Source organism: Colletotrichum karsti (genome assembly GCF_011947395.1).
Source record: "Colletotrichum karsti strain CkLH20 chromosome Unknown Scaffold64, whole genome shotgun sequence".
Lineage (NCBI taxonomy): Eukaryota > Fungi > Ascomycota > Sordariomycetes > Glomerellales > Glomerellaceae > Colletotrichum > Colletotrichum karsti.
In genome coordinates, this window is record NW_024065964.1 from 60,238 (window position 1) to 172,886 (window position 112,649).

The 112,649-nt window shown below is 52.4% G+C and overlaps 21 protein-coding genes across 21 annotated transcripts; 10 read left to right on the top strand and 11 right to left on the bottom strand.

The window, feature by feature from the left end:
• Window positions 1-5,558: 5,558 nt before the first annotated feature.
• CkaCkLH20_12710 (golgi traffic protein) lies at window positions 5,559-6,793 on the top strand (the record flags this gene model as incomplete). Its single annotated transcript, XM_038895422.1, has 4 exons — window positions 5,559-5,781; window positions 6,011-6,131; window positions 6,433-6,583; window positions 6,641-6,793. 4 exons carry the CDS (start codon window positions 5,559-5,561, stop codon window positions 6,791-6,793), a joined length of 648 nt encoding a protein of 215 aa, XP_038739254.1.
• A 5,027-nt stretch (window positions 6,794-11,820) lies between these two features.
• Window positions 11,821-14,206, top strand: CkaCkLH20_12711 (La domain-containing protein; the record flags this gene model as incomplete). The annotated part of the gene is made up of 2 exons (XM_038895423.1): window positions 11,821-13,113; window positions 13,175-14,206. The coding sequence occupies 2 exons, from the start codon at window positions 11,821-11,823 to the stop codon at window positions 14,204-14,206; spliced, it is 2,325 nt and encodes a 774-aa protein (XP_038739255.1).
• Window positions 14,207-16,097: 1,891 nt separating this feature from the next.
• On the bottom strand, window positions 16,098-17,034 carry CkaCkLH20_12712 (uncharacterized protein; the record flags this gene model as incomplete). Its single annotated transcript, XM_038895424.1, has 3 exons — window positions 16,098-16,305; window positions 16,372-16,866; window positions 16,958-17,034. The coding sequence occupies 3 exons, from the start codon at window positions 17,032-17,034 to the stop codon at window positions 16,098-16,100; spliced, it is 780 nt and encodes a 259-aa protein (XP_038739256.1).
• Window positions 17,035-21,040: 4,006 nt separating this feature from the next.
• On the top strand, window positions 21,041-23,164 carry CkaCkLH20_12713 (uncharacterized protein; the record flags this gene model as incomplete). Its single annotated transcript, XM_038895425.1, has 1 exon — window positions 21,041-23,164. The coding sequence occupies one exon, from the start codon at window positions 21,041-21,043 to the stop codon at window positions 23,162-23,164; it is 2,124 nt and encodes a 707-aa protein (XP_038739257.1).
• Window positions 23,165-25,247: 2,083 nt separating this feature from the next.
• Window positions 25,248-27,327, bottom strand: CkaCkLH20_12714 (pre-mRNA-splicing factor clf1; the record flags this gene model as incomplete). The annotated part of the gene is made up of 2 exons (XM_038895426.1): window positions 25,248-26,917; window positions 26,979-27,327. The coding sequence occupies 2 exons, from the start codon at window positions 27,325-27,327 to the stop codon at window positions 25,248-25,250; spliced, it is 2,019 nt and encodes a 672-aa protein (XP_038739258.1).
• Window positions 27,328-28,116: 789 nt separating this feature from the next.
• Window positions 28,117-30,042, top strand: CkaCkLH20_12715 (pre-mRNA splicing factor; the record flags this gene model as incomplete). The annotated part of the gene is made up of 2 exons (XM_038895427.1): window positions 28,117-28,446; window positions 28,546-30,042. 2 exons carry the CDS (start codon window positions 28,117-28,119, stop codon window positions 30,040-30,042), a joined length of 1,827 nt encoding a protein of 608 aa, XP_038739259.1.
• Window positions 30,043-42,533: 12,491 nt separating this feature from the next.
• CkaCkLH20_12716 (uncharacterized protein) lies at window positions 42,534-43,409 on the top strand (the record flags this gene model as incomplete). The annotated part of the gene is made up of 1 exon (XM_038895428.1): window positions 42,534-43,409. The coding sequence occupies one exon, from the start codon at window positions 42,534-42,536 to the stop codon at window positions 43,407-43,409; it is 876 nt and encodes a 291-aa protein (XP_038739260.1).
• Window positions 43,410-46,707: 3,298 nt separating this feature from the next.
• CkaCkLH20_12717 (acetate kinase) lies at window positions 46,708-48,019 on the bottom strand (the record flags this gene model as incomplete). Its single annotated transcript, XM_038895429.1, has 2 exons — window positions 46,708-47,191; window positions 47,256-48,019. The coding sequence occupies 2 exons, from the start codon at window positions 48,017-48,019 to the stop codon at window positions 46,708-46,710; spliced, it is 1,248 nt and encodes a 415-aa protein (XP_038739261.1).
• Window positions 48,020-49,288: 1,269 nt separating this feature from the next.
• Window positions 49,289-50,566, bottom strand: CkaCkLH20_12718 (acetate kinase; the record flags this gene model as incomplete). Its single annotated transcript, XM_038895430.1, has 3 exons — window positions 49,289-50,046; window positions 50,105-50,229; window positions 50,355-50,566. The coding sequence occupies 3 exons, from the start codon at window positions 50,564-50,566 to the stop codon at window positions 49,289-49,291; spliced, it is 1,095 nt and encodes a 364-aa protein (XP_038739262.1).
• A 5,817-nt stretch (window positions 50,567-56,383) lies between these two features.
• On the bottom strand, window positions 56,384-58,659 carry CkaCkLH20_12719 (glutathione transferase; the record flags this gene model as incomplete). The annotated part of the gene is made up of 7 exons (XM_038895431.1): window positions 56,384-56,638; window positions 56,741-56,866; window positions 56,917-56,997; window positions 57,058-57,241; window positions 57,301-57,395; window positions 57,463-57,982; window positions 58,046-58,659. The coding sequence occupies 7 exons, from the start codon at window positions 58,657-58,659 to the stop codon at window positions 56,384-56,386; spliced, it is 1,875 nt and encodes a 624-aa protein (XP_038739263.1).
• Window positions 58,660-59,176: 517 nt separating this feature from the next.
• Window positions 59,177-62,247, bottom strand: CkaCkLH20_12720 (binuclear zinc transcription factor; the record flags this gene model as incomplete). The annotated part of the gene is made up of 6 exons (XM_038895432.1): window positions 59,177-59,941; window positions 59,992-60,234; window positions 60,289-60,952; window positions 61,012-61,281; window positions 61,491-61,845; window positions 61,956-62,247. 6 exons carry the CDS (start codon window positions 62,245-62,247, stop codon window positions 59,177-59,179), a joined length of 2,589 nt encoding a protein of 862 aa, XP_038739264.1.
• A 2,255-nt stretch (window positions 62,248-64,502) lies between these two features.
• CkaCkLH20_12721 (tho complex subunit 3) lies at window positions 64,503-65,790 on the bottom strand (the record flags this gene model as incomplete). The annotated part of the gene is made up of 6 exons (XM_038895433.1): window positions 64,503-64,666; window positions 64,724-64,768; window positions 64,820-65,186; window positions 65,240-65,478; window positions 65,545-65,618; window positions 65,678-65,790. 6 exons carry the CDS (start codon window positions 65,788-65,790, stop codon window positions 64,503-64,505), a joined length of 1,002 nt encoding a protein of 333 aa, XP_038739265.1.
• A 761-nt stretch (window positions 65,791-66,551) lies between these two features.
• On the top strand, window positions 66,552-69,931 carry CkaCkLH20_12722 (uncharacterized protein; the record flags this gene model as incomplete). Its single annotated transcript, XM_038895434.1, has 3 exons — window positions 66,552-66,935; window positions 66,994-69,171; window positions 69,224-69,931. The coding sequence occupies 3 exons, from the start codon at window positions 66,552-66,554 to the stop codon at window positions 69,929-69,931; spliced, it is 3,270 nt and encodes a 1,089-aa protein (XP_038739266.1).
• Window positions 69,932-76,542: 6,611 nt separating this feature from the next.
• On the top strand, window positions 76,543-77,585 carry CkaCkLH20_12723 (uncharacterized protein; the record flags this gene model as incomplete). Its single annotated transcript, XM_038895435.1, has 3 exons — window positions 76,543-76,602; window positions 76,782-77,027; window positions 77,109-77,585. The coding sequence occupies 3 exons, from the start codon at window positions 76,543-76,545 to the stop codon at window positions 77,583-77,585; spliced, it is 783 nt and encodes a 260-aa protein (XP_038739267.1).
• A 1,043-nt stretch (window positions 77,586-78,628) lies between these two features.
• On the bottom strand, window positions 78,629-80,026 carry CkaCkLH20_12724 (pap2 domain containing protein; the record flags this gene model as incomplete). The annotated part of the gene is made up of 2 exons (XM_038895436.1): window positions 78,629-79,721; window positions 79,779-80,026. The coding sequence occupies 2 exons, from the start codon at window positions 80,024-80,026 to the stop codon at window positions 78,629-78,631; spliced, it is 1,341 nt and encodes a 446-aa protein (XP_038739268.1).
• Window positions 80,027-84,644: 4,618 nt separating this feature from the next.
• CkaCkLH20_12725 (chitin deacetylase) lies at window positions 84,645-86,246 on the top strand (the record flags this gene model as incomplete). Its single annotated transcript, XM_038895437.1, has 7 exons — window positions 84,645-85,015; window positions 85,075-85,094; window positions 85,145-85,460; window positions 85,515-85,572; window positions 85,670-85,720; window positions 85,793-85,833; window positions 85,898-86,246. 7 exons carry the CDS (start codon window positions 84,645-84,647, stop codon window positions 86,244-86,246), a joined length of 1,206 nt encoding a protein of 401 aa, XP_038739269.1.
• A 1,262-nt stretch (window positions 86,247-87,508) lies between these two features.
• CkaCkLH20_12726 (g2 mitotic-specific cyclin-b) lies at window positions 87,509-89,045 on the bottom strand (the record flags this gene model as incomplete). Its single annotated transcript, XM_038895438.1, has 3 exons — window positions 87,509-87,633; window positions 87,684-87,822; window positions 87,876-89,045. 3 exons carry the CDS (start codon window positions 89,043-89,045, stop codon window positions 87,509-87,511), a joined length of 1,434 nt encoding a protein of 477 aa, XP_038739270.1.
• A 2,472-nt stretch (window positions 89,046-91,517) lies between these two features.
• CkaCkLH20_12727 (uncharacterized protein) lies at window positions 91,518-92,811 on the top strand (the record flags this gene model as incomplete). The annotated part of the gene is made up of 3 exons (XM_038895439.1): window positions 91,518-92,502; window positions 92,571-92,644; window positions 92,707-92,811. 3 exons carry the CDS (start codon window positions 91,518-91,520, stop codon window positions 92,809-92,811), a joined length of 1,164 nt encoding a protein of 387 aa, XP_038739271.1.
• A 297-nt stretch (window positions 92,812-93,108) lies between these two features.
• CkaCkLH20_12728 (uncharacterized protein) lies at window positions 93,109-93,429 on the bottom strand (the record flags this gene model as incomplete). Its single annotated transcript, XM_038895440.1, has 1 exon — window positions 93,109-93,429. The coding sequence occupies one exon, from the start codon at window positions 93,427-93,429 to the stop codon at window positions 93,109-93,111; it is 321 nt and encodes a 106-aa protein (XP_038739272.1).
• A 5,435-nt stretch (window positions 93,430-98,864) lies between these two features.
• On the bottom strand, window positions 98,865-105,286 carry CkaCkLH20_12729 (calcium channel subunit cch1; the record flags this gene model as incomplete). The annotated part of the gene is made up of 5 exons (XM_038895441.1): window positions 98,865-99,366; window positions 99,431-99,520; window positions 99,574-101,345; window positions 101,405-103,795; window positions 103,847-105,286. 5 exons carry the CDS (start codon window positions 105,284-105,286, stop codon window positions 98,865-98,867), a joined length of 6,195 nt encoding a protein of 2,064 aa, XP_038739273.1.
• A 2,017-nt stretch (window positions 105,287-107,303) lies between these two features.
• CkaCkLH20_12730 (PHD-finger domain-containing protein) lies at window positions 107,304-109,775 on the top strand (the record flags this gene model as incomplete). Its single annotated transcript, XM_038895442.1, has 5 exons — window positions 107,304-107,465; window positions 107,525-107,619; window positions 107,667-107,784; window positions 107,837-107,935; window positions 107,997-109,775. The coding sequence occupies 5 exons, from the start codon at window positions 107,304-107,306 to the stop codon at window positions 109,773-109,775; spliced, it is 2,253 nt and encodes a 750-aa protein (XP_038739274.1).
• Between the last annotated feature and the right edge of the window lie 2,874 nt (window positions 109,776-112,649).

Consider the following 112,649-nt stretch of genomic DNA (forward strand, 5'->3'; position numbering starts at 1 on the left):
GCGTAGGTAAGATGACGGGAGGTGAGTGTAAGGTAGGTAGGTAAAGGTAAAGGCGTCTCGGGGCTGGGCTGGCTGGCTGGCGAATTGATCAGTTAGGACGTTGTGTTGCAAAATGGACGTGTGCAGTGTCAAGTAATGTACGATGTGCGCGTGGCGAGAGCGAGCGAGGGGCACCAAGGGTAAAGTAGGTAGGTAGGGGTACCTTTGACCTCGTACCTAGGTAGGTATCTCACTGGACTGGGGGCGGGCGACAGAATAAGAGATGATGGGGTGAGGGGAAATGGGAAATGGAAATGGGGCACCGCGTTTTCCTCCTTCTCCAGGGCTCCGGGCCAGACACTTTCCCAAGCCCAGGCCAGCGTCCCCGAAAATCGGGGCGGTCTGGTCTGCAGCTGCAAGGGAGGGCAAAACTTGTTGCTGGAATGTGGAATGAAACTGGCCTTGGGTGATCCAGTCTCAGAGACAATAGGTAGGTTGCGCGAAGGGCCCGGAGAGGGTTTGCTGGGATGGAATGCGACAAGACGGGAAGACTTGACTATGAGTTTCGAAAAGGAGCAGGAAGAGAAGGAGGCGGAGGCGGAGGCAGAGGCGGAGGAGGAGGAGGAGGTGATGGAGGTCAAAGGTGAAGATGGGTGTGCTAAGGTATGACAAGTCCAGTCCGGGGTTGACTTGACTTGACTTGACACCGAGGGGCAGGGAATGGACGGCGGAACGAGTCGAACCAGAACGCAGCGCAACGCAACGCGACGCAACACGGATGCTGACTTGACTTACCGTACTATATGTATTGGATGGTGGTAAGTTGGTCGTTTGGTGCACGGCGGCTGTTCCTCTCGCGGTGAGAGCACGCTTTGGCTCGGTTGCCGCTCAATGTCGCACAGGCGAAAGAGGCGAGGAGACGAGGAGGAGGAGGGTGGTGACGGTGGTGTGCTCGTTACCTTATGGTGTTGGTGTTGGTGCTTGTGTTGGTATTGGTATTGGTATTGGTACTGGTGTTGGTGTTGGTGTTGGTGTCGTAAGGGCAGCTTAGCTCGCGCCAATGCCTAGACCGGTGTGATTGGGCGATGTGTGATGTGCCATGTACCGTGTGCTGAGAGCCAGAAGAGGCGGAATAACACGTCGCGGCAATAGTGGTCAGAAGAAAGCCGGAGAAGGCAGAGCAGAAATTCCCGGGACTGAGGAATGCCACTTGTGACCAGGAAAAGTGAGTGCGACGACTGGGTAGTTGATGATGTGTGGTCGCCGGTTCGGACGGGTCGGGGATAAGCCAAGCCTGGGCGAGCGAGATGCCGGTATCTCTCCTCTGTCCTAGCTTCATGTCAGCTTATGTATCCGTACCTCAACTCAACAGATGTGAATGATGGCGAGGGTTGTGTAGCGTACCTTAGTTGGGACGAGACGGCGTAAATGCGCGGGCAGTATCCGTAAAGCGGAACGTGCGATCCGGGGATGTCTACGGCGGTCTTGTACCCAGTCAGACAGTTATCAATGATTGTGATGAGGTAAAATCCAGAAACAGAAACAGAAACAGAAACAAAGTACATGAACGAAATAGGAGACAAGGTTTTTAGTGACTCAAGAGCAAACAGGAGGGGATGTGGACAAGACCGCCAAGCACGAGAAATGGTAGCGGAAGGGGCGGCTGCGAGGCTGAGTCGTGAAGATGGGAAAACGACCTGACTTGACGGGAAGGATAGAGATGGATAGATGTATGGACGGATGCCCGGAGTGGAAGTGAAAGAATGGCACTGCAAGGTGGATAAGGAGCTTGACTGACCTTGTGTCTCTTCCAGGATTGCAGTTGAGGTGAGGGCCGGCGTCGAGAATATCTTGCTTGGGTACCTTAGGTCCAGTATGCGCCACAGCAAGAGTCGAGACAGGGCAGATTGACGTGCAGTGGACGGGACGTTTTAGCCGGTTGGTAACGTTCGATTGGAGGCTGCTTCTGGTGACCTCTCAAACTCTCGATTTGGTAGGTATCTTCCGCGGGGAATGCGGGTGAAATGGACCCAAATGGACCTGACTGGATGGTGGATGGTGGATGGGGTTCAGTCAGATCGGGGTCGGAATCCGGGTCGGAGATGCGATGCGCGGTGAATCGTGATCCCTGTCGGTCGCTGATTGCACTATCCGACTTGTGTCTTGTCTGACAAGGTCTTGTTGGCGATGTGATGATGATTGAAAGTTGCAAAAGCAGAGGAGGAATTGGAATGACGAGCCGATGAGTACCTAGGTAGGTAGCTACCTAAGGTGCCTTCAGTAAGGTATCGTCGTTGAAAGGGCCCGGGCACCTATTAGGGTACCTTACCTACTAAGGTCCAGTAGGTAGGAGGAAGCTGAAGCTGGCCAGCGAGGTTGACGGCGCCAAAAGTTTAGACTTCGTTCCTTTCGGTCTTTCTGGAGCAAAATGCCCGGCCGCGCCGTGAGGTCCACCGTAGGAGAGGGAAAAAAAAAAAAAAAAAAAAAAAAAAAAGAGGTGACCGGGATGCCGGAGAGTGAGGTGGTCTCCAACGATTAAAAGACACTGCCAGTTGAGAACAAGCAGGCGGGGGCCTTCGGACTCGGCGGCTCGAGATTTCCTCGAGTTGTTGCACAATTTCAACAGACCTCAGTTGAGTCTGAATCGATGCCGAGCTTCCCACGGCTTCCGGGAGGTGGTCGAAAAGCACCACCGTCTTCTTGATCGGTCTTCGTTCACGTTCCCGTTCCCGTTGCCGTTTCCGAGTCAAGTGTCGACCCTGTTCTGTTCTGTTCTGTTCTGTTCCAGCGCTTCTGTTGCGTCCAAGTCCGAGTCGATCTCTCTGCAACTTCATGTCAACATCAACAACCCTTTCGCTGCTCGGCCCAAAGCCTCAGTCTTTACATACCTCCTCTTGTCTCTTTTGGTTTTTTTCTTCTCTTCCTTTCCTGGCACAATTTGCACTCGCTCGCAGAGTCTTGTTTCGTCGGTGTTTTCTTTCTTCTTTTCTCTTCTTTCCCCTCCGTCGCAAAGGGGAAACGCGCTAGCATTTATATCGTCGCGCGTTTCTACCAAGAGCCACTACATCATCTGGTCGAGGCTTGTCACTTCGCCTGCATCTCCTGACTCGTCCCATTTTCCGGGGGTGGCACCCTCTACCGCCTCTTTCCGGGACACTTTGGCTGTCCTCTGCTGCCTCTGGCGGCCACTTGGGCGGAGTCGGGACGAGATGGAGGGCACCCGGGACAGGGGAGGGAGGGCACCGGCCGAACCCCGTGACGCCTTCAGTCAGTCAGACTAAGACATCAAGACACCTACTGGATCCGCGCCGGCCGCAACGACTCGAGACGCTCATCGGGACCTGCTTAACGATCGGCCAGAACCAAATGGTCATGCACTACCACTTGTCTGGCTTGCCCACGAGCAAGCACATCACGAACAGAGGCCAACCGGGCTACCCATACCCCGTATCTTTAGACTTCAGGTTGTCGGCCAGGAACCCGCGAGGCCAGTGACGCCTCACAATGCTGTGGGCTGAATTATGGGATTCTGTCTCATTTCCGTTGCCCTTTGGAAAACCAGTCAAGCCTGTTTTCTCTACTCGAGAATACCTTACCCATGCCACGCCACGGCACGCCATGTACATGCGGCCTCGAATTGTGGTTGGTTGGACGATCCTTCGCGATCGAGGCCCTTTGAGGCAGACTCCTTTTAGTCGGAACAGCCTTCAGCCAGGTCGAGCTTCAGCCAGGGAGCAGCGCGGTCCATGGCGTGTGTCTTCTATCTGCTCGTTGGCTTTGTTTTGATCTTATCTCGAGCCTGTCGCTCATCATCCTGGCCTGGCTCCACAAAGTATTTTCTGCCAAGTGTGAGGTTCTTGGACGATGTGGAACAGGCGCAGCCACAGCAGCAATCTTCACCGCCTCGGGTTGCTGTCTTTGGTCTTCCTCTCCCTTCCGTCGTCACCCCCAGTCAAACCGAGAGGCGAACAGTCGTAGTCTGTTCTGAGTGCTGATATCTCGGGGAATGAAGAGTTGGGTACATAGCACACACCCACGCCCACTCACACCTCCTGGGCTGCTCAGACAACGGAAAGGTTACTTCGCAGCAAGACAAGTAGGTTATCGAGCGCTGTCTCTGAGCGAAGAGCGTGTAACGTAAGAGCAAGTGACTGGACTCCCACGGTTGAGCAGCGGTATCGTATCTACGGATACCTGCTACGGATACCTTCCTCAGGCTGGCAAGTGACGGGTCGATGGTGAATATCTCTTCTTCTTCTGCCAGTAGCAACGCGACGCTCTGCGGGTAATCGCCCTTGGCAGAGACTTGGGTGTTTCCGTCATCCGCCTCTGACTGGATATCCTCTTGGCCATGCCTTCGACTTCGCCTTCACCTTCACTCTCATGCACGGCTACCAGCAGGTCTCGGAGCTGCAGCCGCACTGTGCGTTGGGTTGTATGGGTAGGGTATTCGTAAGTGTATGCCGGCAGAGTAGGGTAACCTCAAAATCAGGATGCTGGAGTACTATTGGATCAGAGTCTGCGTTTTCGCAGCGCAGCGCACCTCAGGTCGATGGGGGCGGGACGTGGAGGGTCCAGCTGGGGGTGGAGCAGTATAGGTAAAATCCAACCACCCACCAATCATTTGATGCGGATTAGAGGATCGCAAGTAACGATAACGTCTTTGGAGCGGCATCCCAATGAGGAAAGGCAGTCGAAGTCGAGCAGGACGGGAGGTTTCCAAGGTTATTATTTTGGTCTGTTCCGGGGTACGTACTCCCGTCCCTCCCGGGTGTCGTCCAGCGCAGAAGGCTGTCACTTTTGATTGGCTTGCATCCAACCACATTCCAACCACCATCAATCCGTCTGCTGGCTCCCAATTTGAGACACTCTCCAACCCAAGCTTACCTTCATCTTCCATTACCTTCAGTCTCGTCAACTTCCACCTACCATCCCCCACCAGCCTCTTGTCCTCGTGTAGCACCCTGCCTCAGGCCCTCCACCCCCTCACCCTCCCCTTCAACTATCCCCCAACTCCGTTTCTCTCTTTCTCTCCATCGCCATCGCCTTCGCCTTCGCCCCCCCCCGACTTACGTTGCGACCGACGCGGTGCGGTACGCGCGGACACTAGGCTGCCCCCCTTCATCCTGCCTACGTCGCATCACGGATCGAACAGGTGGTCACTGAGTACGCGCCCCTCCGACCCTCCGACCCTCCCTCCCTTTCGTTGCGGCCATGTATATACATCAAGCTGACCATCTTAGCTGTGGAGCAGCTTCTCGACACCCGCTTTCCACCGTCCATCTGCCGCGCTACGCCAGCCGTTCACTCCCGTGCTCCCCCCCCCCAGTAGCAGCGGAGACGTCCCCGACACAACCCTTCGCCCAATCATCTTCTCTCCTCGAAACGACCGCCCTCAAACCGTTTCCCATATCCTCAAATCCCGTCACTTGACCCGTTGCTCTTCGAAAATACACCACCGCCCCGACTTCTTGCGCCCACGCTGCTTGCTACTCACCCGCGCGCGAGTGGTTAAGCGGACCATACCTGCGCAGACTACGTCATCGTCACTAGTGTCAAAGTCAACCTACGTCGAAACCATGGCTTCCAACTCGTTCAGAGACTCCATCAACTCTCTGGGCTGGTCGCGCCGCGATCAGGATGTCCCCGTCAACACGTCGCAACAGACTGGTCTGCTATCATCTATCAAGTCTTTCAACCCGTTTGGGAACAACAGCTACATTCAGCTCCCGACGACCGAGGGAGCAGGAGCCCCCTTGCCCGCTGCCAGTAGAAGAGAAGAGGAGGAAGGCTTTGCTACGCGTGAGTCATATCTTTCTCGGACGCCTCCCTCTGTAGCTATTCCTTGAGCTATTCCTTGAGCTTGAGCTCCATACACAACTCCCGCCCCAGCTCCCCTGCGGCTGGTAAAGGCTCGAGTTTGGTTGCCATGTCTCGGTTTGCCATGTGAGCAAGCGGCTTGCTAAACAGTGGTGTCGTTTCCGGCCTTTTTCCTCCGCATCAGCCACGCTGACGTAGTATTCGCTCCCAGTGAGTCGATGGGACCGGTTGCTCATCTTCGGTGCCTGCAACCTGGGCGCGCTCGCTTGCTTCGTCATCTGCTTCGCCCTGTTCCCAGTGCTGTCCCTGCGACCGCGCAAGTTTGTAATTCTGTAGGTCCCCCCCTTGCTGCTTGGCTTCTGCCCCTCCAACCCCCATGCGTGCCAAACAGGCTGGCTAGATGCCGGCATCGCAAATCGACAACGAATGGTTAGGTCGGAGGGTGGCCATGGGCGGAGGGTTTTCCCCTTCTGCATCTACCCGGTTTCCATGCCAGATGATCTTGCATGACGAGCTAGTCTTGAGCACCACATCCGGTGACAGGACCGCGTGGCTAGTGCTTCAAACTCGAATCTGCTTTTTGGTGATTATCTGAGAGAAATGCATTATTTGCTAACCTATTGCCCCCCACAGATGGACACTTGGTTCCCTCCTGTTCCTGGCCTCCTTTGCGGCCGTCATGGGCCCTATGGCTTACGCGCGCCATCTTATCTCCGGGCCTCGCCTGCCTTTCACCGCGGCTTACTTTGGGTCGCTCTCGCTGTCGCTTTACTTCTCTCTCGGTGTAAGCTTTTGGCGCACTTTCACCGTCGTACGAATCATTGCTGACAAGTCATGACAGCTTCACAGCACCTTCCTCACCCTCATCTCAGCTCTCATCCAGCTGGCATGCTTGCTTTGGTATCTGGTCAGCTACTTCCCAATGGGATCCAGCGGCTTGCGATTGGCAACGACATTTGGAGCGAGAAGAGCAGCGGCTTGGATGTCTGGCTAATCTACAGACATCTGTACATTCTGTACCATAGGGGGACTGTACCGAATTGTGTGATAATCGGCGTGAACTGCTTGATGCGCGTCGGAATGAGTTGTAATAGCTTTGGCAGAAATCAAGACAACCTGAGAAGCGGTCGCCAAATCCAAGACACCGTCTTCAATGTACTGCACAATCTTGTTGTGTTGTCGTCGAGTGCTACTGACAACAACACGAGGCGGAGCTGGCTCCGACAGCAATCATTATCACCTCGGTCTTTCGCAAAAATATCAACTTTGGCGAGCGCCAGCTCATGACACCCTTATGCTGGCCGGGAAAGGGTTCGGGAGAAGAATTGCGGCAATTTTCTCTTTCAAGTGCCTTCGTCATGCTTCCTTTTTCTGCCAGTTCTTCCACCATGTCAGGGTACCCCCCGCAATGATCGACGGCCGGCTGCAGTTTGCAGACCCCTTCGGGATTGAGGAATTACTTGGGGGTGGGCAGAATATTATGCCCTATTCCTTTCTTGTTGCCTCGTTCCTCTCTCGGCATGCCTGTTTTTTCACAAAAAAAATAAATCATAAAAATCATTTTTCGTTTCTGCAATCTGATAATTTCCGCAGCATGTATGGTCTAGATGCATGTCGAGCGCCGCCTTTTTTCTAATTCCACCCCGCGGGGAATCGGGACATGAGCGGGCGGAAGAGTCCGGACGAGTCCGGAAGGTAAAGGAAAGCACGAAAGCCGAGTCAGTATTTGCTGATTATGCAGAAAGTGGCCCAGAACAACCCCAAAAAAAAAAAAAAAGGAAGTAGAAGAAAACAGTGTTGATCAGTGACTTTGCCTAGGGCCCTGGTTGTGGAGGGGCGGAGGAAGAAGTCGAGGCAGAATCCAGGGATTTATAAACGAGCCATGATCGTAGTAACGTAAGGTAGTTACGGATAGCTGGTTTATGCTCGCTATCTTATTTATGTCGCCGAGATTGTATCATTGGTTTGCCAGTTGAGGCCAAAAAAAAAAAAAAAAAACCAATCACTCTTCTTGGCTTTCCAAAGCCAAGAATAACGGGGCGTGGCTGGAGATTTCCATTTCCCCAAGGACGCCGGGCTCTTTCCCAGCTTGCCGAGGCGTGGTGGAACCGGCCGGCGTCAGGCGATGCGGACTCCCGCACGTGTGTTGCAGAGGTAAAGATCCTTCTAACCCTTAATGCCGTCCCATGGCGTATTTAGTGGTGGCTAACGTGCTAATTAATACGCATCGTTGCTCATTGTTTGTCCATGCGGGGGGCGAAGAGAAGAGATTCGGCTGGCTCGCCTTTGATGAGATGGCATGGCCAACAAAGCATTATCCCACCTGGTTTCTGCGTCGATTGACGTACGTAGTAGCTCGCCGGTGGAACATCAACACGTATCAAAAGGGGGTGGTCAAACCAGGTTTTACTAGCGAGGTCGGGATGGGGGACTGCTGGCGTGCGTGGCATGGAAAATCGCTGTCTCGGTGTGTTTTGCCAGTGGAATCCCATGTCCGTCTTCCCATTCACGATGTCCGTGATGACTAAGTCAAGCACGCCTACCTTACCCTGCGGTAAGTCCCTGTGGCGCTGAAATGACTGTGGTGGTCACTGGCATGCCCCGACGTTTGGTTAATTGTGGCCGTCGTGTAGTTAACACCAAATGACCAAGCCTGCTTTGCTTGTAATTCCTTCGCCATGTACAGAGTATCCGTACAGTGCTTGACAGAGACCCGGATTCGGAAAAGTAGGTTCTAACCCGCGGTCCATGATACACGGAGAAGGGCCTCAAATAATAACGTCAAGGAAAAGACGTCTTTATGTAATTCGAGTGCGGTGAATGGGGTTTGGGCGAGAAAATTAATAATAATGCAGTGCCAGACCAGGGTCGTAGCCGCGGTTACCGTTTCCCTCCATCTGCTTCCTGCTTCTTCGCATACCGTGAGGCAGAAGAAGAAGTAGATCCAAGTTGGACGAATGGGCAACGGAGAAAATGTGATTCTGGACTCTAGAGGTTACCACGGACCGCAGGTTGATCAAGGCATGGCGTGACGCCTTTTAGGGTGGACAGAATCCAGCCCGCAGCTCTGAGGAGAGATGCAGAGACTCCGAAGCGCCGCGGCGGTACGTGCCCAGCCAGATCGTGGCGGCGGCGGCGATGGACTCCCGTCAGCACCGGGGCCATTACATCCTGACTCCAAGTGTGTACGGATAAAGACGACGACTGGGACGAGGACGAGGACGAGGACGAGCTCGGGGTATGATGTGAAATGAAGAGGTGTCTTGCTGGCTCATCCTTGGCTCCCTTGGTCGTAAGATGCAACATACCTTGATCGCATCAGCCGGAACGCGAGCAGGAACCGAGGGGAAGGAAAGCGAGCGAGACAGGGCAAGTATGGAAGGCAAGGCAAGGCAAGACAAGGCGAGGTCCGTTTGGTCGAAACCCCGTCTGCCCGCTCGGTTGGTGCGTGGTGCGGTGCGGTGCGGTGCTTTGCATCTGTAAGTCAACCTGGAAGGCCGGTAACACTCGCATCGCAGTTTTCAAGCTCCATATGACACATGAGCGAATAGGCGGCGGTGACCTGCCACCTGGAGAAGGACGGACCAAGACTTATATTCGCGCATCCCCACCGCAGCCGACAAGGAGACGGACGGGGCGGGTTGCGGAATGTGTGCGCATATGCAGAAGAAACGTCGCAGCAGCAGCAGCAGAGGAGCAGCATCAGTCAAGGTCGTCTGGGATTCGGGTGACTTGTGATGAGCATGATTCGGAGTCGGAAACGGAAGACTCGTGGAGAAACTGCCTCCCATAGTAAGGCACCTCAATGTAAGGTAGGTAAGTACGTAACATCATGTTGGTGCAGACGGGCGTGTAAGGCTTTGGCCAAAGAGGGGGAACTTGAATCGCCTTACCTAAGGCACCTTAGGAAGGAAGGAGGGGTAATTATGTTTTCTGTGTTTGTATCCGTTTTCTATGACTACCTTACGTTATTTATTACGGGCCCTCCAAAGTTGCCCGCTCTCCAGCTCCATTCATGTACGCTGATGCCTTTTCTCATTGGATTTCCTCTGCTCGTGGTCGCCGGGGCCCGCTGCGCTTGCTGCGGTGCAGGTGCAGAGTGAGGTGCTGATGACTGCCCGCCCTGCTATTGCAGCCCTGTCGGTCCAGGTCATGATTCTGCCGTCCGAGGTCAGGGGCCCCTGTGCACCTCAGCCATTGAGGCACCTCACACTGGATTACTTGCCTAGACATCTACCGAAGGATAGGTAGGTAGGTGACTTTGGTAAATTGGAGGCTATCCGATGATTCTCACTGGCCCAAGTAGGTAGACCGACGGGAACCTCTGCTACCAGCCTTACCTTACCTTGTCTAAAATGGGAAATAAATCGTTCACCGCCCGCCCGCGCAAGATACGCTTCAGGTACATCACCGAGGACGGCGAGAGCGGCGAGGACAGGGCCTCAAATGCACACTACAGCGCTGTGAGACAGCTTACTTGAGCCTGCTGCTGTCGGGTTGAAGCACTCCCTGTGATGAGGTACCTACTTTGATCCGTGGATTCAACGTACCTATCTAAAGTCCTTTCTTGCCTACCTTACCTTACCTTCCTAGGTACACGAGGTAGGTAGGTAACCCAACGCAAGGCGGGTGAGAACCTACTTACCCAGGTACCCAAGTAGTGATGCGCAGGGCACGATTCACTTCAACAGGCCGCCTTTTTTTTTTTTTTTTTTGGCTCCGGTCTTCCAGGCGCCATGGGACCGCGAGTGTTTGATACTGGAGGTAACCGTACTGGTGCTGGTCATGTGCTGTGGGTTGATGTAATATGTAATGGAACCTAAGTAATAGACAAGTTGCCAGATGCTCACGGGTGAATGTTATGCGATTGCCTACGGCACCTTAGGCTAAGGTACCTTAAGGTATGGTAAAATAGGTGAGTCGTAGTCGCAGTCGCAGCGCAGTCGCAGTCAGTCACCGTCGGATCCCTTTCCTTCCCTTTCCCCCTCCCATCCCACCCCTCCCCGCTAAAAAGTCAGGTCAACAAGCTGCCTCCACCTTGCCTCGAGTGCCAACCTGGTACCTAGTGGCTTTCCCGAGAAGAAAAAAAATTCATTCACAAAAAAAAAACTCGGGCTTCAGAATTTATTCCTAGACCTTAACCTTTTTTTCCCTCTCTTCCCTTCCACAACCACACAACGCCTCCCTCCATCCTCCACAATCCTCTTGCCCCGGGTGAATATTGTGGCCTGCTCTTCTCTTGTGTCTTGCTGAGCCGACAATTTCGTCAGCTGCGCCGCTTCTTCCACGTTTCGTACACGACCGCCAGCGAGAAGGACGAAGAAAAAAAGAGAGACCCCTCAGGCCGACAAGCCCTCGCCCAATCGAAGCTTTGCGTTTACCCGTCGTTCATATTTTCCTTGGATCGCGGCAACCCGACCATCTCCGGAAAGCCTCGCTTTTTTTTCACCACACAGATCAGGGTCTGCCACACTTTGTTGACTTGCACCCAACGTTCTTCTGCCACTCGGTACGAATTCCACCGCCGCTCGAAAGAACCCCTCCGTACCATTTATTCCCTCGTGTCTGCTTTTCTGCAGAGTTCAGAGTTCGCCTGGCTCTGCCGGAAGCTCGCTTCTTCCTCCTTGCCCCCCTCCCCGCACTCGCCGCCGTCTGCAGTCTCTATCGGCTTCACAGTATCGGAGAAGCGCCAGCTTGCTCTAACATAATTCTTTTCTCACAGTCTCTGCGACCTCTCAACACGACGATCGACGACACGACTTTGACCCGCGCCATTGCAATTCGTCGCTCGACCCATTTCCAGACCACGTAGGAAGGTTGGTTCGCCTTCTTTGGTCTGTCTCCGTCTGAGGAGTTTCTGGTAAACCCCGGTTTACCCGTACAGAAGCCTTGGGAGGCTACCTACTCGGGGCCTGGCAGGATCGGATCTACGGATCTATTGACCATCGTTGCTGGTCAGACATAACCCAAATAGTCTTTCGAGGCATGTCTATTTCTGCATCAGCCTTAGCATCAGACACAATGGCTACTGCATTTTCCTACGCTCAAGCCGCCAAGGGTCAGGCGCCTGCCGCGACATCGGCGGCCCAGCCCGTCGAGAACGTCAAGGACTCCGCGAGCTCGGCGAACGGCGAACAACCGACCGCTGAGCCCAACGCCGTCAAGACCGCCTCCGCCGAAGAGGACACTTCGAGAAATACGACCCTCAAGGCCCAGTTGGCCGCCAAGCAGGATTCATCATCCACACCTGCCGAGGCCACCAACAACACATCTGCTGCTGCCTCCGTCACCGACTCTCGCCGCGATGACGAGGACGCCGCCACCGAGAGCTCTGCCCGACGAAGCGACAAGAGCGTGAGGTCGGCAAGTGCATCCACTCGCGTGACCGACGAAGCCGAGCCCAAGAAGGGCTCTAGGAAGCCAAGGAAGGGCAAGGCCGGGAAGGAGTCTAGCGATGAGTCCAAGAAGGAGAAGGCTGCGGAGGAAGAGAAGGAGCAGCCCAAGATCGAGTTGATCGAGGCACCGCTCCCCTCAGTCAACATCTGGACGCAAAGGAAAGAGACCCAGGCTGCAAAGACCACTGTGACGCTGCCCGCTCATCCCGCTCCTGCTCAATCCAATACCAACACCACCGCCGCTGCCGATGTTTGGCCCAACAGCCAGGAGTCCAAGAAGAAGAGCAAGACGGCCGAAGTCTCCGAGGCCACCAATGGCGCCGTCAACGGCACCAAGTCTCAACGCAAGGTTGGCGACGACGCCGCTGCTAGAAGGAACGGCTCTCGCGGCTCCAGATTGATCGAGAGAGACAGCCGTACCACCGAGCTTCCCCCGCCTGTGAACGACGTCACCTCGTGGCCCACGCCCGAGACCGCAGTCAAGGAAACTGTCAAGGACGAGTCGCGCAAGCCTGGTGGTGAGAAGACTGACCGGCCGGACGCCGAGCCCCAGGAGGAGTCCGGCAAGGGGCGTGCCAAGAGCTGGAAGCCATTGCCTTTTGTGCCAACCGTGGCGTTTTCCACTCCTATTCCCTCAACAAGGGGCGCTCGTGGGGGACGAGGCGGTGCCCGTGGTGGCCGCGATGCCACTTCTAGAGGAGGCCATGGTGCCGCTGCCGCCGCTGCCGACAAGTCCTCTGCGGCCCCGTCCAAGAGCGGGGGTGAGGCTCGCGAGCGTGCCAGAGATGCGAACGCCCCGGCCAGAACCAACTCGCAGCCTCCCGCCGTCAACAAGCGCGCCTCAATGGACGTTGCCAAGGAGCAACGCAAGGCCCCTGCCCCTACTGGCGAGCGTGCTAAGGAGTCGCAGTCCACGACCGTAAGTTGCATCTCGATCGCAGATCAGCTTTCCTCAATCTCCCGTACTGACTATGAACTAGGATCAGGCAGGTCCTGTCCGAGGAGAAGGCCGCAGTGACAGAGGTCGCGGAAACTTCCGAGGTGGGCGTGGAAGCCATCCCGGCAATGCGCCCATGCACGCTCAGCAGTCTTCGTACATGGGCAACGGTAACTCGTTTGGCTCTCAAGGTCCTCCGCGTCAATACGCCAGCCCTCCTCTGCACCAGGGCGGCAACTTCACCGCGTCGTACGGAGGTTCCCAGTCTCGGGGCGGTCGTGGTGGCCGCGGCCAGTCCAACGGTTCCGGAGCCTACCGTGGTGTTGGCGGCTCCAACGCTGGCCGCGCTCGTCAAGTACAGGCCAACATGAACCAAGGCTCTTGGGACTATCCGATGCCTTTGACGCCGGCAACTTACGGATGGTACGAACAGATCAGGCAGATTCTCATTCCTCAATTGGAGTACTACTTCTCCATCGAGAACCTCGTCAAGGACGAATTCCTCCGCAGGCATATGGACAGCCAGGGCTTCGTGCCCCTGGAAATGGTGTTAAACTTCTCTAGAGTCCGCCACATTGCCGACCCCACTGTACTCCGTGCCATCACCGCCGAGTGTACTCAATTGGACTTCGTGGTTGGAGACGACAATATTGAGCGGATCCGCTCCCGCTCACACTGGCAGAAATTCGTCTACCCCGCTATGGAGCAACGAGCCGAGTCCGCACGGAATGCGGGTCCTCAGTACTTCTGGACTCGCTCCCACCACGCCATGTCCTCCACCTACGAGGGAATGATGGGCGAATACGCTGTTAGCTCCCCGACCGGATACCCCAATGGCGGCGAGAACGGCTACATGCCGTACGCTCACGAGGCTGTTGGCGGTCAGCCCAACGGCCAACTATCCGCTCAAGTTCCCGCGTTCCAGCCCAGCACTTCTGCCGAGGGCTCCGCTGACGCATCTGCCGACGCGGAATCGAAGGCTCAGCCTATCGTCAACGGCTCTGCCGAAGTCTCCGAGGCTGCGCCAATGACGAACGGAAACCATGCGCAGACCAACGAAGCCCTTCAGTCCTAGTTGGAGGAAGAGGTTGATGAGGACTGCGGTGGCGAGACGGGGGAGAGCAGCGCCAGCGTTCCCAGCCCGTCTCAACGGGCACATCTGGTGATGCGTTCAACGGAATCAGTCGACGACATCCCATACCCTGAGTTCCGCACACGCGCTCTCTCCAAAAGGCGGGACGCGTTGGCAGGCGCCAACCCCGATGGCATCTCTGTCGTCTCTAGTGATATCCATGGCGTCGCTTCCAGCGTTCCTGGCGGTATGGATATGATATCCCTTTATCGGTTCTGGTCTCATTTCTTGGCTCGGCATTTTGATTTGGAGATGTTTGAGGAGTTCCGGGCATGTGCTGTGGCGGACGCCACGGGGGAGACGGCCAGCAAAGTTGGCCTTGAAAATTTGATTGCTTACTACGAAACGATTCTTGAGGGAAATGACAACCACCAGCGACCTCTGGCCGACATGGAGTCCCTTTACAATGAAGCAAAGAAGCTGGCTGCGGGGGCGATGGTTTAAGAGGTGGTGGGCTTTGTGGTCAGAGATTGCAGACAAAAAAGACGTTTGATGAATTACGCATGGTTGTGGGATTTTCTCGGCAGCTATCAGCTTCAGGGGTGGCCATTCATCCGGTGCCGGATCTGTGGCGATCTGTTGGCCTCTGGGGATTCGTTGAATGTACAACGTTTCTTGGAATCACCAGACGCGTGCTCGTTCTTCGTGTCCTTCGACAACGGTTGGAAAAGTTCCTTGCTTTCTTGCGAAGGGGAAACAGGGAAGAAGAAGTCCCTTGGCTGGCTGGGAAGCGACATACTCGCGATAGGGTTCGGTTCAGAAATAATGGGGAGATGGGATAAGCATGGGCGGGTAAGAAGCAATGTCTGGATTGCGTTGGGTACGGGAACGAACCCTTCCTTACCTCGAAGGAAACGTACTTTGATGATGAAAGTCTCTTCTCTGGCGTCTTCGGCATTGGCCCGACGTTACTGTCGACGGCCTACTTTCATTCCTCGGGGGTCTTTTTTTTAAACAAAAAACGAACGTCTGGTCTCAGTCGGGGTCCTGTTTCTCCTCTCGCCTCCTGCCGCTAGACGAAGAAAAAAGTTTCTTCCCCCTTTTCTCTCTCTCTCTCTCTCTCTCTCTCTCTCTCTCTCCTTTTCTTTTTTTTTCCAATCTGCACATAGTTCTGCATGCTTTTAGGGAATAATGGGGGCCACGAAATGCATTCAAGCGGTCACAGAGGGTTTGGAGGCGATGGTTTGTGGTTCTAGATTTCTCTCTCTTTTCTGTCGATCGTCATCACCACGTGGAAACGAAGAGAGCACCGTCGCCTACCAAAATTCGGCAGGTGTCATTTTGTACGAATAAGACCAGTTAAAAATGAATAAATATGGAGTGGTTGGCGTTAATGCGGCCTTTCATTTCCTCCTGCCGTGCGAGCGACAGACTCGATCAACATTGGAAGGTACCAGGGCCCCATGTCGTTCACCTGGGTTGGGAGTCTGGATGTTGACTAGAGAGACACCTGTCTCGCCTTCTTCCGACAATATGTTGGGTAGAGCAGAGGTTCGTGTTCGAGAATGACAGCCGTTTCATGGACCGCATTTTCATTATTTTTGTTTTATTTGGCGCTGTGGGCCCGTCAAGAAACAAAAGATCACGCGAAATTGTCCACTTAACCTAGGCTATCGCATCATGATCATTTCATATTACTCATTACTAAGCTGTTGTTCAAGCCTGCGCAGTTTGCCCGGGTCGTTGCCGTAGCAAGCATCGAGGTGGCCAGGGAAATAAGGCGAAAAAGAAGAAGAAAAAGACATTATGTACAATACTCCCAATGCCGTTGCCTTCGTGACTTCATCTTGTCGGAGGGTATGCTTCGTATATGTCGTATCGTGCGTTTTGGTGTTTAGAGTGCCATGACGAGGCCAACAACAGCGGCCACACCGGCAAGACCGTGAGCCATGGCGGTAGGGGCAGCGTTGGAGGGAGCCTCGGTGCCAGAAGCGGTGCCCGAGGCGGTGCCAGAGGCCTCGGTGCCGCTGGCCTCGGTGCCGGACTCGGACTCAGTAGCCGTGGCAGACTCGGTGGCAGTTGACTCGGTGACGGTCTCGGTGCTGTTGGACGGTGTGAGTAGGGACTTTGGCGACTTGGAGATGGGAGGAGGGGGATGAGTAGCTTACGCAGTGGTGGCAGCGGACTCGGTGGCGTTGGTGCCGGCAATGGTAGAGGTGTAAGAGTTACCGGCGGAGTCGGTTCCGGTGACGACGCTGATGCTGGGGGTGGGTACGACGTCGGTGGTGATGGTGGTCGGGGTCGGGACGACGGTAGTGGTGACGCTGGCGACGATGGTGCTGCCGTTCTCGTCGGTGGTGGTGACGGCCAGAACGGTGGTGACGGGACGAGGGACGGTGACGGTGACGGTGGGACGCAGGTCGTCAATGGCGGACTCCAAGGCGGCGTACTGGCTTGAGTAGGCGGAAGGGACGACGCTGGCGAACCAAGCCGGGGCCTCGGTGGCCTTGAGGGCCGAGAAGATGGCGTCCTTGGCGTCCTGGGTGACTCCGGCCGCGCTGGCGGCGGAGCCGACTGCGGAGGTCAGGGCCTCCCACTCCGGGGCGGGGATGTATGCCGAGATGAGAGCATCGGCAGCGGAGGTGAAGGCGGCGAGATCCGAGCTGGGCAAGCCTCGTTCGTTAGCTCCCGTGTCCATGTGGTGACCGGGGGCCGGGTGGGTGTGGGGGAAGGGGACGGGGACGGGCGACTTACACAGGGTCCCGGGGGCGGAGGCCGGTGGCGGAGACGAGGTTGGCGGCAAGGGCCAGGGAGAGGATGGCGGACTGCATTTTCGGAGAGGGTATATTCGTACTGGTTGTTTTGGGTATCACTGGATTGTTGGGAAAAGGACGAAGGTGGGGGGTTTATCACGCTGGCTGTAGCAAACAAGGCGAGTAACGACGACGGGATGAGAGAGAAGTGAGGGAAACAAGTCACATCAATGGGTCGGCTGCCCATCACTTAAATACCTAGCAAGTTATGGAAAGCTTGGTGATGCGGTCAAGCACAGAAATGACGCCGTACGCGGTCAAGCTGGGCCGGGTACGACCAGGCCAGGCCAGGACGAATTGGGCGGCATTGGCATGGCGACAGGCGGTTGTGGGAAGCGAGATGCAAGTTGTGAGGTGCGCGTTCGGGTTCTGTGAGGGGGGCAGATGTGTGGGAAAATCTTGGTGAAGGCCCCGGTCTTCCTTGGAAAGCGGAGGTTGGGTCGCGATGCTGCCCTTGCAGTTGCAGGCCTCGCAACTGGACCGACCAGCCCAGCCCAGCCCAGCCCAGAGCCGGGGGTGTGGGAGAGAGCAGAATGGCATCGGAGGGGGGAAAAGAAGAAGGAGAAAAAGCAGGGCAGAGAGCAGGCCAGGCCAAGCAGCGCGTTCCTGGCGTGACGTTGACTTTTGTTTTTTTTCCCGTGTGTGCTTGCGTGTATCATGTTGTTTCTGTCGAATCACAATGGCGAGGATGGCCTCGTACGAACACACAAGTTGTAAGACGTCCGTGACTGCATCGGACGGGTATTCGTACACGGGTGATGGCATTGTGGTGTTGGCTCACTCGAGTAGCGGGAGCGAGCAGGGGAAGTGATTGGCGCCAGGTTGCGTGTTTGCCGGCCAAGATCGTGAAATGGGTTGACGGGGCTCTGGGAGGTTGGGAACATTAACAAGGGTAGAAATTTGCGGCCGAGAGAAAGGAAGTTTCCGTACGGGATACATACGGACACGGAAACAGACACAGATGCGGGCTACACAAGCACCAATTCTTTGTGTATGTTTGTCCGACGACACGAGGACACGACGACAGTGGTTTTCGTACTTTGCGGAAATTTCCCCGAGGTGGCGGCATCGTACAAAATCCAGCGTCTTGGATGAGACTTGTGCTTAACAGCCATGTCGGCGAATGTTTGGTTTGGCGTCGTCTGCGACACTTAGGAGGAAGATGCGCGGTTTGGACCAACAGTGATGCTGTGATGCTGGCGTTGCGGTGTGGATGAATACCTACCTACCTACCTTAGGTCACAGGTAGGTAGGTAGGTATCGGTATCGCAGTATCCGTAAGGCGGTGGAGGGATGGGACGTGGAGGTGCACCTGGTTCCATGGAAGAAGGTTCAAGGTTGGCTGGCGTTGACGGCGGTAACAACCGGGACCCACCACCTGGATTACATCACCGGCTGGCTCGTGGCTCATGGCTCGTGGCCCGTGGTCCGTTGGCAATGGACGTGGATGGAATACGGCAGGCCGCCCTCACCGTTTTGCACGTTGATGCTAGGTTGATCCCGTCAACGGGCAACAGCCAAACATAACAGAGCCGAGCTCTATTCGTACCTTATTTCCTCGCGACCATGGATGGCTGCTTACACGTGACTGATGTTCTAGAAATCGAATTGAGAGACAGATGGTAAGGTCTAGGGTATGTGCATGTAGCGGCTAAGCCACACGACTCTTTGAGGGCGTTGAAAGTCAGATGACGCTATCTGGGCTGTTGGCGGTGACGATGGCTTCAAGGACCACCTCGGGCAAGTAAGGTACTGGACGGGACGGGACCCGACGGGACACTACGAACACCGCGCCACGCACCCAGCCTCACACGTTGGAAAACCGGGGGACGGGACCTGGAGGGGGGTGGAAATTACGTCACTAGATCTGGGGCTCAACCAAAGTGACACCTCGAGAGCAGGCTTCCCCTCCTTGTCGCGGGGCAAGTTCTCTTCCCTGCTTTCTCACTCGCCCTTAATGTATCCGTACCGTCGTCGCCCAGGTCGCTCGCTGTCCCTGTGTCTTCTGCCACACACCGACCGAACAGCATCGAACAACGGCTATTCAACTTGCAACTTATTGCCCGCCTAACTACCAACCTACCTTCCTTAAGGCACCTGATGACAAGTCTGACATGGCATACTCTTTTGCCCTTACTAGGTACATACGATACAATGATCAATTTCACACAAAGAAGGCTAGCTAATTTAGGACGTCAAGCTAAATATAGCGGGCCAGTTGCCCCGTCCGTAAGAGTACCTTAAGGTAACGCGGGAGTCTATGGTACGTTGCCTGGGTATATCGCATCAAAGAGAAACAAACCCCCGTGGAAACATGACTGAACGAACAGCTTGAAGCTTTTGCCCTCGCTGTATGGCATACAGTATTCGTAGACACCACCTTCCATTGTCAACGTGGCTGTGAAGAGCTCCAGCGACGGGCATACCGAATCATCCACCTGGGCGGAGCTGCGTACGCCTTAGCTACCTTAGCCTTGAAGTCGTTGGCCGTTGGATTGGTTAATGGCTTGCTTGGGGTGGTATGCCGTTGACGTTAGGCTCATTCCTGACCGACGGCGACGCGTGAGTGGCTGGACTGCCCGCCGTTATGATATCATTCTCTGGCTGCCTCTCCTCTCCTCCCCTCTTTCACAGTCATTCGTGCTTGGTCACAAGTTGCAGTTCGAGGTCGTGCAGAAGGGGTCGATGGCGCTCGCTGCACGCAGACGCAGACGCAGAGCACTGCCAGGCACATCGGGGGCTTCGTACCGTGCTGTGCCTGTCTACCACCCGACAACTACCTTGCCTTGATGTGTTCGAGTTTCAGCACAATGCAGGCGGGCTAGAGCATCACTTTGGATTTCTTCCACTTTCCCTGCCTTAAACGTTCCACCCAAGTTAGTGTCCCTCCTTCGCCGACATCTTGACAACTCCCGTCATCCCCGTCACGGAGACTCGGTACCTGGTACGGATATACGAATGCCTACACTGGACAGCCATTCACCTGTCGTCGCAAGCCACTAACATCCACTTACATGGTCACTCAGACAGTGTTTTGCTTTTGCGCGCCACCCTGCGCAGTACGGATACACAGCCTGACCAGCATCTAGTCTAGTCTAGATGATGCCCACCCAATCTGATCATAAACTCGAAAGACGAGAAGCATAGAAGCAAAAAATTAGGATTGACTATTTTTGGGCCTGGGCGTGGTAATGTCCATTTTACCTAGGTAGTTGTCAAAGGCCTAATGGAAAGACTTCCATTGGAAATAGATTGTGTCGTTTACCTTGGATGAGAGGAACTGACCTTCTGGAGAGAGGTCCAAGTAACTTTCTACTTACATACTGGTGGGGAAGTACTTTCCGAGCACCTACCTACCTTACCTGCCGCCATCACTGAACAGCGCAAAGCCGCATGTCGGCGGCGTCAGGTAAGGAAGGGAATGAAGGCTGACGGGAGCGACGGTGACCTGGATCCCGCACCCTCCGTGCTGCTGCGACTTGCGACGCTGAGTCCCGTCGTCCACAGGTTGTAGTGCGGATATCCATGCCATGTCTTTGGCCACCCAACCCAACCCTGCCAGTCCTGTCGTGTCGTGCCCTGCCCTGCCCACTCACTCTGTCGTTTCTGGCTGGCTGCTCTGCCTGAACTGTTCAGCGTTCCACGCCTGATTTGCCTTTCCTTCCCGTCTTGCTGGACCCTTGCCCGCCCACCCACCAACCTCTACCACCACCACTACCAGCCCTGGTCCCCCCGGCGTCTGCGGTCATCATTTCTTCCAGTTCCCCTCCTCCCTTCCCCTCTAGAACCTGCCTCTGCTTCTTTTTTACCCTCAACAATTCACAAACGCGCTACCAACAGTCCAAGCGGCGGCCTGCTACGCAACACGACGAATTCAAAACTTTCATCAGCACTGACTTGACATCCACAAGCGCTGCTGATCCAGCTTCCTTCCAACAAGAACATCCCACGCCTTACACAATCAAACTCGACAACCGCGCCCAAACAACCTCTCGACGAGCCTTCTTGGCTCCTATCACCTGGTATGAGTTACTACGACGACCAACCTCAGCGCACTCGTCGCTACGTGCGCGAGGAGCGTCGTGAGGAGAGGGTTGACCCTCGCTATGCCGAAGACCCCTACCTGAGGGTTTACGAATCTCGCCAACTGGTCCCCAGAGGCCGAGAGGATAGCGAGCTCTCCATCGAGGAGGTCCGCCGCGATTTCCCACCTCCAGGTTACCGCGACTCGAGGAGGACCCGCTCTGCAGAGCCCGGCTACTATGACGAATACCGGGGCTACGATGACCGGGACCGTTACTACGACCGCGAACGCGACTACGACCGCCGTGGCAAGAAGGCCGGCAGTCTCTACTACGAGGAAGAGAAGAGATCCCGCCAACGCGTTCTGAACCAACAAGAAAAGATTCTCGCTGCAGTTGCCGGTGCGGCCCTGGCATTTGGCGGAAAGGAGCTATACGATCGCAAGGAGGCCAAGGAGCATGGCGGTGATGTTGAGCGCAACTACCTGACATCTGCTGCTCTCGGTGCTGCCGGCGCACTCGCTGGTTACCAGGGTGCCGAGTTTTACAGCAAGCATAAGGAAAAGGACGAGAAGAACGCAACCTACGTTCTGCACCGCGGCCGCGATGGGAGAGTTACCGAATACTATTCCGACGAGGAGGGAGAGAAGGAAAAGAAGGGCTCCAAATCCTTCTTGGAGAATGCCTTGGCAGCCTCGGGACTCGGAGCCGCGGTCAAGGCCCTTACTGGCGCTGCTGGCGGCGGTCATCACGATGACAGGCGCAGTGACACCAGGAGTCGCAGGGGCAGTCCCGACTCACGAGGCACTGCTCGCTCCAGGTCTCGGGGCCCAGGCGGCGAGGCTGCGAACAAGATGCAGAAGGCAGCCATGGCTTCTCTGATTGCCGGAGCCACAGAGGCTTTCCGTGTCGCAAAAGAGCCTGGCAGCTGGAAGGGTGAGAAGACGAAGCGCATTCTCACAGCCGCTGCTGGTGCTGCCACCATCGATGCCGCCCACAGCGGCGAGAAGCAGAGCAAGCTGGGTCTGGCTGAATCCGTCATTGGTGGTCTCGTTGGAAATCGCGTGATCAACGGCTCCAAGCGAAACATTGAGGAGGACCGCAGGACTGGCCGAAGCAGGTCCCGATCCCGCGCTCGCTCGGACGGCGGCGGAGGCGGACCCGGTTTGGCCGCTCTGGCTACTGCCGGACTGGGCGCCTTTGGCGCAAAGAAGGCTATCGAGAATGTTCGTTCCCGCAGCCGAGGACCCAGTGCCGACTCTTACGACAGCCGGGCATCCAGTCGTAGTCGCGACGGCCGACACCAGAGAAGCCGAAGCCGCAGCGTTGTCGACTCGGCCCGGAAGAAGCTTGCCAAGATCGGTCTTGGCAGCGACCCTGACGACAGAGAAAGAGACAGAGCCCGGGATGACAGTCACTACGATGACCGAGGCTCCCGCCGTACCGTGAGCCGAAAGTACTCGGACGAATATGACGACGGTTACGACAGAGGCTATGGACGTGGCGGACGCGACGCATACGATGACGACCGCTCGTCTTACACCAGCCGCCGCCGGGACCGGTCCCGACGCAGAGGAGGAAAATCAGACGCGAGCTCTGATTCCGATCTTGGAGACTCGGATGACGATGAGAAGCGGGCGAAGAAGATGAGAGGTAAGCAAGTGATCACGACCGGCCTTGCGGCCGTTGCCACCATTCACGCTGCACATGGAGTCTATCAGAGTATGGAGAAACGCAATGCACGGCAAAAGGCTGTTAGGGAAGGCCGTCTGAGCCCCCAAGAGGCAAAGAAGCTCAAATCGAAAGCCATCTTGCAAGACGCTGCTTCTGTTGGAATTGCTGCCCTCGGTATCAAGGGTGCCTGGTCAGAGCTCAAGGAAGCAAAAGAGTTGACCCACGAATGCAAGCAATTCCAACAGGAGAAGGCAATCCGGCATCAGAAACGAATTGAAAGGCAGCGGAGGCTCAGGGGCGACGATGGCGGCCGAAGGAGTAGGGATGACGATTGGTACACTTCATCTTCTCCGCGAGCAGATCGGTACGACTACGGGCCCGTCTATCTCGACAGCAACCCGTACGCTGCCGGACCCTTGCCCGCGCCTCCTGTCGGTTATGACAGGAGGTGAGCGAGACTGAAGCAGTAATGCGGCATCTCACACCAATGTCGATCATCCAAACCCCGCCAGCTTTTGCCCATGATCTTTGTCGTGGGCAACTAGCCTCGACGCCTCAACGCCACCCAGCCACTTTACGCCCACCTACTCAGTATTATTACGACTTTTCACATTCTGTACATGTCTTCTCATAACGACCTTACGACATTTTCCCAACCAATCTACGTCAGGAAAGAGCACGGGGGGATCATTAAAGTGAATCAGGAGATGTAGAACTGGCGTTCCACAAAGACCTTTCACAAACAGCCACCTTGCATTGCGTTTACTCAGATAGATGGATTTCCCCTCCTCCCCTTTTGTCGCAGAATCTACACACGTTTTCTGTTGTACTACGAACCATAACTGATCATAATTGGACTGTGACAGACCGCCGCCGTTACTAATCGGCCGCCGCCACCAACAACTGCCAGACGTTCAAACGCTTTCTCATCGCCAGCCCCCGCTGACGACGGTCGTACCAACCGGAGCAAATCTGGCAACATGCGCCTCATACAAAAGCAAAAGGGCCCGCAAGACCGAGATCGAAAACCGATCGCCAGGGTCCGATTGGGGTCAGCTGGGCTGGTTGAGAATGTAGAGAGGTATGGCCGCCTTACGCCTGCGTTTGGTGAGGTCTCCCTGAACGAGGAGCGATCGAAACCCAACGGGAGGGGACCCCTGTTCCCGAGACAAGCCGGACATTTTTGCTAGCGCGGGACGGACAAGCGGCGGTGAGGAATGACGACTTTGGAAAGACTGGGGGGGGAAACGCGGGAGACGGAGTAGGGATATATGCGGGATGATGATATGACGGCAACGACGGCTTTTGGCTCACGGTTACTCGAGCCAGCGCGCAATCGTTTGAATGGGGCCGCGGGGCGGAGGGGGGGGGATTGATTCCTCCCTCAGGTTCGAACTACACTGACATGCGGTGTTTTTTTCTACCCCATTTCCTACCGTCTTTCATTAACTTGCTCTGTTTTTCTTTGTGTATCACCGGACAGGCCATTTGTGTTTTTGATGTAGACAGGCAGGGTATTTAGTTTCGGATTTAGCTATGAGACATGACTTGCGTCCCCCGATCCCCGAACAACTTTGTCCCGGTGCCCGTCCTCATACACGTCGATGCTCCCTGAACATCGATGGCTGGTAATCGGTCGGCTCCGAAACATCCCACACCCGCCCGCATCTTCCGGGAAGAGCGCGGTGCGGATAACGCGAGTGATTGCCTGATTCACAGGAGGCGTGGTCTGCCGCCGCTGCACGCCCATATGCCATATTGCGTGTTCTGTGCGCTCACCTTTGGCCCTGCTTGCTGGGCTGAACTGCATCGATGGTTGGCGGACCGGTAAGGGAGGGAGGGGTAGTCTAGACTTGTGCCTGTCCGCCTCGATGAGCTGTCGGTTCGTCTTCAGCTTATTACCGCAAGAAAGTTTGGCAACATGTGGGAGACTGGTGGAACGACCGGCCTCGTCCGCTGGGCCCGACACGTCTGACATAGATTACGAACAAGAAGGATTTCAGCCCCGGTACAGCAACGCAAAAGAAGACGAGCGCGCGCGCGGTGCGGCGGCCCCGTGGTGTGTCGTACGAATACATGGTGGCAGCGTAGCGTAAGGTAGCGGCTGAGAGATCCAGCCAGAAGAGCAATGACATCATTCTGCATGTGAGGGTCCTTGATCTCTCTACTCGCACACTCTTCTACCACTACCCGCGTGCCCCCTCCCAGAGCTGCAATGCTCATTGGTGGCGCATCGTCAGATGACTTGCGAGCAACATCTCAATGAAGCCTGAATTTGCCGTTGATCTGGTGGGCTACTGTACGTTATGCGTTCGGCTTTTCGGAATGCGGGAACACTATCCCCACCGATTCGAGCCTGAAGGATTGACAGGCGGGGATTCCCTTGGTTTAGTATGCGGCGTAGTTGAGATGAGACGGCGTTGTCCGAACCCTTCATGTGTACGGCAACTCAATTTGAACTTAATCTCGAAAGTAGTGTTGACAGTATTGCTAGATGCTGGTAATATAAATACAAACGACAGTATCTCGGGGGCCTCATGCCGTGGCGTCTCCTCCTTGTTGCTTCCAGGCCTGCGCCATGGCTAGCAGGTTCGACAGGTTCTGGGTCTGCTTGTCGTCTGCGGGGAAGACGTAGTCGATATACTCCTCGAAGCTGTCGTCCTCCAGGCGCCTTCTGCGCTTCGTCTTGCGAGGCATAAGCTTTTGTACCTTCTCTACATCCCCCTCGGCGCCGTGCGTCTTCTCGAACGACAGCCATGCGTTGAGCAGCGTGACAGTTTCTTCTTTGAGATCCTTCTCCCGCATGCTCTTGTGTGCGCGCTCGAAGACCTTGCGGGCCCTGACCTTGGCCTCGGCGCTGATTGGCGCCTCCTCGTCCGCCCCTTCCTCGTCTTCGGGGATGTTGAGCTCAAAGTGGGCATAGCTGATCCAGACCTTGACGTGGTCTGTCTTTTCGAGCAGACGTTCGTAGAGGTCTCTTGTCCTTTCGTACTCGCCTTCTTCTTCCTCAAAGTCGATGTACGCCTTCCATAGGAGTTCGGGCATGTCGAGAACTGGTTGACAGACTGCCAGCTCGAAAATGGCCCTGGTCCGGTCCAGGTCGTCCAGGCCACGCTCTAGCTCGGCGAATTTGATCCAAGTCTGGCAGTTGGCTGGGTTCCACTCAATGTGTTTCTCGTACAAGGTTCGGCACCGCAAGAACTCGAAGAGCTTGAGCTCCAGCTCAACGTATCCTCGGAACAGCTTGTCCTTGGGGCACATGCCGATGGCCTGGCCCAGGGTTTTGCGTGCTGATGTGAGCTCTCCCTGGCGGATCTCGAACTGCGCCTTGAGAAGCCAGATCTTGGCGAAGGTGAACTTTTTGTGAGGGATCAACTCCAAGCACACCTTGTAGATCTGCCGCGCCCTTTCGACATCTTCTGCCTGCAGCTCTTCGAAGATGGCGTAGTTGATCCAGAGATAGATGTATCGCCTCCAGAATCTCTTCTCCTGAGCCGGCGGGACCTGCGCAACAGCTCTCTCGTACACATCCCGCACCCTGTCAAGATCACCCGCGGTTTCCTCGAGTCTTGTGTAGTCGAACCATGTGTCGTAGTTCTTTGGGTTTTCCTTGACCTGGTTTTCGTAAAAGACACGCCGCTTTGACAGCACAACGTCCTCGACGCCGTCCCTATCTCCGAACTGCTTCTCGAATGTCGTGTAGGCCTTGTGAAGAAGCATAGACTTTGAACGAGGCAACCTGTCCAGGGCGTACTTGTAGATCGCTCTGGCCCTCTCATACTCCTTCATCTTCGCCTCGAAGCGAGCATAGCTGATGAAGAGCTTCTCGTCAACAAACTCGTCGCCCAACGCCTCGACGGCCATCCCGTACACTTCCCGCACCAGTTCACTGGTGCCGTACTCCTCTTCGAAACGGGCCCATTTGATCCAATTTCTCGGTTCTGGGTGGACCTGCGTGAACTTCTCAAAGATGTCCCTGGCTCTGTCGAACTCCCCATACCTCTTCTCCAACTTGATATAGGCGCTCCACGCAGCTTCATCAGGCTGCCACTGCATCCAACGATCGAATACGCTACGGGTCTTTGGGATCTCGCCGAGCATTTCCTCCATGTAGACATACTTATACCACAGCTTATCAACACGGGGGAGCCGGGCGACGGCCCGATCAAAGAGGTTCCGCGCATGTGCGATATCACCGTTCTTCACTGAAAAATATTAGTTTCATGCGTACAAGGACGAGATGGAAAATTGGGTCCAACGACTTACTCTCCGATTCGCAATACCTGATCCAGAGCGGGACTGAATTGGGGTGCACGTCGAGTGCTCGCTCGAAAATGGATCGCGCGCGTCTGAACTCTTTCTGCTCGAGCTCCCATGCAGCATATCGCATCCAATTGTTGAGATTGACTCGGTTCCGCCGCACGTAGTCCTCGAACTCTCTTCGCTTTCGGCCTTGGAACTCGTGCAATTCCTCCAAATCGGCGAAGCGTTGAGTAGGTGCTTGCAAAGCAACCTCTTGACGGTCGACGGCTTCACGAAGAAGCTGCTCCGCGGAGATCTGAACAGGCGCGGCGGCCTTGTTTTTGACCTTTGGCGGTCCCCGTGATGCCTCCATGATTGCGGCTTATTTCAAAGTCGGGGCTTCCGGTGTGGTATCTCGAGTGATCGGCTGTATCGGTTCAATTTGCAAGACAATTCGGAACGGTTTGGATGGGTAATCGCAGGCGACGACGAGGACGCGTCCAAATTTGCGTTTCGTAGCGAAGTTCGGAGGTATCTGACGGCTGGATGTTGACACTAATGTTTAGGTCGCTCCGAGGCTGAACCAAGGCCAAGGCGTCCGGGCCCGTCAGAAAAAGCACTCTTATCGGAATCTCAGCCACGCTTATCAGCGTGGCTGTGGCTGCACTTTCTCAGCTGCCATCCGCCACACCTCTACCTCACCGTACCTATGCGGTGAGATCCGATATTACAGTTTAGTATTGATAAATTGGTGCCTTGTTTATATGAGCAGTAGGTGGTATGGATTTTAGTTTTTTTTTTCTGCCTCAAACTTTGGATTGAGGCTAGTGCGGCCAATCCAGTCGCTACTGTAATTACCTTAGTAGGAACCGTACCTACCTGATCCACGGTTGACAGGACGGGAGCTGAGGTATGAGGTGCATGCATGTGGCTTGACCTTGAGGGTTAGTGGGTCGGGTCCTTCCATTGCGCAGTACTAGGTCAGGTAGGTAAGCTAGGTAGGTAGTCACCTCCTAAACCTTGGCGCGCTTCGCGACCTCGTAAGGCTTTCTGGAGACAACTTTTTCTTCGTCAACCTCCCACCACTGATTGCGCCCATCCGTGAGTGTACGAGACATCCAACCAACAAGTACGACAGGATAATACAAAAACGCAGACCATCATGGCTACCCTCGCAGAGGAGCTTTTCAACGACTTTGCGGACTCTGGCTCGGAAGCAGAGGAAACCCAGCAAGATGAGCATGATCCCCTCGGCCTCGACGTTGCGCCTCAGGCGAACAATCCTAACCCATCGAACGACATGGACCTGGACGGGGACGACGAGGAAGCCGATGAAGAGGACGAGGAGATGGGAGGTGTCAATAAAAACACAGTTGAGGCCGTCGAAGACGCCGAGGATGCCAAAGCAAAGGTCGAGAAGATGCAGCTAGGCGGCGTGAGTGACGTTCGCAGCGTCGCCGGCCTCATGCAGACCCTGCAACCCGTATTAGAGGTTAGTGAACAGTCCCTGTGCACACCCGGCTCTGTTGAAGCAGTGTTTACATCGTCCCTTGGGAGAATTAGCCCTGACTTCGTAACTCGAACGCTACAGAAAATCGCACACTACCAGTCGCAACCCACGCCGACGCAGTTGATCGGAAACATCGAAGACCATCCCGAATACCACCTTTTGACGCAGTCGAATAGTCTCTCTACCCTCATCGACAGCGAGATTGTTCTTGTTCACAAGTTCATCAGGGATCACTACTCGATACGATTTCCCGAGCTCGAGACACTCATCACCAACCCACTGGAATACGCGAAGGTAGTCTCCATCTTGGGCAACGGGCCCCTCGACCCCGAAAATATCAAGACGCTGCAGCATTCTACGGACAACCCTCTCAAGGCAACGCTTCGATCGGTGCTCGACGGTCCATCCGTGATGATTGTGACTGTGGAAGCCACGAGGACCAAGGGCCGTGAGATGTCAACAGACGAACTGCTGCGAGTTCGGAGAGCATGCGACATGGTTCTTTCCTTAGATAAGGCGAAGAAGACCCTCACCGAATACGTTCAGTCGCGTATGAACCTATTCGCGCCGAACTTGACTGCCATGATCGGCTCCCTGACGGCTGCGCAGCTGCTGAACGCCGCTGGAGGACTTACTGGCCTGTCCAAGACGCCCGCGTGCAACATTGCAGCTTGGGGATCAAAGAAAGGGGCTGGTGCGGCGGGATTGGCCACGAATATCGGTGTCCGCCAACAAGGATTCCTCTACCACTCTCCAATCATCCAGGGCATTCCGAACGACCTCAAGAGGCAAGCTATGCGGATTGTCGCAGCCAAGCTGTTGCTTGCAGCTCGTGTGGACCGTGTTCATTCCAGTCCGGATGGCTCAACAGGCGAAGAGCTCAAGGGACATTGTCTCGATCGTCTCGAGAAACTCACGGAGCCTCCTCCGAACAAGGGACCGCGAGCCCTTCCAGTCCCTGACGACAAACCCTCGCGCAAGCGTGGTGGAAGAAGAGCTAGAAAGGCCAAGGAAGCTACGGCCATGACGGAGCTGCGCAAGGCACAGAACAGGATGGCGTTTGGCAAGGAGGAGAGAGAAGTTGGATACGGCACAGGAGAGGGCACCGCAGGCCTGGGCATGATCGGCCAAGCCAATGACGGCAGAATTCGCAACTTGCAAATCGACCAGCGGACGAGAGCGAAGCTGAGTGCCAAGAACAAGGGCTGGGGTGGCGCGACTCCCATGAACGGGGCGGCATCGTCCCTTCGCGGGTTTGGGCAGACAAACTCCAACATTGACCTTCGTGGCAAGGGTCTGAGGACGTCAGGTGTCGGCACGACGCTGGGAGCGCCCACGGGCACGGCGTCGTCGTTGGCCTTCACACCTGTGCAGGGTCTGGAGCTTGTCGACCCCAAGGTCCAGGCTGAACTCAGTCGTAAGCGGAAGGCGGAAGAGGACCGGTGGTTCAAGGGAGGAACCTTTACACAGGTTGGCGGCTCATCCAATGGAGTCTTCAAGAAACCCGATCTACCTCCCAACAAAAGGGTAGATACTGGGGAAGGCAAGATGGGCCCTCCACCTCCGCGGAGCGGCTGAAGATTTGACGGTCGGGCCGCGATCTCGTGGATGAAAAAGCCAATCATGACCAAAGTTCACATAGCATATCTCTCAGCCGAAAAACGGACCCGGGGCAGTTGGAGGTGCGTGGTAGGAACGGGGTCCGCGGCAGTCAAGGCGCGGCCGGCATAGTCGGCGTGCGGCGTTCGGGAAGGCTTTGTTTTTTTTTCCCCCTTACCGAAGTAAAGGGCGCTCTTCCTGAAGAAAATGGAACGAGGGCACTCATCATCGTGCAGGGAGAGAGTTTCCCTGTCCGCGATGTATCGGCGGTCCCATTTCGGCATCTACTCCGAGTTTGATATGTAAAATTGATTGCAACACTGCTGGCCCAACATTGCCATCAAACGTGATCTAATGTCTCCTCTGGGCGGGCTCAGTAAGCCGCCGCCTACGTATTGACGTCCATGTGTCGTCGTGATGTATGCCTCTGTGCGGTTATGGCATTCTAGCCCCCCTCGTTGGAAGCTTCTCTTCCCCCACGTTTGTCTCGTTCGATTACTTCAGTGGTCTAGGGCGTCAATGCTCGTCGTGCCTCAGCGTTTACTACGCAGTACCATAGAACCGTAGTGAGGAATTGAGAAGAAAACTAAGGAACGTCGGCAGGTCGAGAGTTTAATGAGATCTGGGAGGACCGTGGTGGCCTTTTTTTACTCTTGGTCCATTCCTTATGTGGTTGGGACTAACGAGAGAGGAAGAAGACGTGCTTTGTGACTCTGACGGAGGGGGCAAGGCGGGGGTAGGTATACTACCGTAAGGTATGGTCCGCGCAGCAAGGCCCAGAGTTCAGCTATTTTGGTGCGTGGAAGCTTGCCTCCCTCCCTCTCCCATGGCGATTTAGCATAGTAAAGCAGTAGTCCCCCTTTCCCGCGCGTCCTTGTGTGAAATGGAAGCCAATTGGGGCCCGAACAACGCACGAGGCGACGTTTAAACTTGCTGAGCGGGGAAAAGGAGGGGGCGTTGGAGTAACTGGAAGAAGGAGCATCCAGATCAAGGGGAACCCCCCAATGAGGAAGTCGAAGTAAAAAAAAAAAAAAAAAAGCCCAAAAAAAAGGTCGGGCTCAGATTCAAATACCCATCATCAAAGGTGCACTGGGCGCCATCTCTTGTCTGTTGTAGATGCGTTACTGTGTAGTAGTAAGGTAGAGGGAGAAGGGCTCCCAAGATCCGGGGTAGCCATGAAACAGGACCTCGAGCCCTTCAACCTGCTAACGGATACCTGCATCGTCCTCTCGAGGGTGTGTGTCGGTCGGATTGCGCATTCGATTGGCCCCGAGGACTCCGGATTGGATTCCGGGCGGCGGCCATCACGTCAATTAAACGTTGCAAATCACCAAAGCATACAGAGTACACCACGCAAGGTTTGTCGAGACCGAGACTATGGGATAGACATGTGCCACCGCAGAAGATGGACGTTGTACGGATATGCGTACTGGAATAGGTACGTGGTACGGTGGTCAGTGTATGTAGATGTTCATTAGCAGATGTTCTCCGGAACGTCGAGGCTTCCGGAAGATCAGGGTCGTTCTTTTTTCCTCTTCTCTTTTTTTTTTTTTTTCCTTCCTTTCCCCTTCCTCTCCCTCTTCAATTTTCGGGGAACTCAACGGGGCCCCGTTGGCCCGGCATCTTACAGATGTTTCGGCGAATTTCGTCCGCGGTAAAACGAGCAGCGGGGGCTGGGGTGCGTTCCTGTGGCACCATGACGTACGAGCTAGGTGCCGGGAGACGGAGTTTGCGATGCCTTGAAAATGTTCCATTGATAGGAAACGAGGAGTGGAGATTGAGGAGAGTGCAGGTCGAGAGTGAGAGGGCCGCATTTGAGGTGGTACGGTACCTTAGGTACGAATACTGGGTACTCAGGTCCGTAGTCAGCGCTCTGTCCCCCGCCCCTCGCCGGTAAGAAAGATGTCAATGGAAGCCCGGCTGAAATACCGCAGTATTGGGAGGAAGGGGGTGGGAGCATTGGAGGACCCTGAGTGAGGGAGGCCAGGCACAGGCACAGGCACAGGCATCCATCCATATGCAATTGCGACCCCAACCCAACAACAGCTGACAATGGACGACAATGGATGGATGGATGGATGGCAATTCGGTGTGGCTTGTCTCATGGTCCTCTCGACGCGTTTTCGACGGAGCGTCTTCTGTTGCAGCAAAATCCAAAATGCCATGCTCTGGTGGCGGAAAGCAGTCAACCGCGTAGTAGCTCCGAGATTTGACTTTGTGGCTGCAGCTCCTACCCATGCTGGCGAGAAGGTCCAGAACTTCAGGGACCAAAAGATCGTCCTGATGACCGCAGGGGATGTCCCCGTTGATGGGAGGACCTTTGCGAAGGAGGAGGAGGACTGACCGAGGAGGGAGGGGGTGCGATTCGTGAACGCGCGAAAAGCCATGGCCATGACGGCCGCAGGGGACCTTGTCACTCAAAGCAGGGCAGTTTTTCGGAAAAAGTACCTCAGTACCTTCGAATCCGGACGGAATAGGACTCGACTGGACCTGGACTCGGCAAAGCGATTGGTCGTCGTCGTCGTCGGACTCGACGCCGATGAGGTCGTGTATACGTAGTACAGCAGACTACCTTATGGTAATCATCACATATGTATTCGTACTTCGTACCTCTCCGAGCTACATAGTAGCTATTTTTCATGCGCTTCGGGATCAGGGGTAGAGGAACCGGAGATATTGACTGCCTACATCGGCAGTCAGTGGACGACCACAGAACATACTCCGTACGGATGGATGCTTAAGAGCGTTTGACAAACCCAAGGCTTGTCGAAGGTGACCGACACATGGAGGCGGAAGCGGGCGCAATCCTGTCTACCGTCACTTCAGACACAGGGGAACAATACCGCTGAGCAGACCTGGAGGGAGACGGACTGTGAAAAACAACTTGCGTGTGGCCTGTCGTACGGAGTACCGACTACTTCCACTTTTTGGGGCCGGGGAAGACGTAGGGATGTGTGTACAATGACGTGAGAGTGATGTTACCGCAAATTGGCCCAGCCAGCCAGTCTCCAGCACCGAGTGCTCCGTACAGAATACCTGCCAAGACACTCGGCCGACCCTCCAGGGCCACGCGTGGCGGGGTGATGAAGGGACGATATCAAAGCAGGGGATCGCCGGTATTGGCCGTTTTCGCAACGGTGGTGCATGCATGCTCTGCCGATGGATAAAATACAGATACAAAACTGTTGGCATCTGTGCCACGCACGGGAGGAAGAGGAAAGCGAAAACAGCGCCGAAAAAGCAACTTCAGAGGATGTAGCGGGCGAAAGGACGAGTATGAGGTGAGCTGAGCTGAGCTGAGCTGCGCTGAGGGAACCGATGGAGCGGGGTTTGAGACGGACGACCAAGCTTGAGAAGAACGGTTTCAAAACCTTTCTTTGTACGGAGTGCGGCCAGTCATGTCACCCAGTCAGGTCAGATCATGCATGACAATCAGGCAGTCATGATGTCCAACTCGCGACTCGATATCAGTCAACTTCGCTGCCACCCGGTGTTAAGTGCTTGTTAGACGGTGGGAAATATTGCGGTATACCTCGCTGACACTTTAACCCACAACAGCAGGTCAGGCACAGCGCGGCTGGGTACGAATGGCGAGGGCCTTGGGAAGTGCTGTGATGCGGTTTGCCAATGATGAAGCTCCATCTTGAGGACCACCTTCACAGTTTGCAGGTGGAGCAAGACTGAGTTGCCGACTCGTCCAGGCCTTGCCAAGGTGTACCGATGTATCCGTGACCACGCAATTTGGGGGTAAGGATGCCTTGAGTATGTCGTTTCGGTGCCTGTGGTTTTGCGGAGTTGCTTGTCAGAACGGCGGGAGCAGGCGGGGACGTCTTTTTTTCTTTTCTTCTTTTTTTCCCGTCCCCTCTCTTCCCCTCTCTCGCTCTCAGTATCGTCTTTAATGCATAGTAGGGGACCGGAAGATACGCAGGGAAATGACATAGCTACGTCAGCGGGAACACCGGGGCAGCTGACCAGGGCCCAGGGCCCAGAGCAGCCCCGATCCGAGCGGTGGGATATACTGAATCGAATTGGGCAACAGACGGGGATGAAAGACGGGGATGAAGAACGGGGACGAGGAACGGAGGAACGGGGATGGACGGGAATTGCGCCCAAGAAGATTAAGGTGTTGGTCGCGGCGGCGGTGCCGACGTGGAAGTACAAGAGACGCGCGGACGGCGAGGGAGAGGAGTCTACCTTGGATAGAAAAAGGGCAGATAAGGATAAGGTATGTTGGCGCCGGGGTACCTCAAGGCTATGATGTGGACAGACAGATAGATTCCTTGATTATCTTGAATCAAGATTTCCAAGTCGAAGGCTCGGAGGAAGCGAATACCAAGGCGCCGGCCGGACCAGGCACTCCGGACAGATGTAGACGCGTACCTGTCAATCTTGATCGGTGATCAGTTGTGATCAGGCGGGAAATTTCTGCGCCAGGTGCGACGTTGTCTCCAGTCTGCAGGGTCTGAGAAAAGGTACTGATGGTGCTGACGAGGTGGGTGGTTGACAACGAGAAACCCTGATTCCATACCACATACATTCGGAGGGTCGTGATCGTCGATCTGATGGAGGGGAGCACTACACAGTACATGGCAGAAAACACGGTCGATGGCGGTTGCGATGGCCGATAGGGACGGGAAGTCGACGGGGGGGGGGGGGGGGGGGGGTGGGGGGCACATGTGTGGTGTGGAGTCGGGGGAGGGGAATGGGGAAATGGGGTGGCCCCCCCCCCCCCCCCCCCCCCCCCCCCCCCCCCCCCCCCCCCCCCCCCCCCCCCCCCCCCCCCGCGCCCCACAAGTATGATGTGAAGACGTGGAATGGGAATGTCGAAATGGGGTATCCCCAGCAGAGACACATTACTGGAATTGGAGACGCGGGCAGCGGCAGCGGCAACGGCAAGGCGAACATCAGCATGAGAATCTGCATCGGCATCACCTACCTACTTTTCCTCATGCAGATGCGCGAGTTACCTACCTTACCTTAACAGGAGCTGGGGAGAAACATGCGGCGGGAATAAGACCCCTATGTTCCTAAGGTAAGGTAAGGTAGGCAAGGTAGGGCAGGGTAGGGCAGGGTGGCGGCGTTGGTGGTGAGCTGATGAGGAATGCGACTCGATACTCGGTATTAACCCGTGAAGAAAACACAGCAACAACACATGCGATCGATGAGATGGGATTCCGCGGCCAGGGATGGCGATTTGGACTTGTCGAGGAAATAATGGAGAGGCGCAGAGACTGAGACGGCGCGTGATTGACGGGAAACGGAATCGGTGTGTGCTCCGTGTCTGATTCGATTGAACGGTCCAGGTCGTGGCTGAAGGCAGTAGACTGGTAGAGGTAGGACCCTGGAGATCGGTCGACATGAGCGATGCGCCATACAAATCGACGATGACGGGAGGGAGGTGTACTAATGTAGTACGAGTAAGGATTATGAACCACCACATGGTTGTGGGCCTTTCTTCTCCGCCTCACGGGCAGTTCACCAAGGAGCGTGTGGAGCTTTACCCAGGTACTATGGTAGCTAGCCCATCATTCATTGGGGTAAGTCTCACTTCAGTGTCTCCAAGTCTCTTACGCCTCGGCGGGAAGTAGCTTTTGGCCGCCTCGACGACGCTGTTGTACCTCCTCCCCATCTAGGAGAGGTACGAGATGGGTGCACTTCGGTACTCAGAGACACACCAGATGACTATGAACACACCATGTGCTAAAGTCGGCAACACCCTCCCTCGGTCGGAGGCTGGAGGCTGGAGGCTGGCGCGACACACCAGGGCACGGCAGCATGGTTTGAGAATGTCAGCTCACAGTTGGAGACAGAACCCTTCGCGTGAGGTGGGGTCACGCCATTCCGCTTCGGGGGAAGTGTGCGCACGACGCCATCCCGATTCACTGCCAATAATGAGATCCCGACGTCGACTCGACTACAAGTACTATGTGCGAATAGCGAGGACAACCGGCCCCAGGACCCCTTCTCTTCCACCTCAATCCGTTCGACTCTGCCGCAGTACAAGAATGATAAACCCATTACCAGGACGAAACCCTCCGCGACCGTGACCGTGACCAGGACCAGTCCAGTCAGTACCTAACCTACCTTGAGGAAATACATTACTATGGAGTCTCAAGACCGTCATAGTCATTGTGAGAGTAAGGTCGATTCTTTATAATCCGGACTCAACCTTTGCATAATAAACGCCCAGTAATGGCAGAGTATCTAATATAGGCAGTACGTGAGTGAGGCCAGCCAACAAATGCTATAGCGTACTGGTCAATTACTTTTACCTCTTTAAAAGCTAGCCCTGGCTACCATAAATTAGTAGATAGCACCCACATGAGGCTGCTTCGCTTCGGGTGGTCTGGTATCCGTACGTACGGATACTTTGTACCTGTGCGCGCACCAGACCGAGGGTTGACACCGGAGACTGGTCATGTCGTCCGGAGAAAACTCCGTACATACCTCCAGACTGCTCAAGTCAAGATCGGATTCTAGTGAGCCGCCACAACAACAGCGACAACAACAACAACAACAACAACACCCCCTCTGACTCCAAAGCCCAAAATCTTGGCCGTCTTTATAGGAAGCCAAAGAGGAGGAACGCATCATGAAATCGGGGAGGTTCGAGGAGGTAGGCTTAGGTGCCGATTTTCCTTTTGCTCGGCCATGATGACTGGAGTTACACGATATGTACTCGCGAATATGCTTGCATGAGGCTTCTGATCTCGTTCATGTTTGAGGGCGGGCTATATACCTGTAATTGGATACGCTATTCAGCTTGCAGTCAGCAGCCGGAGGACGAGGGCAACGGCGTGACAACCTTTGACGACGGCGGCGACGGCAACGGCAACGGCAACGGCATCTGTACCAAGACCGGCGTACATCACCATTCGCACACAAGCACAAGCAGCGCATTCCGTAGTGTACATAGTAGTGCTTCCATGTGCGAGATACGGAAACCAAAACGAGGTGGGGTAGGCTGTTGTGGTTGGCTGGATATCTTACTGCTTTACTATGGTAGGTAGGCTTGGGAAACCCGGACCCGGACCCGGACCTGGGATGAGAGTTCCCAACAGACTTTTGCCGACGAATAAGGTGAAGCCGGTTTAGGGACGGGATGCATTTGTGCAGAATGCCATGCCGACCCAGGCTCGGCTTCAACTCGATGAAGAAAAAGAAGGTTACCTGCTTGCTTGCCTTGAGCGGGTGCGCGGGTATACTTGGGCCTGAATCCTGGAATAAGCTTCCACGTGCAATGGGTGTACAATAATGGATTGCTGCGTGTTAAGACGACGACACTCGACCTTCTACTGTTGCCTTTTCGCAAACCTACCATGCCTGGCCGACTGATCGGCAAAGGGAAGGAAAATCATCCAAATCAAACCCGAGGCCGGTCGAGGAACCGTTAGCTGACCTAAGTTCTAACCAGACGGACGGAATCATTCTTGGCCAGGGCGAGAATTCCGCTCTAACCGCGGACGGTAAGAGGAGACACGTGCCCGCTACGTACTGACGGTATATAGTAGCTTGACGACGGGCGAGGAAAACCCAATCATCAGAATTTCCCGACTGCTCGAGCTCCTCCTACTCCCCAAAATGAACTAGCTTCCCAAGGGACCACACACAGCAAGACCACGACACACACCTCACCCCTCACCCCGCTTGCCCGCTCGTCTCGTGCTGGGCTGTCTCCAGTTTCCGGTTTCTAGTTTCCCCAGGGCAGTTCGCCGAGCGGACAGCCGTGTCTTTAGCGCATCCGTGACTACATAGTATACCATGTAATGCTACTTGTACATGGTATCTTGCGGGACAGAGAGCACGAGCCACAGACAGAGATCTCGATCGTGGTCGATTATTTCTCTATTCGGCATGGCAAGTGAGCATGCAAAGCCTGCTAAACGACCCTTGGGCGCCACAGCATGACCCATTCTCCACATCGCCGGGTACCTTTCCGTTGGGTCCCTTACTGCTTGTGCTTGTGCTTGTGCTTGTGCTTGTGCTGCATTTCAACCCTGTCATCAACAACTCCCCAAGAGACGTGACGCTTCGACCCTGTCATTCTTCCATCTTTTTTTGGTCCAGTTACCCTCATTCCACTCCCCTGGCCTCCGAGACCCCTGGACGCTAGCTAGGCCCTTGCCAGACCCTTGACCCCCCTTCTTTCTCTCCTTCTCCGTCTCCTTCTCTGTCATCTCACTGACTGCATCAAGACGAGCAGCCACTCAGCCTCGCCTCCTGCATTGCCGGCCAGCATTCATTCGAAACTAGTCCCCAGTGGCAAGGGGCTACCTACCATGAGTTCACACTACGAATACTTCGGAATTGTCTCTCACCGCTGCCTGTAGCTCTAGATTACAGGAGTCAACCCCAACCGGCCCGTCAAACAGCCCGTCAGACACCTAAGAAATCTTTTCGGGCTGCGAGCACACAATCGCAACTAGGTTTTCTAGTACTGGCCGGGGGTTTGTAACTTGAGGGGGGGGGGGGGGGGGGGGTAAAAAAAATTTGTTGGGGGCACCACCCAAAGTGATTACGGCCCCCCCCCCCCCCCCCCCCCCCCCCCCCCCCCCCCCCCGCCCCCCCCCCCCCCCCCCCACCTCAAGTGTGTGGAGGCACACTCCGATCTGATGACGGCGGCATGATCCAAAGTGACGGTATCCGTGATTACAACAACCTTGCGGTACCCGCCCGCTCTGGACAGCGCATCCCCCCGGGTTCCAATTCGCGTGCCGGGCATTACCCTGGGTTGCAAAGTTGGTACGGCGCGGCTCAAGAACTTCGACCGGACAAAGCACATTGGAACCACCAACTCACGCTATGTCAGTCTAATATCCGTTGACGAGATGTGCAATGCTTGACCTGTTCTCATGCCAGGACGCGAGCGGCATGGCGACTGGCCGAATCTCATTGGACGTCTACACCAATTCCTTGAACCGGAGGCGGTCAGGCTTATGCATATCGTCGTTAGGCTCTGAACGACAACGATGGAACCCGAGGTTAGAGTTCTAAAGGCTTGGAGTTGCGGAAGGCTCGGTGAGGTTGTCTTCTCAAAGCGCAAGGTCGGCGACGGCAACGGCAACGGCAACGGCAACTCCAACTCGGTCGGGTATCCGTTCTGTCCTAGTCGAAACATCTCTTGCAATCTGAAGGCAGCATGTCGTAGCGAAACAGGCCATCCAGCCGCCGGAGTTGGCGCCGGTTGGTGAGCAACATCGAACAGTCCCAGTGCCAGTTGCAGACGTGACTATTGTAGAAGTTGCCAATCAGCCTGACCTCTCTATGACGACATTTGTATGAGGAAATTTTCCCTCCCAGAGGGACGAGGGCACTGGCAAGTGCGCCCTGCAGGGCCGTGCGCATCTGTAGGTGCCGTGGATACTGCGTACTATAGTAAGGAACATGCGAATATCCGTTCTGCGTAAAATGGAAGGCAGACGGAGACACTGGACTGGGGAGGGGGTGTGCGTCAAACATGCCCCAAGGTATCCGGGCGGTACCTGACCTCCATACTACTATAGTAAGGTAGGTACGTATAGCACTTTACACGTCGGGTACCTTCTTGCCTTACCTAAGGTAAGGTAGGTAAGCCTCCGCCTCTTTTACCTACCTGCAATCTTTTCTCTTCAATGTCGCATTAGCATATTTCCGACTGCCAACTGCTCGAATGCTTCCCGGGTTCTGACCATTCACAATGGATGGGCCTGACAGACTCAGACTCGGCCAGATACGGATAGATATGAGCCTAGGTGCTTGCTGTCTCATGTTTGCGTCCCTCCATAACGTAGGCCCCCCAGCGAGCGAGCGCTGTCTTGTTTAGGAGATACCTCGTCTGTCCCGCAATACTCTGTAAGGTACACTACCTAGGTACCTTACGTCGGAGCTGTTCCTTGCCCTGTCTGCCTCAAGACAGCCTAGCCGGGGCCTTCAGGCTTCTGCCATCGCAACAGCCTTGACCGGCCACTGACGTCACGGCCGCGGGCCCTTTGGTTCGTGCAGGGTCTTTTGTGTCCAGGCGCTACGGCCGAGTCAGGTGGGCGGGCGGCAGGGTTTCCTTCGCTGTCTCCCTCCTCCTCGATTTTTTTTTTTTTTGATCTCCCCTTCAAAGACCGCGATCTATCTCGGTTCTCTCGATATCGGCAACCGTATCTGTATGCACAGCGCAGGACGTTGTCCCCATATCTGGGACAAACAACTTGCGGACCGACCGAGAACAGGTAATGCCTGAAGCGTCTCGGTCTGTTTCCGCCTGATGATGCGACAGGTATGCAGTGGAGCGAGATGGAAGCCTGAAGATGTATCGGGGATTGTCAAGATTGTCCCAAGCATCTGGGAAGCGTTGAGAAAGACCCTGGAAATAGCGCGAAAAGGGCTGAATCCAGGGTTCACGATGCAGCATAGGGTATGCGACATGCTCGCACAAGACGTGCCATGAGGACAACCTCAGGGTAGGTCTTGAATAGAGAACCAACGACTTTCTGTACAGCTGGCAATCAAATAAGCCGGTGCAAGAAGACGAGGACGAAGACGAAAGAGATGATGGTGGTGGTGTTGCGTGGCACGGCCACGGTGCGGTGGCTTGATCTCTTCGGAGCTTCAGCTCCTAACCTTACTGCGTGGTATGTTCGCGAGTTCGCGAAGAAGGAGATAGGGTTTCCTGTCGCTTCAGACAGGTGGGGGTGTGATGGCCAAAAGAAGGAAGTGACAAGTCTGCAACCCAGCCGCCAGTCACCAAGCGAGCAAGAAAACAAGAAAGTTGGCAGTCCGACATGGAAATCGACGATACGCCGGGCCAGAACTGAATAGAACACCCAGGGGAGCCAGGCTCGTAGTGTATCCGTAATGGCTACCTCAGAACGCTACGTAATAATCACCGCCCCGCCCCTACCTTACCTAAGTAAGGTAGGTAAAGGTAGGTAGGTACTTTACCGCAGTACGGATAGGTACCCGACCCTTACCCTCATGGTTATGCTCCAAGGTTAGGTAAGATATTGGTATGTACGGATATGGATGTTTGAACTCGAAGTTGGAGACAATGATAGAATCTTCAATGGGGAAAAACCGAAACAACAAAAACGGGCTATCGGGAGAGAGAGAGAAAACTTGCGAGCCCCTTTAGGAGGGGACATTTTCCATCTTCAGGGACTTGGTCTATCATCATTCCTGCGGCGTTGCTTTATCTCCGTCCGCCTGTCTTTCTGAATGTCAGAGCCAGAGTCTCATACACTACAAAACATTGGATCACATCACGTTGAGGTGTCTGTTTGACTTTCCATTCACCGTGGAAAATGGAGCCAAAATAAGGGAATTATAAATTTAAGGGAATAAAAAAAAGGAAAAAAAGGTCAACGGCCATCCGCATTTTCCTAACCATGCCCCAAACCCACCTTTCCCCTACGTCGGGGTACGTAGCCGCCAACCGCGAGAACTTGGGGAGCTGGAAGGTACTGAGCCCTGCAGGTTGGAACTAGGGGTAGCATTAGCAGGATGACCCGCTGTGTCGTGAGAGTGAACCTTCCTATCCCTAAGTGAAAGTAACCTGGTGTGGGAAGTGTGGGCGAGGGGAGGGGGTCAGCGGGACCTGAGGGTCGCTATGCTGAAGGGCAGAACTGTGAAGTCTTGGCCGGACCCTCTTTCGAATGGATTCCAATGTTCCTTGACCCCTGTTCCTCTCCCCGAGAGGAGGAGGGAAAAAAATTAAAGGAAAAAGGTACCTTGCTCTGTGAGAAAAAACGGAGAGTACGTGCCGTATCCACGTCCTAACCTTGAACAGCTCTTGCCGTCTGGTACGAATACCTGGGTACTTCCCACCTGCCTTACATGCCTTACATAGTAGTACCTTACGAACACTGAGGTCGGGTACCTTAGCCCACGTACCTTTTGCAGCATCCTGGCGAGCGACGAAAAGGTGCGCAATTCTCCTTTCCCATTCCCCATGCCCATGGACATGCCCAATCCCAATCTCGCCCCCCCCCAGCTCACTCACTCACTCACACTCCCGTATCCACAACCTTTCCATTTACCACGGCTTCCTTCCAAGGTACCACTTCCACTCCATCCATGCCGGCAGGCCCTTGAATTATACCAGACACCTCGCTTCTGCCCACCCCCCCTCCCCGAACCCGCTGACCTCCCAAGCTTCCCGTCGTCTCTCCCGTCACCATAGCTGCTGGCTGGTATAATACCCAACGCGCCTCATCCTCCCAAGCCTGTTGTGGTTCCGACTCTCTGTTTACTCACCACCACCCGATCCTCAACTACCATTCACATCCAACTTGAAGAACATATTTCTGTCGACACCCTCCTCGGAACACTCCATCGTCGACCCATCTATTCGTTGAGCAGCATTGGGAACCACGCCAACACCTTGTCCACACCTTTCCGTCGCCTCTCGACACTCGTCTTCCCCTTCTAGTCCTGGTACCAGCATACTGACTGAGGTCGACGTTTCGACAACATATCATTCTTATCGATACATGATCACCAAAATGCACGCAAGAGACGCTACTGGCCGCCAGGTCTCTCTCCTGAATGACGAACCCGTCCAGGCCATCCCTCAGCGCCCTCACTACCGCACAGCAAACCAGGTTATCTCCCAGCCTTTTGCGCCGCGAAGCAACTCCTCCTCGCCTCACACTCCCGAGCTTCTTCGCTCGGACTCGTACGACTCGAATGCGAGCAGCGATCCAATGTCCCCCCTCACGCCTACCTCCTACGACGCTACCCGAGTTAATGCCTTTCCCGTCCAGCCCATGTACGATGAATACGACAAGCGCCCAGCCTATGCCAACACCAGCCGCGCAAATTCGTACGAGGAGGATAACTCAGCAACATCACCACTGCCCGAGCGCCCCGGCAAGCGGTACCCTTGCCGCTACCGCGACAGCCACGGTTGCGAGAAGACCTTCACCACTTCGGGTCACGCCTCCAGGCATTCAAAGATTCACACTGCGGAGAAGGCTGTTCAATGTACCTTCCACGGCTGCCAGAAGAAATTTACCAGGGCGGACAACATGAAGCAACATCTCGAGACTCACTACAAGGACAAGTCGCGTTCTTCCGCCTCTGCAAAGGCTGCGGCCCGGTCTTCACTCGGTGCGCTCTCGGCATCCGGCCGCCGTTCTTCATCCTCGTCTACCCGTACTGCCGCCAGCCGCACTTCCCGGGACCAGCCCATGTGGGATGCCGAACCCTACGCCGCATATCCTCCTGGTCAAGCCCCTCTCCCATCTCCTGGCGCCAACGGTGCCTGGGATATGCGCGGTTTGAACCTACCTCTCCTCACGCGCCCCAGCGTCGCGAGAAATCCGAGCAGTGGTCTTGATGCCTTGGCTATGGCGGTTGCCTGCCAAGAGGGCGCGTAAACCATGGCTCCGATTCGATGGATGGGCACCCGCTCGCTACCGTCTCCAGACGGTCGTACAGCTCATTCATACGTCTCGCCCTGACTCAGTTGCTCCGGCTGGATATCATTTGTTTTAATACCCAATCACTCTTCGAATTGTCTACTGCTTCTTTCACACGATTGACGAAGCAACGGACGTGCGTGTAGGGATGGCGTTTGAGCACACGGGTCGGCTTTTCTCTACACTTCTGACTCTATACCACTATTTCCATCTCTATTTTCTTACCTATATCACTCATACCCGGAACACGGATAGAAGGTCGCAAAGCATACGAATGGCGCACCTGCACATACACGCGGCGGATTTCAGGCAACAAAAACGGCGGCGTTTACTCGGTACTTGTTTATTCTTTATTTCCCCAGGGATAACCGGTTTGGGCGGATCTTTGGCTGGCGTTTCCTGTGGCTTCGTACACATACCCGAAATCCTCGATTTTTGAGCAACCGAGGGCAGACGCATCATGCGATTCTTTGTTTTCTGGGGGAGGAATTTTGATACACATACACGACAGATCTTGCGGCTTGGGAAAAGCAATTGCGGGCGGGAAAGGAGAAGAGAAGCCGTCACTCCCGTGCCACAATCTTGAATGGCAAATAGGGGAGAATGCCTCTGACTGAAGTGGCGTGAAGAGCACATGTATATCGAAGAGGAAGGTGAAGCGAGGGTGGAAACTTCACCGACGATTTGTTGATATTATCCGTCTGGTACTTGCTAGTCCTTACCAGCACGCCATCCTAGGCCTGGTAAACTGAGCCAGGCACAAACATGAACAAGTAAAAGTTGTTAAATCAAATCCTCCCCGGCACTTGACGTAGCAGCAATGCTCATTCTGCACCCAACCCGACATCACTGACAATTGGACGGCTAGTTCAGATACACGACGAGGCTGGTTGGATATCCTCCCGCGCTGCCCATTGAGCGAGTTCCGGCCGTCTATCGGTACCGATCCGGGTCAGGATTCGTCCTATGGGTCGGCCCCGATTCGCGTCGAAGTTGTCACGTCGTCTCTTCTCGGGCCGAGCTGCCCGAAAGATTGTCGCTCGCTGGGAGTAGTCGCGACTTGTTAACTTCCGTCGCCATGCTTTGGAATGACGGATGCGCATTACTGGAGGGACACAGAACCATCAGTGTGTCGTCTGGAATGCCATCGATCGCCCATCACCGGCCGCTTGGCTCATCTAATCGGAAATCCCACGTTGCAAAATGATTCCTACGGCTATTCCGCCTCCCCCCCCCCTAGAGAGCAAGAAGGGAAAGGGGTGTATGAGGCTGGTAGCTCATTGTCATGTTTTCGTCCTCTTCCTCCATATAGCCACCTAGCCAACCTGCCACGCCTCGCGCCCCCACCCCCCCCCCCAATATCCCGGGAACTGAGCATCAGTTGTTTCAGCCCAGCTGCGGTCATCAAGTTCCGCTCAGTGGCTTGGGTTCGATTGACGAGCCCGGAGTCTACGGCTTGCGGCTCTTTTCCCCCATTCCTCTCGAACTTGCCCGGCGCGAAAGTCGCATGCTTCGCAGTCGGTTCGCTTGCTGCCGGGGCAACATTATCCTCGGCAAGGCATGATCATTTTTCGGTCTCACTAGATACATCTTCTGCCTCGGCTCGAGGACAGGCAAGATGTGACACGAAATTGAGGTCACACACGAGATGAGAATCATGCTCGGAAGTAGGCCTGTACCCGAGTCTCCGCTCTACTCCATGCCTAGTCTGCATCAGACTCTTCATCGCTCTCCCATTCGCCGACTACATCTCATGACGGCCTGAGTATTCGCGAGACAGCGAGAAGAAACAGCGACGATGAGTGAAGACGACGACGCCGATGCCGAGGAACTGCAAGTGCCAATAAGGACACCATTCTCCTCGCGACGGCTGATCTGAATCATCTGATGTGCCATAAGAGAGGAGGAGAAAAGAGCTGATGAGAAGGTTCCGACTGGCTCAGTGGCTAGCATCCTCATTCCCTGCCGCGTTCGTGGTTGCCCTCGCAAAAATGAACCGTTGGACGGGTCGGACCATTCGCAACGAGGCCAAGCTGATTTGCCGTTCAATTCGAAAGCCACGGCTTGGTCCAACAGAGAGGGCTGCCGAACTTCAAACCTCATGCATCGAAACTCCGGTCTTCTCAAAGACTATGAGACGAAGGATAGAACACATGTTCAATGACGTGTCGAGCACTCCGCGCCCCTCGACAACGTCTCCCGCTCCCCCGGCCCCGGTTCCGGCCCCACTCTCGGCGCCAAACTCATGTCAGTGTCCACACATCCGGTCGCCACGGCCGCCAAGACGGATGACACGCGCTGTCCTTCTACCAGCCCACCCGGCATTTGCCACCAAGGCCACCGAAGCTTGCGGGCGTTTGCAGTGACGGTATTCACTTTTTGTGCAACGAATAGCTAGCGCGTATGGCGGTGCAGGACTATGCTCCGGTCTTGTGCCCAAGGAGGCACTCGTTGGAAACCCTTGTCCACGCTGTTTTGGAACAATCGGCGCGGACCGGCCCGAACGGGTATGCCATATCTTTCCGAGTGAGTTCGGACGATGCGCATATGATACACGTATAGTTCGGATGATGACAGCGTTGACAGGATCTAGGTAGGAGCAAATTCCATGGCGATACGTCCGCTGCCTTCCACACGCACCTGAACAACAAGGCACGTCAAAATCCTCCAAGAAGCCACTGCATGCGATTCAGCGTCAAGGTCTGCGTCAACAATGGCGTCCGATTGATGCCTCTTAAACACCCGCATCAACGCCTGGCCCACCTCAACCTTTTCATAAGCGTAGTCTTCTCCCTTGGTCACTCGGTCGGTCGGCATATATTCATCTTTTGTTTACTATTAGTCTGGAGTGCACCACATGGTAGCAGATGGATAGAAAAGACCGGAGTCACGGGACCTTGAACAGTTGGGGGATCCAGGCCGTCGGAGATTTCTTGGGGTTGTCTCTCAATCTCTTATCTCGCTGTAGTGCGATTCCGTATGTTCTAGCTTCAAACACGTGAAAGTCCTCGGAACCATCTGTCATCTATTTCACCAAGTGGAATTGAATGCAGAACGTTCCCAATAGCTATATAAGGTTGTTCCGTATCTATCTTGACAAAGTACCCTCGCGGAGTGCTCCAGAACGGTGGAACCTTGCTATGAGACGGTGGAGCCGCCTCATCCGCAAGAGCACTTCATACTCGTGCCCAAAGTCCACAACCCTGGGCTGAGCTGGGCGACGTGGCCTGTCTCTCATGAAAAAACCGAGTGGTCGCTAGGACCAGAGCTCCTTCTTCTCAGTGCATAGTCTTGCCATCTCAAACTGTTCGTCGGTCTTGCACACCAGAGTGCGACACTTTGCCTCCCGCTTACCGACGTCCTGCACTGTGTACTTAATCTCGTTGCCGTTCAGCTCCTCGTCGATGGTGAAGCCCAAGCAGGCGCACTGCTCGATGACGCGCCTCCGCAGCTTGTCACTCTTCTCGCCGATACCGCCAGCGAAGACGAGAGCATCTACCTGGCCGCCGAGAGTGACGAAATAGGAGCCGATGAAGCCGCATATTCTGTCGATGAAAATATCAAACGCCAGCTTGTGTGTCGGCTCGTCCGAAGTGGCTATAACGCCAAAGTTGGTGGTTCCTGTCAGAGACTTCCACCCTGCCTGCTTATTGAGAATCTCCTCGGCCTCGGTGAGGTGTAGTTCTGACGTTGAGTTTGGCGACAGTTTGCCTACGTCACTCGCATAGTGGAAGACAAGACTGCAAATGATTAAGTCAGTTGAACATCCTTGAGGGGAGCTAATGGCAAGGGAGAACGACTCACCTAGGATCCACGCTGCCACTCCTGGTGGCTCCTGGCAGACCCGCAACGGGGGTCAGTCCCATGCTGGTGTCCCAGCTCTGGCCCTTGCGAATTGCACACGCGCTTGCACCGCTTCCCAAGTGAAGGGCAATGATGTTGAGGTTTTCGCGGTCTTTGCCGAGATGCTCCGAGACGGATCGGGTGATGAAGGAGTAACTGATGCCATGGAAGCCGAACTTCCTCAAATGGTTCTTCTTCGCAATCTCCTGGTTGATGGGGTAGGTCCGCACATGTTCGGGAATGGTCGAGTGAAACTGGGTATCGAAGCACGCAACATTGACGGCGTCCGGTAGCTGCTCGACGCAGGACTTGACGATCTTGAGGGCAGGTCCATTATGCAGGGGAGCAAGATCGCTGAGTTCCTCGAGGTGGTGATACGTGTCCTGTGTGATAAGTTGGGAGCAAGGGTAGTCGCCGCCGTGAACGATGCGGTGGCAGGTCAAAGTGATGTCTTGTTTTGCCTTGATCGCTGGCAGCTCGGGGTCGTCGATGAGCGTCTTGAGAAGGATCCTGAAAGCATCGTCCTGGGTGGCCACTTCGTCTTGAAGTTCTTCGTTCTTCTTGAGCTGGATGTCGCCGCGCGTGTAAGAGACTTGAGCAGGTGGGGCTGTCAGCCCACTGACGGCTGCCTCTGCGATCTCGTGGGGTGACTGGCTGGGCTCAGCGGAGTACACTGAGATCTTGACAGAGCTGGACCCCGCGTTGATGGCAAGGATGACCTTCATTGTGGACAAGGTTGAAGGCGACTGCGCTTTGGCTTACTGGGACGGGAGGTTTGGGTGATTCGGAAGATGGCGAAGTGTGACGGGGTAGAGGTTTTCGCTTGTTTCTCATCGAGGTCGTCTAGCAGAGTCGGATTTATACCTAATGACGGCGTTGTTATCATATATCAGCAAAGCTCGGAGACCAGGGAGTTGACTCTCGGGCCGACGCTATTGGTGATTGAAGCAAGGAAGCTTAGGTTGACTGAGGTGATTTCGGGACAAGAACCATCAGCAGATGTTTCGCGGTGGGATGGTTTTGAGGCGACGTGGGTGTGGGTGGGCGCTGCATCGCTGAGTCGGACAAGTCCATGTACCTGATGCTCGCCATTCCGCAGAGAGGTAATAGGTAAGGTGATGTGTAGGTAGGTAGGTAGATAGGTAGTGACGTTGAGACGGTGCCACCAAGGTCCAGTGTCTACCTGGGTTTGCGCCGCCCACCGCCCCCCTTCATCCCTCACTCTCTGCTGGAATTGGCAGCTAAATACTACCTTAGCTGCGACCTACCTACCTTACCTAGGTACCTAAGGTAGGTAGTGTCCAGTACCTAAGGTAGGTAAGGTAGGGGGAGCTAGCCCGAGCGCCGGAACCCCGCGCCGTGCCTTGTCCTGTCACCCTGTAGCCGGGGTGTTGTTCCAGGGTTACTTTAGGTACCTTACGTACGTAGGTTGATTGTGGACCCTGTCAAACCTGTCAAACCTGTCAAATCTGCCCACGCCCTGACGCTCTGACCTTTGACGAACCCATCCGCTTCCGGAATGTACAGACGGGACCGGGAGTACCGCACACCACTCTCGGATGAGTCCAGTGCGTGTGCTCAAGGAATACTCGGCCTTCGTGAATGCCGCTGCTTGATTATTCCGTGGTACCACTCTCCACAGCCGAACTCCCGGCCATGGTATCGACAGTCCACGCGCGGATGCCTTTCCAGTCGTACACTCGGACGCGAGTTGATAGGCTCAGTGGTCGGCACGTATAATGTTGGTGTCTTGATACCTAGGTAACGTTGTTCAAGGGGTTGAGTCCGACTCATAGGAATCTGGCGGCTCGACCACGGGCTGTAGTCCCCTTGAAATATCGGGTGACGGAAGCTCCGAAATCTCCCCCGGAAGGATTTGCGGCGAGGGCAATTCTATGTGAGTGGAAGGAAAAGGGATCCCGTGAAATTCGCTGTCGGAGCTGTGCGCCACAACCCATCTCTCGAGAAATCTGCGGTAGTCTGTCATATGCCAGTCAGCATCCGACGCCATCTGACATGACCAGATATTCGTCATCTGAAGATGCTCTGGTCCTGGTCCTGGGTACGCAGGACGCGGCATACTGCCCGTACATACCTTCACGCTTGCTGAACTGAATACCCAAGTAGCGCATATCAAGAAGGCCAGACGATGAGACTGATTCCGAGCTGGAGCCACCTGAGCCGGAGCGAACCCGCGGACGCATTCGGTGTAATGTGAACCGTGACCGGGACGTGTTGTTGTCCGGAGCACTGCTGCGCCGGTTTCCACGGACAGTCAGCCGTACTTGGCGATGCCGATCGTCTCGATTCCGCAGCTCCCCCTCAAAGTTGTGTATCTCGTATTCCCGGTGCTGGCGACCGCCGGCGCGATTGGCGAATATGGTCAGCGAGTGGTAGGTAGAGTAGCGATCTCTCCACAGCTTCAGCCTCTGGACCAAGCCCATACCCCGTATGTTGCCAAAGCCGTCTGTTCTTCCGTGCACGTCGGACCAGACCACATCCACATCGTAGTAGTCGATCAAGTCTTTTCGGCGCACGTCGCCCTGGAAGCGCATGGAGCCCTCGACCGTTGTAAACTCGTACTTGACCTCCATCAGATGATCGTGCATCACCACGCCCTCGCCTGTTGTGTACCTCACCCGGTGCGGTTCGCGAAAGCTGACGTAGAGTTCGAGCTCACAGGGATCCGTGTAGGGCCGGTGGCGTGCATGGAGCGTGTGTGGAAATATTTCGGCAGGGACGTCGGTCGGGACTACAACGCGGTCAGACTAGGGACGCTGGCACGGAGGACGGGGCCGGGAAGCAAGTACGGAAATGTTCGAGGAGCTCGCTCTGGTAGCTGCACTGCCAAAGAATGCGACGCTGCTCGGAGCCGACAACCTCCCAGGGACCCAGGTAGACAGTGCGCTCGTTGGGAGTATTTTCAAAAAGGGTTCTAGGAGGCCGGGCCGTGTCAGAGAGGAGGGGCACGCGGAGTTGAGGGGAAGGTGATGAGAGGGGCCAGGGGAGAAAGATTCGGAGAGCGGAAGAGTGAGGGTCGGGGCGACAGGGACGCCTTACATGGTTGCTTGATATCCCGGAGGACCGAGATCTAGAGGACGGAGGGAGGCATGGGGTGCCGACGCCTCGGAGGTGAGAGCTGAGATAGTAGAGGCACCCGAAGTCGGTGTCCAGGTCGAGTCGATGGGGCTCGCATAGGGATGACCGTAGGAAGGCGGGCGACCGAGGGAGGACGAAGTGAAAGAAGAGCCGGAAGAGGACGAGGCGGCCATGCTTGGTAGGCCTTGGCCCGAAGACTTTCTGGCTCTGGTCAACAAATCAATACAATGGGAGGACGCGTGGAGTCGCAATTATGACATGTTGCTGGCGGAGGGTGTATTGGTTCGGTTCGTCTGGTCGGGTTCGTTTTCTTGGTCAGAGCACAGAAATCTCGGGACGAATGCATTCAAACGGCGTGGCGTTGCGCGGCCAAAACGCAAAGACTCGGGTATCGTTGTTTGTACTGCCGCGGCCGTTGCCCGCTGCCGCTGCCGCTGGTGAGGCTGCCGATGTTGCGAATATCGCCGGGCATCAAAGTGTTTTCGACCCAGTGGGGGCAGAGGAAATGCGACCAGAAGGGTGTTCAGTAGGGACGAGACGAAGAAGCAAGGTCAGTGCGCGCGGATAGCTCACACGCAGTCGCTGGACAGGATTACGGATTTGTCGTGGCTTCGTGGCTTCGTGATTTCGTTCGTTGGTGTCGGTGTTGGTGTCGGTGTCGGTTTCGGGGAAAAGGCAATCGGGGATTTCGACCAGTTGGTTCAAGGGCCGTTGTGACGGCAAGCCAGACGAGAGAAACCCCAAGAACCGAGTGTTGGGCAGTCTAAGGCTGGTAGCTGGAATGGGAGGATTTTTTTTCCTAGACCGCGCGGACTCGGGATCCCAAGCGAGTTCCAAGTGAGGGGACCGACCTGACCTGAAGGAGGGGACGGGACGGGACCAGACCAGACAATGGAAGACCAGAGCAGCGGAGCGGGGTCGCAAAGGGGACGTGGAACTTGGAAGGCGAGAGCGAGCCGTTGGTGGTTTGGCGGTTTAGAGGTTGTCGGCGGTTAGTCAATTAATTACCTTACCTACCTAGTGCAGGTATGTATGTAGGTAGGTAGGTAGGTAGGTAGGTAGGTAGGTAGGTAGGTAGGTACGAGAATAATTACCTTACCACCGGTGCGGTCCATTAGTGTCCCACGTGCGGAGTGATTTCGATGGGCGCTTTACCTCCACTTCAGCTCTTTCTCACTCAATGTGCTTGCTGCTTAGGTCATTCACGTCAGACTATCCGTATCTTTACAGCAGGCCGAAACGAAGCAAAGCGAAGCAGTCCGGGCACGTATTTCTAGGGTAAGGTAGGTACCTTACCTTAGTTAAGGTAAGCAGTTTCTCATTCTTGAGCGAGATGCCATCACTTAAACTCAAGTCTTTCATGCCCATGGAACATACAAGTCCCTCATTGCGCCGTATGTTGAAAGTTTTTCTGCGTAACTCCGAGCCATGTCTTCCGTCCCGTCGCATCCATCAGCATCAGCATCGGCGTCGGCGTCGGGTCTTGTTGGTCTTGACTCTTGACTCTTGACAACCACGACAACCTCAACTTCGTCAGTGGGGGCAAAAGCGTGGGGAGCTCATTCATCCCTTTCGGGCACGCCCAGGCGGGAACCCAGCCAGCTTCATGACGCGGAAGGGGTTGGAGGGGCCGGTGAGTGATTGGGAAGACGAGAGTCGAGACTGCTTGGATATACAGGACCGCGGTTGGTTCGCCTCGGGTGCGAATATAGAAGAGAATTCGGAGCACGTACGGATACTTAATCTCGTCAACCCCCAGGGCCCCTGCTGGGAAGAACGCCAACGGCCGATACCATGCAATGCCTGCCTCCCCGGCGCCCGTAACCGGCCGCTCGGAGCAGCCAATGACAGTGTCAGCCGTGACTGCATGCTCAAGTGACTGGCATCGCGATCTTCTTTCGTATGTGAGTGAGGGCGGCGACGTGGAGGCATTCTGAAGCCACCCGCCATTCCGAGCCCGACCCTTAGATACCTACCAAGTTGACAGCAACATGCCCAGCACATGTTTGCCAGCATCTGGTGATGGATCATGGGCCAGGCACTCACGCTGCAGAGTCGTGCATTTCAACTGGTGCTCCGGGCTTCAGCATGACATGCCCCTGGGTTGGACGTGGAGGCTGGAGCTGCCTCTCACCCTCTCACCCTCTCACCCTCTCCCACACCTGCGGATCCTCCATCCGCACCTTACAAGACACAGTGTCGAGAGCGACCCTGCAGATGCTATGTTCCGACCTGGATGATAATAACATCACTCCGGGCAAGGCTTGGGCTCAGGGCGATTCTCGGCACGTCTCCAGCTCGAGAAGTGTTGTTGTCAACCAGGAAGTTGTCAGTACCTTAGTCAGGTAGCCGCGATAAAAACATGTATCAGAGGAGGGAAAAAAGTTCTTCTTTAACATACTCGGGTACGGGGATTGGGATTATGAACTCGTTCGGCCCCCCACCCACTCACCTTGGCTAGACTGGGCATTGGTATTCAATATTCCGGACGCCTGGCCTTGCCTTGGCCGCTACTGTGTCGCATTGCACTGCAATTGCCGTAAGTATCTCAAGTGGAGGCCGAAGCAAGAAGAAGCACAGGAAGAGACGGGAAAGAGAAGAACTCGCCGGCACTGCTAACAATAAGCAAGGTAGGTATCGGTATCCGAACACGCACCTACACCTCACTTGGCAGCCCTAGCCTTCAGACCTTGCCTCGGATTAGCGTCCTTCTGCTCGTCGCATTTGCCTTTCGACTTCTTGATTCCCTCCCCCCTTCTTTTTCTACGCGATCTAAGCTAACCGACTCACAACTCTCTCCCATCTTCCTGTCATTCATGTTATAAGCCCCGTCCTTTTGCACCCCCGGAATTGTAGTGTTAACCCACATCCGCATCCGCCACTTCCTAATGGTAGGGCTCTCTCAACCGCGACTAAAGTGCCCTTGAAAACGGGTCTGCGCTGACGGTGACCCATCTCTCCCCCCGACTTGTCGACCTCTTTCCCGATTCTCTGCGTCTTCTCTCATACGGTACTGCGAACCATTACCTGCGGATACCTAAGTTAAGGCCTTCTGCCTTACATCGTCCGCGTCTTCGGCAAAAGCCCAGCAGGCAGCGTAGGCCCCATCAACGCAATTCGGGCCGCGTTACCAGCCTCGCTCAACGCAACAAAGCATCTCACCAGCCATCCGAGAAATTGGGTGAATCGATACAAGTCGACAGCGAGCCATGTCGGCTCTGCCCGGTCCTCACACGAGGAGGAATCGCGGCTTTCTGGGAAGCGATAGCTCCGCTTTGCCTGCCCGAGATCTTCAAGTACGCCGTCCGATCCCCTCCTCCTCCGCCTCCGCCTCCGCCTACCGCTTCTCGCTTCCCGCCTCCCGCTTCCCGCCTCCGCTTCGGCCTCCGGCTCAGTGTCATCTCATTCCTACATGTCTCATCTCTTCATCACATGCACTTGGCAACACCGTGCGCGTCTGCTGCCACCGGGCTGGCTTCGCGCGTATGAGGTCTCTTTGTCTCCTCCATCGTACAACTTGCTCAATTCATCTCATCGGTCGACTAATTGATGCCACAGGACCGATCTCAACTTCGATATGAACTCGATCTCAATTCTTGGAACCTCCGCATCTGGGGCGTGGCCGCTTCAGGTTTCTTGACAGACTCGTATGCCATTTCACGGCTCCGTTGGTTCTCCCCCAGGAGATGCTACTGACATGCTGTCTTCGTAATAGTTACAATCTCTTTTCTACCAATGTCATCCTTGCCTCCATCGCCTTTGTGTATTGGCCTGGGCATGGCGAAAGATGGCAGGGGCTGTTGATCAACTTTTTTACCCTCCTGGGCTCTGTGGTAGGACAGCTTTTGTTTGGCTTTCTTGCTGATTTCTATGGTCGCACTCGTCTTTACGGCATCGAGCTTGTGCTCGTAGTCGTGTCTACCATCGGAGTTGCCACCAGCAGCTATGGCTTTGACGACATGAGTTTCTTGGGACTCTTCGTCTGGGTGCGTTTCCGCGCCTTACTCTTGATGCATCATGCGCTGTGCTGACTTTGGCCCGACAGTGGCGTTTCGTCATGGGTATCGGTGCGTATCGACCCCGCGCGACTAGACGTTGAGGTTGACTTTGTAAATCTAGGAATTGGTGCCGAATACCCTCTTAGCGCAGTCATCACCTCCGAGTGGTCCAGCACTCGATCACGAGGAACTATGATCTCTTCTGTAAGTCAAAGGTGAGGTTTGACCAGCTTCTCTGTCTTTGGCTGACACTTCATCGTTCAAAGACCTTTATGATGCAGCCAATCGGGCAGGCTCTGGCGCAATTAGTCGGTCTCTGGGTACTTATTGGCCGTGATAAAACTGAGGGGCTGCAAGCCATGCAGTGCGGCCTCGACATGAAGTATGACAGAGAATGTCGGCGGATTCTCGATGGAATCTGGCGCATAGTCATTGGCTCCGGCGCTGTCCCAGCGCTCCTGGCCATCATCTTTCGATTCTTCCTGTTTGACTGCGGACTATACAGCTTGGAGGTCCGGAACAAACCAGGAATTGCCTTAAGAAACACGCAGAGAGTGTATGGCGCGCCCGCTGGCGCATCGGCGGGATATCCCATGAATACCCCGAATGGGGTGCAACCCACAAACTCACCGCAGCCGATGCCCATTCAATTTTCCAAGCAGGACCTCTACAAGTATTTTATTCAAGATGGAAATTGGTACTATCTCCTAGGTGAGTCGCGATGCCCGACGTGGGAAAGGATGGATGATCATCCAGGTATCACCAGACCACTCACATCAAATAGGAACCTCGGCGACATGGTGAGTTGCGAATGCCAGGATAGAAATACCACGCGCTAACCAAGCCAACCGGTTCTTTCTGGACGTCTCCTTCTATGGGCTCTCGCTAGATAACAGAGGTACTCTGTCGGACATGTGGGCGACTACCGGGCCGACTCCCATCGACGAGAATCTGTCATGCTGGAACTCGAGGTTTCCCGACGGTATCCCGGCTGCGAGACAATGGAACCAGACAGGGCTACCAATCTGGCAGACGGACTCGACACTACCTTGCAATACCATTTACGACGTGCTAATGGAACAGGCGAAGCAATATTTGCTGACCGTCTCCATCGCATCCATAGCTGGCAGTGCATGTTTCGTCGTGGCTGCGAACCGCATCCCCCGACGACTGTGGCTGACTGTCTCATTCTTCGTCCTCGCCGTGTTGTTTGTTATCACCGGATGTGTATACTACGGCGTCCACCGGACAGAAGGCGCGCCGGCCACCATTGTTTTGGTGGCGCTGTGTCACTTCATGTTCAACTTTGGTGAATCGCACAGCAGCCTCTTGTGAAGACATTCTGACTGACGGGGGATCATAGGCGCAAACACGTTGACATTCATCATTCCGGCTGAAATCTTCCCGACCTGTTACCGCTGTACGTGTCATGGTATCTCAGCCGCGGCTGGGAAGCTCGGCAGTATCGTGGCTCTTCTCGTCGTCTACGGAATCAACTCGAGGTACGGCGCCTCCAATCGGCAAGGGCTCATCTTCCTCCTGTTTGGCTCTTTCGTGGCCGTTGGCGCCGTCTTCTCCTGGGCATATTTGCCCGACTCGCAGCGGTGGGTGATGGATGAGGACGGCCGTCGGGTCTTGGAACAAAAGACGCTTGAAGAGCTTGGCGAAGGACGGGAGAGGGCAAGGCAACTGGGCGAAGTCATCACCGTCAAAGATAAGTGGCATGACTTGAAGCGGAGGAGGGCGTCGCCCGAGGGCTCGCAGGTCACAGAACCATAAGACACTCGATGTTGTATGGGAGCTCACGTCTGATGGGTTGAGATTCCATAGAAAGGGCGCCGATGCCCCTTGTGCCATGAAAGTAGATTGCCTCGAAATGAGAGTGGCGGGCGCCTTGATTGACCAGTGTCATGTCCGAGATTCGTGTCATGGCCTCCAACTCCAGCACATGGAGCAGAACCTCCAACGAGGCTTATGATTTCTAGCTGGATGTTACGAGCCTATGTGGCCATCCGGATCCAGAGCGATTTCCAGCGAACTTACGGTGTCTACGTAGACATCCTTTCCGCTCGTCGTCGCCTTGACATGCGCGTTGTTCTCGAGAGCATCGAGCCACTTGGCCCAACGTAGACCCGGTGCTGGAGCAGTCCAGCCGCGTAGCGGCTGCAGTATACGGGAGAGACGAAGGGCGAAAGGAGCGAAGTGGATGTCCACCAAAGACAGGCTGTTGCCGAGGAAGAAAGGTCCCTGACATTTCCACATCGATCAGCATGCTCGCTGTACAAAGCGGTGTCTGGGGGCAGTTGGAGAACAAGATTGAGGAGCAAAATATAGAGGGGAGTTAGTTACCTGCTCGTCAGCGGCAAGGACGAGGTCTTTGATGGACTCTTGGAGTTTCTCGATGTGTTGTGGCTGTTGCGCTGGGTCCGGATTGCGCAGGAGACGGTAAAATGCAGGCACGAGGCGGGAATTGATCTGAATCTCAAATCAGGTTCTGTACATATGGAAGCGAGCGGGCGACAAACATGGTCGATCCATAACCGGCAATTCGCGCGGAGCCGGACGTCTGATGGGAACAGGGGTATGTCCTTGTCCACTTCCTCGAGCTAGGGGCAACAGTTAGTACATCCATCAGCTGTATGCGCCGATGGAGCTGCAATACTCACATATTCCAGTATGACCGCGCTCTCAGCACAAGCCCAGTCTCCTTGGCGAATAGCAGGCACTGCTCCTCTCGGGTTTGCTTCAAGTAATTGCTGTGAGGGGTTTGATTTGTACGGGTCTTCCTCACAGTACTGGTATGAGAGACCCTTGGCCTCCAGTGCAATCCAGACGCGCTGGGAAAAGGGACTAGGAGTGGAATCAGCAACCTCACGCAGCCAAGCGGAAAATTCGGGTGCAAAACAAACCAGTAGCATGCCGAGTAGAGCTTCGTATGGCTTTCCTTTTCGTGCTTCTTGATTGTCCAATGTGCCCGGCCTGTTGCTTTTCTAGGTCCGTCATTCTGGTCATAGACAGATCACGACGTTAGCCCATGCTGGTGAAGCCGCTTCCGTGCTAGGATGTCTCACCTTGGAGGTCTCGTGGTTCTGCTTGGCAAGATGCCGCTGGATGCTGTTCTTCTTCACCTCGTCGCTCCTTGCGAGAGTATGCTTATGCGGACCCGGAACACCACTTATACTGATGTGACCATTCACCCGCTGGATGGTCCAAAACTTCTGACCGGGAGCGGGCAAGTTGTTCACCGTTGCTGGAAGGATGCGCAGATTCTTCTCGCCGGGGGGCGCCAGGACCGTGACCGCGCCGTTGAGGGCCTGACCACCATTGAGAGGCGAGTAAGCGCCTTCGTCCATGTCATCGAACGTTGCGCCGGGAAAGTACTCCGTGATCTTGATTTTGACGTCACATAGATTCAATTTGCGGGAGACGCGGTTTCGTCGTTTCTTATTCGGGTCGTCGGACTTCTTGGTCCCCGGGGGTCGGCCCTTGAGTCGACAGTCCCAGTAATGGGATATAAAGGGCTTTTTCTTGTAGGTCTGCGTTGACCTGTGGGAATAGACGTTGTCTACATGAGGGAAGTAAGCCTCGAATCTGAGAGGAGATATGTAAGCACACCGATTTATCGGTACCTGTCTTGAGGGGGTGGAACTTTACTGCTCATTGCTGAGGATGATGAGCCCGTCGGCATCGAACAGCTTTTGGCGCCACTCTTCGAGGTTCGGAGGGTCAATGACCCATTTGCTGCTGAGCAGACTGCCGTGCGGCCTCCAGCCAGGAGTAGTCGTCCCGTCAATGGGAATGAAGCCGCCAGGGCCAACAAGTGATTCCCCTGATCCTATGAGGCTCGCACCTGGGATAGCCGGACCCGGCGTCAGGATGCCGAACTGACCATGCTGATGCTGCTCCGTTGGCGGTAGGGACGGGGCATGGCTGTGAGCAAGACCATGATTAGGTGGATGTGGATGAGACGGCTGCGGCTGCGGCTGCGGCAGCGGCGGCGGACCCATCGGGCCTAACACGTTCTGTTGCTGGTGATGTTCATGTTCATGTTCATCCAGTTCGGGATGAAAGACGGTGCTTGCGGCTTCGATACCGGACATGTCCATTGGAGGGGTACCGGGACCGGGACGGAAGTGGGTTACGGGAACGGCATCATTGTGTGACGGAGCGGGCGGGAGTTGCTGCTGATTTGAACCCGAGTGGGGACCATGCGGAGAGGTCACACTGCCGGGGCGTAGATCGAAAGGGGCCGAGACGGAGCCAGGCATTGGATTTTGGATGTTGTGTTGTGTTGCTGCTTTAAAGAGTCGTGCAGTCGTGTCAAACGGGGGTCGGGGTTGAGCAAATTAAGTTACAGCTGGAATACGATCGGTGAGTCGGCAACTTGCCCGTGCACAGACCACGCCCGGATACCTGAACTTAAGGTATGGATGGACAGGACTTGTTGGACGGCTAAATTCGGTGACTGAGCCACATCAGGCTTCCATCTTGTATTGCACGAATTGCACGAATACCTACCACTGCATGGACGACGATCTTGAGGACACAGTGATTTTGGATGAGGAAGCACCTACTAATTCATCAATACCTTCGTACCTTCGTGAGAGTCGTGTGGTTCATTCCTAAAGCCCTTTGCGAACTACGTGCGCTCGCTCCGTACGGCCGCCAACACCATGTCTGTGTTATACACCTCCCAAAACCATGTGCGCCGTCAAATGTATCTGGCAAGGCCTCGCCGTTAAGGCCTGTTCGCTCTCCAGTCCCAACAAGTAAACTCGCATTCCATCAGTTTGACGCATCCCACGAGGAAAGATCCATCGCGTCCATTGGTCCCATATTCATCAACGACCTCAACACTCCTTCGGCGACCGGCGTCATGCCCGTCTGTCCTTGCAAATCTCCCCATCCGTTTGGCATGCCAAAATCCGCCCCGGGCGTTTCTGGCATCGAAAACCTCTGATTTGGCGTAAGTCCCATGCCCCTCATTCCGAAACCGTTCGTGTCGCCGAAGAAATTCATGTTTTCCGTGTTGCCTTGAGAGTTCATGTTCTGTTGCCCAGCCGCTGAACTGGCGTCGAACGAGTTCCGGCCGCCCGAAGCCATGTTCATTCGCTGTTCCGAAGCTGAACTGGAATTAGGCGTTGGTCGATTCGACTGATCCCCGTCGGGTGACCCGGACATGTTATCGCCGTTGCTTTCGCTCTGCCCAAACCCAGCCACGTGTCCATTGCTAGATCCAGATTTGTCGTAAAGCGAGCCGGAGCTCGGCGTCAGTACCGTTCCCTGCATTGGAATGCCGGATCGGTTGGCGTCGTAGGGAAGGTGCTGCTCCGCGGAGAGCCAGGTCTGACCTCCGAACCCAGTTGATGCAGAATTGGGGCCGGCGTCTCCGTCCTTTTCAGGTTCAACGATACTTGGTGCCCCAGCAGCGTTTCCATTGTCGCCCGAAACCTTCATGAAGTGACACTCATTGCGATACGACATGATACCTTGAACGCCTTCAGGATCGTCACATACTGGGCCTCGGGATCCACCGTTATTCGACGTCGGCTACGGCACTTGTTAGCTGGGTCGACTCATGATCTGATCTGAGTGCTTACGCTATCGACACTGCGCGGAAAGGCCGATTTTAGTTTTGGTATCCTGATCGCAAGGGCTTCTAGGTCCACGTCAAGCTGTACCAGAAACGATTCTGTCAGGGGGTTCCTCCTTTTGAGCGCGTTCATGGCGGAGAGGAGAAATCTGAGCGAGTCGGCCGTCTGGCTGTCTTCAGGACGGCTCTTGAGATACTGCACAAATACCCTAGCAGCAACGTAGAGACAGAACGAAATGAAAGGATTCATCTGGTTTTATCAGCAACCACGCAAGCCATGATGGAGCAGACTCATTCAACATACCGCTGAGAGATCCATGTGCGAGATCGTCCTCATGATGCTTGCGATCTCGTTGGCAGCTGTAATACATCGTACTTTACTTTCGGCACTGACCGATGCCGGAAGTCGGTTCTTGTCGGCTTTAAAGATGGCTGCTTGATGAAGACAGATGGTAGATGTGTGAATACTCATGTTAGTGAAAACGATGTTGGGGTTTCCAAGACCGGCAGGGAGCTTCAGGTGAGAAGGCAAGCAGAGAGAAGTATTCAAGAGAATGTTGTCCATGTTGCGGTGTCGTTTCCAAAACTCGCCGTTGAGGTCGTGGTCTCTGTCGTCCACGTCGGGTCTGTGAAGATGGATGAGGTTTCGGCCAAATAGGCATGCCATGAGCACTATGCCGCCAAAAGAAGAGAGTTTTCCAGCACCGGAAGGACTCATACAATCCTGCAAGGACTGTGTTTGCTCAGGCCGACTCATTTCAAAGGCCTCCTCAGTGGTTGGCAGATTTGTCATGATGTCCTTCTCATCAACAGTCATTGGCCATCCAGTGCCAATACTGGCGTAGCGATCCTCGCAGAAAGCCATCCAGAACGTGCGCCGCCTCTCTTCACGCTCGGTCCAGTCTCGAGGTGGTGGGAGGCATTGCTTCACATCCAAACCAGCGCCATCAAGCCGATGCAGACCAATCCTGACCAATCATGTCATCAGTGGCGCGTTCAAGTGACCACAAAAGAAGTATTGACTCACATTTGACAGAGGCGCACAGCTGATCCGGTGCTCATCCAAGCTCGCGGGAAATACATCATCTTGAATTCATACGATGCCAGTAGCACGTGGGTCTGCGCGTGAGCGACCGAGATCAGGTGTTCGCCGTAACCTTTGATGTAGTCTGCCTCAACATATTTGCGCGCTCTCTGGTAGAACAGATCCTTGAGATCAATGTACTTTTCGGTGATGGAGCATGCCAACGTCCATATGGCATATCTGAGTGCAACTGGAGGGCGTTGATTGGGCGCACTAACAAAGGAAGATATGAGCATTTGAAAAGTGACCAGGAGCACAGAGGAAAGAGGGGAAATGGCCCGGAAGTCCTACAGGTTCATAGCTGCCAAGTATCTGTACTTGTGGATCATGGGTACTGATGGGTGACACTTTTCAAAATAGATTTGATGGCTGAGGGTTTGGTTAGTACACAGGGGCTCGGCCTCCGGGCTCGTGGCACTCACAGCTCATCAATCGTCTCTTGAGGAGGAAGGGGCTCCTCAAGGCCCAAACCAATCATCTCCCAAGTGAAGTTGCTTCCGACGTTGTTCATGCCCATTGACATATTGGAGTTGAAGTTGAAGTCGTCCATGGGAGGCGCAGCATTCTGCGTTTGAGGGGATTCGCCGTTGAATCTCCAACGTTCAGCATCGCCCTCCCTAGGAACAGCCAGGTTCGGATTGGAGACATTGAAAGTCGGAGCCGAAGCCGGGTTTTGAATGCGGTTGGAGGCCGTGTCTAGTCCGATGGGTATTGTCCTAGAAGAGTCGGTGGGAGCGGCGGGGGGGTCCTGGGTCTTGAGGAGGGTTTCGACTTGCTCTACAGGCGGCGCAAATGGATTCAGTCAGCCACAGAAACGTTGAACAAGTAGAAGGGTTCAAGGCAAGGCAGATGCGAGCAAGACAAGGCGCGGGATGGGAGAGGCTCACTCAGGCGTTCCTCCAGAGCCTTGACATATCCCCTCTTAGGACCGCTTTTCCTGCGAACTTCATCATAGGCGCAAGAATGGCCTAGCCTGGCACAGGTACTGCAGCTCGGTCTGATACCGTCGCACTTGAGCTTGCGCTTTCGGCAAATCATGCATGCCAGGCGCTTCGGTTTGGGCACGCTTGAGTTGTCGGCGACAGGTTCCTTGCCGTTGGAGTCTGCGCCTGGGCTGCGAGGACGTTTATGGGGATTGGCACCGTTGGTGTCTGGCGGGGTGGGCGTGCTCGAGGACATGTTGAATAGTACCAGGAGAAGAGGAGGAAAGTCGAGCGAGGATCAAAAACGTTGGGCGAGGCGCTCAGTGAGGAGATATCGGGGAGAGAGAGCCGAAAGCCTCTGTTGGGCGGCGGAGAGAGTCGCGGCGCGCAATTACAACAGCTGCGTTATGGGAGGGGCTGTTCGGCGTCGCACCGACTGGACTGCTTCATGCGGTTAGTTATGCAGCGTCTGAAGTCGGTAGTCAGTCGATTCGGTGCAGAGAGGCACAAGAAAGCGCGATCGTTTTGATTCCGTGTGTTGTCAACGTGTACCCTGAGGAGGAAGGCATCGACAACTAAGCCGACAGTAGTAAAAGGCAAGAAGAACGGAAATGGGGACTCGGGGACTTGGTCGGGCAAGGGGGGTTGACGGTGGCAGTGGCAGAAGCTGCGGGAGCAATTAGCTGGTCGTGGTAGAGGGTGTTGAAGACGGGAGAGAGAGAGAGAGAGCCACGGGCGAAAGTGCGATAGCCTGGACGCCATTCCCTTTTCAGTTGGTCATGATTAATAACAGACTATCGGCATGGATGTCCCAGCGCTGCCTCAACATGCAGTGGCAGACAGGTGCGATACCCGCGTACGGCTTACCTGCTACTTCTGCAGCACCACACTACATACTAAGGTATTTCATGTGCAGCTGCTGAGGTGTTCGAAGAGGAGTTGAGCCCGGCTCATCGTACCTACTTTTATGCGGTGGGCAAACAAACGTACCGCATACGCCGCCTCATACATCGACCATCGAAGGTGCCTACCCGGGTAGGTATTCTCAGATCAGGGTCCCTTCCTCCCTAGGCAGGTACCTAGATAGGTATGCTTATTAGCGACGTAGCATCACTTTTCCATGAGGTGGGGTGGACGCTGGCGGGGACCTACCTTACCGTACCTAGGTACCTATGTGGACGGACTGAGGTGGGCTCCATGAACTTTTGAGCTGCCCTGGCCCGCCGCCCAGTGGATTTACCTCCATCACAGTTCCATTGCGGCATTGCCTGGAGTGTAGTGTTGTCGGAGTCGCTAAGGAGCCCGTCCAAACCCCACGTCTCTGTCAGTAAGGTACGTGACTTTGCAGTCGCCGACCGCGCATGTACCTTTCACGCGCCAGTCATCTCTCCTCCGACAAGAAGCCGTCATACCTTCCTCAAGGTTCTAGGTACATTGCGCCGCTCATCAGACTTGACCAGATTGCTAAAAGGCGGCTACTGACGGTAAGCATGCCGACCTTTCTCTGTATGCTTTGATTATCCTGCTAAGTAAGGTTTTCCAACCCTTTAAATGATCCCTCGTAAAGCCAGGGATGATGTCTGTAAGGTAGTACTCTGTATATCCTCATCTATCAGTATATCCGTACTCCAAGACTTCTGCTTCCCAGGCAGCATATGAACGCGCATCCTTCCGCAGACCGCAGCATGCTGCCCATGCTTGCAGCCAATAACGACCTATCGCTGCCAATGGATCGGACGGCTGTTTTATCTCATCCATTTGCAAGCCACAAAAGCCCTCTCATCACCTCATCAGCCTGTCCTAACTTGAACACGTCTCATCTCGTCTTTGCGCTTAGCCCAAAATCCAGAAAATTTTCATCTTGCCCTATAGTTTATGTTGTACCTTCTCAGTGTCCTCAAAGAGCCTGCTCGTACACCAACCCATTAGTCCTTTAGTGACGCATTCACATTCCATTCAGCAGTCTAAGGCGCTCAACCCGGAAGGCCTCGTCCCTCGGCCCTGTTTTGAAGCATCACATCCTCTCAATTGCCCATCTAGTGGTAAAGAATGCTGGTGGGCTGCGAGTAACATCACATAGGACACTGACACCTGGGATAAGCGGGTTCATTATCGCTCTAATCGTTCTCCCGTCACCCGCCGAGGACAGTCGGCTTCAAGTTGGCCCGCGCTGACTTCCCTCCCACTCTACTGCAGTCATTATGCACTTCAAATCTTCACTCTGACCCTGGCAGTATCTCTCATGCTGTCAGATTACTCGATCGCCATCGTCGCACACTTTGGCTGGTGGCCTTGACTGCAGCCATTCAAACCTTCGCTTCACCATCTGCCGCGTGGTTAGTTAGTTCAAAAAGCCCCAACAGCCTACCACATTGCTTCCACTGTTGGGTTACCCGTCGTCCGACTTACCAGGCCTTGAATATTCTGTTCATACATGGGCCCATGCGGCTCTCGTATCGCGTCCGACTGACTGCCCTCTGAATCCCTGCAAGGAATCACACTCATAACCCTTTACTTCTTTTCGGCGTCGACGCCGACGATGCGAAGAATACCCAGATCGCTATATGCAAGGCAGTATCGAGTAGGCGCCCAAGCCACCACTGGACAAGGTCCAGCTGTTTTTAGCGTGTACACTTGATCGCCGGACTCGACGTGTCGAATGTCCAACCCAGAGCCTGTGAATCATGAGTATGAGTGGCTGAGGTACGTTCTATTGGCATGAACCAACTCACCCTCGTCACTACCGCCGACCAGAAAGTTGCCATCGAACGTAAAACCTGACATATTTTAGCAACTCTGTGTGCAGACAAACGTGTGAAACGACTTACTGATAGATCGCACAGGGCCGACCATACTAGTAATGGTTCTCTGGCAAATCCAGTCTGCCGTGTCCCAAAGGGATATGATGGAGTCAGAACCACCACTGGCAAGATAGCGGCCAGTTGGCTGCATCTCAGTTGAGAGACAGGAAGACGTGTGCCCGTTCAGATGGAACTCTTTGGGCTCACCACCGTAATTGAACTCGAAAGCGGGGTGGAAGTCCGGATATGTCAATATGCGAGTTTTCCCCTCCCCAGTGGTGAGGAAGATCTTCTTGCCGCCCCAACAAAAGGCAACCTGGTTCGTCTGGCCTGGTTGCTGGTGAGATGCCAACGGTGTCGGCTGGGTTGGTGACAGAACGTAGATGTTGTCGTTCTATTCCGATGTCAGTCTTGGACGTCGGGCTTGACGTGAGGGAACTGCCAAACCTTGTTGCCAACGACTAGAGACTGGCCATCCGGTGCCCAAGCTAGGGTGAAGGCGTCACCTAAGCCCTTGATCTCGTTGACACAAGTCTTGGACCGAACATCCCAGAACTTGACAACACCGTCATTGCTGACACTGCATAGTTCAGCATCCTTGACAGGGTTGAAGGCGACCTTTTCAATAGGGGCCGTGTGGCCTTTCAAGTCCGTAGAGAAGCGTACGTTAGGCTTCTCCGGGTTCCCTGGCCATGTGAGATACATCATCAGCTCACATACTCAATCCAATAGTAGGAAAAACACAAGCATACAAACTCGTAAGGTCTTGTCTGATGACCCGGTCGCGACCAACGTGCCCAGTGGGCTCCATGCAATGGATCTCAGACTGAACGCAAAAGTTAACAAATACGTCCAGTTGATTCAACCTCAACAGTGAGGCAGTACCTATGCCCCCGAGAACTTGAGCTTGGATCGTGGTAAGCCTGGCTCTTCAAGTTCGCCAAGTAGGTAGGGAACCTCTCCTTGGAGAGGCTAGGTCGTGTTCGAGGGAGCGTCATGACAGTGACTCCGAATGAGCTACTATGTTGATCCAGCTGGTGTGAGTTGAATTGCGTGTGTGATGGATGAGCCAGGCTGCCAGAGGATGAGGCGCACGTTCAAATTGGGTGTTTTCCGACCTTAGCCCAGCAACTTCGTCCCAACCTGCAGGGCTGTATTCGTAGCTGCAGCGCATGAGGTAGACGAGCAGCATGGGCGGAGGCAGTGCAGGTCCAGTCCGGGCAGTCAGTCAGTGGGGCTCGCGTCACAGGGTACCTTACCTAGGTAGGTAAGGTGTGACTGGATCGCTTCCACCTAGTTTGCTGAGTGATTACATAACACAAAGCTACCTTCGTGTAGTAAGCCCAGGTAGGTCATGTACTTTACCTTACTACCTAGGTACTATGTAGTAGATACCTTTTGTGGGTAAGCTAGGAGTGGGAGGGAGCTCCAGGGTGGCCCAAACGCTACCTACCTGATGACCTCCAGCTCCCACCGACCTCCAAACCCATCATGACGCTTCACCATAATTACCCCCGACGTTGTTCTCCTTTTCCTCCAATAGCACGTTCCGGGGACTTTGATGTACCATTATCTCTTGGTAGAATATGAGGTTTCTTGATTGAACTCAGCAGCGGCCATGATCAGACCATTGCCTGTCTCGAGCTCGACAAAAGAAACCAGCGCCCCGGCCTTTCGAATCGCCGTCTTCGACAACAAACTGCCATTACGACGGTATAAGCGCACCGAATACGAATAATCGACCCAAGCGTCGGCCGAGATGTATTGGCCCATAGGAACCCCCAGGATTTTTGCAACGAGCAGCAGATCTGGTCCTGCCTTCAACCTAGTCGTCTCTCACGATGGCATACCCAGCCCTTTCGACAACCGATCCGCCGACGGATCCTCGCCGTCTTCGCACCCGGCCATTCAGTCACCGTCGCAACGTGATGATGTCGAGCTGGCGGCTCCCCTTACACCGATGACACCGGCCATTCAATCAGTCGACGACGACGACGCCCAAGATCCAGCCATTTATCGCCAGTCGCCGCGTCTCAACACGAACCTGCCCTTGAAAGATCCCATCCTCGCCCTTCGCATATCCCGCGGCGGTCAGCTCTTTGCCGTCATCACCTCTACATCCATGGCAATATGGCAAGCGAAGGTTGGTCCCCTCGAATTCGGCACTGTCCTTGTATCTGCCCATGCTCATGTTGCCTCAGCCTACAGTGATTCTCGCAGTAGTTGTCCGTTCCGAATCATCTCTTGAGACGTATGGAGAAAACGTTGATCTCTTGATCCGGCCCGACTCGGCGATTCTCGTCGTTCGAACGACTTTGGGTTACCTCATCACATACTCTTTGGCGACAGACTCCGAGGCTCAAGTCTACAAGCCTTATTTTCCAAGCTACGCGAACGTCCAACGTCGTCGTCAAACCCACCACGGGGGACCGGGTAGTGCAACGCCAGACCAATACCTCTGGGGTCCGGGCGAGGGCCAGGGGGTTCGCGACGTCAGCGTTCGCTTCAGGATGGTTATCAAAGTCGACGCAGGCATAGAAAGTGCACTGGCTTTGGATGACGAATTGGTCGTGGCAACGCGCAAACCGGCAGCTATCCAATGCATTCGTTGGACCCCGGACCAGAGCGGAAGCCAAACCAAAACAGAAATTATCAGTCGAATGGGCTGGCTGGAGAAGAAGATCACCGTTGTGGAAATGACGCACGATCGACCCATGAACCTATCGACGTGGATCACGAGCGACGGCAGGGTATATGCGGTGCAGCGTTTGCACCCGCGGGAAGCTTCCCAAGCCGACTCGCAGGATGTTGACCCCAAAAAACTGTTCAAGGGCCACTGTTTCCATACGCCACAGAAACCTGAGGAATTCGCCAAAAGAGCTGTCATCAATGCAAGGTTCTCACTCATTGCTGTAGGTTGTGCAGATGGCAGCATACGTGTTTATTCTGCTCGAGACTATGCCGGCAATATCCCGCCATCTCACGCACACATGAATCCCGTGTCAGCGACCGTGTCAGGCTCACTCGCCACCCTGAGCTACTCGCCCGACGGCTACTGCTTGTTCGCCGGATTCGAAAACGGCTGGGCCATCTGGAGCGTGTACGGAAAGCCTGGCAGTCACAGTTTCGGCGCTCATGAAGCCATCGTTGAGACGAACGGCGAGAACTGGATCTCTGGCGTTGGTGACGCGATTTGGCTCGGCAGTGGCTCGGAGCTTCTCATCACGAATCGTCGACACGAAGCGGTTTGGGTTTTAGAAATGGCCAGGAGTGCGGTCGTGGGTTGCTACAACGCGGCGAATCTGCAGCGAACGGTGCTCCAGACAAGCACGAATGTGATGATATACCGTGGGTATGATTTGCCGGATCTAGCAAGTATCTCCGCAGAGCCTCACCTGTGGCATACGACGAAAGTGCCGCAAGCATATCTACTCCAACAGTGGCCGATTCGCCATACTGTGATCTCGCCAGATGGGCGGTATGTGGCCGTGGCTGGGCGGCGAGGCCTGGCTCATTACAGCGTCAACAGTGGGCGTTGGAAGACGTTTGTCAATGAAGCTATGGAAAATGAGTTTCAAGTCAGGGGCAGCATGTGTTGGTACCAGCACATACTCGTAGCTGCAGTCGAGGCAAACAAATCGCACGAGCTGCGTCTCTACTCGAGAGAGTCGCCTCTCGACAGCTCACTTGTGCTTCACACTCAGCAGCTGCCCGCGCCAGTAGTCTTGGTGGCGTCGTCAGGTGAGGACTCTCTGCTCGTCTATACGTACGAAAATTTGCTCTATCACTTTATCTTTGCGCCTTCCGGCGGCTCTATAAGATTGGTTCAGCTTGGGCAGATTGCATTCCACGGCATCGTTCGGTCTCCCGCTAGAGTTCGTGGTCTAAGCTGGATATTGCCGGACAGTCAGCTGCTTGACGGAGATCCGTCCCAGGACGTTGCAGTTGCCTCGGTCTTGTTCCTGGTTGATGCCAAGCTGGTGTTGCTCCAGCCGTCATTGAACCACGAAGGTCATCTCAAGTACGACATGAAGGTTATCGCTCAAAACGTGGAATTCCACGTCAGCATGAGAGACCAACCGCATCTGGATGCGACAGCTGCGCATTCTGAAGAAGCTGCGGGTGCGAGCGGAGGCGTTTCATTGCGGAACTCCCTTTGGGTATTTGATGGCCACGAGTTCAAGCTTTGGCCCGACGTGCAGGAAGTGCTTCGGGCGGCAGCAAACGAGGTTTCGCGAGATCTTCCCAAAACAATATCGGTTCCGCTAGATTTCTATCCCCTTTCGACCCTACTTGGAAAAGGTATTGTGCTTGGTGTCGAGGCCGATCTAGTGCAACGACGAGACATAAGCTTCTCCTTCTTTCGCTTCACGATAAGGGTTCGTGACCTCATTCTTATTCCGGAGAACCCTACTAAACTTTTCATCACAGACGCACCTTTTCCTGCCTGACATCTTGCGCTTCCTGCTGACCGAGAACCGCGCTGTGGACGCCGTCAAGCTGTCGGAGCAGTATCAGAATCTAGAATACTTTGCGCATGCGCTAGAGATTCTACTTCATAAAGTCCTGGATGACGAAGTGGATTCGGGGCCAGCGCCGGAGGATGCAATTCTTCCCCGTGTTCTATCTCTGCTGTCATCATTCAAGCAGTATCTTGACATTGTGGTGCAATGTACGAGAAAGACGGAGGTCAGGCAGTGGAGGACACTCTTCGCCTACCTGCCGCCCGTGCAGGAACTCTTCGAAGAGTCTCTTCAGCGAGGATCCCTCAAAACCGCAGGTGGTTATCTGATCATCCTTCATACTCTGGACGAGCTCGGCTCCGCATCAGAGCAGACGGTCCGACTATTATCCAGGGCAATGAAAGAGGGCGATTACGAATTGTGTAAAGAGTTGGCGCGTTTCCTGGCTGCTATGGACGAAACCGGTGGCTCCCTCCGTGAGGCAATGGAGGGCGTAAATATAACAGTAAGAGGCGATCAAAACTCTTCTGGGATCATGACGAGGCTTGGGGTTCCTAGCCCGGGAAATCGAGCCATCAATGGCTTAGGACTCAAGTACGCAGAGCATAGCGATGAGATGGAGTCAGAGGGCCAATCTGTTAGCGATGCTGCTAGTTTCAGCTCCGACGGGCGCTGAGTCCTTCGGCATTCAATAAAAGACCAAAAAAAGAAGGAAAGAAAGAAAACGGGCCTTAGACTTGTTTTGATCATGCTCTGATGTGTGATGTCTTTCTTACTACCGTCCTCAATATGTTCGTACTCGAGTCGAGTGCTCATTAAGAATAGCTTCATCTCAGCCGGATTTAAAGTGCGTAAGTCTACTTGTGCATAGGTCTCGTGCATGAGATACCTACCTTAGTAAAGGAGTAGGTACCTAATGCACGCCGCCGGGCGGACGGGCAGGTCTCAACGGGTTTTATATTTATAGGGGGGTATAAATTATAACTAGGGGGGCCTAGAGAATATTTAGGCTATTATTATAAAGAGTTATTTAAGTTATATAGTACCTATATATAGTATATATATATTATAGAAGTTACTATATATTAATATTAAAATAATTTAGTAATATAATCTATATTTAATATCTTATAACTATATATAAGTAATAAAACTTATCTAGCTTTACTTTAAGTCTTACTTTAGCTAGGTATATATAGAGTATCTACTAAATACTATATTAATATTATCTTAATATTATTTTATTATTATTATAATATTATTCTAACTTTAATTAAACTTATATTTATAATAGCTTCTTTTTAAATTAATCTTATTACCTTTTTATTTTCTCTTATTTAATATAATCCTTTTTTTAATCTTAATTTTAAGCTCTCTAAATTAGAGAATAATAATTAATCTTTACTTTTTATTAAGAATATAAATAATTATAACTTTAACTTAATTACTATATTAATATATATAATAAATAGGTAGCTTAACTTTAATATTAAGTATTTTAATAATTTAAAATTAATATCTATAGAGTTTTAGCTTAACTTAATATATAATATAGACTTAATAAAGATAGTATATCTACTTACCTAATAGTAAGTATATACCCTATATATACTAACTATATATAGGATACTATTAAGAAATAGGAAATACTTATTATTAATAATAGGAAGTATAAAGTTACTATATTAATAATATAAAATTATATTATAATATTAATATATCTAAAAACCTATTAAAATAGAATTCTATATTATATTCTTTATAATATAAAAGATTTTAATCTTAAGAAAATAGAGACCTAATAGATTATTTTAAATATAATATAAATAATTTAATACTTAATATATTATATTAATAAGCTTTAAAAGAAGCTATATTTAATTTTAAAGTATATTAAAGTTATATTAAATATATATTAAGCTTATACTTACTATAAGCTTAATAAAGCTTTAAATTAAGTTTAATATTAATCTTATTAATATAGAGGGATTAAATACTATAAATTTACTTATCTCTTAATTATTACTCTTAATTTAAAATAAAATAAGAGTAACTTTAAAGAGGTATATATCTAGCTAAAGTTAATCTATAATATATAAGAGGTTTTAAAATTAATTATAGAGTAACTTATTTAATATATAGAAGAGTTTATATACTTTTATTATAGATACTTTATATATATTTACTCTATATTTAGTTTCTATATTATAATTATTTAGATTTAGAATTAAAATCTTATAGGCTTATATTTATAGCCTATTTAACTTCTACTCTATTAAGAGAAGTAAACTTATTTTAAGTAGTAAATCTCTATTTTTTAATAAAATAGTATATATATAAGATATTAAGTATATATATTAAATATATATTAACTTTACTACTTATAGATTACCTTTATTAGTTATATAAAGAATAACTATTTAGAATTATAATATTATACTATAAATATTCTATAAAGTTAAAACTAAGTTAATATTTAATATCTTTAAGGCTTATATAATTCTATTAATATATAGGAGGCTAAATAAGAATATATATATATTAGGAATATAAATATAATATATTAAACCTATAGTAAATAGATATTTAGTAGGTATTAAGTATATATAGAGTATATATTAATATTATATTAAGCTTCTCTTATTTTTAAAGCTAAAGTACTATTAATATATATCTATATAAAGTTAAACTTAACTTTTATATCCCTCTTAATATTATTAAGTTTCTATTTATCTTTCTCCTTAATAGAGGCTTATACTCTTATATATTAATATTTCTAATCTATCTTTTAATCTTATTTATAAGTTAAATTACTTTTAGCCTCTCTTAAGAGCTTAATATTATATTAATTATAATATATATATATTATTATTTAAGTTTACTCTATACTTAAGCTAAATATATATATAGGGAAGCTCTTACTCTACTTAAGACTTTAATAGATCTATATTAAATTTAGTATTAACTTATTCTAAGTAATTTATAAGATATTATTTATATAAATAAGGTATTATTTAATAAGGATAAAATTACTATTTTTATTTAATAAGTATAGCTTTTATAGTACCTAAAAGGATACTGATTTATAGGTATATACCTATAGGATAAATATAATATATATATTTATACTATATAGATATTTAGTAAGAGTTTACTTTAAATAAAACTAAAAATATATAAAATTAATAAATATAAGAGGTTTAAATTCTATTAAATAGTAACTTCTATATTATTTATATAGCTTAGAAAAGTATTAATATATTCTAAAAGGCTTATTACCTTAAGGTTAATTTATCCTATAAGATAGTTTATAAAAAGATAAATCTATTTAAGATCTATAGATAGGGAGAAGAGGTAAAGTATAAGTTTACTCTCTATAGTATATATATACTATATATATTAACTTTTAGTAAAAAGGTCTTGAATTTAATATCTATATTTAGATAAATATAAATATATATAAAGGGTATTAATTAATCTTTAAATATTTCTTTACTATACTTAAAGAGGTCTCTAGCTTATTAGTTTATTAATAGTATTTATATCTATTTTTATACTCTATAGTATATATAGTTATAATAGATATAGATTTCAAATAAGTAGTAGGTATATATATACTTAATATATAGCTAGTATATATTAACTTTAATTTCTATATAGGGTTTAGTAATTTCTTATATACTTAAGACCCTTTATAAATATAGAATAAATACTTATAGTACTTATTAATCTTCTATAAAGTCTATATTATATATAACTAATAAAAGAAGTTTTTAAACTACTTTATTAATATTTAATTATATTAAATATAAAAAGTAACCTTAAGGGAGGACTACTTTTAATATATTTCTACTATATACTAATAATATTTTAAAATAAAGTCTTAATTTAAATAAAAAAAAGTAAATTAGATTATTATTATATTTATCTAATTAGTTAATAAGATTCCTTTTTAATAATAGATATTAATATAGAAAACTATAAATTTAATAGAGTTAAGCTATATAAAGAATAACTCTACTATAAGCTAAAGGTAAATATTACTTTTAATAGTTTTAAAGTATATATTTAGCCTATATATATAGAGTATATATTAAATAAATACTAAAATAAAGTATATTATCTTTAGAGAAATTACTATATATATAGATATAATTACTTTAAGTTAAAGCCTATATTAATAGATAAATAGTTTAAGGCTTATTTAAATCTTAATAAATTTATACTAAATATATTAATAATAGGAATAATATATATAATAGTAATAAGTTAACTTTAATATCCCTTTTAACCCCTTTAACCTCTTAAACTCTCTAACTTTAAGCTTAAATATTAACTACTTAATCCTAATTAGAGATTCTCTAATATAAAGAGGAGGTTAAATATATATATAATATATATTTAGTATACCTCTATTATTATTTCTTTTTATATTATACTTAAGGAAGTATCTAATTTAGCAAATATAAGAGGGAGAAGATTAAAAAGAGAATAAAGAGGTTATTATTCTCTAAAAGTAAGTTTAAAACCTAAAGTACTAAAAGTAAAAGTATAACCTAAAAGTAGAGATTATAAAGCTTAAATAAAAGCTAAGTTAAGTTAAAGAGTAAGCTTAAAATAGATTTAATTTCTATTTATTATTAATATATATTAAGTATATATATAATAATAGATAGGTATATATAAATAATATATTAAATACCTATTATTTATTTATAGTAATATATTATTTAATAGATTATATTTTTAAGAGTATTATATCTATATATATAATATATATAAAGTATAAATAATAAATATATTATAATTAAATATTTTTTATTTTAATATATTACTCTATATTTACTATATATATATAGAGCTTAAGCTAATATTAAACTAAAAGTTTCTTACTTAATATTAAAAGATACTTTATATTATATTTATATTATATATATATAAAAGCTATATCTATCTAAAAGGTAGGCTACTTAAAGACTATATTTAAATTTAAGTTAGTATATATATATATAATATAGATATTAAACTTACTATAGAAAGTATTATACTTAGTATACTTATTACTAATACGCTTAGTAGCTAGAAGATAGTTAAGATTAGTTTTTATATAAGATATATATATATTAGATATACTTTTAGCTTAATAGTAAGTAGTAATAAAGCTACTAAGAAACTTAAAGCTTAATTTATACTTAAAGGTCTAAGTTCTCTTTATATAGAATTAGTATATATATTATATATAATAGATAAGGGTATACTTTATATTTATTAGAAGAAGGAGTAAATATAAGACTAATATCTTTCTATAAGTATATTAGTAATTTATATTTAGTATATACTATATATAGCTTAAGTTTTTATTCTATTTTAGTTATATTAATATTTAGTAGGTTTATTATATATAATTTAAATAAGGGGAGTATATACTTAATATATACTTACTCTATACTTTATACCTTCTTATTAAATAACTTAAAGATACTTACCTAAGTATTTAGTAAGAAGAGTAAAAAGTTTAAAAGAGGTATATACTATATATATACTCCCTATATATATTAGCTATTTTAAGTTATAGCTATATTTTAAGCTAAAAGTTAGCTAAATAGATAGTAAGTATATAATAAGTAAATAATATCCTTTAGTTTAATATATATTATATTTATATAATAGAACTAGCTTTTAAATTAAGTATAAAAAGTAGAGTTAATAGTATTAAATTTAAGTATTAGCTATATATATATAGGGCTAATATAAAGTATATTTATACTAGAGACTCTATTTTATTATATAACTTATTAATATAACTACTAAGAGGGCTATAGCTAATATTAAGTATTAGCTATATATATATAGAGTTTATATATAAATTAAACTTATTTAGGCTCCTCTATAAAGAGGTTATTATACTAGCTACTAAAGTAGATATACTTTTTAAGATTACTATAAGCTAAATTAATACTCTATATATATTAAGCTTAAATAATCTATAAACTTTATACTAATAGTTTCCTTAATATAGTTAGTATTATTATAATTAGGGTTAATAACTATATTAAATTAATATATATATAATATATACTTAGAGTATATAATATATTAATATTAAGATACTATTAATAGATATAATAGTAGAACTATATATAGTTAGAGCTTATATTAAGTATATATAGGTAGAATACTTATAGAGAGCTAATTATTATAGTAATAGCTATACTAAATACTAGAGTTAAAGTTAATAATAATAGGGTAACTAAATATATAAGTTAGGTATATATAGAGATAATACTATAAAGAAGTAAAACTTATATATTACTATTAACTACTAAAAGATAAATACTTATAATAGGGGCCTCTATATATATACTTAATATTTAATTAGTATTAAGAAGAGGGGACTTAAACTTATATATATTAATTATAATAGTAATTACTATATATTATACTATATAGTATATTAATAGAGTATATATTAAGTAGAGGTTAAAGACTTACTATTAAGATATTAATTCTAATTTATATTAAGAACTTTACTTATAATAAAGTTAGTTTTAATCTTAAATAGACTTATACTATATATATATATATTATAATAAAAGCTAAAATAGCTAGAATTAATAGCTAAATTAATACTTAGGTTAATATATTAATAAATAGATATTAAGATAGATATCTATATATATTTAATATATACTCTATATCTTTTAGTACTATTATATAGTAATTTACTTATTATTATATTATATTATAGTATCTATTTACTTTTAAGGAAAAAATTTTTTTTTTATAGATATTAAGTAGAAGTTTAATATATACTTAATACTAATTAGATAGTAAGCTAATAGAAACCTTAGTTAGAGTAGGTATTAAGTTAAGTAGCGCTTAGTTACTAATTTAACCTATATTATATATAGATATAAGTATATATCTAAATAAAAAAACTTTTTATATTAGACTATATAGGTGGGATAATTCTATATAATATAGGCCTAAAGATTCTCTACGCCCCCCTAGCTTCTTTTTGGACCCCCTGGCAAACAGAACTCCGGGTCTGGACCACCGCCCCCTCCCCTGACCGCCCGCACCAAAAAGAAAGCCCCGCCAACCACTTTCTGCCTTGCAGTTGGAGCGCAGAGAATCGGCGTCAACCACAATCCAACTGTAGACATTTCCTACTCGCCAGGCATCTCCACCCCCATCGTCCCCGCGATTCCACGAGCGTATCGTATTCGAGCGACGACTTGGCCATGCTCTGAGGGCTCGTCACGAACGAGTCGCACCTTCTTCACCATGATGGACGACTTCGTCAGCGAGTCGGATAGCGACTACACGAGCTATTGGCGCGACTGGGTGAGTAGCCGAACCTATTGGCATTTGTTATTCTATCAGGACGACCTTCGGAGGACTTTTCCACGCTTTTGATGCCGGAACACATCACGACCCGCCGACGCGCGTTAGTTGATGGTGGCCGGGCATCGCTGCTTTCCACGGCCGAGAACAGTGCTTGCTAACAACGGGGCGTTGCGCAGTTCATATCCTCTCGAGGCAACGAGTACTTCTGCGAAATTGACGAAGACTACCTCACGGACCGCTTCAACCTAACTGGACTAAACACGGAGGTTCAGTACTACCAATATGCGCTCGATCTCATTACAGATGTCTTCGACCTCGACTGCGACGACGAGATGAGGGAGACGATCGAGAAGTCAGCTCGACACCTGTATGGCCTGGTTCACGCCCGATTTATTGTTACGACGAGGGGCCTCGCCAAGATGGTAAGTTTTACAATTTTGCCTCAACGAGGATGGAGGAACTCCAGACGTTGAAACGTACGCGACTGACACGGGGAACTCTAGCTGGAGAAGTACAAGAAGGCAGACTTTGGTAAATGCCCGCGCGTCATGTGCCACTCGCACCCGCTACTGCCCATGGGTCTCTCCGACGTGCCCAACATGAAGCCAGTAAAACTCTACTGCGCTCGCTGCGAGGATATATACAACCCAAAGTCTTCACGGCATGCCGCCATTGACGGCGCATACTTCGGTACCTCATTCCACAACATCATCTTCCAGGCTTACCCGGCCCTCATTCCCACCAAAAGCGCCGAACGGTACGTGCCGCGGGTGTACGGCTTCAAGGTTCATGCCTCAGCGGCGTTGATCCGGTGGCAACACCAAAAGAAGGACGAGATGCGTCGTCGTTTGAGGAAGATGGAGGTTGACAGCGGCTTTCGAGACGATGAACTTCTGGAAGATGAAGACGACGAAGACGTCGAATTCGAGGGCATTGATAATCGGGTGGCCGTTGGCAACGAAGGCGTCGCCATGGCCTAAGTCATCCGGTCACATCACACGGTTTGGCTTCTTCCCCATTGTCGTCGATGCAGACTTGAGGATTCAGGCGGGGAATTAAGGGGCACGCGATGTTGAGCAAGCAATCAATTTGGTTCTACCCGGGCCTGTTTCAATGCTCTTACTTCTATTGCATTGGTAGATTCGGTCCGCGGAGTAATGATATAACGGTTTTTATGATCCAACCCTGTTGGCCTCATGTGACGTATATATTCCGTCGGGTGGAACGAGGTTCACACGCGGCATCGGGTATGACCCGGACTGTTCGACTGATTCGCGTGACCAGAACTATTTGCGTGGGCTGTCCTGGAACGATATGAAGCGTCGGAGTTGCGTATGAGCAGACCGCTCGAATCACATCAAGCGTATACCGTCAAATTCATCTGAGAGATCCTTAGCTGGCAACAACTTGGTGGCAAGCGCTCGTTGAAACTTTCCGGCGAGCACGGATGCCTGACAGGCATGAAGTGAACCGAGAAGGACGGCGAAGGAGGATTGGCTTCTTGTGCGAGCCCAGAGCATTTACAGCTACCAGAGCGCATCTTGGACGGGGGGGGGGGGGGGGGTAAAAAACCGCCATTGGAATAAAAAAATGTAAAAAATTTTTTGCAACCCCCCCCCCCCCCCGCCCGCCCCCCCCCCCCCCCCCCCCCCCGCCCCGCCCCCCCCCCCCCCCCCCCCACACAGCCGACATTGGCAGTAAAAAGAGGAAAATCTGGTTTGCGAAACCATTCAGGGGCAAGGTCGCCGCCGGGTTGCTAAATGATACGGGATCAGGGACGTTAAAAGCAGACGATCGAGTTCTTCACAAATACTCCCCTATGCTTTTCATTTGCTAGTCTATTCCATAACCGATCGTATCTGTATGCCGTGCCTGGCTCCCAAAAATCAAAACATAAATGCGTCAGACCGCCAAGTTCATTCAGGCGGGTGGTATACCGTAGAACTCCGATCATGCCCAACCTGCCCCGTGAAATATGCATTGGGTACTACTTTTCCGCACTCCATTCATTAATACACACATGTCAGAACCTGTTTTCCGGGCCTGAGCCGTCGTGGGAACCCGTCTTGCCCACATATTGAGTAGAGGTCGCATGGTCCACCGGGCGGGACATGTACGCCTCCTCCTCGTCGCCAGAGCGTATGAAGTCTCCCTTGTCGGTCGCATAGCTGTATGAGCCCACTCCGGACCACCACGCCTTGTCATGGCTGCGAGGACCCCAAGCCCAGCCGGCGCCTTGACGAATCGGTAGGTGGTAGTAACGGAAAGCAAAGATAGAGGTGAAGACGCCGATCAAGTAACCAAACAGGATGTCGAATCCGTGATGGCGGAAGTCGAACCAACGAGAGCCTGCAATGAAAATAGACCCGAACCAAGGTAGGACAACGATAACCAGAAGATAGATGGGGGGCGCAGCGGCTTGACGTCGAACCGCAGTGACCATCTTGTTGTGGTCTGCGAGAATCCTGGCAGCGCCGGCGGAGTCGGGGTTAAGAGAACCCCCTTCTCCTGATCGAACTTGCTCATATTCGGAGCTAGACTTTTGCAGGCGGGAGGGGAAAGCCGAATGAGAGGACGCATCGCTGTTAGTGGCCACAAATGGCATAGTAACGGCAAACTTGCTGGCGAGAAAGAGGGATAAATAAATGAGGCCTGCCGCAGAAGCGCTAGAGTGACCGGAGGGGTAGCTGCGGAAGCCGTCATCGAGGGTGTGCTTGTCGGTGTTGGTGCAGATTGCAGCTGAGACGAGCTGGCCAAAGCCAGTGGTGCCGGTCAGACCGGTGATGTTGGCTACAGTGCCACCGATGATGTAATTCTGGATGTTGTCGAGATCGGGGCGGCAGCGGGAGAGAAGATCGGGTCGAGGCTTTCCGAACATGTTCTTCATGCCGTTGGTGATGAAGAATGCGCCGACGCTGGCGAGAGCGAGACCAAGCCAACCGACGTGCAACTCCCACAGCTTTCGCTTCCAAATCAGACTTTTAGGAGTACCCTTGGGAACGGTGTTTCCGGGGACGAGGACGAGGCAGACGAGGGCGATGACGATGATGGGGACGAGAACGGCGCAGATGGCGGCGAGCCACATGGGAACGGTTTCGTGCTCGGTGAACGGAAAGCTGGATTACGTGAGTACGGTTGAGTAGAAAACTGGAGAGGGTTCGATGATGTCTTACGAGATGTTTGGGTCGATGACGGAGAAGGGTCGCTTGTTTGGGGTAACGATTCCCAAAACACCAGCGATGGCTGCCGTGACGAGCAAGACAAACCAGTCGAAGACATAGGATCCGATCAAGGAGGCGGTCCAATGACCTCGACGTGGACGCACTGAGCGCCGCTCATATGGCGCTGGTGATTCGGGCATTTTGTAGTAGGAGGGCCTCGACGAGGGCGATAGGTTGGCGAGGGGGATGGACGAGGACATGAGGCGAAGGGGAGGAAGAGAAAGATTTAAGAAGAAGAAGGCTCGCAGAAGAAAGAGGTCATCCGGAGGGGGGGGGTCCAAGCTACTTCAGGTGAACCAGACTGGTAAGGCAAGGTACCTGGGTAGTGGTTACCTTACGGGCTGGGCGCGGGCGGGCTGGCTGGTAGGTAAGGTAGGTACGAATAGGTAGGTAACGAGGTATCCGCAAGGGAAAGCAGAAAGAGAGTTCAAGTGTGTTAGGTATTCGTATGGGGAAGGGATCCGCACGAGCGCAGACGACGCCGTCGATGGAGGTACAGTCCAAGTCCAGTTTGAGGTTGGCTGGAACCGGGGGTGGTGGTGGGCTGAAGAAGGTCGTTGTTTGAATTGGGCAAAGTGGCCTGGTCTCGAATTCTTTCCCAGGCCGAGTCACGGAAGGGAAAGGACGAGTCAAGTTCTCCCCGGCGCCGGCGGAAGGAGCCTGTGAGGTGAGATGCGGGCCGCGTTGGGTAAGCTCAGGGTCAAATCAGGAAGGCCTAGGTAAATATCCGTGAAGAAGGGGGAGGAGGAGGAGGCCTGAGAAGAAATGGAGTAAAATACGTAGCGCCGAGAAAGGGCAGAAACGTTGAATGGGCGACAATTGTTTGGCGAGTGGAGTGGGTGAGACGGCAAACGGAATCCGGTCAAAAGTCCGGTCACAGGATCAGATCGGTTCAATGATCAGATCAATTCAGTAAGGTATTTGTAGTATGATACCTAGAGGAAGGAACGGACGGGAGGCGAAAAAGAAAGATAGAGAGAGACAGTAGAGAAAGAGGAGAGAGAGGTCGGCAATCCTAAGCAACTAGAGGCACGCAGCGTGACGAATCCAGCAAGCAGTCGCGTGGCAGTGCTGTTGACCAAGGCGATTCAAATTCAGCCCTTCAGCTGGTATAACTAAGGTATTTCATGGTTGATTCTCAGCTGTGAGAGAACCTACCTACCTTGAGGTAGGTAGGTACCTACTAATTGTTACACGGACACACAGCAGTAGTCGAACAACAGGGCTCATCCATCCGTACCTCGACTTGACGCTCCGTCCAACATGATGCATCTTTATCTTTAGAAATGTTGCGAGGTGCCATCTTGATCAACACGCATTGCGCAGCAAGTCAAACGGGCAGTCTTGGAAGTGCGCTGTATTCCTCTTCCAAAGTCGTCTGGAAGTGTACGTCGATGCGTGCCTACCTACCTGGGTAAGGTGTATTCAATCACTCTTAGCAGCGAGGGGTCCGGTCCTTGTAGTAGGCCGTTTCGGCTGATGTGATGGTCGAGGTTGAAGTTGTCGGACTTCGGACGCTGCACCTTCCGGTCCCCTTCTTTTGTTTGTCTCCCTCCTCCCGTCTCCTCCTCTCCAAATTCGCAAACCCATCAGCAAGACGAGGCAAACAGACAGCTACCGAGAACGGAAGTAAAAAAGGGCCTTGAAATCAAATGTTTGGGGAGGCGCCCGCCCCGTCTGGTGCGACTGCGGCCAGCAGGACGGGAATTTCTCACCTCTGGTCCAGGTCCCTGAATGAGAAACGATTTCTAGGGGCTCAGGGGTATCTTACCTAATACACAGGTACGTACTGCGAAAAGTACTTAAGGTAGGTACCTCCCTCCCTACCTTAGCGAACCATGTCGATTCCGAATGGCTGATTAGTCGCCGCAACCCCGTAAAAAGTCGTGGTATGGGTGGGCACCTTAGCGCTCTGCATGGAGCTTTCTCGTTGGTCGATCCAGTCACCTCACAGTGTGGCTTGGGCCTTGGCTGTGGAGAAGGAAGGCAGAGATGAACACCCGACTTGCCGACCTCACACTGGAGGGTGAACACAGCCCAGATGCTGACACTTTCTGACTTTGCCAAGCTGCTCGTCAGCTTCACTTTGACATCGACCTGCAACACAAATTCCCAATCCATTCTCTATGCTCCTGTGTGAACCAAGGCCTGTTTAATTGCGCAATTACACCACATAGCAGATTCTGCAACATACGGATACCGTCGCCGTCGTCTTTGCTCAACCAGGTGCCTTAGTCAACCCTACGATTCTTGCTCACCAGCCTTTCTGGACCACAGCCGGGTCTGATTCCGCTTCGACTTCCCTACAAATACAGATACCTTGCCTTGCGGCTTGCCCTGGCTTCTCGACCTCTTGCCCCCTGACCCGTGGTGCCGTGTGTTGGTCGGTAACCCGGCACTGAATAGCCTTGCCAATGTCGCAAACGCGTGGCCTGGATCAATCGCGAGTCGCCCAGTACGCGCCAGCACCAGCATTCACGCATCTCCACGGCCCGAGGTAGCCCGACCAGACTCTTATCCATATCTAGGTGTCTGTGGGTAAGGTACGGACACAGAGTCCAGAGTATTGACGGCGAGCAGGCCCTCGTCTGATGACGGACCGTTGAGATCGTGGCGCCTGTCATCACAACGACGGGACCTACGTACATGCCCGCTTCGACCTCTCTCAGACCCTTCCACTCGGGTTCCAAAATAACTGGCCGCGCCGTTCTGGTGGTGAGTGCCAACAAAACTGGTCATTCACTTTGGAACCCGATTGCCTTCCTGTGCTGCCATTCCTGCCAAGTTCTAACTTCAGGTGAAAACACCCGAGCTCTTGGCACTGACGTCTATTCGTACAAAACTGCTAACGAGGCGGATACGGATACGCTGTTCATCTCGATTTCGCTGTGGTAGAGGTAGTCGGCTACTTCACCTACGTAGTACTCAGCATTCGTACGCTGGTAGGCAGTGCACAACCAGAGACATGCAGCAACGAGACTGACACCATCGAGTCTAGTAGGTGCGCGTTGCGCGCGCACCTCCCGGCACTCTCGGCCACCGTCGCCATGGAGGGCGCGCAATTGTCCCGTTTCGCACCTTGCTCCACTTGATCGCCATGACAGGGCCATCTGTACTGAAAGCCACCGCATCTTGTCCTTCGTCCCGAAAATCCACGTTGCGCCGTCGCGAGCTGCGATGCGCGCGATGAGCGCAGAGGGTGTGAAAGGCTGTGGCGCCGCAATCACCCCGAATCTCCCAGCCTCTTCCTTCTCTTCCTCTTGCTCTTCATCAACCTTGAACTTGCGTGTACGGATGGATGGGATGGATTATGTTGTACGTACTGCGTCCTCTCATTCCATCGGCTTGACCTTTCTTCGTCCAGCAAACGCCAGCAACACCGTCCGTAGTCTTTCCCATTCCCAGCATGATGGGTGTTGCAGATGACGATAGCTAACACCCGTCCCCCGAAAAGGGTGGCCCCTGGAGCCGGGAATCGGCAGCTCCCAACTTCCCGATGCTTTACTGTTATAATTACTGTGTTGGGGGAATTCTCCGATCCGCGCCGACTTACCTTCAACATTGTGTAGCCTAATAAATGCCAATAACGCCCGGTGGCAAAGCTCAACACAATTGACTCAGGTTCATTCAGTAGGCGACTTCAGCCTCGTAACCAGCGCCTTCCCGATTCAACGTCGTCTACTGCTGTCGGATAACCCCGTAGCTCCCGCTCTCAAGCTGCTGAACCTGCCGGTCGTTGCGGCCCCACTCCCGGCGAGTGCCCCGGCACCCCGGGTAGCCTTGGGCTCACGGAGCCCGTCATCTTGTTGTGAAATCTTCTCCCCCTTCCACGACGAATCCCGGGTGGTCGTCTTTTTCGAAGTGCCCTATTTTAGACGAAATAAAATGCGCTTTGAGAACACCACACAGCCTCGAGGCCTTGATGTCAGGGCCTCTGGCTTTTGTGCCGTGGAGCCGAATTGGTCGCTGAATGGCTTCCGCTTCGACATTGCGAAGAAGCCACCGGAAGCCAGGACAAAACACAAAGTTTTTATTGTTTCGTTGATCTTTACCCGGGATCTCAGTCTCGTGTTATTGCCCTTCTTACGGCGTTGTACATCGAAGCTGGCTTTTATTCACCGATGCCGATGCCGCTGGTATCCTCCGACTCCGCATCATTTCCCACGGTTGTGATGTTTGACCTCAGTTTGAATCACGACTGCGGTCACTACTTGATTCCCGTCAATTCAGATCTTTTTCTTCGAGATGGACGCATCCTCCCAATTATCTAGCTGCCATCGTGCTATAAACAAGAACATGGTAGCTTCGTTTCAAGATAACTTGGACCTCTACCCACGGCCCTGGTGGTGAGCATCAGCTAGGTTATCGTCTCTATCTTCGCAACGACACTCATTTTTACCGAAGCGCACACCGCCGCCGTCAGCCCCCAGGCCATCCTTATTTGCTCCTTAGCTCCAAGTTCTGGCGACGGCGTCGGTGGCCTTTGCAGCAGTGCAAGCCTTCCATAACTCTGGAGGCGCCTCATCCGTAATACGATGTGATGGTGGTGTACTAAGCTTCATTCTAAGCTTGATCTAGCACCTCACTGACTCTCAAACGTGAACCCCTTTGGGCCGCCATGACCGAAAATGATACATTCCGGTCCGCCTCCGATAGTCCTCTGGCTCACCAGTTGTCGATCCGCATCTCCACGATCCATATAAACTGGCTCCCGCCGCCGCATTTCTTGGCTCAGATTGATGGGCATCCCAGATCGCGGCTTTTACTCACTAATTACCACCTACAAAACTCTTGTTCTTCGGACTGTATTAGCTGGATATGTCTTCCAAGCTCGAGCTCCTCGTGCTAGCCCTGGCTCTGCCCCTCGGGGCCTTGGCTTCGCCCTCCTTCATCCTCCGCAGAGCCCCCTCGCCTGACAACACTTGCGGAACTACCGGTAACGGGGGGAACCCTAATGCATACTCATGCCCTACCGATCTGCCGTGCTGCTCCGTCAATGGATGGTGTGGAAGCACCGACGACTACTGTCTGACGTCCAACGGATGTCAGAGCCAGTTCGGCAATTGTACTCAAAACGGTGGTCCTGCCACTGGAAGTGACGGTGGTGACGGCGATTCCGGCAATACTCAGTGCGGGCCAAACAACGGAAACGCGTCTTGCGCTGCGAATGAGTGTTGCTCTGCTTCCGGGTTAGTGAGCTTCCGTATAACCTCTATCAGCGAAGCATGTCTAGTTAACCTCTCAACAGGTTCTGTGGGACCGGTCCTGGTAAGATTATGCTCTCGTCGCACAACAGGCCCTCTAACCTGAGATACCAGATTACTGCAGAGCTCCGGATTGTTTGTTCCAATTCGGACCCGCTTGTGATGCTAACCAGAAGCCGTCGGGACAGAACACGTCGAGCATTGCTCGGCCGCAGCTTGGCGATGTTGCTTACGGCGGCCCAGGTGTTTATAGCTGTATCAACCCAGGAGATGTGGCCTTGACGTTTGACGATGGCCCCGACAAGTACACGAATGACCTGCTGGACCTCCTGAAGAAGTACAATGCTTCGGCTACCTTTATGGTTACGGGTAACAATAACGCCAAGGGTGAGATCGATAACCCGACTCTGCCGTGGGTAAACATCATCAAGTGAGCAGCCCCAAACTTCATCGCCTCTGGCTGCAAGCTAATATCGCATGCAAGGCGCATGTTTACCGAGGGACATCAGATTGCCAGTCACACCTGGTCTCATGCAGATCTGGTATGTTCCTCACGCAGTGTGTCCCGGATACACACAATCTCCCGCCCTCATAATGATCACTATGAGATGACAATACTGACATACAATGCCCTACTAGTGCCAGATCACCTCAGCTCAGCGCAGAGATGAGATGTACAAGCTTGAAATGGTTTGTTTACTTTTCCTTCCAAAAGTGAAAAGTGTTGTTTCACGACCTGCAATCTAATTCAACGATTCACAGGCTCTACGCAACATTATCGGCGTCTTCCCTACTTACATGAGGTAAATCTTTCGACCTAGGATGAAATGCCTTTTCGCAATGTCAGGCTAAGACTCGCCTCTTTAGACCCCCCTTTTCCTCCTGTACCGCCGAGTGTGGCTGCGAGGATGACATGGCCGCGTTGGGGTACTCTGTCATCTACTTCGACCTCGACACCCAGGACTACCTTCACGACGACCCTGCCTTGATCCAACAGTCTAAAGACATCGTCGACCAGTCAATCGCTGAAAAGCCGGCGCCCACCGACAACTTCCTGGTCATCGGCCATGACATTCACCAGCAGACGGTATACAATCTCACCGAGTACATGCTGCAGAAATTCCAGGGCAAGAAGATGGTTACCTTGGGGGATTGTCTCGGAGATCCCAGAAAGAACTGGTACCGCGCTGATACTCGCACCACGTTGGGTGCTTGAGTGGTAGATGCTGTTGAATCTGGATGGAGCTGTGTTTGTGTTTTCATTTGCATTTGCGTGGATATGTACATGTATGAGAGAACTACGATGATGTATATAAATAATGAGGACGGTTCGCCTATGATGCACAACAGAAATCCTTGCTTGAACTCGCATTGCTTGCCTACAGTGTCACACTTTGGTCGCTCATTCGTGGCATCCCGTCGTGCGTCTGTCCCAACGTCTGTCCCAACGTCTGTGCCCGCAATCGCTCCTGCTCCTCGTGCTTACAAGACCCTACGTGTTCTGCATATATCGGGTTCAAAAGCGAGTGAATAGGACGAGACCCTGCATACATGACGAGGGAGACCGGGATGCTAGGGCCATGCGTGACGTGCCGTTGCCCGGCTCCGGCTCCGGGAGGGTCCAGAACCAAAACAATCGCGGCATACTACAAGCGTGAGCAACAAAACATTGTAGACGCGTAGAGACTGACGTCCTATACCGGTACCGGTACCGGTCGCATAGGGACAACAAAGCTCATACCTAGAAGCAAAAGAGTCTCATCCAAGCCCTTGAGCGATCCAACGCTTGAACAACAAAAACGCAATGCATTGTATTTACCCTTCCCTGAACCAAGCATTCTCCGAACAGATGTATGTACAATTTTTTGCGCGATGGCCGTCGCCCACCACCCCCAACTTCCGTATGTTACTCCCCATCCCGGAGCCCCAGTACTCCCAGGTCCATCTCCCAGAGCGCCCCCGAAGAGAGATACCCCGAGACGGGAGGACGCTGTGCCGACGGTGCCTGAATGCGACACTAAAGGAATCTCTGCCTTGCCAGCCCAGTGGGAAGACAGAGTCAACGAACTCCAGCCAAACCGTCCGCTTTCGTGATATCCTCGACCGCTGACTCCATGCGCCATTCGTGAGACAAGAATACGAAGCCCCCATGCACTGGAAAAATGTATAACCGACAACAAATAGCAGCAAAAAAACAGCTGCTAGTATCTGACAATGGAGCCTCAACATTGCGACCCAGACAAAACAAGTAATAAAGACCAACCCATCCTCCCACAAACCCGCGTGGGGTTTTGTTTCCGAGGTGTTGGCCCTGAAGAAGCGCGACGAGATGATGCGGATTGTCGCACAATTGTGGTGCGGTTCGTCGATCTATGCATTCGTAAGAGTGGCCGTAAACGCTGATGCTCATCCAACCGCCCTGATCCAGGGTATCCTGTAATACCAGAGCCTGCTCCAAGACACGAAACTGGCGTGTCACTAGTAGTTGTCGTCTTCAGGGTAGTCCTCATCTCTGGCGGAAATCTGGTCCAAGGAGAGATGAGGATCGACTATGCCAAAGTGAGGAGCGCTCTTCTTAGCCCATTGACGCGTGAGGATCGAAGCTGCGACCTGTCAGTTTGGAAAGAAAAGTGAGAGAGTCAAGCCTGCTCACCCTTGAGAAATTTTTTGCTGGCGTATTTCTTGAAGAAGGCTTCGTGGACAACTGGGCGAGCCAGGTAATCAACCATGAGGCGGACAACGGGTTCAATTTCCTCCTCGTTGTAGCCGGCATAGAACGCAATGGTGTCATCCTATCCAATGTCAGTCAGAGACCAGTCAGGACATAAGGAGTACACCGACGTACCCAATCACCGCGGTCGAGAATGAGGCGGGCTAGGTACATAGCACCGGCCGCAACGTGACTGGGGCGGTAAGCCATGAATCGATGATCCAGAAGGCTGATCTCCATAAGATACTTCCCAATGGTACGGCACTGGATGTCGTAGTTATCAGCCTTGCTGATGCGACGAAGGAAGTTCATGGGGTTGGGGTAGCTGAGATCGTAGTTCAGGGTACCAAGAACAAAGCGCTCAGCACTTAGAATCTCAGCCTCGCTGAAACCATCGTCGGCAACATGGCGAAAGTTGGCGACGTGAGGCGACAAGACCTCCTCGTACTTGGAGGCAATGAACATGGCTGTGATGCCGACAAGCTGCAGACGGTCGAGCTGAACGACCTTCTCGGAAAGGAATCGATCAATGATGTTGATAGCCAGGAAGAGAGTCTCGGGGAGGAGGTGGAAACGAGTGTGAACCTCAATCAACCAGTCGACAAGAATTCCACGCGTCTTCCACTCCAAATCGTCTTGATGCTCCATGTAGTTGGGGTTGGGAATGGAGCTACACTCCAGGTCACGAAGGTATTCGAAGATTTCGTTGGCATACTCGGCTACCATCAAGGGATCGTCCAAATCTTCCTCGTCGAGGTTCTTGACACCTGGAGGGTACCCGGGCTCGGCGGGCGTCGTGTCGACAGAATCCTTAACAGGAACATCGGCAGGCTCAGGCTTCTTCTCGACAGGCTCCTTTCTGGCTTTCGGTTTCTCTTTCTCGGACTGAGTGGAGTGGATTCTCTTGCGCCGGGGCTCGCCATCGTCAGTCTCAACATCACCGGAAGGAACCGGTGCATTCTTGTCTCTCGTGCGCTTGACGACACCGGAACCCGGGGCGCGCTTGGGCTCGTTCTTCTTGTTGGGCTCCTTGGGCTGCAGCGCAGATCTGGTCGACGTGGTTCGGGACTGGTTTTTGGTGACACCGGTAGGTTGGGCAGCCTTCGAAACGAGGCCGACCTTGCCGGCAGCCTTCTTTCCCTCGACGCCGTCGGCCTTGTTGACGTTGCTCACATCGCCGAGAGCATTGCGCTTGCGTGCACCTGCTACCGCGTTGGTGGTGACGGTGGTCTTCTTGGTGACCTTTCCTGCAACGGCCAGCTCATCAACGCTCAACGCGGCTGCCTTGGCACGCGTCATACGCATTGAGCCGCTGTTCTCGTCGTTCTCGTTTGATACGAGGCGTGTTGTACGCGTCGGACGGGGTTGCTACAGGGGATGGTAAGCGAGATGGCAAGACGAATGGGGCCGATCCCAGTGGTAGCCACGAATGTAAATAGGAGATGGGGGGAAGAAACGGACGACGCGGGCAGAACTTACGGGCATCTTGTCAACTGATATCTGAAGATGAGGTATTTGCAATGTAGGAATCTGAAGAGTATGTGGTCAGCATCAGACGCGTCGAAAAGAAACCAACCGCAGCTGAGGTAAGCAGCGGGAAGCGAGGCAGGCCAATGCAAGGGTGAGCGCCACGAAGGGTGAAGTTGAGCTGTTGCTCAGGTAGAAGGCGGAGTTTTGTGGTTGGAGAGAGAGAGAGAGAGAGAGAGAGGAGGAGAGAGAGACAGAGAGAGGGGAATGAAGGTCGAGACATGCGCACCTTGGGAATGATGATGACGGGCGACTCGAACGCGGGCAAGATGTTTGCTCTGGTTCGACGCCAAACACGGCTATTATGGGAAAGAATTAGACGCGTTCGCGAGGCCAATTGCCAGAGGAGCAATGATGGAAGATGTCGTCGGCAGGTGTCGGTAGGGTATCTCGAGGGTAGGAGAGGAATTAAGGATCCGGACTTGGGGGAAAAGAGGTTGTTTATGTGGGAAGAGGTGGAAAGACGATGTGATGTGTGTGTTTTTGCAGAGGCAGTGGGAACAGAGGACGTGATGTGGTATGTAGTGGGTATTGAGAACGGGGGTGGGGTACGTACCTTTTTGGATCGCGGCTCGCGGTGGCCCTGGTCTGGTCTGGTTCTGCTGCCCTGTCTGCAAGTGCCCTGGTGTCTGTTTCTGGTCACCACAGTAGCCGGCGTAAGGTAGCTAGGCGGTTGGCGGAGGCGCGAAGACGGACAGGGAGTGGCTTCTTGACTCTCGGTTAAGTCGCGTGTCTTTGTCGTGACAGATGACGGAGGTAGTATCCGTAGTCGCGACGGCGTTCGGAGACGTCTTTTGCGAGTAAGTTTATGTTTTCTCGTGCACACACAGAGAGGAAAAGAATCCCGTCTTTTTTGTGCGAGTGGAAGAGGCGGGAAAGAAATAGCAGCTTGGATAGAAGCTGGAAGCTACCTACCTTGGGTAGTGAATCAGGCAGTTGACCGGATGAAGCTGTGAACTGGCGACTGGTTGGTGGTGACGCAGCGCGTGGATATCTGAGAGTGATGGAGGCTGGGACTTGTAGGTACAAATCGACGACCAAGGCGTTCTGTTGCAAAGGATGAGATGAGATGTTGGACTTGACGCGTGAATTGCTTCAACGGTGGCACTATGTATGTGTATGTGTGGATTTGGTGAGAGTGAGGATGAAAGATTGAGATGGAGAAAGGCCCTTGGATGGAGTTGGACAACACAAGGCCAATAAGGTCAAGGTACAATAGAGAGATTGACTGGAGGGTGGTGATTTCTCGCTTGCTTAGGGTCAAGTCAAGTCAAGTCCAAGTCAACATGAAAGTCCTCAAAGGTAATGTCGTGTCAGTGTCGTTGGTTGAAGATACCATCGATAGAGATGGTCGTGGCTTATGAGGAATTGGCAAAGACCGCGATCGAGGTGCCAAGCGAGCAGGTACGCGATTGCAGTGTTGCGCCTCGGGCTGCACGCGAAAAGCCTTGGGCCAGATGGGTGGGTTGCAGCAGAAAAGATGGACAGGAAATGGGGCCTTACCCCAGTCACAATAGCAATCAACACTAGCAACCGCGGGGCAACCACTTCACTATTGGCTGCCTTCTCAACTACACGCTAGTCACGCCTTCCACGCTCGTGGTCGTGTCGAGGTTAGCAAACTTATGGACCTCCAGCTTACCTAAGGCGACAGCACTCAGAGGCTCAACTTTCAAGGCCCCACTGGGCTAGCGGGATCCGACCTGGACCTGATCGGGAACACTGAGGTGAAGGTCGGTACACAAGATGCCTACCTTACATAATATTCTGCACCAGCCACCCGTGGACGGCAATCTACCTAGCCCGGTAAGGTACCTTAGGTTAGGTCGGGTAGGTACCTAGGTACCTATGGAACCTAAGCCCCATCCCCGCCGCTTCGACTGTGGCTACAGCTGCTCGCCCGGCGCCGGCAGAATAATTATTTCCAAATCTCGAAATCTGCACTACACCCGACCTCAGCCAACCAATCTTCGCCGACCCGGAATCAAAGCCATCCCCGCCCACGATACGCCACAGGGACGATTCTCGAGGACCGCGAGGGGATTCGGCCTCTTCTTGGGTGTCATAGAGCTCGGTTGACGACTTTCCAGTTCGTTGCATACCCACCACCCTACTACAAGCCATGTCGCACTGATTGGCCTCTCCTGAATACCAACAACGATTTCGAGCATCAGAGAGAGATATAGAGAGATAAAGAGATAGAGAGGGGGAAGGAGAGATCACGTATCGAAACCGCACACAATCGCCAAAATGCTGGCTTCGAAAATGCTGCTGCCAGCTCAAAGGAGCTGCGCAGGCCTGGTAGGCTCTCCAGCCATCCGCCTTCTTCTCACCAGACAGTATGCCACCGCGAGAAAATCCGCCGAGAAGCCTTCCTCCAAGACGTCTGTGTTGCTAGCCAGTCCATTTGCCGGCTCTCAGTCTTCCGAAAAGTCTCAAAAGGACACCGCCATCATGCGCACCTACAAGCCACGGACACCGGGCGTGCGACACTTGAAGCGCCCCATCAACGACCACCTGTGGAAGGGTCGCGCCTTTATGCCTCTGACCTTCCCCAAAAAGGGCCATGGCAAGGGCGGCCGCAACTCATCCGGAAAGATCACCGTCAGACACCGTGGAGGTGGTGCCAAGAGGAGGATACGCATCGTCGACTTTCATCGACGGCTGCCCGGTCCACATCTTGTCGACCGCATAGAACACGATCCCGGCCGCAGCGCTCACATTGCCCTGCTCACGAATGAGTCATCGGGTCGCAAGAGCTACATTGTGGCCGCCGAGGGCATGCGCGCTGGCGACATTGTTCACAGCTACCGTTCAGGTATACCCGCAGATCTCCTCGCCGCCATGGGCGGTGTGATTGATCCTGGTATTCTGGCTGCCAAGACTGCGTACAGAGGCAACTGCTTGCCCATGCACATGATTCCTATCGGAACCGTTGTCTTCAATGTTGGCTCGACGGCCAGGGGCGGCGCCGTCTTCTGCCGGAGCGCTGGCACTTATGCCATTGTCGTGTCCAAGGAGGAAGAGACCAGGGACGACGGAACTAAGGTCATGACGGGCAAGTATGTTAACGTCCGTCTTCAGAGCGGCGAGATCCGCAGAGTCAGCAAGGACGCCTGCGCCACTATTGGAGTTGCCAGCAACCCTCATCATCAGTACAGGCAGTTGGGCAAGGCTGGACGAAGCCGCTGGCTGAACATTCGTCCGACAGTTCGTGGTGTTGCCATGAACTCTGGTATGTCATATCTTCCCATCTCTTACAAAGGCTATTCATCTACGTTTCTAACCGTTATTGCGTCCAAGTTGATCATCCCCACGGTGGTGGTCGTGGAAAGTCCAAGGGTAACCGTCACCCGACCAGTCCTTGGGGCACTCCGGTAAGCAATTCCACGGCAGACGTCTTAATTATCCAAAACTTTGCTAACCACGCTGCATATAGGCCAAGGGAGGTTACAAGACCCGTCGTAAACACAACTTCAACAAGTGGGTTGTCGAGGCCAGAGTACGAAATATGGGCAAGAGGAGAGACAAGAGCCAGGCATAAACAACCATCACACCTCCATGCGTAGGCTGAGAAACGCCAACCATCGAGCTTGCGAAGACAACGCTTGATGCTCTCGTTGTAAATGTAAGCTATAGTATTTGTATCATAGAGCTGTACGCGCCGAGCTGCCGATCCCTAGCGCTCGTCAAGATACTGCCACTACGTCGTACCATTATCATGTTCCCACAGCCATACCATCCGCCTACTCCAGGCCGTTTGATGCGGCCAAGGACCAACGTGCCCCTACTAGGCCTTGGCTTCAGGTCTGTTTTCGGGGGGTTCGGCTGCCTCGGTCCGTTACTCCTCTCGGCCGGTTCCATCTCCGTCGTCTCCGCTCGCGTTTTCTGCATCGCGCTTGCGCTGTTTCCACGCAGCTAGTCCACCGCTGTAGGAGTCTTTGTACGCCTTTTTGGCGGCTGCGAGCTCCTGTTTGGCCCTTCTCTGCGCCTCCTGGAATTCTCGTTTCTCATTCTTTGCGTCTTGTACTACCTTGGTGCGCCCTTCCGTCATGGCAACTAGGCGATCCCAAGTCGGAGGCGGCGACAACATGTTTCCACCGACCAAGAACCAGAATTGCCTTGGAACCGGGTCATGCCCGAGAGTGGCATTCTTGGACATTTTTCTTTCTCTTCTGGGTGCCCGTGGGGGGTCGGGGGTTGAGATGTCAAGCAGTCGAGGCAGTTTCGAGTCGATCCTAAGCCGACGGGGTGGTTTCTGAGTCAGGTGGTCTCATGCGCTGGCTGCGATTAGCGCTATCTCCGTGGCTGTTTAATTATCTTCACTTGCATGGCGAACAAGCTCGATTGCCGGGTAATCTGGTCTTTGCGGGAGAACATTTGAATATGTAGTAAGTAATGCACCACCCAAACAACCATCTAGACCTCAGTCACTACATAGCTATCGGTGATTCAGGTCTTGTCGCCATTTGATCTGACGTTTGACGTTGGAGCGTAGGATTGTCGAACTGGGTGAATTACAAACAAATGTCCGTCGTCAGACGATAAACGCCAGATGCGACATATCGTCACCAATAAAACCAGTCACCAAGCCACAGGGGTCTAGTCTTGTGGGCAACGTTTCAAATGTTAGGAATTGGAGAAAAGAGAAAGAAAGTAGAAATCCTCGCATAGCTTTTGAAGCCGTGTTCTGTTTCGGTCGCACTATGGCACATTACAACAGCGGCGATGACCATGTCATTGGCATACAGGTCCGCATGCATGCCGGGCGCCATCTATAGGCCTGCTTTCCGGGGGACCTTGTAAAAGAAAGAAAAAGAAAGAAAAGGGAAAACCCCCGATAGACCCTTCCGTTGGGATGTGCTTTCCTCATCCCACAAGTAGTGAACCATAAACTCCTAATGCGCCTTTTGTACTGTGTGTGGCCAAGCATTCCGTCCAGCCATCGTCTAGCTCATCCACATCCCCATTCCCATTCCCATAAGTTCAGAGACTCGTAAAGATGATGCGGTGTCGTTTGCCGGTTCTCCTCCATTCGTGGTACGGCGTTGGCGTCGCGGGCGCCTACAGGGAGCCCATGCGCTCCTCAACGCTTCCCCAGTACACGACTGGGCGAGGCTCAAGGATGCTGAGTTCACTGCCAAAACTTTTACGCTCCTCTTCGAGATCGACCATCGATGGCTGCCGAAAAACGATGCTATTGATGGTGCTGACTGGGGACGATGAGGTGGTGGCGTATGAACCCCTGTCGCTACTTGCACGGGACGAGGCGGAGGAGGAGCGACGAAATGAGGTGCGCAACTGACTGGGGGAGAAGCGAGCGGTGATAGATTGGAAGCGGGAAGAGTGCATTTTGGGCAGACCGTTGGTGATGTTCTATTCGTAATGACTGCGCTTGTGGATGCGGATCGCTGCTCGTGCAGATTTCGTGGGAGGGAGTGCAAGAATGTACGGTGGTTTCGTTCGGCGATAAAGGGCCTGGACGTTTGCTTGTGGTGCGGTTTGAAGGAGAGGCGCAGCCTGGGTTGGAAAATGGTTGTCGAACGAGTGACGAGAAGGTAATGTGGTCAAAGGTAGGACAGCTGGTTCAACCACGAAAGACGCATGGAATGAAGAGAAGTCAACCACCAGGGAGAGTCGAGACCAAGTATGAAACCGGGTTGGGGTAGGTGAGCAGAGAGAGAGGATCCGGTGATGGTAACAGATGCGGAGGCGGATGAGGATGTATTATATCGAGTGTGGTTGGAGGGAGAGTGAGAATGGAATAGTGGCAGTTGCACGGCAATGATGAGCAAATAATAGCCCCCTGGGATGGAATCAATCGCAGACGAAGCAAAGTGAGGTAGGAATGAAAGAAACAGGGGTAGGGAGGTGGGAGGAGCTTAGTACGGATACGCATGTACTTTAGGTAGTGTATCGTAAGGCACCGCGTGGAGAAGCGGGTTCCGTCAGGGGGATGACGCAGGCAGGATCAATGCGAGAGGGAGAGGGCCTCTGGACTCTGCCTCTTTTGGTAGGTAACCACAATGCGGCTTACGGGGATCTTTTCGGGGAGATGGTCTGACAGGGACACCGATACCATGAAGCAGATGGCGACGCAGGAAGGGTATTGTTCAGACGACGCAGAGAAGTATGACGGTGCAGATACGAAATACAAAGCCAGCAGACTCTGGAAGCCGTAGAATAAGAGTACTGCAGTGCCTACGTTCTTATACGAGACGAGAGACTACCCCAACAACAGATGCTTTTCTTCACAGCTCGTGCTCCTTACCTACAGAGGGTACCCGGCCTACCTGTCGTGTACAAATGAAGATGTGAAAGCTGGCGGTGAAGTTCGGGTTGGCCGCCGTGGCCGTAGTGGATCAACGCAGTGATATGTTTATATCCGGACATTACCTTGAACTGTACACTGATAAATCGAGGCAACATGGCCATCCAAGACCACCTCACCGATTGAGTATTCGTAGAGTCAGACTGAATACCTACGTCGGGACCCAAGAGCAAGAGCGGGAGCAAGAGCAAGAGCAAGAGGCATCCAGGATCCAGGAGTCGGTGCAGCGCAGTCTGAGGTCTGTAGCAGCCTCAAGCTCCCACTGGCTGCATTGTATGATCGACGTTGGGGTTGCGCTCGCGCCAGGACAGGGGCTTTAAAACACGCTCTGCCGTCCAGGGACGGGTGGTCAGCTACGGTCTACTCTGTACACGACCCACCCATCAGGTATGTACATATCCGTAACGTCAAGTACGATAAATACCGCGACCTTACCTAAATAGGAACCTTACGGATAGATAGGTACGGATAGGTACTTGTATTCAAGGTACGGTACCGGGTGCCAAGATCCATGGATCGTCTTGGTCTTGGCTGACCACTGCCAAAACTCAGTTAACGCACAGTGAGTTCCCGCTAACAGCGCAATCGCGAGGACCTTATCTCAATTCGCCCCTGTAAGGTAAGCTGAGTCCTTCCGATAGCAGGATAGACTTCTCACTGACAGGAAATCAGGGGCCAACACTAAGTCTCAATACCCAACTCCCGCTTCTAGATCCCAGGTCTCGACACTATCCGCAGACCCTGGCACGACAAGGTAAGCGATCCAGACAAAGAACGCACGGCTGTTTCAAGGGCATCCGCCAGCGAAATTGCCGATGTCATGCTCGAAGGCTGACGGCGGCGACGGCGACGGCGACGGCGACGGTGACGGATGGCAACGACGACGACGACGACGACGACGACGACTGTGCCACACCGCGCCTGGCCCTTAGCTAGCGCTGCTAAAGGCACTTGCGACCCTACCTTACCTATACACGAAAGTCACCACAGTCCCAGTAGCAGACTGGACCCGGCGCATGAACAACCACTGCGGACCCCGCGTCGCATTTTAACGCACTGCCGCGAAGCCGACGATGCGTTCGTGCCGTTTGTTGGCGTCTTGCTGACGTGATGTGGGAATCGAAGACTTCTGGAACCTCTTCGCCGCTCGTCGTTCCCCGGGACCGGGGACCGGCCGGGAGCTGTCCGTTGCCAAAAATACCAAATGCATCAACTTTTGTTTTCTATGGGAGACAGTGATGTATTATCTACACAATTTGGCCATAAAGGCTCAAATGAAGTGGATATTGCCGAGGACCGAAAAGAAAAGGTATTGCCGAGTCAACTGAGAATAGAGCGGCCACGGCAACTTGCCATCATCACCATTTCCGTGGTAGCGTATCCGTCTTGCCCCTTTCAGTACCTTGGAAACACGCTCGCTCGCTCGCTTGCACCCTCCCTGGCCTTATCTTCACTTCAGGGCTGCGTAGTCACAAACATCGTTACATACATCAAACCACGAACTGGAGTCCCCGGGCTGTTCCCTCTCGTGATCAACCCCCGCTGTCGCACCTTATGGCTAATGGACCATCCGCCGTTAAAACAAGGTGTACTGTAGGTGTGTGACCTGCTCCTGAGGGGTCCTCTCGTCGGTCCGGTCGACAGACAGGACAGAATACCGTCAAGAAGCAGGGGCTCGAGGTCAGACAGAGACGGCCGCCCCTCCATTTTCTCCTTGCCCTCGCCCAAACCTCCTTGCCCAGGGCCTTCTCTGAGTCTGAAGCCTCGCCTTAGTCTCCTCTTCCCGGCCACATGTATGTAGAATGGGATCGGTAGGTGTAGCCTCAACCCATCATACTTCTCCCGGCCAAAAGACCCTGGTCGGAGAATACAAGGAGGGGCACCTTGAAACAAATGTGAGCATGAAACGAGGAAAAGCCGAGCAACGACGAGACACGACAAGATACGACCAGGCCAGACTAGACCAGACGAGACGCAACATCACAATTCGGAGAGTCGCTTACCATTGGTTTGGACTTCTCCTATTCCCCGACTCCCTCGGAAAATCGTGAACCCCGAGGGCTCTCGAGAGACTGTATTCTCATCTCATCTCATCTCATCTCATCTCTCCGGACTTATCGTCTTCTCCCGTCACTTTCCTGGACGAAGACGTATTATAGGTCGGCGCCAGGAAAAGTAGGCAGCCTCAAACGTACGGATGGCCTGGTTACTAGGGAGTTCTTCTTTTCAGAAGATTCTAGTCCAGGTCATTACGGGACGCAGCACATGCGATCTCCTCATCCTCATTCTCCATCAACCACACCCGCCGGGAATTGCCGGCGTTGGCTGGCTGTCGGCGGTTACCCGGAATCCGTCCGGGTAAAGGCCAGGCGAGTTTCTAAATTCGGGATTTTTCTCGATGTGAGCACTAGATCGATCATTTGTCGAAAGTACTGCTTGCAGGAAAAGAAGGCAAAAAAACCTCAGTCAGATTCTTTGCCCGAGCGAACGAAGCGAGATAATCCCACTATACCATTCAATGGTAGTTCTCAGATACTTAGGTTTTGCGCAAAATCTTTTCAACCAAGACACCTGCCAAGAAAATGTCGATAATCAAGACGATCGACAAAGCGCATTATGACCTCGGTGTCATCGAGGCATCTCGCGACAGAATACAAGAATGCCAGCATGGGGATCTCCTCCCACCCCGGCTTCTCTTGCCTCGTCCCCGTCTTGAGCCCTGAGCTTTGACGATACCGGATTACCGACAACAGTGTAGAGTTTCATGTTTTGTTCAGCTTACTCAACCTGTCCTCCCTCGTAGTCATCGGATGAACGAGAAACGACCTGCACAACCTGCGCCTGATCATGATGCCGAAGCAGCAGCTTGTCGGAGGGGCCGCGCGCAGACCTAGACTATTCCAAAACGCAAAAGCAGGGCCCAATCAATAACAGATACGAAAGCTGTCACGGCCCGGCTACTTGATAAGCCCCATGTGCCATTAATCTGACGTTTGTCGGTGTCAGCCCGTAGGGTACAAGTTGCCTGTAGTTATTAATCCTAGTCTACACTGCAGCCTCCCGATTATGTACCGCCCGACATTCGCAACCATGACCTTGACTTCTGGCTGCCGGCTGCCCGTCTATAGCGCAATCATTAGGTTCGTGTCTGCAATGGATCTCCATGATCGTTGTAAAGGATAGATTCTACACCCCCACCCCTTAACGCCGTCGCTCACGAACAAAATCAAGACAACCCAAAAAAAAAAGTTCTCCTCTAACTGCGTCTATCGATTCCAATCGGATTTGCGAACCGACTTTCGTACTGTTGCACTCCGCCGAATACTCTCCAGCCAGATGGAGTCATCCAGCATATTGCTGACTTGGGCAGGGCTGACGGGGCTTTGTACAGGGCTGACGGCACTTCCGCGTCTACTGCTATGGGCCGACGAATGTCCGCCCTCTTGCAGCTCGAAACTGAATGCTGAGTGCGCCGAGTTATCTCCAGGTGTTGACAACCCGGATCTCGGGAAGCTCAGCGGGTGCTGGTAGTCCGAATCGGTAGATGCCACGTCTTGCCCGGGTGTCCAGCTCTTGTGCGAAGATTTGTTGGGATCCTCCACCGTCAACAGAGCGGATCTAGTTTGTCCTGTTCCGGCCACTGGCTTGGATTTATGACGGTGTTCGTCGTCGTCGACAAGGATGTGGGGAATGTCGAGCTGTGGAATGGCCGTCATTCTCGCCGATTTTCTCATGTCAATGTGCTTCTTGAACTTGCGCGTCCAGTACCTGGCGGTCATGGCGTTAGTAACAATTGAAACATCCATGATGCTGGATGGGTAGGTGAGCTTACAGCGTATCAAAGAATCCCAACACGATTCTTCGGCGCACTTCCTCCTCGACACGTTGGAGCCGGGCTCGTCGCCGCAAGAACTCTTCGAGCCTACGTTTCATGTTAATTAAGCTCGCCGCTGCACTTCATCACAGGACACTTACTTCAAGCTCTTGCTGTCATTGATGATGTTGTAGTGAGCCAAAATCATGAGAACCGAAGTAAAGGAGATGCCCTTATCGGGATCCGCAGAGACCATGACTTCCTCGAAGAAAATATTGAAACGACGCCGCCTTTCGCGGACCTTGTTGATGTCGATCTGGGCCAGCCGTCGGTTGAGCCGTTGGATGTCAATTCCCGCACTAAAGTTGCTCGCCGACGCAATGGACATGTGTCTCGCCCCTGAAGCCTCGATGTCATTGCGAACGTCCTCGAGGATCTGCCTGACGGAGTCTTCGGCATCGTAAATGCGCATTTCGAAGACACCAGACAGTTCGCCCAAAAGCCGGGGAAATGCGTCCTTGCTGATAAACCCGGTACCTGCTGGGTCGACACTTCGCCATGCCTCTTTAAAACGCCGAATTTCGTCGCGGTCGACAGCGGCGAGGCCGCTGGATCGTTGGTACACATAACTGAAACTCTCGTAGATGAGAGACACGAACAAGTTGACAAAGATGTACATGCTTAAGATGTTCCAGGCCACGAACAGGAACCTAGCCCAGGGTTTGCTACCGCAGTCGCTGTTGAAGAAGTCCGGGTTGTCAACGCAGAGAGGCGGTTCTATGGTGGCATAGTCCTCCATCACTTGGTTCCAGCCTTCACCGAAACTCATTCGAAAGATGAGAATGAGAGCGTTCGGCACGCTGCGGAAGTTGATATTGCTCTCTTCGTTCTCGCCAAAGCGAGTCAGACTGAACGCTTGCGTGAGAGCAATCGCAAAAACCAGAAAAAAGACAAGCCATGTGGCAAGTAGATTGCCGATGGTTGTCAGACTGGCAGCCGCCGTTTTGAAGAGTTGATCCAAAGCGTCATTGCGGGGGATGAGGAGCAACAGTATAGCAACAAGAAAGAACTTGTGCAACTGCACGTACGTGTCGCTATTCCGGCTGATGATGAGCACCGACGTCGAGACAAATGCGCCGGTGACCACCGCGAGCGAGTATAAGTCCCACGAGCTCCTCCTGAAGCGGGCCCAGCCAAGACCAACAATACGGATGGCGATGTTGGCCATGTACACAAGGGTGAAAGCCAGAAACAAGCCGTCTCTGGCGTCCGTCCACCACGCTGGTTCGCCGTGATATTCGAGAAGAAGAAGTAACAGATGGCATACCAAAACGTAGGTGACAGCTGTGTACCACTTGCCCCTCTTCTCTATTGCACGCTTATGACACCATTTTTTCCATGTCTTCTCAGACTCATCGTATGAGCTTTTTGACGGAGAGATTTGTCTCAGCAACTTTCGCAACTCGAGCCATGAGCGCTGTTCGGCCGTCAAGAACGCAACACCGGTCTGTTCAGTGTAGTTACGCATAAAGACCGAGATGAACAGCGTGAGAACAAAGACGGTGGCAAGCAAGTTGAAGACGACGAAGAACATGGCATTGCCTTGTCTGTTGAGCTCCTGCGGCTGGAAGCCGAGCCCAGTAACAGCTTGGGAGGCGAACGAAACGTCCGTCCAGCCTTCCTGGCTCACGATCTGGAAGAGAACGAACAACGAGGATGCGAAATCGTCAAAGCTGAAGTAGCTATTCGATGGAACGCGTGGAGCAAGCATCGGCCAGTCGTCGTTGAACGGAGTGTGGTTGAACTCGCCGAAACAGTCCGAGATTCGAATGATTGAATCATCGCCATCATTGCAAGACACCATTTGGCCGTTGAACAGGTTTAGTCCATAGATAGCGAAGGGAATTAACAGCGAGATGGACACGAACGCAGCCTGTACAATTTGTGAGCGACAAGAAAACGTGGACGTAATGTTGAGGAATAGTTACTTACACTAAGAATCTTCCATCCGCCTACAATAATGAGTGAATGAAATGTATCCCTGGCGCTGTCGCTCACGTTGAGCAGACGAAGAGCACGCAGAGCCTTGAAGGCTCCGATGGCTCTAGAGACAGCACCGTCATTGGCAAGCAAGGTACCGACGTTGATAAGCAACGTAATAAGCACAATGCCGTCAATGAAGCCCCAGGAGCTGCGGTAGTACGCATTCGGGGTAAAGAAGAAGCCATCCGCGACGACCTTAATGACGGCTTCAATCGAGAACACAACCGCAAACGCCGTGTCTGTCCACACATACCAAAAGGTGATGCTGAACTCAGGATGCTCTGCTTGATACTGCTTCTGATAAAGTGGCGTTGTAACGCATGCAATGACGACCATGGCAACAATGCACGCGTAAATAAAGGCGGAAGACGCATACCACGCGATCTTGTTGGGCTCGACGCCGTCAAAACGCTCAGTTCCGCGACCAGGGCCAACGATCCTCTGACAGAAGCGACGAATAGGGTTCTTGGGTGTGAAAATGAAGAGAGAGTTATTGTAGTTTGGGTGCCGGGCCAGATACTCGCGTTGAGCCTTCCTCCGCGCAGAGGTAGCAGACACAGCTTGTCGCGCCATCTGTCGAGGGTCGAGGGTATCATTGGGGCCGTCAAAACGGATATTGGAGTAGAAGGGGTTCGGATCCTTGCTGCTGAACGTGGACCTGACCCTACCCCACATCGAAGACAGGAAACCGGGCTTCACTTCGCCGCCAACGGCCATTGTCTGAGCCCGCGTAGGTGATTGCTGCTCATCGCCTTGGTGTTCATGTTGGCCCTCCACAGAATCGTCCAAAAACTCGTGAACGACTGCATCCTTAAGGAGCATTTCCATCATTGCCGGACCATAGTCAAGAGGGTCTTTCTTGCGCCTTTGCTTGCCGAAATGGAAGATGTTGGACAGGGTAAGGTTATTGGATGATTTGCCGAGTTCTTTCCTCTGCAAGAATGCCTTCACCTGCTCAAGGCGCTTCTCGTCCTCAGATACGTCAAAGTTCTCTTGAATGACAGCAATGAACATGTTGACGAGAATCAGGAACGACAAGATGAACCAGCCGATGAGGAACATAGCACCAATCCAACCCGTGTTGTGTTCGTTCAGATACGAGGTGACATTATACAGCATCGATGTCCAGTTCTCACTTGAGAGAATCTGATACATACCTAAAAACGAGTTATAGATGGTGAAGAAAGAAACCTCGTTGAGATCACCGGAATCGCTGTGTTTTGGAATCTCGCCTCTGAAGAGCTGGGCCGCAAGAATCGACATAAGGAACGTGATGAGAAAGACGAACAGCATCAGGTTGGCAATACCATTCGAGTTTCCCAGAACCATAACGATAAGCTTCCGGGTCATGGGAACAGCCAAGACGAGACGGTATACTCTCAGGATTTGGAAGACGGTCAGCCAGGCATAAGGCTCCCCCGAGTTGCGTATCGGCGGTATCAGGATGATGCTCGTGATGACGGCGAGACCCAGGTCAACGAGGTTGCGACGACTCTTATGAAAAGTACGCCAACCAGCGGCTATGCGTACAGCTATTTCAAAGTCCAGGAGAATCGTGACTACGACTTCAACCGCATCAATGAATTTGCCGCGGCTGTCGGACATCCTTGAGCTCCGGAAACATTGCGCCAGAAGACCGAAGGCAATGACAGCGATCCACAGGAAGGTGGTTTTGTCGTAAATCTGCTGCAAAGCAGACAAGTTCCTTGGCGGCTCGTCTACTGGTTCCTGCACGACCGGCTCCTCTTCCGTAGTGAAAGCACTCGCCCTGCTCTCCTCACGAATGACCTGGAAAGAAGATGTGATGACCGCAATGAGCAAGTTTACGAGCCACAACATCAGAATCATGATACCGGCGCCGAAAAAGAGAGCTGCGGGTAGATAGTCGGAGTTGGTGGTGTAGTACATGATGTCGGTGAAGGTGTTTGAGCTGATGATGACGAACACCATCTCAACGGACTGGAAGATGTTATCGAAGCTGACGGTGCCGTTGAAGGGATTTTCTTGCTGGAGACAGATGGACCCCCGAGGACATAAAAATCCCTTGCCAGCTTTGCTTCCATTTTTGAAGTCTTTCAAAATGCTGGCATCATCCAATAGGACCCAGGGCATCGTTTCTCCCGTGTCATTGTTGAGGAAACCGCCGCAAAACTGCATGTCGTTGGTGAACGACTTCGTCTTGTTGGTGGGATCTGTAGGGTCGAGCCAGACACACTGGCGGCTCAAACTTGCTTTGAAACTCTGTACGCCAATGATGGCGAACAGGATCCAGAAGAAGGCTATGAGGAAAGCGACGCGCACGAGGAGCGGCGCGGCCTTTTTCAGGCTTCGTAGAATAATCTGGACATATGTAAGCAACGTGCCGAAACCGAGTGAAACTTGCAGACTTACAGCTGTGCCGTTCGTAAGGGCGAGCAATCTCAGGATTCTCAGGCAGCTGATCATGCGGAAGACGAAGAGATGTTTTTGGCTCTCGATCCCCGTGATACTGAGTGCGAAGGATATCCAGAAAGCCACGACGGCCAAAAAATCCAGTCGGTTGAAGGAATGGCGCAAAAACGCCCTGCGGGCAAGTTGGAACCTTTGTTGCTCTTCGACTGTCTGAGGTAGCGTTTGACCTTGCATGATAGTAAAGGATCTCTGGAACGCAGACGGGCCGAGATTGATCTGTCGATTGGCCTTAACAGACTTCTGACGTTGCGGTTGAAAGATGTTTCTATACTGGTCGACGACCGCAGCTCGAACTCCGCGCTGACGATCGATGGTGCTGTACTCCGAGGCATTCAGGATGAACCCGGAAACCAATATGCGCGCCACTAGCTCCAGGGTGAAGATGATGAACAATACCAGCATGGCCCAGTCGACCCAGGTAATGCCCCATCTTTCAGGACGAGGATGAGTGAAGACATCAGGGGCTGATTCTATGGCTAGTAGGACAGCTTGCATGATGATGAGAATGAGAATGAAAGGCTCGGTGAAGGGGTGCACCAGAAGGTCGCAGAGCTTAGTTCGTATCGGATGATCAGGAGGAAAGATGCCCAGTGACTTTCCCTTGAGAGGATTCTTCATGGGAATCCGCGGCGGCATCGGTGGTGGCTCCGCAAAAGCAGGTGCCGCCTCGGGTACCTTTTCGGGTACCTGGGAGAAGTGTGAGTGATATGATGTGTCGGTAAACATTTGGGCGGAGTTGTGTAGTTGCTGACGGCGGTCTGGCGCGGGTGAAGGAGAACGGCTCCGCGAATGACGGTGGTCGACAAGCTCGCCCTCACCGCTGATGTTGACGACACGTTGTGACATGGCTCGCATAATAGAGCCAGCTCTGTACAGGGCGCCGGTCGTAGATGGGGAGCGAGAGCGTCTTTGGTCTCCTCCCGGACTCAATGTGTTCCCGTAACTGCGACGTCCGGCGCCCGCGGCGCCGGGCTCCAAGTCATAACCAAGTGATCTCGCATCTCTGGTCCTTGACGGTGTGTTGTCAATATCCGAGACAGTCTGGAAACTATCCCTTCGCTGAGCATCTCCAACATTGGCGCTTAGGGATCCAGAAATGGGCTGGGCCCTCGAAGTGAGTGGCACCCTGTCCTCGTAAAAGTCATTGTTCGTGCCCTCGTCATAGTACGGAGACGGGCGGTCAAGTGAGTCGAGAGAGGGTGAGTTTAAACGTGGGATTTGGGGCGGCGGCGGCGGCGGCGGGGGTTGTTCGATATCAGGTGGAAGTGCAAACTGTAGCGCCGAGGCATCGATTGGCGATTCGGGACTTCCAGAGCTGGTGGGAGCAGCAACGTAAGGCTGTTCCCAGTAAGTAGACAGACCCAGCCGGTTGGGAGACATTGGCGGCGCTGAGGTTTGCCCTTGACGTCCGCGCTCGTAGCCGGTCTGGGAATCTGCCTGCAGATGCTCCCTACCGGACCCCGAAGTCTCGTCCGGCCTTGAATTCATCTCGAAAGATTGGTCTCGGTTTTGCATTGTAAGCGTGAAGCAACTCCTACGGGAGCTGTTCAGGTTTCGACGATGGGTGATCGGTCGGTCGGTCGGGTTGACGACTTTGGAGAAGTCGTTCCACGAGGGGCGTCGATGTGGTTGTATGTATCTATGTCAATCGAGGAACAGCCAGAGACATGTTCAGGATGATTGTTGGTGTTCGTTGGCGCGCATGTCGAGGTGCAGTGTCGGATCGAGCGCGGAACGAAGAACGGTTTCGGGGCGAATGGTTGAGATGTTCGCAGGGTCGAGACAGCTACGGCTGTCGCCGTCTCGGAGGAAGCTTTGGACGGGTGCGTGTTCAACCCGAGGTGGTTACAATCGAGCGAACGGGAGCCGAAGCGATTTTGTGTAATGCCTCTGGATGATGGTGTTGTTTGGCCGAGGATTATGCAAGGTTCAGTGTCTATAGTGCTGACCACGGCAAGGCAATGTGTCCGCGATTCCGTCAAACTCAGTACGGGGCCGTAATTGGAGGGCTGGTGGGATCAGAGCGATGTTGACAGCTGAACTTTTGGTTGTATTCATGAGGTTGGAAGTCAGAGGCTGAGTATCCATGGCGAGCAAAGCCAGTGTTCAAGGACCCAGACACTGTAAGGAGACCTAGGCGCGTGAAACCGCCCCAGCTGTTTCTATTTTCAGCGCCCAAGGCGGATAGGCGGCATGCAGAGTTCCCACCGGGCCAGGGATGAGTAAAGTATTCTCACAGTGCAGAGGAGAAGAGTGTTTCACTGTACATACCCACCGGGTCTCGAGACTGCCTGGGTAAAGTATCCCCCCTGTCTTGGCTCCGACGCCGTGCCGGGTGCCTTTTCGGGAGGGCTCCCAGTCTCCACCCCTGCCAGGGCCGGCTGGGCTGAGACGATGAGACAGCAACCGGCGGAAGAACGGCACGCCCAAAAACTTCTACATGTTTGTTACCTTGAAAAGTAACCCACAACGGAACGAGTCGGGGCCACACATGTATGGAGAACAATGAAGACATACGGAATCAATTCAATTCAATACCTTACTAACTCTGGAGATGACTATGCTCGCTAGGAAACCAAGCCGGATGCCTAAATCCGACCAAGTAGAGGCGCTACGTAACTGATACGTAGCTCCCTCACATTCAGTGCACTGTGGGGCTTTTCCCTCTCTTTTTCCTTAGTCATTGTTCAAAAATTAGAAGTTTAAGGAAAATTGCATATGTAGAAGACCATATTATTCTAATTGGTAAGATGTCTGAGGTAGTAACTTACTAAGAGTATACCTTAGGAAGAAGAGCGTTAAGTCTTGGGGGAAACTCATTTCCCTCTGCCTTTTGACCATCCCCAGCGTTAGATTATGTAATCTTTGCTTTGGCCGGACCCATATTGGATGCTACATGCGGTACCACGACACGCCCGAACGCGTCCAGTCTGCGCTGCGACTTGCAGGCAAGGTAATCTTACACGCCTGCGCGCTTTGGCAGCTAATTCATTCAAGTGAGGTAACGACACACAGCCTTGCAGACTTGCAGACTTGCAGACTTGCCCTGGCGTCCTCCATCACCGATATCCTATGACGACCCATCTCGAAATTCCACGGCATTATCGACCCTCTCGGACCTTTGTATCCAAGCAGTATTCCCAACTTTTTTGGCTGCCTTTGACCGCTTGCCGCTTTCTCCCTTCCGTCGTCCCTACCGTACTAGGTTAGTCGCCAGAGCTGCCTTTTGCGCCGTCATCATTGTCATCGCTAACGTTCCTTCCAGACTCTCCCGATCGCAGCTCCAACCATCACCGACGACCCGTCTCCATGACGCGACTGCCTGAATATACATCTTGAGGCGGCATTATCTCCATCAAACCCATCATCTATCCACAACACGCCGACTCCGTCAATCATGGTTTCATCACGCAAACGGACCATCCAAGAAACTGATGACCACCTAGAAGAGCCCACACTACTTCATCGCATTCGAAATCAGTGGCAGTTTGCCAACCTATGTCAATGGATTTATCTTTTCGGCAAGGTTGTCAAGATAGACGATAGTCTAGACACCGAGGTACGCCAGTGCCACCTTTCTCGGACTACTAGTCCTACTTCTAACCTACGCTGCCGCAGGACATCGAGACTGAATGCCTCAAACCGAATGCACCCGTGCTCCAAGACATTGGCCTAGCTCTTCTGAAATTCATCTCGTCACATCGAGGCTTGACGTACGTTTCGAGACCCACGTTGGCTTCCGATGCCTAACTAGTGGCAGGCACGAACTATTCGACGAGTATACGAGGCGGCAATACACAGCTAGGGCCCCTGAGAAAAACCCATTCGGTGCAGAAGAGGTCGCTGCGAAGTTCGCCGACTTCGACGTGTCAAAGAAGGTATTCACCGGCGACTTCGGGCCGTCGATCATCGTTGCTGACGCAACTGCAGATCCGGATTCTCCAGCAATTAACACAATGGGTCATGGTTCGCCCCGAGCGTGTCAGAGAGAAGATGGAGGAACAGAAGGACGTTGATCAAGCCACCTGGGTGAGTTTTACACTGGTCGCTTCCCATGCTGTCGGGTCAAACCATTGACATATTTGAACAGCGGATAGAACCCATTGGCTGGGACAGAGACGACCGCACCTACTTTGTTCTCGACGACAACCGTGTGTATCGCCTTACCGATGCTCCACCGAAACCAGTCACCCCCAGAAAGAGGTCCAACAAAGCCAAGTATGGCTCTAGGTCCAACAAAAGACGGCGCGTTTCTGCAGCAAACGTCACCGACAACCTGGATCAATCTGCGAATGACCCCGAAGAATCTACCCCCTCTGCGCCGGAGGAAGACGGCCTTGGTGGCATGAAGTGGGAGTGCCTCGCTGTCACACTGGAAGAGGTACAAGTGCTCATCGCATCATTTCTCAAAACCAAAGACGACAACGAGAAGGTATTACGCGACTCGCTGCAAGAGCACTTGCTACCCATTCTAGAGAAGCAGGAGGAATCGCGGAAACGCAAGGAGCAACAGCGGGAGAAGGAACTGTTGAACCTCGCCAAGATGGCAAATGCCAAGCGGTCGAGCCGAATTGCTGGCAAGGTTGAGCTGCAAAAGCAAGAGGAGAAGGCCAAGTCGGAGGCACAAGTCCTTCACGCCCAACAAGTTGCTGCGCGCAAAGAGGAACAGCAGCGGCTCAGACTCGAGAGAGAGCGTGACTCGAGGCTGCTATCCCGTGAGAATCGCCTCAAGGATCGGGAGGCTCGTCGCTCACAACACGAAAGGGAGCTTTCGCAACTTTCCGAGGATAATCGCAGTACCTCGGGCCGTGCGTCAGAACGGCGACTGCAAGCCGAGATTGAGAAAAACAAGCGTGCTCTCCGGGAGCTTGACGATGAGGATGAGGAGGACGACTGGATCTTCGATTGCATCTGCGGCGTTTATGGTCAAGTTGACGACGGCACGCATAGTATTGCATGCGAGAAATGCAATGTCTGGCAGCACAGCAAATGTGTGGGCATCAGCGAGACGGAGGCTGAGCGGCCAGAATTCCATTTCGTCTGTCAGACGTGCAGGCGACGTGAAGAGGAAGCGGCTGTCAGACCGCGGACGACAATTAAGCTGAAAGTCAATCGCACAGGCGGCTCCTCATCACCGCCGAATAACCACCTTCTGAAAGCATCTAGCTCGGAGACTTTCTCCAGCAAGCTGACGGTCGGGATATCCGTGCTTCCGCGGCCGGCAGAGGAGCCGGTCGATGCGGGCAACACGGAGGCTCAGCAAGCAGGTCAAGCCGATGTTCAGGCCGCTGAACACGGGACTATCCCTCAGGATGGCGGATGTGCCACGAACGGCACTCAGGCCGTCTCTGCGGCTGGTCCCTCGGGGCCGTCAAATCCAGCCAGCGGTACACCGTCAGCAAAAGGGGCTAGCCCCGAGCCCACGACCCCCAAGGCAGATGAGAAGTCTCGTGGCAGGGCTGCTCTGTTTTCCAACATGGAGTCTCTCCCAGACGGCATTGATGAAATATCCGCCAGTCCCATGCGTTCAGGAGCAACGCCTGGCCCCCTTGACGCCTCATCTCCCAGGCCGGGAGGATCTAGCCTGATGGCCACTCCCATCATCAGTCGCGAACACGGTGTTCCCGGCTCGGCACATTCGTCATTTACATTGCCCTCCGCGGAGGCGGGACTCTCCCCAACCAAGAACTCCCCCCCTTTGCCCCGTCCACAACCACCTAGCGTCAAAACGCCGGCCCTACCTGCTATCCTACCACCCATCGCGACGTTGTCACCATCTCCGCGTCAGCAAATTCTGACCCCCCCAATCAAGTCAACGGAGCCGGCCCGACGTTCACAACAGCCGGGGGCGAATACTGGTGCTCTTTAGGTTGAGCACTGAGACTCCGAAGCTCGACGTGGATAGAGAGATCCAGGGAAATTATGGGTGAGGCTGAATACGAAAGCAGAAGAGCCTCCGTGATTAATGCTGGTCACGGCTGCGCAGCTTGTGTTTCGCGTTTGTATGGGTATTGTAGGACGTGTACGGATAGTAGTACCACGAACGACCGTTTAGAGCAGCAATGACTAGAAGAGCCCCCTCCGTGAGTCCTCGCCGTGGGGTCGCGGAGAGTTTTCCACCTGGGAGTAATCCGTATACTATTGGTCTGGCTGCGTTCTCGCCAGTACGATTTACGATTGTGTGGTTCATATCGTAACTTCGTTGATCAATGAAGGGGTTTATACTCAACAACGGTCTGCAAGGACATCAATCAAGATGATTGTCAATACCATCAGAATGGCTGAACAGATCGCTTCCAAGGCACTGCCCGATATCGGAGATGGGCGATGATCAGTCTGGCCAAAGACGCCGCGGAGAGTCAAGCGGAGGTTGTTACTGAGGCTCCGAGTGCTAGAACGGTCGTCAGTAAGACCACACGCGTCCGTCCGTTTACTGGGTTGTATATGCGCCTTGCGCCGCATGTCTCGGTCGCCCTGCCTGTTCTGCAAGCCATGCTACTTGGCATCCTCCTGGCCACACACTCAGCATACAACTTCTGGTGCTGTTGGTTGTTGGTTGAGTGGTTGGTTGAGAGCCCTTCACTCCTGGCCCTGGGTCGGCGAACTTGTGGTCTAAGTTCTGAGACACGATCGGCGGATGATTTCTTCTTGAGGGGTGTTTCTCTACGCTACGGGCGATCGCGTGTGTCTCACCCGGAGAAGGCGGCATTCAAATGGAAATAAAGTCTTCTCAGGAGAGTGGGCTTACCTGCTGATCGCTTCAAATGCGACCGAGATTTGTCCTGGGTGACATGAGGATGGAGACGTTTGGAGCTGTTGGGTGTGTGAAGCTGTATGAGGTCAAGGTCATTTCGGGTGACGTCTCAAACGGTCCCTGGTATGGCCGGCCACGCCCGATCGCGGCCGTCACGTTCCAGGTGAGGACGTTTCTCTTCTCTCGAGGTAGATGCAACTCATCATTGTATCGGAGTCATGCCTGTAAGGTAGATGGTGATCAAACAGTGACAGAGCAAGAGCTACGGGCGCATACATGTATGCGTCAATGGTGGAGCGGCCAGACCGCCGGTCAGAGCGAACCTGAACACTTGGGGGTGACATGCTTCTGGCAGGTCCGAGGTGAAGACGAGAGTCAACGGATGACCTGAGCGAGGATGGATAAGTGGCTGCATCTTCAGGGCCGAGCCGCTCACCAAACAGACATGGCCTCACCCGCCGCTCGAGGTGGCAGTGGCGATCACTGCCTCTGTCATCCTTACTGCCACTGGCCTAGACAGCCTTGCACCAGCGATTCAGTCGATGCCAAGCGTCAGTTGTCAAATATCAAAATGTCCGACCAAGCCGGCGGCCGTTGTGCATGGCTGATGCAGGTGAAGGTGGGTAGATAGATAGATAGGTAGGTCGAATGCAGGGCGGGAGAAGACTACGGCAGGCATTTGAGTTTGGGGTCAGAAGCCGTGGTTGTGGGATCAGAGAAGTCGGGAAACGTCCTCTGAAGTGGGCAAGTAAGTAAGTGCAAGGTGGGTGAAGAGAAAGGAATCGCGTTGGAGGAAGTGAGAAGTGAGGGGTTTAGCCAAGAGGAGAGGCGGTCGTGGAGGTTGGACATGGTCTCGACGCTGAGGTATCTAGGTACTCTAAGGTAGTGGAGCCAGTCAGTCAGTCTAGGTCCAGTACTTAAGGTAGGTAGGTAGTGTCAGATTCAGAGACGCGGTGCCGGAGATGTGGCGCGTATTAGCTGCAGACGTAAGCCGCAAGCGCAGACGAGCAGGCGGGGGGGATTGGCTCGGAGGATAGGTCAGGTATTCTTGAGTAGATGCCAGTGAGGTGCCTTACCTTCACCTAGGTAAGGTACCTTACCAGGTAAGGTAGGTGCAGTAAGAGGTATGCAGACGGAGAGATACCTTCCCTAAGGTACTCCGTAGTGTCCAGATGTCTTACCAGTGATGGGGCTGCAGGCGTGCGCGGGGGGGCGGGGCGGATTTCAGATGAACAGAACCAGCTCCAGCTCTCCCGCACACTGCAGATGGGGCGCAGGGGAAGGGCAGACGGGCCATCCGACTGGGCGGGTGGTTCGTCCTCCCGGCCGGCCTCTGAGGCGTCAAGTCGGGTCAAACAAGGAAAGGGCATATCTTAAGGTAAGGTATCGTGTATCGTGATCACTACGGTAGGTAGGAGTGGAAGATCTCCAGCGAGTAAGGTAGGTAGGTAATATACCTTACGGAATAAGGTACCTTCAGGTGGGAGGTATGCCTAATAGGAGGTCAGGTACTTACCTTCCTCTGTAAGGTACCTTACCTGACTGATGACAATCGGAGAGTAAAGCAAACAAAACATGCTTTTCAGGACGGGGTCTGGATCTGGTCCCTCCCTGGGTGTTGTGCTCTGCTAGATGCTGATTTGGATGTTGGACGTGGAGTTGCTGATTCGCCAATGTTTCCTATTCATGCAGCTCTGAATGGAAAACGGGACTGCGGTAAGGTATCTATCGAGAGAACCAGGGTCTACCAAAGGGGTTTACACTAGGCACCTTACCTTACCATGTACGAAGTCTTGGTGGCACTGACATTGTGGATGCCCCATAATGTATCCCCACCTATTTTACCTTACCTAAGGTTAAGGTAGCTACAGGTATAGTGTAGGTAATGTGCCTACCTTACTTCAAGTATCCGTACACCCAACGGCAGGTGCAGCTTGAGTGAGGTGCGGTGCGATGCGGTGCAACCCAAGGTACCTTACCTAAACGATG